This window comes from Tamandua tetradactyla, chromosome 4, assembly GCF_023851605.1.
Source record: "Tamandua tetradactyla isolate mTamTet1 chromosome 4, mTamTet1.pri, whole genome shotgun sequence".
NCBI classification, from domain to species: domain Eukaryota; kingdom Metazoa; phylum Chordata; class Mammalia; order Pilosa; family Myrmecophagidae; genus Tamandua; species Tamandua tetradactyla.
This window is the reverse complement of record NC_135330.1, coordinates 112,069,959-112,214,137: the sequence shown is the minus strand read 5'-3', so window position 1 is coordinate 112,214,137 and position 144,179 is coordinate 112,069,959. Positions and strand designations below refer to the sequence as shown.

The 144,179-nt window shown below is 40.2% G+C and overlaps 1 protein-coding gene and 1 pseudogene across 5 annotated transcripts; one reads left to right on the top strand and one right to left on the bottom strand.

The window, feature by feature from the left end:
* Positions 1-38,185: 38,185 nt before the first annotated feature.
* On the bottom strand, positions 38,186-111,312 carry RUBCNL (rubicon like autophagy enhancer). 5 transcript variants are annotated; one of them, XM_077158259.1, is made up of 14 exons: positions 111,039-111,312; positions 72,986-73,585; positions 64,782-64,864; positions 63,315-63,528; positions 61,977-62,078; positions 60,858-60,918; positions 60,268-60,400; positions 52,317-52,462; positions 50,875-50,939; positions 44,454-44,692; positions 43,930-43,991; positions 41,037-41,190; positions 40,353-40,443; positions 38,186-38,412 (listed from the first exon to the last, which is right to left on the bottom strand). In XM_077158259.1, exons 2-14 carry the CDS (start codon positions 73,500-73,502, stop codon positions 38,300-38,302), a joined length of 1,980 nt encoding a protein of 659 aa, XP_077014374.1. In that variant the 5' UTR covers positions 73,503-73,585; positions 111,039-111,312; the 3' UTR covers positions 38,186-38,299. The 5 variants fall into 5 exon arrangements, with proteins under 5 accessions (XP_077014374.1, XP_077014376.1, XP_077014372.1 ...); XM_077158261.1 differs by lacking the exon at positions 111,039-111,312 and adding an exon at positions 109,306-109,493; XM_077158257.1 differs by lacking the exon at positions 111,039-111,312 and adding an exon at positions 108,715-108,799.
* On the top strand, positions 67,902-69,241 carry LOC143679483 (protein TFG pseudogene; annotated as a pseudogene).
* Positions 111,313-144,179: the final 32,867 nt, after the last annotated feature.

The following is a 144,179-nucleotide window of genomic DNA, read 5'->3' as shown; positions in this document are numbered from 1 at the left end:
TGGCCTGAAAGCTCATTTCTCTTTATTACCAGATAATATTCCAGCATTTGGATGTACTTTTTTAAGTTTATTTATCCATTCACCTACAGAAGGACATCTTGGTTGCTTCCAGTTTGGGGCTTGTTTCAGTTTGCTAAAGCTGCTGGAATACAATATACCAGAAATGGGTTGGCTTTTACAGAGGGTATTTATTGGGTTACAGATTTAAAGTTCTGAGGCCTTGAAAATGTCCAAATAAAGGCATCAAGAGGAAGGTACTTTCTCTGGTGAAAGGCAGCTGTCATTTAGGATTTTTCTGTCACATGGGAAGGCACATGGTGATGTCTGCTGTCCTTCACTCCAAAATGTCTCTGGGCTTTTGTAGGTATTTGGTTGTTTCTCCCAGGGATTTCTGTCTCTCTGCATCCTTCACTTGGTTGCATCTCACAGCTGCTCTGTTTTTTTTTTTTTTTTTACTGCCTTTTATCCTTTCACAAAGGACTCCAGTAAAGGATTAAGACCCACCTTGAATTGGTTGGGTCATATCTCCCTGGAAATGTTCTAATCACAAGGTCCCATCCATAATAGGTCTGCACCCATAAGAATGGATCAAAAGGATATGGTCTTTTCTGGGATACATAACAGATTCAAATCAGCCCAGGGTTATAATTAATAAAGTTGTTATAAACATTCATGAGAATACTTTTGTGTGAATATCAATTTTTAAACAATTTGAGTAAATATCTAAGAGTGTGGCTGCTGAATCATACAATAAGTCCACTTTTAACTTTTTACATAGACTTTGTGAGAAACTGCCAGGCTATTTTCCAAAATAGTTGGACCATTTTGCCTTCCCACCAGAATAAATGAGAGTTCCTGTGGCTCTATGTTCTCAATAGGAAATGATGTTGGAATTTGGCATCCCAACAAGAATCAGCAGATTGGAAATTGCCCAAATTTAGGAATGGAACTTAGATACTAGGTGGGAAATAAAAATTGTCTACTTCATTACCTACCAATGTTGTAAAGTTGAAATATGAGAGAAAACCCCAGGGATATTTTTAAAGTCATACACAACCACTCTTTGCATAGGAGCAAAACCATTCATATCCTCACTGCACCATTTTGCCTCCTTTCTTGTTATAACACTGCAGTCTCATCTTTCATATGCAACTTACTAGGATTTAATCAAAGTTTGCAGGAAGAAAGAGAAAGGCAAAAAAAGAATGAAATGAAAAAGGCTGCATGTGGTGAGCAGGCAGATATGAGTGTGGTTCCCTCAGTGGATCTCAGTTCCTTTAGGCCTCCCAGTTGTGCACAGAGCCTGGCTGAGGATGAGTAGAATGTCTCAAAATGAGAATTTTTATTCCACAATGCAAGCCAACTATTTTTTTTCTAGCGTTTAAGGGCTAAAATAATGGTCTGTTCCAAAGTGAGAGGAAGCCTTGCATAGTTGGACTTGTTAAGACTCCATGTGTCAATTTCCAATTTGGCAGCTTTCTAAGAGGATTTTATATATTTTATTTTATTATTAGTGAAGTTGTGGATTTACAGAACACTCATGCATAAAATACAGGATTCCAAACACCAACCTTCCAACAACACCTTTCACTGGTGTGGAACATTTGTTACAATTGCTGATAGCACTTTTCAAAAATAATTTTACTATCTTTTTAAGACTAGTTACCTTTGTTACAATTGATGAAAGTTAATGAAATAGTACTATTAACTATCATCCATAGTTTACTCTGGGTGTATTTTTCCTCATATACCACCCTTTTATTAATACTTTGCATTAGTGTCTTACATTTGTTATAACTCATGAAAGCACATTCTTATACTCGTACTATTAACTATAGTCCATTGTCTACAATAAAGTTCACTATGCTATACAGTCCTATGCTTTATGTTTTAATTCTTATTTGAGTAACATATTGTTTTCATTTGCTAAAGATGCTGAAATGCAGTATACTAAAAATTAAACAGTTTTTTAAAAAAGGAATTTATTAAGTTGCAAATTTACAGTCCTAAGGCTATAAAAATGTCCAAACTAAGGCATCCAAGGAAAGATACCTTGACTCAAGAGAGGCTGATGTATCCAGAACACCTCTGTCAACTAGGAAGGCCCATGGCTGGCATCTATTGGGGTCTTTTGCTCCTTGTTTCCAACAGCTTCCTCAGAGGCATTTTCTTTCTTCATCTTCAAATGTCTCTGTCTATTCAGCTCTGAAGCTTTTTCCAAAATGTTTCCCTCTTAAAGCAATGTAGTAAACAATCTCTCCTTGAATGGATGAAGGCTCATCTCCATGGAAACCACTTAATCAAAAAGTCCCACCCACTATTGGGTGGGTCCCATCTCCATGGAAACAACTTTAAAAGATCCCATCCAGCAATATGGGATTAAATATAAATATAAATAATCATGATTAAAGAACATGACTTTTCCAGACACAAATGGATAGATACTGCCATGACACCACTTTTATGACTGTGGTAAAGGTAAAATCCAAGACCTATAATACAGAATATAAGGGGCCAAGAGATACACTGAAGTTAGAGGTGGGTGATTGGTTAGCTAATGAGGTTGAACTCAAATGTAAGGGAATAGATACAAATGAAGGTGGTTCACTGATGGGTCTATAAGTAATATTACCATATTGAAGATGAACATGATTGAAAGAAGTTGTTTAGACTCATGTGTCCCACCAACTAATACAACAAATATGAATAAGTTCTTGCATGACCTATTACAAAGGTATGAATCTTGTACAACAAGTTCAGGGTATGGGGGAAACTGCTATTGCATGCTATGTATGGGCTATGTTTTACAGGAAAACATTGACAGTACCACAGCCACACCAGGGGTAAATAATGGAGGGAGGGACAGAGTTAAGGGGAGGTTTAGATTTCCTGTTTTGTGAGCATGTGTTCATTGATTATCTTCTCTTGGGAATAATGAAAGTATCTAAAATTGAGAGCATTGATGGACTATTGACATTGGACATTATACATGATGCCCAATGAATGAAGGTGACTAGAGGATTTGCTGACTTAGAAGTAGACTGGTGAACATGGTGTAAACATATGATAGAATGTTGTTCTGCTACAAAAAGGAATGAAGTTGTGGGGCATGCAACATTGTGAATGAACCTGTGGGACATTTGGTGGGGCAAAATAAGCCAGAAATAAAAGAGCATCAACTATATGGTCTCATTTAGAAAATGCTTATAAGAAAACAGGGGCCTAGACTGTAAGCTCTTACAGCAATCACCTTTAGTCCAAGTGGTAATTATTATTTCTGGATTTTGAGAGACTGTTTTATATATGTATAACCAGGTATTTAGAGATAACAATGAAGCCAATCAAGATTAAGGTAATTCAGAATACAGGGGTAAGGAAGACATTGTCTATATTTTAGAACCTCATCTACTCTCTGAGACCAAGGAAGAAAGGTTTATTTTGTCCAGATCTAAATTTTTCTGTAGCACATTATCTAACTCAACCTGTCTGAACAGATCATTTAAATAATCTAAACACATGGAGCCCTGAATAAGAATGAGGGCCTTTAATCCTCATTAAAGCTACATCCCAGAGCTATATAGCAGATAATATAAACAGAGATTATTAAGCAGATAATCAAAAGGCACTGGCAAAGTCCCTTGAGGAACGGGAGAAAAAATATGGAACTATTAAATTTTAACATCAAGGAATCCCCTGATACTGTGTCAAACATTAGGGACACCCAATCAATAGGTCAAGCCCTTGATCTTGAGGCTTGCTCTCGTGAAGCTTACCTATGCAGCACAGAAGCCTAGCCTCCCTATAGGTATGCCTAAGAGTTACTTCTTGATATAGCTTTCACAATGTGAGTGTGTGATTGTGAAAACCTTGTGTCTGATGCTCCTTTTATCTACCTTGTCAACAGATGAGCAGAACATATGGAATAAAAATAAATAATAGGGGGAACAAATGTTAAAATAAATTTAGTTTGAAATGCTAGTGATCAATGAAAGGGAGGGGTAAGGGGTATGGTATATAAAATTTTTTTTCTGTTTTTGTTTTATTTTTCTGTTGTCTTTTTATTTCTTTTTCTGAATTGATGCAAATGTTCTGGGAAATGATCATGATGATGAACATGCAACTATGTGATGATATTGTGAATTGCTGAGTGTATGTTTTGGGACTGTTTGTGTTTCTTTCTTGTAATTTTTTTTAATTAATAAAAAATTTAAAAAAAAGTTACTTCTGGAGGTCCTCTTTTGCTGCCCAGATGTGTCCTCACTCTCTCTAAGCCCAAATGCCTGCAAGTGAAATCACTGCCCTCCCCCCTAAGTGGGACATTACATCTAGAGGTGAAAGTCTCCCTGGTAGCGTGGGAGATGACTCCCAGGGATGAGTTTGGCTCTGGCATTATGGAATCAACAATGCCATTCTGACCAAAAAAGGAAAAAAGAAGTGTAACAAATAAGGTATCAGTGGCTGAGAGAGTTCAAATAGAGTTGAGAGACTACTCTGGAGGTCACTCTTATACAAGCTTCAGTTAGACATTGCTACCGACCATAACTTACCAAATCCCAATCAAAACCATTCCTGCCAATCCTAAAGAACACCTAGAGCATTATATAAGGTTTTACAAAGTTTCCATATACTAGGATAACTTTCCAGAAACTTACAACCTCTGGAGGTTCCTAGACCAGATAAGTCCTGAAATGCAAGGGGCGAACCTCTCCAAACATCAACTAGTTCAATTCCCCTATTCCATATTATTGATAGCCCCTTCCAACATGAAAAGTTAGAATGGGCATAGCCAAAATACCCCTAAAGAGTGGGAAGAAAGTTCAAAAGTGATGGTGAAGTTATACAGAGAAGATAGAATTTAACAAATGAATATGATTGCTGAATTCACATACTGATATATATATTTTTTGGAGGGGTTGCATGGTCTGGGAATCGAACCCGGGTCTCCCACTTGAAAGGTGAGCATTCTACTGAACCACCTTTGCACCTGATATTTCTTTTAGCCTCCAGTATTTTAGAGCGGCTGGAAGTAAAAACCTAAAATTGTGGAATTGTAATCCATAACAAACTCTGAAATCTGTTCTGTAACTACTTGTTGAAGCTTATTATGAAAATCATTCCTTTTTCTTTCTTTTGCTTTTGTATTTGTTATATTTAACAATAAAAAACATTTAAAAAAAGAATGTGGATTTTTGGGGGTACACAAAGGTTTCAAACCAGCAATCCCACCCTCTGGACCCCCAATATATGTGTTCTTGACATATGCAAAATACATAATATAAGAAAGCCTAAACCATTTCAGTAACAATACAAATCCAATACAATGTCAGAAGCAGTACAAAATCTCATCAAAGTCAGCTACAGGTATGGTCTACCCTAAGGCAAAAATTCCTCTGGCTGTTGACCCGTGAAACTCAGATCAAGTTATCTGCTGCCAAAATAAAAGGAGGGATAGTCATTGTATAAATGTTCCTATTTCCATAGGGAGAAGTTCAAAGGAACACAGGGGTCACTGGACCTAGACAGTTTCAAAAGTCTGCAGGGCAAACTCCATTAGATTTCAAAGTCTGAGAGTCATTTATCCTTGGAGGTTTAGAAAGTGGCAGTTCCACCCTTTCCAAGGGCCTATGAAGCAGCTGCTTTCTACAAATGCAAGGATGAGAGTTGCAAAACTGGGACTCATGGGGGGACCATGTTTTTCTCAGCTCCACCCTCTCCAAACATTGAGGCAGCACCCAGGCTCTCTGCCATGTCTGCAGCACATGCTCAACTCACTCAGAACAATGTAGTGGCAGCAAAGCACCTTCCCATCCCCAAGAAATGTGCTCCACCCTCACCAAGGCCTGTGGCACAAAAACTTTTCCTAAACTAGAGACAGAAAGCCTGCCTTCTGCCTTTGGGGCACACTCACCCTCTCCAGTGCATGGGTGGGCCCACTCAGGATTAAAGAACATGCTTTTTCTGGGGTGTACAATAGTTTCAAACCTGCACACAAAAGGAAACCTAAGTTTCCCTTTTAACCACATCCACATACATAGTTCAGTGCTGTTAATTACCCTTACAATAATATGCTCCCATCACCACCACCCACTTCCAAACCTTTACAATCAACCTAAACGGAAATTCTGTGCAAATTAAGCATCAACTCTCCATTCTCTAATCTATCCCCTGGTAACCTAGATTCTAAATTCTAACTTTATGAGTTTCCTTATTATAATTAGTTCATATCTGTGAGATCATACAATATTTGTCTTTTTGTGTCTGGCTTATTTCACTGGGAATAATGTCCTCAGGTTTCATCCATGTCACAATCATTGAAACTTTACCTTTCTATAGCTGAGTGATATTTCATTGTACATATATACTACATTTTGTTTATCATACAGCAGCTAATGGACAATATGGTTCCTTCCAACTTTTAGCGATTGTGTATAAGGTTGTTATGAACATCCATGTGCAAATATCTGTTCAAGTTCAAATTCATTCTCATTTGCTCCAAATGCCTCCTCTCCAGTCCATATTGAGGTGTTTCAAGAAAGTACTGAGATGCATCAAAGAAGAATCCTTCCAAGCTGTTATGATGTATCATGTCAATCGTGGAGTGCTGCTCTTTCATCTTCATTATCACACCCAGATCATCTTTATTGCTAGTCATTAATAATCTAAACATTTATTCTTGATACTTGCTCATTATTAATTCCAAGGCAGACTGATGCTCTTTCAGGGATGTATGCAATTCTTTGTTCTCTTATTGCAATTCCCTGGGCTGCTACTTTTCTTGTTGGATTCCCATAACTAATGTAGACCATTGGTGATGTCTTGTGACTTCATTAAGTTCTTGAATTTCTTCCTGGTACAGCTTCATGGCTTCTACTCACTTGTTGAGAGCGTGATTTGCTTAATAAGAGAGTCTACAACATTGTCATGATCTCTCAATCTCATTTCTAAAGGAATACTTCAGTTTAACTGGACAACTTAAGTAATAGGAATCACTGAACAATCCTAGCTTCCAACTACATACAGCATTCTTCCTATTGGTAAAGGAGATATGCTAAAATTTTCATTCTAGTTGAATAATTATGAAATATTGCTTTTTTTTTCTTTTACTATTAACATCCACTGGTGTAAAACTCTGAATCCAGTAATCATTACTCTGGTCTCAATCTTTTGCAGCCATCAGCTGTAGCTATAGGGATTCAGAGCTTATGCCAACCAGGACCTAAGGACTCAAGGGAAGAGACTCCCTGACCTGTTCAGTTTCTTGGGCAAACAGATACAGGAACAGACAGAGACAGCAGAGGAGCAGTGGGGAAAGCCAGCCAGATTTAGTTTAAACCCCATCACTCTTGGGGGAAACCTATGGTGACTCTCTCCCACAAATGCTCTGTGGGTGGCCCAATGGGAGATTTCCTTCCTCAAGCTCCTAGGGGCTAGAGCCAGGAGATTTATTTGCTGCTTCTTGCCTACTTGCACAAGAGGTAGGGAGCACTACTGATTTTTGCATGTTGTTGTTGAATCTTGCCTGTTTTGGTTTGCTAAAGCTGAAAAAAAAAATGCAACATACCAGAAATAGTCAGGCTCTTAACAATGGAGATATGTTAACCTACAATTTACAGTTCTTAGGCCATGAAAATGTCCAAAGTAATGCATCAACAGGATAATACCTGAACTCTGAGGATAGGCTCCTGGGTATCTGTGATACCTCTGTCACATGGGAAGGCACAGGGCCAGTGTCTGCTGATCCTTTGCTCCTGGGTTTTATGCTTTCAGCCTCTGGTTCCACTGGTTCTGAGGTTTCTTGGCTCCAGACATCAGCTTCAAAGCTCCAGCCTTTGAAGTCATTTTTCCTTCTATCTGTCCCTTTAGTCCAGGCTGGCAGTGGATCCATTCACACAGGTCTTGTAAGAAAAAAAACTCATCAGTTTCACATGAATTACATAGGGGTACCAACTGTCAGACAGTAGGACTTTTCACAGATCTTTCAGGATAGCTACATTTCCAATTCTGACTTGGACTGAAATGGATGACTGGTTCCATGTTTGCTTAAATTCTTATATGGGGCACTATTCTCTGGAGACTCATTTTCTGAAGGCTCAGAATTTTCCAAATTATTAATTTCTGGTTTCTTTGTGCCAAAGAGTTCAGTTCTCAGCTTATCCCTTTCCTCTAACATTTTACTATAAACTGCAAGGAGAAGCCAGGCAGAACTTTCCCAATCTCCTCAGCTAAGGATCCAAGCTCCTCATTTTCAAATTCTGTCTTCCATCCAACATCAGGACCTAATTTTACCAAATTCTTTACCACTGTAAAACAAAGATTGCTTTTTTTCTAGTTGGCAATGCCACGTTCATCATTTCTGTTGAAGACCTCATTTAAAGCACCTTTAGTGTCCATATTTTTACCAACAGTCTCCTTAAAGCAACCTAGGCCTGTCCTATCAAGCTCATCATAATTCTTTCAGTTTCTTTCTCCTATCCATTTTTAAAGCCATTCCAGCATTTTAGGTATTTGCATCTTACCTGCACCCCACATTCCTGATACCAAAACCTGTTTCAGTTTACGAAAGCTGATGAAATGCCATATATCAGAAATGGACTGGCTTGTAACAATGGGGATTTATTAACTTACAATTACGGTTCTTAGTCCATGAAAATAGCCAAATTAAGGCATCAACAAATTGACACCTAGATTCTGAGGACAAGCTCTTGGCAACTGATACACCTCTGTCACATGAGAAGGCACATGGCCAGTGTCTGCTGGTCTTTTGCTCCTGGGTTTCATTTCTTTCAGCTTTTAGTTCCAGTGATTTCCTCTCTGAGGTTCTGTGATCCTTGCTTGGTTCTCTAGGGCTTTTCTCTCTAAACTCTCTGGTGTTTTTTGTTTTTTTTTATTCTGTCTTTTATCCTCTCATAGAGTACTCCAGTAAAAGAATTAAGACCGTGAAGCTATCTCAACGAAAATATTTTTTTTTAAGACGAAAAAATTAAAAAGAACATAGCTGTTTCTGGGGTACATAACAGCTTCAAACCAACACACTGCCACTTGGTGAATTTGTTCATTAACTCTAATAGCTTTGTTAGAGATTTTTCAGGACTTTCTAAATAAAGAATCATGTCATCTGCAAATAGTGAAAGTTTTGCTTCTTCTTTTCCAATTTTGATGCATTTTATTTCTCGTTCTGACCTAAGTGCTCTGGCTAGAACTTCCAGTACAATGTTGCATAACAGTGGTGACAGTGGGCATGCTTGTCTTGTTCCAGATCTTAGAAAGAAAGCTTTCATTCTTTCACTGCAGAGTACAATGTTAGCTTGGCTTTTCATATATGCTTTATCATGTTGAGGAAGTTTCCTTCTAGCCTATTTTTCTAAATGTTTTTATCAAATACCTTTTCTGTGTCAATGGAGATGATCACATTCCCCCCTTTGTTTTGTTAATGCAGTGTATTGTATTTATTGATTTTTTAATGTTGAACCACCCTTGCATACCTGGAATAATATCCACTTGGTCATGGGATATAATTCTTTTAATGCTGTTGGATTCTATTTGCAAATATTTTGTTGAGGATTTTTGCATGTGTAGTCATAAGAAAGTTTGATTTATGATTTTATTTTCTGGTAGTAACTTAATCTGGCTTTGATATTAGAATGATGTTGACCTCATTGAATGAGTTAGGGAGTGTTCCCTCATGTTCAACTTTTTGGAAGAGTTTAAACAGGATTGGTATTAATTCTTCTTGGAATGATTGGGAGAATTCCCCCGTGAAGCCATCTGCTTCTTGGCTTTTCTTTTTGGGGGGAAGTGTTTGATGAATGATTCAATCTCTTTACTTGTAATTGGTCCTTTGAGATCTTCAATTTCTTCTAGAGTCTGTGGACAGTGTTTACATGTTTTTAGGAATTTGTCCATTTCATCTAAGGTGTCCAATTCGTAGGCATACAATTGTTTAAAGTATCCTTTTATGATCCTTTTCATTTCTGTGGGGTCAGCATTAATGTCCCCTATCTCATTTCTGATTTAAATTGTTTGCATCTTCTCTCTTTTTCTTTGTCAGTCTAGCTAAGGGCTGCCAATTATTGATCTTCTCAAAGAAACAAGTTCTGGTTTTGTTAATCTCTCAATTTTTTTAAAATTCTCAATTTCATTTATTTCTGTTCTATCCTTTGTAATGTCTTCCCTTCTGCTTGCTTTGGAACTAGTTTGCTGGGGTTTTTTTTTCTGGTTCTTCCAGGTATGTAGTTAGAGCTTGGATTTTAGCTCTCTTTTTTTATGTAAATGCTTAGGGCTATAAATTTCCCTCTCAGCACTGCCTTCACTGCATCCCATAAATTTTTATATGTTGTGTTCTCATTTTCATCTGTCCCAAGATATCTACTGATTTCCCTTGCAGTTTCTTCCTTGACACACCAATTGTCTAAGTGTGTTAACCTCCATATATTTATGGATTTTCCAGTTCTCTGTCTATTATCCAGCTTTATTATATTTTGGTCAGAGAAGATGCTGCGTATAATTTCAATCTTTTAAAATGTATTGAGGTGCACAGTTCTATTTATGTCTGTTAGGTTTAGTTCATTTATCATAATATTCCAATTCTCTGTTTCCTTATTGATCTTTTGTCTATCTATTGATGAGAGTGGTATATTGAAGTCTCCAAATAGTATGGTACAGACATCTGTTTCTCCTTTTAGTTTTGTCAGTGTTTGCCTCATGTATTTTGGAGCACTGTGGTTAGGTATATAAATATTTATGATTATTTATTCTTGGTGGATTGCCTCCTTTATTAATATATAGCATCCTTCTTTGTCTCTTATAAGAGCTTTTGACTTAAAGTCTGTTTTATCCGTTACTAGTATAGATACCCCAGCTGTTTTTTAGTTATGGCTTGCATAGAATATTTTTTTCCAACTCTTCACTTTCAACCTGTTTCTGTCTTTGGATCTGAGATGAATCTCTTATAAACAGCATATAGCTGGATTGTGCTTTTTCGTCCATTTTCCAATCTGAGACTTTTGATTGTGGAGTTTAATCCCATAACATGCAGTGTTATTATTGTAAAGGTAGTACTTGCTTCAGTCATTTTGTCCTTTGGTTTTAATATGTCATTTTTCTATGTCTCTCTTTTCCTTGCAACCTCCCTTTCTGTATAATTGATGTTTTGTGATTTCCTGACTGATCCTTTTCTCATTTCTGTTTCTATATATTTTTAAATATTTTCTGTGATTACTACAGGGTATATATGGTACAACCTACATCTATAACCTAACATACCAACTTAGCTCCAGTAGCCTACATGTTTTCTGCTCCCATACCCCTCTGTTTCTCTTTTTAAAGTTGCTTTTGTCCCACTTTACCACTTTATATTTTGCAAGTCCATTATCAGGAAATATGCCTTTCTTTCTTGTTCAATTGCATTCTCCTGTAGAAATTAAAGAGTAAAGCTGTATATTGAGGGTGCAGCACTATGGGTTTTACATTGATTGATAATCTTCATTTCCTCACACCACTCCAAGCCACTTTCTCCCATCTTTTTCTTTCAACCTGCAGAATTCTTTTTAGTAATTTTTGTAGGATTAGGTCTTTTGTTGACAAACTCTCTGCTCTGTTTATCTGTGAATATTTTCAACTCTCCCTCATTTTGGAAGGACAGTTTTGCCAGATAAAGAATTTTTGGCTGGCAGTTTTTCTCTCTCAGTACTTTAAATATATCATATCACTGCCTTATCACCTCAATGGTTTCTGATGAGATATCCACATTTAGTCTTATTGAGGATCACTTGTATGTGATGGAACGCTTTTCTCTTTCTCTTTGACATTTGACATTCTGATTAGCATTGTCTCAGAGTAGGTCAGTTAGGATTTATTCTGTTTTGGAACATGTTGTGCTTCTTGGGTATGTATAGTGATGTTTTTCCTAAGAGTTGAGAAAATTTAGGTCATTATTTCCTCAAAAATTCTTTCTGTCACTTTTCCCTTATTTTCTCTTTCTGAGATACTCATGATGTAAATGTTTCTATACTTCATGATCCCACTCAAATCCCTGAGACACTGCTCCATTTTTTCTATTATTTTCTCTATCTTTTCTTCTGACGGTATGATTTTTATTATTTGTCTTCTAGTTCACTGATTCTTTCTTCTGCCTATTCAAATCTGCTGTTGTAAGCCTCTAGTGTATTTTTAGTCTCTACTATTGTGTCTCTCATTCCCATAGTTTCTATTATGTTTATTTTCATAATTTCAAATTATTCTTTATGCTCACAGACTGTCTTCCTTCTTTTTCTGTTCTACATATATAATCAGTAATTTACAATATCATCACATAATTGCATATTCATCATCATGATCATTCCTTAGAACATTTGCATCAATTCAGAAAAAGAAATCAAAAAACAACAGAAAAAGAAATAAAACAAAAACAGGAAAAAAAAGATTATACGTACCATACCCCTTACCCCTCGCTTTCATTGATCACTAGCATTTCAAACCAAATTTATTTTAGCATTTGTTCCCCCTATTATTTATTTTTATTCTATATGTTCTACTCATCTGTTGACAAGGTAGATAAAAGGAGCATCAGACACAAGGTTTTCACAATCACACAGTCACATTGTGAAATCTATATCATTATACAATCATCTTCAAGAAACATGGCTACTGGAACACAGCTCCACATTTTCAGGCAATTCCCTCCAACCTCTCCATTTACTCTTGGATAACAAGGTTTTATCTACTTAATGCATAAGAATGACCTCCAGGATAACCTCTCAACTTTGTTTGGAATCTCTCAGCCATTGACACTTTGTCTCATTTCACTCTTCCCCCTTTTGCAGACTGTCTTCTTAATATCTTTCATCACTTTATTCATATTTTCCTTCATCTCCTTAAATTGATTGAGGACATTTGTTTGAATCTCTTTGATTAGTTGTCCCAAATTCTATGTCTCCTCTGAAATGTCAGTTTTTTCCTTGGCCATGTCATACATTTCTCTTTCTTGGTATGACTTGTAATTTTTTTAGCTGATGTCTGGGCATCTCATTATCTTAATGAGGTAATTCTAAAGGTCAGTTTCAGTCTCTGGTCTAGGGTTTTATGGTTGAGTGACTTTGCTTTTAAGGCTTTAAACACTTGGTCCAACTTATTCTGGACCTTTAAAATAGCCTAAGTCTGATCAGATTTTATCAGCTTTTCTTGATATAATTTTGGCTGTGGATATGCAGTACAATTTTTATGATTGTACTTTTTGTGTAACTGTTTCACCTCCAGGAGAAAGCATCCTTACTTCTGTTCCTTCTCAGGAATCTTAATATGTTCTTTTTATTTTTTGTGCAGAATTTTCTCCCCAGCTCCTATGATTTATTTAAATTCGCTCCCTCGCTCAGTGCCTCATCAATAGTTTTCAGCTCAGAATATATAAAAATGTACTTTATTAAATTTAGTAGATTGAAATGCTAATGATCAATGAAAGAGAATGGTAAGGGGTACAGAGAAATAGGGGAGACAAAGGCTAACATAAATTGGGTAGATGGAAATACTAGCAGTCAATGAGAGGGAGGGGTAAGGGGTATGGTATATATGAATTTTTTCTTTTTTCTTTTTATTTCTTTTTCTGAATGGATGCAAATGTTCTAAGAAATGATCATGGTGATGAATATACACCTAGGTGATGATATTGTGAGTTATTGATTATATACCAAGAATGGGATGATCATATGATAAGAATGTTCATGTTTGTATGTTGTGTTCAAAAACTTACTTTTTTAATTTTGAAAATGTAATTTATGACAATAACTATATAAAAGTGAGGAGATGGAAGGGTATGGAACATAGTTTGAGTATTCTATTGAAATTACATTGCATCAAAGCAGACAAGATTTTTATAGATTTTGGTTGTTACATTTAAGCCTCACGGTAACTATGAAAAAAATATAAAAGAATATGCAAGCTCATAAAGACAGAAATTAGAGTGCAGGGTGTCAGGGATAGGGGCCAGGGGAAGTGGGGAGCTAATGCATAGTGGGTATAATGTTTCTATTTGAGGAGATGAGAAAGCTTTAGCAATGGAAGGTGGTCAGAGTACCATAACCTAGTGAATGTGAAGCTCAGGAATGGGTGAGATGGGAAAGTTTAAGTTGCATATATGTTCCCACAATTTTCTTAAAAAGAAATTAAGAGCAATAAAAAGATAACAATTGAATGTAAAACATGATCCTGGATAGGATCTAGTGAAAGAGCAGTAAGGGCTCAAAGGGACATCAGTGGGACAAACAAAAATTGGAATAAAGATTGAAAGCTTTATACCCATGTTAAATTGATTGAACTTGATAACTGCACTTAAACTGGTTACATAAGTAACTATCTATTTTCTTAGGAATATACACGGTGGTATTACGTGTTCAAGAAGGATGATGTTTACAACCTATACTGATGTACAGAAAATGGATTGATAGGTGATAGATAGATAGACAGATAGAAAGATACATGGAATGATGTGGCAAATATGGCAAAATGTTCATATTGATGAATCTGGGTACCCAGGGGCAAGTTTGAAAGTATTTTGAAATAGAAAGCTAAAAAAAAAAAAATGGGCCTTAGAATCTCTATTATTTATCTAGAAATGAACCAAGAAAAGAATAATCAATAAAAGAGAGTGAGAAAACGTGACCTTCAGAAAGAAGAAAGAAATCAGAAAGCCGTTTTACACAAGTTGAGAAGTTTTAAGAGGTCCCAAAAGTTTCAAGGAAAAAGTTGACTAGATGCATCTGGAGACTGTTTGGCCCATCTGATGGCCAACCTAGTCAGTTTCATTCACAGGGCCTTTAAGGAAATAAACAGGAGAAACAGGAACCCTGGGCACCTCCATCAGGGTTGAACAAAGTCCCCAAAAGCTAACCTGGAGCAAGCCACGGTAGCTCAGCAGGCAGAGTTCTCACCTGCCATGTTGGAGACCCAGGTTCAGTTCCCAGTGCCTGCCCATGTAAAAAAAAAAAAAATACAAACAGCAAAAAGCTAATCTGATCTCTCTATGTGGATATGGACAGCAGAAATGGAAGCATCATTTCTTTTATATAGTTGTATTGCTGATCTGGTTTTTTTAATGATAAATATTCTATATGGAAAAGCTTTAAAAGAAAAATTCCAAAATTATTCTAATATCACAATGCAGAAATAAGCACCAGTAAACTATGGTGAATCTTCCTAGCCTATTTTTTCTCTTTCTGGTTATATACTTTTAAAATAAGGTTATGATCCAGCATTTTGATAAGGAGAATGCAGTTAAAGGGGACTGATACTCCTAAGAAGTGGAATAAGAAGAAGACAATTAAATGACTGCTGAATTTGCTAACAAGCCATTGCAAGTAACCTTGGCAGTTTCAGATGGAATAGAAGAAACTCTGTTGGAGTCGGTATAGGAGAAAGTAGGTGGTATTGAAATGGAAACAAAAAGTAAGGACTGTTGAGGGTGCAATGGTAGTTCAGTGGTAGAATTCTTGCCTGCCATGCAGGAGACCTGGGTTTGATTCTTGGTTCATGCACTTCCCAAAATACAAACAAACAAGCAAAACAAACAAACAAAAAATTCAACAATGGGATATTCACATAAAAAAATAATGAAATGTGACCCCACCACATGGCATATAAAACAACAACAACTAACGACTGTTATTTCAAAACTGTTGCTATGAAAAAAGAGGATATATCAGATGTGGCTTTTTTCTTTAAGCCAACTCTGCAAATAAACTCACTATTCTCTCCCCACATAGGCCAATAACTCCCAGGGCTGTAAGTCTCCCTGGCAAATGGGACGTGACTCTCAGGGATGAGCCTGGCTCTGGCATCATGGGGGAAAGAAATGGATGAAACATAGTGTATTAGTTAGGGTTCTCTAGAGAAATAGAATCAACAGGAAATATTCATAAATACAAAATTTATAAAAATCTCTCACATAACCATGAGAACGTAGAGTCCAAAATCTGTAGGGCAGGCTGTGAAGCTGACAATTCCAATGGAGGGTCTCGACGAACTCCACAGGAGAGGCTCACTGGCAAAACAGGAAGAGAGCCTGTCTCTTCTGGATCCTCCTTAAAAGGCTTCCAGTGAATAGATTAAGCATCACTCATTGCAGAAGACACTCCCCTTGGCTGATTACAAATGGAATCAGCTGTGGATACAGCGTATGTGATCCTGATTTAATTCTTTGAAATGTCCTCATAGCAACAGACAGGTCAGAACTTGCCCAGTCAGAAACAGGTACCATCACTTGGCCAAGTTGACATATGAACCTGACCATGACAGTCCACCCCTTGTCAACTTGGCAGCTATACATATCACCTTAAACCATACCTAATTTCTAAATAAAAAACAATAAAACATACATTTTTTTTTCACCTACAATACTCAACTGTCCTGCATATAACCAGAAACACATTAAATCTCTCCAGAATACAGTACAAGTCCTTGGGCAACATTCATCCTTAAGCTTGATATCTTACAACTTAAGTAGAATAACATGAACAAAACATCATCACAGTCCTCATTTCTATAACTGATCTTGTGGTCATAGTTCATATCTATCACTACCTTCTTCCACTACCCATTCCACGTTCCCTTTACCCTCAGCAAGTACTTCAGCTGGCCGTAGTTCTTTGCCTGGTGGGGTGACCAGAACCATTGGTAGTCCTGCCTGGATTGGGTTGTTGCAGTTTTCCATTGATTTTAATCACAGGGCATGGTAGTACTAAAAGACAACCTAGGGGATCTCCTATATTCCAGGAAAACTCTTCTTTGCCTCCATTATGTAGTTGCAGTCCTACTTCCCCTGATAGTCAGGGTCAGTCACCCCAGACAATAATGTAATCCCCTTCTTGGCTTGTTGATCCAGGAGCATGAGCAACCCAAAGTGACCAGGTGGCAGTCTTATATTCCAGTTCAGTGGAATCATTGTTGTTTCTCCTGATAGAAGTACTCACCCTTTTGGAACCAAAATCTGTAGACCAGCAGAGCTCAGGGTAGCAGGGACAGGAAGAAAAAATTTTCCTAGTGGATCACTAGGGGTAATAGTGAGTGGTGCCACTCGCATTTCCACCCCCTTGGATCCTGGCTATGGGAGAAACAGCACCATATAGCGGACGCTGATTCAGAGCATACACATATTCGTGGAGAACATTACCCCAGCCCTTCAAGGTATTGCCACCTGGTTGGAACCGTAATAGAGTTTTCAAAAGGCCATTTCACCATTCTATCAATCCAGCTGCTTCTGGATGATGGGGAACATGGTAAGATCAGAGAATTCCATGAGCATGTGCCCATTCCTGCACTTCATTTGCTGTGAAGTGTGTTCCTTGATCAGAAACAATGCTGTGTGGAATACCATGACGATGGATAAGGCATTTGGTAAGCCCACAGATGGGAGTTTTGGCAGAAGCATTGCCTGCAAGGAAAGCAAACCCATATCCAGAGTATGTGCCTATTTCAGTTAGAACAAATCACTGCCCCTTCCAGGAAGGGAGTGGTCCAATGTAATTAACCTGCCACCATGTAGCCACAGTTCACTTCCGGGAATGGTGCCATATTAAGGAGTGAGTGTGGGTCTCTGCTGCTGGCAGATTAAGCACTAATCAGTGGCTGTAGCCAGGTCAGCCTTGGTGAGTGGAAGTCCATGTTGCTGAACCCATGCATAACCTCCATCCCTACCACCATGACCACTTTGTTCATGAGCCCATTGCACAATAACAGGAGTTGCTGGGGAAAGAGGCTGACTGATATCCACAGAATGGGTGATCTTATCCACTTGATTATTAAAGCCTTCCTCTGCTGAAGTCACCCTCTGGTACACATTCATCTGGGACACAAATATCTTCATGTTTTTAACCCACTTAGAAAGGTCTATCCACATACTTCTTCTCCAGACCTCTTCGTCACCAATTTTCCAATTATGGTCTTTTCAAGACCCTGACCATCCAGCAAAACCATCAGCAACAGTCCATGAGTCACTATACAAACACACCTCTCATCAGTTCTCCTTCCAAAAAAAAAAAGAACCAAGTGCACTGCTCAAAGTTCCACCCACTGGGAGGATTTCCCCTCACCACTGTCCTTCAAGGACACCCCAGAAAGGGGTTGTAGTGCTGCAGCTGTCCACTTTCGGGTGGTACCTACTTATCGTGCTGAACCATCTGTAAACCAGGCCTGAGTTTTCTCTTCCTCAGTCAATTCATTATAAGGAACTCCCCAAGAGGCCATAGCTCTGGTCTTGGAAAGAGAAGGTAACGTGGCAGGAGTGGAGGCCATGGGTATTTGGGCCACTTCCTCATATAACTTATTAGTGCCTTCAGGACCTGCTCTGGCCCTATCTCATCTGTACCATTTCCATTTTACAATAGAGTGCTGCTACACATGCTCAATTTTACGACTTGGTGGGTCAGACAACACTCAGCTCATGATAGGCAACTCAGGTCTCATGGTAACTTGGTGGCCTAAGGTTAAGCATTCAGTCTCTACTAAGGCCAAGTAGCAGGCCAAAAGTTGTTTCTTAAAAGGAGAGTAGTTATCTGCAGCAGATGGTAAGGCTTTGCTCCAAAATCCTAAGGGTTTACATTGTGAATCTCCTATAGGGGCCTGCCAGAGGCTCCAAACAGCATCTCTATTTGCCACTGAAACATCCAGCGTCATTGGATCTGCTGGATCATATGGTCCAAGTGACAGAGCAGCTTGTACAGCAGCCTGGACCTGTTGCAGAGCCTCCTCTTGTTCAGGTCCCCACTCAAAATTAGCAGCTTTTCTGGTCACTCGATAAATGGGCCAGAGTAGCACATCCAAATGAAGAATATATTCTTGCCAAAATACAAAGAGACCAAGTAGGCATTGTGTTTCTTTTTTGGTCATAGGAAGGGCCAGATGCAGCAACTTATCCTTCACCTTAGATGGAATATCTTGACATGCTCCACCCCACTGGACACCTAGAAATTTCACTGAGGTGGAGGTCCCTGTATTGTTGTTGGATTTATCTCCCATTCTCTGAATGCAAATACCTTATCAATAAGTCTAGAATAGTTACTAGTTCTTGCTCACTAGGTCCAATCAACATTATATCATCAATATAATGGGCCAGTGTGATGTCTTGTGGGAGGGAGAAATGAACAAGGTCCCTGCAGACAAGATTAAGACATAGGGCTGGAGAATTGATATACCCCCAAGGTAGGATAGTGAAAGTATATTGGTGACCTTGCTAGCTGAAAGCAAACTGTTTCTGGTGGTCCTTACTAACAGCTATTGAGAAAAAACATTTGCAGATCAATAGATTCATACCAGGTACCAGGGGATGTACCTATTTGCTCAAGCAATGATACCACATCTGGAACAGCAGCTACAATTGGAGTTGCCACCTGGTTGAGCTTGCAATAATCCACTATCCTCCTCCAAGACCCATCTGTTTTCTGCACAGGCCAAATAAAAGAGTTGAATGAGGATGTGGTGGGACTCACCACCCCTACATCCTTCAAGTCCTTAAGAGTGCCAGTAATATCTGCAATCCCTCCAGGAATCCCATATTGCTTCTGATTTACTATTTTGCTAGGTAGGGGAATTTCTAGTGGCGTCCACTTGGCTTTCCCACTGTAATAGTCCTCACTGCACAAGTTAGAGAGCCAGTGTGGGGATTCTTCCAGTTGCTCAGTATGTCTATTCCAATTATACATTCTGGAACTGGGGAAATAACTACAAAATGAGTCCATGGGCCCATGAGATGGGCCTGAGCTAAAACTCCATTGATAACCTGGCCTTCATAAGCCCCCACTCTGACTGGTGGACCAGAGTGATGTTTTGGGTCCCCTGGAATTAATGTCACTTCTGAACCAGTGTCTAATAATCCCCCAAATATCTGATCATTTCTTTTTCCTCAATGCACAGTTACCCTGGTAAAAGGCCATTGGTCTCCTTGGGGAAGACTTGGAGGAAGATTAACAGTATAAATTTGTGGCAGTGTAACAGGGATCTCCCCCAAAAGGACTTGGCTTCCCCTTCATTCAAGGGACTCTGCGTCTGTAAACTGTCTCAAGTCTGAAAATTGACTTAGGGGCTGTGACTCTGTGTTTTTGCAATTCAGGTTAGATTTCTTTTCACTTGACCTAGAACTCTTTTGTTTATACAGCTCAAGCAAGAATTTAGTAGACTGCCCATCTACTGTATTTCTAGGTATCCCATGATTTACTAGCCAATGCCACAAATCTCTGTGAGTCAGATCATTTTGACTCCTGCTTTGAGTTTGCTGTCTATTATAACAGCTACGTCCACCCTGTCTTTGGTAATTAAGTTCTGCCACCTGGCTTCTGCCAACTTGGGATCTGGTGTTTAAGGATTCTAGCTCAGTGACAGCCATTCCCACAGTAATATCTGACCTACAGAGAAGTGCAACTACAGAACTCTTCAGGGATGATGGTGCTAGTCTCACAAATTTATTTCTCACTGTTTTGGTAAAAGGTGCATCCTCCAGACATTTCTGGGGTGTAAGAGCAGGCTTTGCATGATAAATCCACTCTAACATTCCAATCTCTCTAAGCCTCTGTATCCCCTCATCTGCATTACACCAGGGCAGTTCTGGCATTTCAACCTCAGGTAATGTCAGCCACTTTTTGATCCATGTTTCAACCAACCATCCAAACAAACTGTTAATGCTTTTTTCCTAATCCCTCAAGCTATAATATTGAATGTAGAATCTCTGCTTAGTGGGCCCACATCAATAAATTCAGCCTGATCCAGCCTTATATTCCTCCCACCATTAACCCATACCCTTAAAATCCATTGCCACACAGATTCCTCTGATTTCTGTCTATATAAATTGGAAAACCCACACAGTTCTTTTGGAGTACAACATACCTCCTCATGTTTGATACTTTGTACCTCACCTTTAGGGGCCTGTTGGGACTTCAGTCTAGTTATAGGTCTGGAAGAAATAAGGAGTGGTGAGAGTGGGTCCTGAAAATAATTAGAAATAGCTTCTAAGCCATTTGCTTCAGGGCCTTCATTTGCAGTTTCATCTGGTGAAGCAGGATTAATCACTCTAGGGTTAATCCCTTCAGGTGAAGGTTGGGTGGCCAACTACCCAAGTCAGGCTGGAGTTGGGGCAGCTATGTCCTCAAGGCAGACTATTATAGGGTTATCTAGAGAAGACTCAGCATGACCTAGGGTTTCAACCTCTCCACTGTCATCATTATCAATCCATATGTCACCATCCATTTTTCAGGGTCCCACTCCTTTCCAGTCAATGCCCTCACCTTAATGGCAGACACCATGCAAGACTGAGATTTCAGTTTATGTTGTAAAGTTGCTACTCTAACAATAAGATTCTGAGTCTGGTTTTAGGAGATCTCAAGTCTACAGCTACAGGAAATAAGATTTTCCTTCAGGACACTCACAGAACTTCTACATCTGTCAGACAGTGCTCAAGCTTCTTGTTTGAAGCCTTAAGCCCATCCCTTTCACTCATTAATGTATCCAGTGTATCTAACAAAAACCAGTCAACATCTCATACCTCCTATTTCCACAAAACTCTGTAAAGGTGTCAAAAACGTTATCCCTCAGAGCCTGGCTTCATACAACCGAAACATTAGAAGAATCTAATGGTGATATTTTGACTATCACTTTTGCCAACTCACTCCATGGATTGGCAGGGTCATTCTGATTATGGGAATCAGAGTCCTTAGTGCCTTTGAGTCCAATCAGAGTAAAAAACCATTCATAAAAACCCATTTTTAAGATTCTGTTTCTTAAGAACCACCCCTGGTATCAATTTGTATTAGTTAGGGTTCTCTAGAGAAATAGAATCAATAGGGAATATTCGTAAATACAAAATTTATAAAAGTGTCTCATGTAACCATGGGAACATAGAGTGCAAAATCTGTAGGGCAGGCTGTGAAGCTGACAATTCTGATGGAGGGTCTTCACGAACTCCACAGGAGAGTTTCGCTGGCTGAAGCAAGAAGAGAGCCTGTCTCTTCTGAATCTTCCTTAAAAGGCTTCCAGTGATTAGACTGAGCATCACTCATTGCAGAAGACACTCCCCTTGGCTGATTACAAATGGAATCGGCCGTGGATGCAGCCTATGTGATCATGATTTAATTCTTTGAAATGTCTTCATAGCAATAGACAGGACAGCACTTGCACAGCCAGACAAACAGGTAGTACCATTTGGCCAGGTTGACACATGAACCTGATCATGACATACAGTTTCAATGGCTAAGAGATTTCGAATAGAGTAAAGTGGTCATTTGGAAGGCTATTTTTATGCAAGCTTTAGCCAGATATTTCAAATTACCACAGTATGCCATACCTAACCAACAGTATTCCTCAGAACCCTAGGAGTGCCCTAGGCTCCATATAAGTCTCTATAAAAGTTGTTCATATTAAATTTATTTTTTCAGATTCTTAAATCCTCCAGCTTGATCTGAGGCCAGATAACTCCTGAAACCCAGAGGTAACAGTCTCTCCAGGAACCTCAACTGGTTTCATTCCTCTACCCCAGAAGGTGAACACCTCTTTCCAGTATGAAGTTAAAATGGTCACTACCCAGATTTCCCTAAAGATTCAGAGAAAGATCAACTGAGAGGGAGGAGGTGTAAATGAGGAGATTAGGGTTAACAAATGACTATCACTACTGCCTCATTATATAGACATTTATTTTTAGTGCCTAGTGTTTTAGAATAACCAGAAGGAAATACCTGATGTTGTTGAACTGTAATCCAATAGCCCTGATCTTTGATAATGATTGTATAACTATATAGCAAAAAAAAAAAAAAAAAAAAAAATTAGCAAGCCCATAATTATATGGATGTACTTCTGGATGTTTTATTTTGTTCTACTGATATATATTTATATATCTGTCAATACTACACTGTCTTAGTTAACCTACCCCTATTGTAAGACTTAAATTTGGATAGACTTATTGGTGGTCAATAAGAGGGAGGGGTAAGAGATATGGGATGTTTGGGGTCATCTTTTTGTTTTTTGGAGTAATCTAAATTTTCTAAAACTGATCATGGCGATGAATGCACAACTATGTGTTAATACTGTAAGTCACGGATTGTATACTTTGGATGGATTGTATGGTGTGTGACTATGTCTCAATAAAATTACATTTAAAAAAAAAAGAGCATGGAATGAAACTTAACCCCACAAAGGATAGGTCAAGTTTACTTAAAATTTAGGCCTAAGAGTCACCCCCAAGAGAGCCTCTTTTGTTGCTCGGATGTGGCCTCTCTCTCCAGCCAACATGATGAGCAGTCTCACCACCCTCCCCCTCTCTGCATGGGACATGACTCCCAGGGGTGTGGAACTTCCTGGCAACGTGGGACAGAAATCCTGGAATGAGCTGAGACTCAGCATCAAGGGACTAAGAAAAACTCTAGAATGAGCTGAGAATTAACATCAAGGGATTGAGAGAACCTTCTCGATCAAAGGGGGAAGAGTGAAATGAGACAAAGTGTCAATGGCTGAGAGATTCCAAACAGAGTCGAGAGGTTATCCTGGAGGTTATTCTTATGCATTAAGTAGATATCACCTTGTTGTTCAAGATGTAGTGGAGAGGCTGGAGGGAACTGCCTGAAAATGTAGAGTTGTGTTCCAGTAGCCATGTTTCTTGATGATGATTGAACAATGATATAGCTTTCACAATGAGACTCTGTGAATGTGAAAACCTTGTGTCTGATGCTCCTTTTAGCTACTATATCAACAGAAGAGTAGAAAATATGGAATAAAAATAAATAATAGGGGGGAACAACTGTTAAAATAAATTTAGTTTGAAATGCTAGTGGTAAATGAAAGCGAGGGGTAAGGGGTATGGTATGTATAATCTTTTTTTTCTCTATTATCATTTTATTTCTTTTTCTGTTGTCTTTTTCTTTTTCTAAATTGATGCAAATGTTCTAAGAAATGATGAATATGCAACTATGTGATGATATTAAGAATTACTTACTGTATATGTAGAATGGAATGATATCTTAATGTTTTGTTTGTTAATTTTTTTTAATTAATAAAAAAAGTTTTTTTTAAAAAAAGAGCATGGAAATGAAACTGGAGATGAATACGGGGTCAAAAATTTTTCCCCAATGGTTATTCACTTATTTTTTAATATAAGGAACACTAGATAATAGTGGCTAATATAAAGGCAATGAAGTGGTTTTTGTCATCTGCTTGACAAATTTGGCCCATACCTACTCATGCAGTAGGAACCAGGCTTCAGGACCTCTTGTATTAGTCAACACAGGTTAGGTTATTTTGCAATAATAAGTACAAATGTCAGTAACTTAAAACAAAGGTTTATACTTGCTCATGCAAAATCCAGTGCATGTGTCTCTCTAATGAGTAACTCTTTTAAACAACCACTCAGGTAGCTGGGTTTTCTCCATCATGTGGCACTTCCATCATGTAGTGATCTGCTCCCATATAGGGAGAAACAAGTGTATGAAAGAACAAGCAGGATGTTTTAAGGCCATTCACAGTCTATCAGCCACCCTTCAGCCACATGGCCTCACCTTGTTGCAAGGGAAACAGGACATGTAGTTTAAGTGTGTGCCCTGGGAGAAAAGGAGAGGTAGACACTGGTACACACCGTTCTTCGTGGTTTGCTTACAGGCTAATGGTCAGTGGCAGTCATGGTCCATTGACTTGATGTAATAAAGATGGTCCAACAGCCACAAATAATAATAATTTTTATTTTGCATGTTGATGGAGAAGCTGATGACAGAGCCCTCCACCTTCAGTAGTGGGCAACACATTCTTGTTTTACACTCCTGGAGTCCATAGCCAGCGGAGTAAAGGGGAAAGAGTTCCAATCAAAGTTACTGGAGTAGATAATCATGCCTCTTCCCAGGGGTATCATTCTGTGCCTGGCAATGCAACTCACTCAATAAAAGGCTTAACTGAATGGCTTCATTAGCTTTTAAAATGTTTTTTTTATTGTGGATTATGATTTGTATATGTATACAAAAATTTGTATATATACAAAAAAAAAAAAGAAAAAAATTTCAAAGTGTACTTCAACAAGTAGTTACAGAACAGATTTCAGAGTTTGTTACGGACTACCATTCCACTAGCTCAGATTTTCCTTCTAGCTGCTCCAAAACACTCTAGGTCAAAGGAAATAGCAACAGTCATTCAGCAGTCATATTCATTTGTTATATCCTATTTTCTGTTAAAACTCCTCTGTCTCCTTTGATTCTTCTCCCAACCTATAGTGATCTTTAGGCAATGCCCATTCTGACTTTTTCATGTTGAAGACGGGTGGTGACACTAGGGGGTAGGGGGTAGTGATAATCCTGGGAAGGCTGGTTCCTCTGGTTTTCAGGATTTATGTGGCCTAGGAACCTTCTGGAAATTAAACCCTCATACAAACTTAGTGCGTGGAATATTTAAAGAGTCTCAGTTCAAACACTAGGTGTTCTTAAGAGTTAACAGGAGCAATATGGGTCGGAGTTTAGCAAACCATGGCAACTAGCACTATGTAACTGAGGATTGTATAAGAGTAGCTTTCAGAATAGCCTCAACTATTTGTTATCTCTTGGTCACTGATGACTTCTTTTGTTACATTTCTTTTCCCCCTTTTAATCAGGAAGGGATTGTCGATCCCATGACAACAGAGCCAAACTCATCCCTGGGAGTCATGTCCCACAATGTCAGGGAGACAGACAACCATGAATGTCATGTCCGATACAGTGGGAAGGATACTGATTTCCCTGCAGAGTTGGGCTTAGAGAGAGAGCAAGGCCACATCTGAGCATCCAAAGAGATTTCCTGGAAGCAATTTTTGAGTCTCATTATAGTCTTAGCTTCTTCACTACAGAAATAAGTTCCATAAAGGCAAGCCTCATCAAGGGCTTGGCCTATTTTCTTGGGAGTTCCCAGTGGTTGAGAGGGACCTAAGCTTTCCCAGATGGGAAGATTTAATATCTCCCTATTTACATTTTTTTTTACTTTGGACTCTCAAGGGACTCTACCATACTTTTAAATTATCAGCCTACCATATTCTGAGATGTATCCAGGCATTCCATTAATCTATACAGAATTACAAGACTTGTTCCCATTCTGGACTCTGGGAGTTTTAAATGAGCTTTCAAGACTCATTGATTTAGACTGTGTTACAGAAAATTTAGGTTCTAAACAGAATAAAATTCTCTGCCTTTGGTCTCATACAGTAGGTAGAGGTCTAGAGTACACACCCTATCATCTTTTACCCTGTATTCTGATTTACCATAGTCCCAGCCAAACTGGCTTCATTTTTATCTTTAATTGAGGACTGATCTTCTTTTAACTTCTTTTAACTTTTACTTTAACTGTTGTATGCAACTATGCTAACTTTCAGGGCTGCAGCACTCCATTTCTGGGTCTTGGGTGTCACAGAGTTCTCAAAGTTTCAGAGGAATACCAGCTGATACAGATCTATCTCAGTATCTCAGAATCTAAAAATAATTCACAACTTCAGACTAAGTGTGCCTGCTATAAGAGCCTACAATCTAGGCTCCAATTTCCTTGTAAGTATTTTCTGGAAAAGACATTAACACGTTTGTTCTTTTGTTTCTGGTTTATTTTACACAACACATTGTCCCCAAAGTTTATTTAGTTCATTGTGTGCCTCTTGACATCTGTCTTTTATGTAGCTGCACCACATTCCATCATATAAATATATCACAGTTCACAATTCTGCTTCTCTGTCATTGTATCATTCAGCTCCCTCCATCTATTGGCATCATGGATAATGTCCAAAATAAATAAACCATGTCTAACAGTATCCTCACTTGGTTGTATCAGCAGCAGCACTCTCAATTTTAGACAATTTTCTTTGGTCCATAGAGACAAAGCACTGACAAACACAGCTTTGTCAAATATCAAATCAAAACTATTCCTTATCACTGGCCCCACCCCACCCCCAATTAGTTGCCCCTGGTAGTACTATGGTACTTTAATGTCTTCCCTGTTAACTATTGGACATAGCATGCAATTTTAGTTTTCCCCTTATACCCTTCTACTATTGACTTTTTCTCCAACATCAAACCTTTGAAATAGCTCATGCAAGAATTTATTTAAAATTGTAAATTTAATCAGTGGGATACCTAGCACTATACATCCCCTTTCAAACATATTCACCTTCAATATGGCAATGTTACTTATAACTCTACTAATTATAAGTAATTCCATTACTTCTATCCATTCCCTTGCATATATGTTCATTCTTACTGGGTAGTCTTCCCCCTGTCTCTATCTTCTGTGTACCTCTAGGTCTGCTGTATTCTACAATGTAACCTCTGAGATTAATTTTACCAGAGTCATAATAGTGAAATCATACAGGATCTATCCTTTTGTATCTGACTTATTTCATTCAGCATTATGTCCTCAAGGTTCATTTATGTGGTCATATGTCTCATTTTGTCTTACTGCTGCATAATATTCCATCGTACATATACACCCATTTTGTTTATCCACTTGTCTGTCGATGAGCACTTGGATTGTTTCCATCTTTTGGCAGTTGTGAATAGTGCTCCTATGGACATCAGCATGCAAATATCTGTTTTTGTCACTGCTTTCAGCTCTTCTGGGTATATTGCTGGGTGTTCTAGTTTGCTAGCTGCTGTAATGCAATATTCCCAGAAGTGAAATGGATTTTTAAAAAAGGGAATTTAATAAGTTGCTAGTTTACAGTTCTAAGGCCAAGAAAATGTCCCAATTAAAGCAAGTCTATAAAATGTCCAAATTAAGGCCCAACGAGAGATTACCTTCACTCAAGAAGAGCCAATATAGTTCAGGGTTTCTCTCTCAACTGGAAAGGTACATGGCCAACATGGCAGTCTTGTAGCTTCCTCTTCGAGCTTCTCATGAAGCTCCCCCAGGGGGGTCTCCTTCATCTCCAAATGTTACTGGCTGGTGGATTCTAATTCTTGTGTCTCTGCTGTTCTCATCACTTCTACAAAATGCTTCCTCTTTTAAAGGATTCCAGTAAAGTACTCAAGACCATGTGGAATAGGCACAGTCATATCTCCCTCTATTCAAAAGTTAATACCCAAATTGGGCAAGTCACATCTCCGTGGAGATAGTATAATCAATTACCCAGTGTACAGTATTGAATAGGAATTAAAAGAAAGGATTGCTCCCACAAGATTGATTAAGATTAAAACATGACTTTTTTATGATACATAAATCCTTTCAAACTGGCACACTGGGTCATAGAGCAAATTGATATTTAGTTTTCTGAGAAATTGCCAAACTGTTTTCTCCAGTGGCTGCATTGTTTTATATTCCCACCAATAGTGAATAAGTGTTCCAATTTCTCCACATCCTCTTCAATATTTGCAGTTGTATGTTTAATAGCAGCCATTCTTATAGGTGAGAAGTGAGATCTCATTGTCTTGATTTGCATTTCCCTTATAGCTAATGAACGTGAGCACCTTTTCATGTGCTTTTTAGCCATTTGTATTTGCTCTTTGGAAAAGACTCTTTATATCCTCTACACATTTTGCAATTGTGTTGTTTGTTCTTTTGTTGTTTGGCTGTATAATTTTTGTGTACACAGGATATAAAGCCTTTATCTGAAATGTGTTTCCAAATATTTTCTCCCATTGGGTTTGCTGCCTCTTCACCTTTTTGACAAAGTCCTTTGAGGCACAGAAGCTTCTGATTTTAAGGCGTTCCCATTTATCTATTTTTTCTTTTGCTGCTTATGCTTTAGGTGTAAAGTTAGAAGGTACCTCCTATCACTAGATCTTGAAAATGTTTTCTTATCTTTTCTTCTAGAAGTTTTATGGTATTGGCTATTATACTTAGATCTTTAATCCATTTTGAATTAATTTTTGTTTAGGGTTAAGGTAGGGTCCGTTTTCATTCTTCTGGCTATTGACATCCAATTCTCCCAAGTCCATTTATTGAAAGACTGTTCTTGGGTGGGCCATAGTGGCTCAGCAGGCAAAGTTTTCACCTGCCATGCCAGAGACCTGGATATGATTCCCGGTGCCTGCCCATGTGAAAAAAGAAAAAGAAAAGACTATTCTGTCCCAGTTCACTGGGCTTGGGGGCCTTGCCAAAGATCACTTGTCCATAGATTTTGAGGTCCATCAACTCACTTTCAATTCAATTCCTTTGGTTAATACTTTTATCTTTGTCCCAGTATCATGATGTTTTGACCACTGTGGTTTTATAATCAATTTTAAATTCAGGAAATGTTAGTCCTCCCACTTCACTATAATAAGTAGTTTGTGTGTTTCTAGAAACTTGTCCACTTCATCTAAGTTGTTTAGCTTGTTGGCATATAGTTATTCATGGTATTCTCTTATGATATTTAAAATTTCTTCAGAGATATTTACTGATTTCTCTAGCAATTTCTTCTTTGACCCACTGATTATTTGAGTATTGTTTAACCTCCATATATTTGTGAAAGCTCTGGTTCTTTACTGATTATTAATTTCCAGCATCATTCTGTTATGGCCAAAGTGCTTTGGATATTTCAATCTTATTAAATTTATAAAGAATTATTTTGTGTCCCAGCATATTATCTGTCCTGGAGAATGTCCCACATGCACTAGAGAAGAATGTATATCCTGGTGTTTTAGGGTGTAATGATCCATATATGTCTATTAGGTTCCTGTAAACCGCATTGTTTAGGTTCTGTTTCCTTGTTGATCCTCTGTCTGCTTGTTCTATCTATAATGGAGAGTGGTATATTGAAGTCTCCCACTATTATTGTTGAAGCATCTGTAGCTCCCTTTAGTTTTACCAATATTTGCCTCATGTTCTTTGGAGCGCCTTGATTGGGAGCATAAACATATGTGACTGCTATTTCCTTTTGTTGAATTGTCCCTTTTATTAATATATAGTGTCCTTGTCTCTTATGATATCTTTACACTTAAAGTCTAGTGTATCTGATATTACTATAGCTACCTCTGCTTTCTTTTGGTTACAGCTTGCATAGAACATATTTTTCTATCCTTTCACCTTAAATCTATTTTTGTCCTTGGGTCTAAGATGCATCTCTTATATAACATATAGGTAGATTATATTTTTCAATCCATTCAGCCAATCTGTATCTTTTAATTGGTGAACTTAGTCCATTAACATTCAAAGTTATTACTCTAAAAGCAGTTCTTTAGTCTACCATCTTTGTCAGATCTATATATCCCTGTCTCTTTTTTTATCCCTTTAAATTACCCTTACTGGTACTCTTCAATCCTGTGCCCTCCTCCAGTTCTCTCTTTCCTGTCTTTTTTTTTTTTTTTCAGCTGACAGGGTTCCCTTTAGCATTTCTTGTAGGGCAGGTTTCTTTTTGACTAGTTCTCTCAATTTGTTCTTTGATTATTTTAAACTCTCCCTCAATTTCAAAGGACAACTTGGCTGGATAAAGAATTCCTGACTGCTTCTCTTCAACATTTGGCAGTTTGGTTACTATGTGTCTTGGAGTAGGCCTATTTGGTTTTATTCTATTTGAGGTTCATTGGGCCTCTTCGATTTGTGTGTTTATGTCTTTATAAGGTTGGGAAGTTTTCCCCTATTACATCTTCAGTTAAACTTCCCAGGTCTTTTCTCCTGCTGGGACACCAGTGATGCTTTTATTTTTGCATTTTTTGAGTCCATCATTTCCCTAATATCCAGTTCCACTTTTTCTATCTTTTTACCATTTGTTCTTTTGTACACTCTAGTTCAATTTTTCTGTCTTCTAGCTCACTTATTCTTACTTCTGCTTCTTCAAATCTGCTATCATGTGTCTGCAGTATATTTCTAATTTGGTATCCCATACCTTACATTTCTGTGAGATCTGTCATTTTTCTATTTGATCTTTTGAATTCTTCTTTATGTTCTTCTAGTGTCTTACTGACATACTTTATTTCTTTATATTCTTGAGTAGTTGTTCGGTATTCTGTGTCCCCTCCAGTGTTTTGATTTGGTCACTCGGCTGGGCCATTTCTGTCTGGATCTTCACATGCCTTATGATTTTCTGTTGTGTTTGGGGCATTTGATTACCTAAATAAGGTTATTTTGCAAGTTGGTTTCTTTCATTCATCTAATGTTTTGTATTTACTTGATTTTGCATTTAAAGTTCCATTTTGAATTTGGTTTGTCAGTAATTCCCTGCCAAACCAAAGTCTGGAGCATATGTAGGGGTACAATTCTACTTGAGGGTCTATTAAAAGCTAAGCAGGGGTGCATAGGTAGTTCACTGGTAGAATACCTACCCACTATATGGGAGACCCAGACTCGATTCCCAGCCTATGAACTAAATATTAATGATAATAATAATAACAATAAAATTTTTAAAACTCCACTTCAGCAATAGTAGACCCCGAAGTCAAAAGGAGACACCCCCAAAAATATTGGGAATGAATTCAGACTGGTGCTCACAGCAGAGAGAGAAAATTTTAAAGAAATAAAAAGTAAATAAAAATAAAAATATAAATATAAACTTAAAATTAAAAATAAATCAGTACTAATAAACATAGAAAAATACGTTTTTTAAAGCCCTAGACACATATGGAGTTTTCGAGATTGCACTTATCATTTCTTCCCAGAAGATGGCGCTCTAGAAGCCCACCCCTCACTAACTGCAGGGGTGGTTGGGAAAATGGCAGGTGTAGCAGGGGGACTACTCCCAGCAACAGGACATCAGTGGAGCTGATCACAGTACCCGGAGGAGCAGGTGATCATGCAGCACCCTGCACCCTGTAGACACACTGTTCACTGTGCCCTTTGGGATAGCTACTCTGGCACCTGGCTGGGCAGCTTATCCCAGCATCTCAGGGCATGGCTTTTGTGGTAGATGGTTAGACACACCTCTGGGCTCCCCACAGGTGCTGCTAGCTGCAAAGCTGCACAGGGAGTTTTCCCCAGCCAGCAGCTGGGACAGGCTGGAGCAGGGGGATGGTCAGTTCCCTTAGATCTGTACCTCCCTGCACACCACTGTCCACCCCCAGCCCACTCTCCATATCCTGATATCCCCACCTTTCTCCCTGCTATGAAACAATGAAGACTCTCTTTGATCACCGACCCCTAGGAAATGCATTCAAAGTAATTTGGACTGAAGCTCAGAGGACTGTAATAGGAGTGGGGAGGAAGCAGGAGGGAGTACTGCTCAAATGAACAATTGGAAGCTGCTGCACCTTTCACCTGGGGATGGTGGCAGGAGAGCTGTGGGAAGCTGGCTGGTTTGCCAGAATTTGTGATCTAATACATCCTCATAGCCTCCCTGCATGCCAGCTTCCTCTTCTTGGTGAAGGGCACACTGTAGCCACAACAAAGGGGGGATTTGGGGGCTTCAGACTCTGTCACCAGGTCTAAGCCTGTGTGCTGGTTTAAATTCAGCCAAATGCCCCACACAGGAAGCCGCATCATAAACCTCCTCGAGGCCATCTCCAATGGGGAATTAAGGAGAGAATCATGCTATTTCAAGTGTCATCATCCTTTATAAGTATGCTTCTTTAAAAAAACCTTTCAAGATTTCTATATTTAAATGCATAATTCTCCAATCAGTTTGAAAAAAGGAAATTGCAGGTTCCTTTTTTCACTTCCCTAGAAACTCACTGAGCATGCTTTTATAATTGATGTCACAGTAGATGGGCTGCAAGCACAATGGGAAAACTTCAGGGTAAAAATGAGAAGGCAAGCTCACCTGCTTCTTTACACAGCTCTCCAAGCCAACAGAACTAAGAATTGAAGAGCATAACCATTTTGTTTCTGTAAAACTGTATTTTTTCCCCCCTCTTTCAGCTCTCTGCCTGGGCCTCTGGTCTTGTCTCCACCCAGGGCTGCTCCTCATCCTCATCCCCATGTTTACCACCTCCCGACTCTCATTCCTCCTGCCTCCTCTGCCTGAGAGGCCCTGCAAGGAGACCCTACTGTGGCCTCCCTCTAGCTATGTCCATCCCCACAGATGGGAAACCACAGGTCTGGGTGCCTGGGACTCTGGGATTCAGGGTCTGCTCTGTGGAGTCCTGAGTCTCCCATTAGGACCAAAGGACAGCCAAGGGGTGGCTATTTGTGGAATAGAACAAGGTGGCAGGCCTCAGGGTGAAGCCAAACTGTCCCTGAGCCCTGCTGTTCCAGAGTAGAACATCCAGGAGTCCCAGATTCTGACATCCAAACCTGCCCTGCTGGGTCTTCGTGATGGTGCACGAAGACCCTTATCACTATAGGAGGAGAAACAGTTTAATTTTAGATACTCAGATATCTGGTGGGTGGTTCTGCATCTACATGCCATGCACAAGTTTGTGAGTGTGAGTGGCAGACCTCTCTCTCTGCAACCTCCTTCCAAACCAAACACGGGGCCATTTTCCAAAATATCAAAATGAAGAGATGGAAAGGGAGGAAGTCATGTGGCAGAAAAGGCCAGGTTTCTTTGGGCATGGTGAGTAGATTCAGTGTGGGTCTGCATCTACATACTATTTACAAGCTTGGTGAATGCTGAGTGGTGGGCCTTTCTCTCTGCTCTCTTCTCCTTAGAATCTACTGTCTTGCTTTATACCCATTATTCCACTGGGCACAGCTCTCAGAACTTACTGCAACCTTTGATACTTTTTATTATCTGTCCCTGAAACACAGATACATGCCTTTCCTCCCCACCACTTCTCCAGCCCCCTGGAGGTAAGCGTCCCCTGACCAGTACTCTTTGACTGAGTGTCTGTTTTTCTTCAGACCCTCACTGCCGACCATTTCTCCATGGAGGGCTCACTGGAAGTTCAAAGCCTCTTCTCCCAAGTACATTCCTCCATCTTAATCAATGATGCCTCATTCTTCCTAGGTAGCCCCACACCCTCAGTTACTTCCTGGGGCTTTCCCCCAATATTCAGGCTCCATGACCTCTGATTATCTTCTCAGTGTCCTCCCCACAGGGCTGGGATTAGGGTAAGACAAGTAAAGCCACATTGTTAAGTGCCTGGTAGAATCCTGTCTTTACTTAAAATACTGATATTTTGTCCATCATGGGTTTTGGGCATTGATTTTGGAAATACGGCACTAAAACATCATTTATCCTGATTACTCCATTTTTGGTGTTTCCTTACACTTTATGCCTGAGGTGAGGCCTCACCAACCTCACCCTCGAGTCCTGGCCCTGCTTCTCCAAACATCCCTCTCTCTCCATCTCTTCTCTGGCAGCCTTCATCCAGAGCTTGGTCATGTCAGCTGGCCAGCCTTCACTCCCTGCTCCAACCCGTCCGACACCTAAGCCCATGCTGTCTGTCTGAAGCACAGGTTGAGTTGTGCCCCTCTTTCCGTCCAGAGTCTTCAAGGACTCCTGACTGTCTGTTCCATTCAAGCCCCCTGGACTCCTCTTCACTGTGCTCCATGTTGTGGGCTCTGCTTGCTTTTCTGGCTTCATTCCCGGTGCACGCCCTGAGCCCCATACCGGTCTACTCACCACACCCAAAGACACCTGGCCTTTTCTGCCACAGGACCTCCTCCCTTTCCGGCTCTTCAGTAACAGTCAGGCTTAGCCTTCAAGGCTCAGCCTCCACAGAGCTTTCTTGAAGCATCTCCACTGGATCACTTCTACTATATTTGGACTCAGCCACAACTACTGAAGGTATTCTTTCATATGACTTCTGGCAGCTGAGGAAGAGCTGAATGGAAAAGCCAAGCAACAACAAACCCCACTAAAAAGCAACATATGGCACCAACAAGTACTTCCCTGCCAAGCGTGGCATGTGGGCTAAAGGTCACTTCTCCATCCCACCAGGCAGTTAATTGGGTAGGAGCCTCTATTATCACACCACAGAGAACCTGGGCCTCAGCCAAAGCTGGAGAGCAGTTAGACTCTCCCATTTCCTTTGCAGCTGCTGCACATACTCCCTTACTAGCAAAGATGTGTAACACACATCTACACACTTACCTTGGCTTCACAAAACAGCAACCCTGTGCACTGAACCCGAGTTATTCTTAAGCCACAATATTCCCCAAACCAACACAATGATGCCAGGAGATACTCAAGTCCACTCTGTTGGCTTGACCAGCACTCAGAACTTAAAGGTAGCTTTGTGCTCATACTATCTCAAAAAGATGCCACAGAAGAAGTAGGGGCTAGGTACACAGGCTTTGGAGGCAGGCAGACACCAGTGCCAACCTCAGCTCTATGGCATACCACCTGTGGGAACTAATACGTTGTTTCACTTCTCCAAGCATCGACTTCCCTACCAGTAAATGGAGATGCTGGCATTTAACTCAGAGAGTGGCTGTTAGCCGTACATACACACCATACCCTTCCCTGACTCCTGACAGAGAATACAGTGTAAAGGTAGGAAGGAAATTCTATTTTAAAATCTGACTTATTTTTCCTCTGCACCTATATTCCTATTTAAAGGGGGTGAGCCACTGTGGCTCAGCAGGCAGAGTTCTCACCTGCCATGCCAGAGACCTGGGTTCGATTCCCAGAACATGCATCCCCACCCCCGACACACACACACAAACAAAAGAAGAATGGGTGACAGCAGTTCCTCACTGGCTGTTGGCCAGAAACTCCACAGGGGGCCTGAGTGTGCTCAGAACGTGACAGCTGACTTCCAGAACAACAGACCTGAGAGAAAGAGATGGAGACAGAGAAAGCACAGTGTCGTTTATAACCCAACCTTGGAAATGACATCCCAGAGATTCTGTGCATCCTCTTGGTAACACAGATCAATCTGATAAAATGTAGAATGGGATTACACTGGGGTGGGTATCCTGGAGGCTGCCCACCACACTCCTCTATCAGAAATTCCCTTAGCAAAAGAAACCTAAGACCTTCTAAGGGAAATAAAGTTTGGGGACCAAGATTGCAAATGAACTAACAAAAGTTCTTATAGATAACTTCTACTTTTGTGAAACATAAAACCACATTGTATGCTAACCAATTAGATGACCTAGATGAAATGGACAAATTCCTAGAAATATACAAATTGCCTAAACTTCACTGAAAAAGAAAAAGGAGACCTCCAAAGACTTGTAAGAAGCAAAGAAGATACCTTGATATGAAATCCAATCTTGCCACTAATAGTCATTTTTCTGGTATATGTACATTATTATTCTTCGTTTCCTTAATCTTTTTTTTTAACTAATCCATATTGCTGAGTAGTTTTCAGAAGGCAATCATAAGTTTCTGAGTATGTACGCTGAAAACACCAATATGTAATTGCACAATTAGTCAATATAGGATAATTTCATGATGCCACTTTCAAAGAGTTGAGAAATCTTTATTTGATGGAAAGAGTTGATTTTATCCATAATAAAAAATGTGGGGAGATGATATAGTAATTGAGTCCAGCTAAGTTATGTAGCTTTGGAAAAACTTAATTTTTCTGAGGCTTGGTTTCTGTGGTAGTTAGTTTCAGGTGTCAATTGGCCAGGTGGTAACACCCCCTCATTCTGTTTCTTTTGCCTTAAATCATCAGTATGTGAAGTTCATCTATGGTTCTACATTTGTGGTCAGCTAAGGGAGTGAGTGAGTGAGGTTTAATTTAATTAGCTGGAGACCTAAAAGAGAAAGGTCAGAAGAGAGCTCAGCAGCTCAGCAGACCTCATCTGAGCACTCACAGCTCAGTCCAGAAGTTTGGGGATGAAGAAAGGAATCGCCCCAGGGAAAGCTGTTGGAAACCAGAAGCCAGGAGAGAAGGCCAGCAGATGTCGCTGCATGCCTTCTTGTGTGACAGAGAACCTCAGATGAGAGCTAGCTGCCTTTCCTCTGAAAAACTATAAATCAACTACATAAATCCCCTTATTAAAAGCTGAAAAACAGGGTGCATGGGTAGTTCAGTGGTTAGAATGCCCACCTTTCAGGCGGGAGACCCAGGTTGGATTCCTGGACCATGCACCAAAAAAAAAAGAAAAAGAAAAGAAAAAGAGAGATCGAATCTTCTAACAAAGCAAAGTCCAGGACCAAAGAGGTCACTAGTGAATTTTACCCACTTTTCAAAGAATTGAGACCAATTCTTCTCAAGCTGTTTCAAAAAAACTGAAGGAAAAAGACTTCTTAACTCATTCTATGAGGCCTGCATTACCCTAATAGCAAAACCAGATAAAGATATTACTAGAAAATAAATTTGCAGAACAAAATCCCTTAAAAAAAAAAAAATAGAATGGGTGACAGGATGAGAGGCCCCGGATTGAGAGGAAACGCTCTTTTCTTCCTAGGGCTCCAAATCATCCCACTGAAGAAAACACACACACACACACACAGGGGACGGGAGGCAGGGAGAGGAGCACCGTTTCACTTTATTGCCTGCCTGCGCTGTTCGAGAAGTTTCATTCAAAGTAGGCGTCGTTAGGTGCGTGAATCCTGCCCGGTGTTACAAGCCCTTGTGTGAAAACCAACCACTTGGCCTGAAGATGTGCTGACGGACCCAGCCCAGAGCTCCTTTCTCAAGTGGGAGAAAGTATATAGGAGGTAGAAGGAAAACCAGATTCACATGTTTTAGGAATGCACACAAATATAAGACATACTGGGGGGGGGGGGGGTTCCCAAAGGTTTCGTGATTCATCTGTCTATAATTTTAAAGTCATTACTAGAATGAAGTTGCTCACTAAAGGTATTCCCAGCAGCTCATCCTAAGTCCCCAAATGCCTTATTTTCAGTTTTCCATTTACGAAGCAAGATCCGAAAAGGCAGGACTTCGCCGTGTGTGGACTAGAGCTGACAAATACAAGTGTGGTTTGCGCCACCTGAAAGAGTGCCCTCTAGGGGCAGAGGCTTCACATAGCACCTCAAGTGGACGTCTCCCCAGCTCAGCTTGAGATAGGTGACAGTGTAACACCTAATCCCGATACAAACTCTGGAATAAATAAAATGTGTAAAGCTGATACACACTGCGTCAGTTTTACACATTTTTATTTAAAAATCACACTACATGCACTACACCCAGTGGAAATCTGTTTCTGCAAAAAACAACAACAAAAAAATTAGCCTGAGCAACAGATTTTTGGTTCCAGTTTTGTTCACCAGAAGTATCCATCAGAGTCACAAAACCAGCTTTAAAGGAAGACAGACAGTAATTCATCTTGTCTGTTATGAGTCATCAAAAATAGGTTCCCTCATTAGCTAAAGGTAACTGTTCAAATACAATTTAACAATCGAAACTCAAAAAAAAAAAAAAAATAGTAGCAGCCAAAACACTGATTATTTGTAAACAAAACCATCCTTCCACTTAATAACAAAAAATCTGCATTCTCTTACATCATTAAATATTAGTACAATAAAAAGAATATTTTTATCTCTTTTTCATAATATACAATATCCGATACCCAAGCAATGTCATCAATGACAGACACGCATTGTGATATAGGGTGAGTTGAAGAGTCTTTTTCACAGTTCTTGGGGGTGTCACGTGGCAGCAGGGGACAAACTTTCCAACAATCTTTTCCTGGCTGTGATCCTCGCACACCGGGGGCACTTGGCGGAGTGGAAGCACTGCTTGTGAAAGCACGCTCTGCACGCTGCAAGGAAGGGGGAGAGGCATCAGCAATGGGACTATCTTTTCTCACAGTTGCACACATGCTCTGCCCCATTCTTACAGATTCAAGAGGGTCTGAATCCAGAAACCAGGGTCTCCCCCCACCATGAGGAAAGTAAAATCAGCCAGACTGAACTCACAGGGATAATAAATCCCCTAAGAGGTCATGAGCATGAGGCATGGCGGATGCTGCAGTGGGCCCCAGGTGCACCCAAGGACTGAAGCACACATTTTCCAGGCTGCTGAGAGTGCTGGGGGCCGATGGCCAACGGAAATGACCCTAATGGTCATGTCACCCCCTCCTGGGGCCAGCCAGCACCCAGGGACTGGTCATCGTGGGACTTAAAGGCCCTGTTGACCCCCTTGCCCTATTCTGGGAAAACACTGAAAAGCCATCCCTGCTCCAGAGGGCTTTGCTGCAACTTCCCTGCAGCTCCACTGCTCCCTCAGAGCAGTCTGGCTGCCTTCACTTCCCAACAACTGGAAACATACCCCAGTGCAGACTCCTGTCCCAGAGTCTGTGCTCTGGGGAGCCCGTGCTGCAACAATGACTGTTTAAGGACAGACAGCTCTGGGGTGACCTGCAAAGACAGCTTCTCCTTTTAAAAAGTGTAGGCAGGTTGTGTTACCCAGATCTCTCCTGAGAGATGGGGCTTAGAGAGCATGGGATTCCCTTGGCACTAACATCACGGAACAGGGGTTGGCAAAATCTTTTTCTATAAAGAGCCACATAGTATAGCCAAGGTGCTGTGGCCACCTGGTCACTATTACGATGTGCCAGGTTGAAACTGTCATGTACCCCAGAAAAGCTATGTTCTTCAATCCTGTTTCAACATTGTTGGGTGTGACCTTTTGATTAAGTTTTTTCCATGGATATGTGACCCACCCAATTGTGGGGGAGACCACCTGATTAGGTGGTTTCCATGGAGATGCATCTCCACCCATTCAAGGTAGGTCACTTACTGGAGTCCTTTAAGAGGGAACCATTTTGGAAAAAGCTTCAGAGCCGAAAGAGACAAGAGACATTTGGAGATACAGAAAGAAAATGTCCCCGGGAAAGCTGTTTGAAACAAGAAGGCAAAACCAGCAGATGTCGGCCATATGCCTTCCCAGCTGACAGGCATTTTGGACCCATTGGCCTTTCTTGGGTCAAGGTATCTTTCTCTGGAAGCCTTAGTTTGGACACAACTTGGCACAGGATGGTCTCTGCTGGCCTTCTCTCCAGGCCTCTGGGGTCCAACAACTTTCCCTGGGGTGAGTTCTTTCTGCGTCTCCAAAGGCCTGGGCTGAGCTGCAAGTGCTGAGATGAGGTATGCTGAGCTGCTTGGGCTGTGATACATTGAGCGCTCTCATTTAAGCACCAGCCAATTAAATCAAACATCATTCATTACAGCAGGCATGCCTCTTAGCCGACTGCAGATGTAATGAACAACAGATGAGGTTCACGTACCATTGGCTCATAGCCACAGCAACAGAACTAGGTACCTTCACCTGGCCAAGTTGACAACTGAATCTAACTACCACAACTTAGAACTGTAAACTTGTAACTTAATCAATTCCCTTTATAAAAGCCAATGCATTTCTGGCATATTGTATTTTCAGCAGCATTAATAGACTAAAACACCCAACTACCCAATTCTGCCCCTGTAGCGTGAAAGCAGCCAGAGATGATCCTTATTCAGTGGGTGTGACTGTATTGCAATTACAAAAACAGGGGGCAGGCCCTGGGCCACCCACCCCTGGCATAGAAGAAACGGGGCATCTCTTCTTGCCAAACCCTGCAGCATAAGGCATCATTCTTTACCCTGGCTCAACCCAAATACTCCCCCTGCATTCCGAAACACTTTATAGTCTCCAATCTAACATACAACCACACACCAGCATCAGTCTACTTTAAAGAAACAACTCTGTGCCTAAAGATACCTGGACATCTTGTACAGATTGTGGTCTGAAATGGGAAGATGACAGATGTACTCCGGCAAAACTCACAAATGAAGCCCCTTCCTTGGCACAGCTGTAAGAAAGGAGGTCAGAGACATAAAACCCTCACTGGTGATGCTTCCTTAGAGGAAGATGCTGAGCTACTGCTTTTAATTTCTGAGCATTCATTAACTTAAAAAGCATCCGTTTATGAGGGCCCATATGCTACCCTCCAGAAGGAAATGGGAGTTGAATTGTGCAGCAATCAAATCTTAAATGCACATTCATTCTGCATGGAAGAGTTCCACATTAAGGAAATGGGAGGCACCAGATCATGATTTTAAGCATGTGTTCTTAAAAGATCTAGTGTTTCTTCTTATTTCTACACTACACTTCTTATTTCTGGACATGGAGTCTCCTGTTCCATTTGATCCCAAGACCACACAGCTGTACTTGGCAGCTAAGGACAGAAAAGGACACCAGGGAGGTCCCATGCTCAGCTGGGAACACAGGCTAAGTGGTCAGTTGGCCTAGACTTGCAATCCCAGCTCGGCCACTTACCAGCAGGGAGGTCTTGGCTGGTTCCTTAACCACTCTGAGCCTCAGTTTTCTCATCAGTAAAATGGCATCACAAGTCCTTCCCTCAGGATTTGGGAAGGCTAAATAAGGGAGCATGCAAATTCTCACCTCACAGCTGGCCACGTGCGTGAGGGAAGTCTTCAGAATATCCTTCAGCACGGGAGCCAGCAGCCCTTTTTTGATCCTGACCAGGTCATCCAGAGAGAAGAGGTGGAGCTCATCAGTTAAGTGTTTTGGGACCTGGTCAAACTGGCTTAATGCACTGCCAGAGAGGAAACAAAAAGAAATTCAAAACCCACCCACACAGAGGCAGGAAGGAAGTGGGGCCAGTGCTTGTTTTCTCCTGGCACTCACACTTAATTGTTGGAACTCAATCTAAAAAATAAAAAATATATATATATCCACAAGACAAACAGTTAATCTGGCTCAGTGCTATTCTACATTTTGCACATTTGCTTGGAAGTCATGAAATTAAAATTCCATAGAAGCTAATTTCAAAAATGAATGAGCAGAGAAATGTATCTCTTGGAGCCTGTCTGTACACACAGATAGCAAAGAAAATGTCTAGAAATTTGTTTTACAAGTCTTAAAAATGGCAATCTGGGTCAAAATGACTACTTTAGTCATTCCAGCTAACATTCAAGTCCATCCATGTCACTGGATATTGTTTCATCCGTAGGAGTACTACAGCTCCAAGCACACGAGGGACTCCCAAATTCCTAGGTTTAAGTCTTAAGGTTCATGCAGCCAAGTGCCTGCTGCTCAGACTCTCCTACAGGTCCTAAGGGCATTCAAGGTCGAACCTCATCTCCTCCAAACCCCTTGGTCTTCTCCTGCATTCCCAAATCACTCTACACTCAATAATGTCAAACTGCATTTAATTCTGCACGCGGCCCCTGGGGACACTTGCTCATGCTGCATCCTCTGCCTTTTGGAGGATTTTCTACCCCTCTTCCTCACTCCAAGCTCCATTCATGCCAAGCTCAGGCTTTTTCTCCTGGAAGCCTCGGCTGCTCTCTTCCCCATCCCACGCCCTCACGAGTTAAATGTTCACAGCACCCTGTGAACGTATCTAACATGTCTGCAATCACCTATTTGTTTTTACTTTCCTTTCCCTATCTCCAACCCTGAGCGCTTGTGATTTTTTTTTTTAATTTGAAGCACAGAATGGATGTTCAATACATTCCTGTTGTAGGTAGAGGACTTCATGGGCTCCCTTACATATAAGATGAGAAAACTGAGGTCCAAGGAGTAACTCACTTGTCATATAAGTACTATGAGGTAAGGCTCAAATGATCCTACGACCACAGAACCCCTGCTCTTTCCCCCAAAATGGATTATTACAGAAGCCATCCATCATCAACAAATAAAGACCAGAAGCTGAAAAACCTTCAAACAAACAAAAGCCTTGATCCCTGTTATTTATCATAGATAATCTTACCCCCTTTGGTAACTAACTCTTTTCCCATATAATATAGGGAAACCTTTTTTATGTCAAGAATTCATGCCTACACTTTTATGGGCTGTATATTATAATACACTATGGATGTAGAATAAATTTAAGTATAGCTCTATTACTGGATACCCTATAAATGTTTAATATCTTTTACTATTATAAATCTACTCTTTAGCTTAATGCCTGCCCACATTCTTGGTTGTGTCCTTAGGATGAACTTTCTAGAAGTAGAATTTCTAGAGGCTACAGCCTCATCGTGGTTCCACATGCCACCCTATAAGGGGTTAAGAAAAAGCTACTGACTGGAGATGTTTCATTCTTGTTTCAGCCCCTTCTCCTTAACAAGTTAAATTCACCACTACTGAGTTAGAAGGTTTCACAATTTTAAACTGATGGTGTGCACTCCCAACGAAGGCAAGAGGCAATTACTCTGAGAAGCTATTGGGAGTGGAATTGTGTCCTCCCACCCCCCATCCAAAGACAGGTTCAAGTCCTAACCCTCAGTCCCATGAAATGTGACCTTATTTGGAAAAAGGTTTTTTGAAGGTGAGATTAGTTGAGGCCAAATGGGATTAGGGTAGACCCTGATCCAAGGTGACTGGTATCCAAAAAGGAAGAAATTCGAGCACTGTGATAGTATGAAGCTGTTATGCACCCCAGAAAGGCCCATGTTATTTTAATCCATTCCTACAGATGTAGACCTATTGTGGGTGGGACCTTTGGGTTAGGTTATTGCAATTGAGATGTGACCCACCTCATTCACGGTGGCTCTTGATTCTCTTATTGGAGTCCTTTATAAGAGGATAAAAGACAGAAAAAAGTCCCAGAGAAGCTGAGAAAAGACCTGGAGAAGCTACAAGCGAGCCCACAGAAAACAGAGAGGAAGCCACTGGAGCCAGAAGCTGAAAGCAATGAAACCTGGGAGTGAAAGACCAGTCGACCCTGGCCGAGTGCCTTCCCATGTGACAGAGGGGTCCTGGATGCCTGTGGCCTGTCTTCAGAGTCCAGATGATGCCTTGCGTTGGACATCTTCACAGCCTCAGAATTGTAAACTTGTAATAAATCCCCATTGTAAAAGCCAACCCATTTTCTGCTACACTGCATTTTATCAGCTTTACCAAACCAAAAACAGGCACAGAGAGGTAGACAGAGGGGAGAAGGCCCTGCAATGACGAAGGCATAAATTGAAGGCCTGCACCTACAGGCCAAGGAATCCAAGGATTGGTGGTAAACGCCAGAAGCTAGAAGAGACGAGGCAGGATTCTCCCCTAAAGGTCTCAGAGGGAGCACGGTGCTGCCGACACCTCAGCTCTGGACTTCCCACCTCTAGAACTGTGAGAGAACAGATCTCACCTGTTTCCAGCCACCCCACCCTACCTGTGGTACCTTGTTACAGCACCCCAGAGAACTCAGACAGAAGCCTTGTGTGAGTGACATGCCGAGGGCCAGCCATCGCTCAGGTGCTTAGGAGGTGCCTGGAAGGCAGGCCCAGAAACAGATGCACCCAACTCACGGGCCTGGGACTATCCCAGCCAAGAAAATTACCTTTCTGCAAGCCTGCAGGTCTTCAACAACTTCTTGATGTGAAAAAGTTGCTCCTGGATTTCCTAACATGAGAAACCAAAATAGAAGGGGAAAAGTTGAATGTTATGGATGACTTTAAACTCCTTATTCTAAATTTAAATATTACTTCTAACCTTGAAATGATTTGACTTTGGAAAGAATCTTTGAAGTACTCTATACAGCCAGAGGGCATCACTTGAGTCCATATTATAGACAGGGTCCACTGCAGATGGAGGTTTTGTGGAGTCTGAAGTTTACTCAACTTTGGGGACTTCTTTAAGAAATATGCAAAACTATGCATAAATGCAAAACTGTGTATAAATACAAAATTAGGTATGGGGCTTTGGAAAGAGCCCATGCAAGTGACTTTCAAGCTTCATTAGCTTCTCCATAATCTGTACCTCAAGGGGATGGTCTGTGAGTCCTCTGAAATAGCAGGATGTGCATTTTCTGCAGCAAGACCCTCTGAGGTGGGGATGGGGGGTTGGATTCGCTTCGCTACTCACCCTCACTCGGTCCAGCTCCTTGGCTCTGGCGTAGAAGTTCTGGCTGACAACCAGCACATTAAAAATGGGCTGGTGCCATATGCTGTCCAGCAACCGTTTGGAGAAATTGCTGACGTAGTACTTCCTGAAATCCCAGGCCAAGAGGATGCGGGCGGGAATGTGGGACTCTGCGTATGAGTGGCAGCAGTCGCAGAAATACTTGCCCAGGTATTCGCAGTACCGGAGCCGCTTCACGAACTCTGCGAAGAACGCGGGAGAGTGTGCACAGCGCCCAGCGCTGAATATCCACCCTCCCCCAGCAGAAGCTAGAAACCTCAAATCACTGAGCTGCTAGAGCAATGGGGGGTGAAGGAGGGGCGGGACTGGGGATGCACTGGCAGGGTCTCAGTTAAAGGGGCCACAGTGTGGAATTCAAAAGCTCCGCTTCCCAGATGTTGGGAAAATAGGACCCTCCCCCAGTACTCCGAAAGTTAGAAGACAGACATTGCAAACTGCGACATAGCAAAAAGAAACGGAAGGCAGGATTTTGAACTCCAGGTGGGACCCCCGATTATACCTTCCTGTCTAGAAGACTCAGGGCAAGTCAGAAACTTTTCAGCCCTCACTTTCCTGAAGCCACAAAAAGCTTCTGGAAATCCTAACAAGCACCTCACAATGGAATCAAATGATATCACACATATGAAGAGTGTTTTGTAAACAATGAAGCAGTGTACATGCAATGTTAGGAACTTGTTAGTATGCAAAAAGAGTTCCCAGAGAAATCGGTGAGAAGAAAAAAATACAATAATAGACAAAGGGTGGAAATACACAATACATGAACAAAGAAATGCAGCCAATCAGTGAACCATGAGAGGTTAAGCAACATGACCAGGGGCACCCAAGCAGTTATCAGGGAAGCCAGGATTTCAACCCAACCTGGACTGCCAAAGCTTCAGCTTTCCGCCATCATACCCTACTCATTTGCTGCATTCAGTATTTGGGGTAGAGGGTAAGTGAGAGGAGACCAAGTGTTTCCACTTGCCCAAAGGCTCTCTCACACTCAGGTTGCACTTAGAGTTGATGATTAAAGCAAAACAGAAACAACCCAAGTGCCCATCAACAGAAGAATGGGTGAACAAACTGTGTTAAAGCCATGCAATGGCATATCATTCAACCATAAAATGGAATGAAGCTCTGGTACATGCTACGACATGGATGAGGCTTGAAGACATTCTGTTGTGTGAAATAAGGCAGACACAAAAGGACAAATACTGTATGAGTCCACTGATGAAACATGTAGAATAAGCAAATTCCCAGAGATGAAAGGTAGATTGGAGGTTATCAGGGTCAGGGGAGAGGGGAAGGGATGGAGAGTTATTGCTTCTTAATGGATATAAAGTTTCTGGTTTGGGTAATGAAAAAGTTTGGAAATGGATAGTGGTGACAGTAGCACAACATTGTGAGTATAATTATTCCCCCTGAATTGTACACTTAAAAATGTTCAAAATGCCAAAAAGGGGAAAGGAAGTGTAACAAATAAGGTATCAGTGGCCGAGAGATTTCAAACAGAGTCGAGAGGCTACTCTGCAGGTCACGCTTACACAAGCTTCATTAGGCATTGCTACCCATCATAACTTGCCAAACCCCAACCAAAACCATTCCTGTCAATCCTAAAGAACACTTAAGGCAATATATAAGATTCTACAAAGATTCCATGCACTAGGGTAACTTTCCAGAAACCTACAACCTCCAGATGGGTCCCTGGACCAGGTAAGTCCTGAAACCTAGAGGGCCCAGCCTCTTCAGAACATCAGCTAGTTCCATGCCCCTATCCAATATTATCAATAGCCCCTTCCAGCATGAAAAAGTTAGAATGTTCATAGCCCAAATACCCCTAAAGAGTGGGAGAAAGATCAAAGATGATGACAGAATTATATAGAGAAGGTCGGGCTTAACAAATGAGCATGAGTGCTGAATCATCATACTGATATTGCTTTTATCCTCCAGTATCTCAGAGCAGCTAGAAATAAAAACCTAAAATTGTGGAATTGCAACCCATACAAAACTCTAGAATTCATCCTACAACTAATTGTTGCAGTGTTACTTTGAAGTTTATTGTTTTGTACATGTTATTTTTCATGCAAATAAAAAGAGAAGGAAGAATATAAAAGACAAGATAGGATTTAACAAATGAGTATGACTGCTGAATCATTAAGTTGATATTTCTTTTGGTCTCCAGTGCCTAAGAGCAGCTAGAAGAAAAAAACAAAAAATCGTGCAACTGTAGTCCATACCAAACTTAAATTTGTTCTATAACTTCTTGTTAAAATGTACTGGAGGGTGGGCCAGGGTGGCTCAGCAGGCAGAATTCTCATCTGCCAGGCTGGAGACCGGGGTTCGATTCCCAATGCCTGCCTATGCAAAAAAAAAAAAAAAAACACATGTACTTGGAAATTTATTACAAATTTATTGCTTTTTTGTATATTTTATATTTCACAATTAAAAAAACATTAAGAAAAAAGATCAAAATGGCAAATTTCATGTTAGCAGAACAAAAAAAATTTAAGATGATTTAAAGAAAAAAAATAAAGTGCAATATTTTATCATCAAACTCTGGATGACCTACAGGACATCCCTCTCAAGGTGATAAATTATTTGTTAAGAATTTATTCAGTGCCTCATGATTACATCTGAGTTTCAGATGTGAAACTTGGAAAAGTCTCTTGTATCATGTTTATGTTCCACCATGGATCAAAAACTCTGACATAGCCGAAAGGTTACTGTGCTTACAAAACAGCCTCAATATAGTTTATATTTCTTGTATGCTGAAATGATATTGGTGCTCTTCAATCTCAAAAATGTTGTAAGCCTGCTGACAACATTTAGAATATGAACAAATTGAGAAAACCATGTTTTTCTAACAAGTGGTAACCAGGCATTCATGCAAGGATGTGATATGGACTGGCCTGATGCCCGCCTAGAGAGGCACACCGATGATAAAAATGTTGACGAACAGGTCTTTGAGATACAAAAATCCAGTGGAGATGTCATTCAGTGAGCATCGGGTCAAGCACACTGGCATCCGGTTGCTCTGTCTCCTGCCTCCAAGGCCCACGCTAGGCTGCAAGGCACACTACATCCTTCACCACTGTACTGCCACCAATGCCTTCTGCAGCTGGCTTGTGGACCCTTCACTGATGTTGAACCTGGCTCCCAAGATGTCTTATTAAACAAAGCTGTCACTTCCAGGCTGATGGACTTTAGAGACTCTGGTATCCTCCACTTTTAAGTGTGTTGTATGCCCTTGACCTGTGCATTGTGTTGGCAATCTTCTATTAAGCAAGCAAATAGACTGCGTAGAACATCCAAACTATTGCTGTGTCGAATCAGCTTTCACGTGCTGAAGTCACTTTTGATTTGATCTCCTTTGGGTTTGTTGCCACAATTACAGTTTCATAACAATATAAAACCTCTGCCTTTCCAATATGAGAAATTTAGAATGGCCATTGCCCAAACCCCCCTAAAGAGAGGGATGGAGAGATCAAAGGTGATGGTGGAGTTATACAGAGAAGATAGGATTTAATAAATGAATATGAATGCTGCATCATATATCTCTTTTAGTCTCCAGTATTTTAGAGCAGCTAGAAGTAAAAACCTAAAATTGTGAAATTGTAACCCATATCAAACTCTGAAATATGTTCTCTAACTAATTGTGGTGTTATGCTTGGAAATTTATAGCTTTTTGTATATATGTTATTTTTCACAAAAAAAAAGGAAAAAAAGTTGATGGTGATGATAAAAAAAATATTTAAGCCCTCTAGCCTCCTATATTCTGGAGCAGCTAGAAGGAAAAATCTGAGAGGATCATATGGTAGCCCATGACAAACTCTGGGATCTGTCTTGTAACCACTTGTTGAAGAGTGCTTTGAAAATTACTGCTTTTTTATTTCTTTGCTTTGTATATATGTTATACTATATGATAAAAAAAAAAGTTAAAAAAAACCTGTGGCCCCTGCACTCTACATTCTTGATCAGACTTAGCAAGGTGTAAAGACAAAGGAGCATAGAAGGGGTGGAGACTTTTCTGATATAATTCATCCTTCCTCTAAAATCTAAAATCCTCAAGTAACATTTCAATAACCATGAACTCATGTTTTTTCCACCCACTTACTCTCTAGTCAGGCAGGACTTCTTTTCAATTGCCTCTGGACCTCTGCACCCTCCCCAGTCTTCTGTGGAAAAGCACTGCCTTAGGAAACGTCTTCATTCCCAGCCCCCCAAGCCCAGATTAAGTTCCCTCATTGTAAATTCCATAGCACACAACTTTCTCTTTCATTATGTGTGTCATGCTTGCCATTTACTTGGCTGATGACCGTCTCCCCTACAAGACTGTGTGTGCAGGGTGTAGGAGGGCAGGGACCCTGTGGAAAACAGTGAAAACCTTGGCTGCTCTCTGGCACCAGTTAGCTGGGAGAGGCAACCTCTGACTCTTGAGAATTTCCTGATATAGGAATGTCTTTTGTCATTCGTGGTAGGCATCCACCCCACCCAAGGCCACCATGCCAGATGGCACTCTCATATGCTAACGAGATAACAGGGTGGGACCAGCCATACCTGGGGTCTTAGGGGAGAGTGGTCACGCCAGAAAGCCCAGTCATGTCATTAGGTGGTTGGGAATCATATCCCATCAATCCAACCTCCCAGACCTCTGGGAGGGGAGGGGGCTGCAGAGTGAGTTCAGTTTCATGGGCACTGATTCCACCAATCATGCCGACACAGAGAAACCTGCTTCCATGACCCGAAATGCCGTCAACTGTGCCAGGAGGCACATGTTCTGACTCCATGTGGTGAGGACACGGAAGCTTGTGTTTGTGACCCTCCCAGACCAACCCTGATGCATCAATTTGCCTTTGGTGTCTTCCAGTTGGCATCCTTTCATTAGGATAAACCTGTAATTGTAAGTATGCGCTTTCTATGAGTTCTGTGAGTCGATCTAGTGAATTCTTGAACCCAAGGAGGAAAGGGATGGGAACCCCGGAACTTTGCAGCTAGTTGGTCACAGATGTCTGGGTGGCCTGGGCCCCCAGTTGGCGAGTGGCACCTGAAGGACAATACTGTAGAGGACAGCCTGAACCTGGGGAGTCTGGCCTGACTCCGGGTAGTTAAGAGTCAGAATTGGATGGACCGAGTCACTGCAGCCTTTGCAGTTGGTATCAGAAGTTGTTAGAAGATGAACTTTGGAACTTTGACACGACATTCGTAAGATTCACCACTACACTGACAAGGCAGGCACACATCTTCACAGATATCTGAACTCAGCAAGAATTTAAAAAGTTGTTGGACGTGGTGGTCACATGTCTACAGCTTCTGACTCATGCATTCAACATTTACGGAGGTAACAAGACACAGTGGTGAACCCAACTAGACCAAGTGGAGGGAGAGTCATTAAAAAAAAGTTAGTTTCAACTATAACGCACGTCAGGGATGATCATTCCCGACATTACCAAGCAGAGTTCTACTTCCTATTTTTACTTTTTGATGTGGGGTTCCTCAAGGTCCTTTTCCAATTCAGAGGCTGCCCACTGAAGGTCAAGGGAGACCTTTCAGGCCAAGCTCCTCATCCCAAACTTCCTCCAACTACAGACACCCTCACAGCAGAACAAGCGATTTCCAGCCTCAAGTTGGAAACGCATTTCTGACTAGGCAAAGTCTAATTTTCTAGGCCTTGGAGGACTACTTCCTCAAACCCTCTCAGGAGAGTTCGGCCAGCTCCTTGGTAAGTCATTCATTCACTGAACAAATACACTTTTTAAAGACCAACTATATGCCAGGTACCAATCTAGAAGCCGAGACAAAGCAATGAGCAAACCAGACAAAATACATGCCCTCGTAGAATGTATCGTCTAGAGAGGACGATGGGCAGTAACCAAATAAGTCACTAAAATAAGTAGTCTTTCAAAAAGATAAGTGCTAAGAAAAAAATAAGAAGGGAGGGGTAATGTGAAGTGTGCATGAGTGTGTGCATGCATTTGTTTGTGACCAAAGGTGTGGGAGGGTAGGCATTATAGATAGGGCAGCCAGTGTGGACTTCATTTTATGGGTAAAGATGGGAAGGAAAGGGATTTATCGTGGGGAAGTTTGGGAACAGAATTCTAGGGAGAGAGAAAAGCAGATGCATATCCCTGAGTCGGGAGTGAGCCAGCAAGGAGGCCCCATGGCAAATACTGAGAGCACAGTGGGAAGAGAACTAGTTGTTTAGACTAACAGGCCAGTCACAGGGCCTTCTAGGTCACAGTGGGCTGTTCAAAAGGAGAATGCCTACGAAACTCTTATAAAAACTTCTCATTGAAAGCCTTTCTCACAAAAGCAGTACACCACCCCATTCTGTTATTCTTTGGCCTCCCATCGCATAATAAGCAGGTAATCCACTGTTGATACTTACTAGGTTCTACTGGAGTTCCACAGCCAGCACAAAAGAAATTCTGGGATGCTACCACAAGATCCCTCCTGAGTACAGAAAATGATGATAACAGTTACATTTTAGAAAAGGTCAAAGAACATCTGCAATTGAGTGAAAAAGAAATTGATGTCATGATATTTTTCTTGGTTTGGGACCTTATTTTTGTCTTTTTTTCATTTTGGAAAATACATTTATTCAACAGAAATCTTGTGATCTTTTTAAGCTAGAACTATTTAAAAGCCCCTCCTCCTCTAAAGCAGAAGAGCCTTTAAGGACCTGTCACCACCCATGCACAGGATTCTGACTCCAGAGAGAACGAGAGACACATTGCACATGGAAGGCAATCAGGGGCACATTAAAAGATGACACACTCAAGGAGTTCACAGACGGGTCCAAAGAAATTTAGAGACAGCTATCTAACATTTCTGGTGCAAGATTTTCAGTGGAAGCTTTTTCTACTGAGCCGTCATGTGATTTGGAAATAGAGAGCAAGTTATAAAATTTGAGTAAAGTCCAGCATCACCAAAAATGGCCAAGGTAAAAATATGCACCACACTGGCCCACATGCCGTGCAGAGTGCCCACTGATGCCATAGCAAAAGGCCGCTCCATGGTAAGGAAAGCATTTCTTCACATTGCCTACAGAGGGAGCCCTTGTGCCCAGGAGACCCAGAGTGTTCCCAACATTCTCTGAAAGAAAAAGACGAGACATAACCTACAAGCCACCTCTACGGTCACAGTCAGCAATCCTTACCAGTGCTTTCTTACTCTCTGCAGTTTCCAGAATTCTGAATTAAATACAAACCAAGAGCCATGGTCCCTTTGTCTATAATCTGTTATGTATTTTCAGAACACACTACAATTAAACTACTACTTTAAGATCACATAAATACAGTATTATTTCCTTTTTTTTTTTTTTTTGCCTCTTAGGACCTTTCTTGTTACTTCTTAAGACAACAAAGTTATTTTTATTTATTTCCATTCTGTCACATTTCTTAATGATAGTCTTTAGGATAGCCCCTATCATTAAGAAATGTGACTGAGTTCCTTTTTCTCATTAATTCATTCATTTTTTTAAATTTCACACTGCACTGGAAAAGAGAATCACTTAGGCTTTTTAAATTACTGCATATGGTTTTTAAGATTCAGAATTAGCCATTTAAAATTTCCTTTTAAGCCCATTTAATTTTTAGTTGCTATTTAATGTTCACAAGTAGAGATGCAACGTTAAATTCTCTTAACGTGTCACAACTTGCCAAGCTCTCAAAAGACCAGGATCAACAAAGTGTCAAGAAAGCAAAGACAGGAAAATATATGCAATCTTCCTTTTACTAAAACAAATTCCCTTCCTTCCATAGAATCAAGTGTGATGAGTCACAGACTTGTTTTACACTGATTGGCGCCCAAGCAATTACCTGTACTTACTTGAGAGGTGGATGAAGATTAAATATGATTTGAAATCTAGGTGGGTCCCAGTCGTCAGCCCCTCTGATCCTAGACTTCAGTTTAATTTTCTGTACTATGTCCACACTGGATTCAAAATCTTTTCGGACATAATCTTCCTCTAAAACCTGCATAGTAAAGAAAAGGATTTAGGACAACTTAGATAAGCCTAACTCAAAAATTTAAATATAAAGAACATTCAAATATGCTTGCAAAATTAAAATGTGCCATAAAAAGTTAAAACTGCTTTAAACTTGTTGAGACCCTCCATGTCTCTAAAGTCATCTTGCACAAGAATTGTTTTAAATACCCCGTAGCTGAGATCTCTTCAAATCGTAGGTTTAGTTGGTTCATTTGTTTCCAGGTTTCAGCCTTACATGAGCACAGTCATTTTGACTTGGAATGCTTTCATAATAGCTGACGTCTTCTTTGTCCCTTATTCATCAGGCTGACAACTTAGGCCAATCCAACTTCTCCAGGGTTCACGCCATGCCACTGATTCCTGACTCGTCTCCCAAGTGCCCATCGGAACCCCCTGCTGTCCTTTAGCCTCCCCAGAAATAGCTCTATTAAGAATTTTCCACTGCTCAAAAACACTCCGTGGCTCCCAAGGCACCATTCCATTACACTTTTACATAAGCATTGGAAGTTCAAACTCCTTAGATTAGCATTCTACATCACCCATAATTTGGCTGCTACCATTCAAGTCTTATTTCCCATGAGATCAACCTCCCTTCACACACAGACACAAAAACACATTTCCCAACCATATCGACTTAATAACGACACCATGTACCTATCTCCAGGTCTCTGGACTTTTTTTTTTTTTTTTTATTAATTAACGGAAAAAAAGAAAAACGAAATTAACTCAACATTTAGAAATCATACCATTCTACATATGCAATCAGTAATTCTTAACATCATCACATAGATGCATGATCATCGTTTCTTAGTACATTTGCATCGGTTTAGAAGAACTAGCAACACAACAGAAAAAGATATAGAATGTTAATATAGAGAAAAAAAATAAAAGTAATAATAATAGTAAAAAAAAAACAAAAAAAAACAACCAGACAGACAAAAACAACAAAAAACAAAAAAACAAAAACAACAACAAAAAAAACCTATGGCTCAGATGCAGCTTCATTCAGTGTTTTAACATGATTACTTTACAATTAGGTATTATTGTGTTGTCCATTTTTGAGTTTTTGTATCTAGTCCTGTTGCACAGTCTGTATCCCTTCAGCTCCAATTACCCATTATCTTACCCTGTTTCTAACTCCTGCTGGACTCTGTTACCAATGACATATTCCAAGTTTATTGTCTAATGTCGGTTCACATCAGTGGGACCATACAGTATTTGTCTTTTAGTTTTTGGCTAGACTCACTCAGCATAATGTTCTCTAGGTCCATCCATGTTATTACATGCTTCATAAGTTTATTCTGTCTTAAAGCTGTATAATATTCCATCGTATGTATATACCACAGTTTGTTTAGCCACTCGTCTGTTGATGGACATTTTGGCTGTTTCCATCTCTTTGCAATTGTAAATAATGCTGCTATAAACATTGGTGTGCAAATGTCCATTTGTGTCTTTGTCCTTAAGTCCTTTGAGTAGATTCCCAGCAATGGTATTGCTGGGTCGTATGGCAATTCTATATTCAGCTTTTTGAGGAACCACCAAAATGCCTTCCACACTGGTTGCACCATTTGACATTCCCACCAACAGTGGATAAGTGTGCCTCTTTCTCCGCATCCTCTCCAGCACTTGTCATTTTCTGTTTTGTTGATAATGGCCATTCTGGTGAGTGTGAGATGATATCTCATTGTGGTTTTGATTTGCATTTCTCTAATGGCCAGGGACATTGAGCATCTCTTCATGTGCCTTTTGGCCATTTGTATTTCCTCTTCTGATAGGTATCTGTTCAAGTCTTTTTCCCATTTTGTAATTGGGTTGGCTGTCTTTTTGTTGTTGAGTTGAACAATCTCTTTATAAATTCTGGATACTAGACCTTTATCTGATATATCATTTCCAAATATTGTCTCCCATTGTGTAGGCTGTCTTTCTACTTTCTTGATGAAGTTCTTTGATGCACAAAAGTGTTTAATTTTGAGGAGCTCCCATTTATTTATTTCCTTCTTCAGTGCTCTTGCTTTAGGTTTAAGGTCCATAAAACCGCCTCCAATTGTAAGTTTCATAAGATATCTGCCTACATTTTCCTCTAACTGTTTTATGGTCTTAGATCTAATGTTTAGATCTTTGATCCACTTTGAGTTAACTTTTGTATAGGGTGTGAGATACGGGTCCTCTTTCATTCTTTTGCATATGGATATCCAGTTCTCTAGGCACCATTTATTGAAGAGACTGTTCTGTCCCAGGTGAGTTGGCTTGACTGCCTTATCAAAGATCAAATGTCCATAGATGAGAGGGTCTATATCTGAGCACTCTATTCGATTCCATTGGTCGATATATCTATCCTTATGCCAATACCATGCTGTTTTGACCACTGTGGCTTCAAAATATGCCTTAAAGTCAGGCAGCACGAGACCTCCAACTTCGTTTTTTTTCCTCAAGATGTTTTTAGCAATTCGGAGCACCCTGCCCTTCCAGATAAATTTGCTTATTGGTTTTTCTATTTCTGAAATAAGTTGTTGGGATTTTGATTGGTATTGCATTGAATCTGTAGATCAATTTAGGTAGGATTGACATCTTAACTATATTTAGTCTTCCAATCCATGAACACGGTATGCCCTTCCATCTAATTAGGTCTTCTGTGATTTCTTTTAACAGTTTCTTGTAGTTTTCTTTGTATAGGTCTTTTGTCTCTTTAGTTAAATTGATTCCTAAGTATTTTATTCTTTTAGTTGCAATTGTAAATGGGATTCGTTTCTTGATTTCCCCCTTAGCTTATTCATTACTAGTGTATAGAAATGCTACAGATTTTTGGATGTTGATCTTGTAACCTGCTACTTTGCTGTACTCATTTATTAGCTCTAGTAGTTTTGTTGTGGATTTCTCTGGGTTTTTGACGTATAGTATCATATCGTCTGCAAACAGTGATAGTTTTACTTCTTCCTTTCCAATTTTGATGCCTTGTATTTCTTTTTCTTGTCTAATTGCTCTGGCAAGAACCTCCAGCACAATGTTGAATAATAGTGGTGATAGTGGACATCCTTGTCTTGTTCCTGATCTTAGGGGGAAAGTTTTCAATTTTTCCCCATTGAGGATGATATTAGCTGTGGGTTTTTCATATATTCCCTCTATCATTTTAAGGAAGTTCCCTTGTATTCCTATCTTTTGAAGTGTTTTCAACAGGAAAGGATGTTGAATCTTCTCAAATGCCTTCTCTGCATCAATTGAGATGATCATGTGATTTTTCTGCTTTGATTTGTTGATATGGTGTAGTACATTAATTGATTTTCTTATGTTCCTTGCATACCTGGGATGAATCCTACTTGGTCATGATGTATAATTCTTTTAATGTGTTGTTGGATACGATTTGCTAGAATTTTATTGAGGATTTTTGCATCTATATTCATTAGAGAGATTGGTCTATAGTTTTCTTTTTTTGTAATATTTTTGCCTGGTTTTGGTATGAGGGTGATGTTGGCTTCATAGAATGAATTAGGTAGTTTTCCCTCCACTTTGATTTTTTTGAAGAGTTTGAGGAGAGTTGGTACTAATTCTTTCTGGAATGTTTGATAGAATTCACATGTGAAGCCGTTTGGTCCTGGACTTTTCTTTTTAGGAAGTTTTTGAATGACTAATTCAATTTCTTTACTTGTGATTGGTTTGTTGAGGTCATCTATTTCTTCTTGAGTCAAAGTTGGTTGTTCATGTCTTTCCAGGAACCCGTCCATTTCATCTAAATTGTTGTATTTATTAGCGTAAAGTTGTTCATAGTATCCTGTTATTACCTCCTTTATTTCTGTGAGGTCAGTAGTTATGTCTCCTCTTCCATTTCTGATCTTATTTATTTGCATCCTCTCTCTTCTTCTTTTTGTCAATCTTGCTAAGGGCCCATCAATCTTATTGATTTTCTCATAGAACCAACTTCTGGTCTTATTGATTTTCTCTATTGTTTTCATGTTTTCAATTTCATTTATTTCTGCTCTGATCTTTGTTATTTCTTTCCTTTTGCTTGCTTTGGGATTAGTTTGCTGTTCTTTCTCCAGTTCTTCCAAGTGGACAGTTAATTCCTGAATTTTTGCCTTTTCTTCTTTTCTGATATAGGCATTTAGGGCAATAAATTTCCCTCTTAGCACTGCCTTTGCTGCATCCCATAAGTTTTGATATGTTGTGTTTTTATTTTCATTCGCCTCGAGGTATTTACTAATTTCTCTTGCAATTTCTTCTTTGACCCACTCGTTGTTTAAGAGTGTGTTGTTGAGCCTCCACGTGTTTGTGGATTTTCTGGCACTCTGCCTATTATTGATTTCCAACTTCATTCCTTTATGATCCGAGAAAGTGTTGTGTATGATTTCAATCTTTTAAAATTTGTTAAGACTTGCTTTGTGACCCAGCATATGGTCTATCTTTGAGAATGATCCATAAGCACTTGAGAAAAAGGTGTATCCTGCTTTTGTGGGATGTAATGTCCTATAAATGTCTGTTAAGTCTAGTTCATTTATAGTAATATTCAGATTCTCTATTTCTTTATTGATCCTCTGTCTAGATGTTCTGTCCATTGATGAGAGTGGGGAATTTAAGTCTACAACTATTATGATATATGTGTCTATTTCCTTTTTCAGTGTTTGCAGTGTATTTCTTACGTATTTTGGGGCATTCTGGTTCGGTGCGTAAATATTTATGATTGTTATGTCTTCTTGTTGAATTGTTCCTTTTATTAGTAGATAGTGTCCTTCTTTGTCTCTTTTAACTGTTTTACATTTGAAGTCTAATTTGTTGGATATAAGTATTGCCACTCCTGCTCTTTTCTGGTTGTTATTTGCATGAAATATCTTTTCCCAACCTTTCACTTTCAACCTATGTTTATCTTTGGGTCTAAGATGTGTTTCCTGTAGACAGCATATAGAAGATCCTGTTTTTTAATCCATCCTGCCAGTCTATGTCTTTTGATTGGGGAATTCAGTCCATTAACATTTAGTGTTATTACTGTTTGGATAATATTTTCCTCTACCATTTTGCCTTTTGTATTATATATATCATATCTGATTTTCCTTCTTTCTACACTCTTCTCCATACCTCTCTCTTCTGTCTTTTCGGTTCTGACTCTAGTGCTCCCTTTAGTATTTCTTGCAGAGCTGGTCTCTTGGTCACAAATTCTCTCAGTGACTTTTTGTCTGAAAATGTTTTATTTTCTCCCTCATTTTTGAACGACAATTTTGCTGGATATGGAAGTCTTGGTTGGCAGTTTTTCTCTTTTAGTAAATTAAATATATCATCCCACTGTCTTCTAGCCTCCATGGTTTCTGCTGAGAAATCTACACGTAGTCTTATTGGGTTTCCCTTGTATGTGATGGATTGTTTTTCTCTTGCTGCTTTCAAGATCCTCTCTTTCTCTTTGACCTCTGACATTCTAACTAGTAAGTGTCTTGGAGAACGCCTATTTGGGTCTATTCTCTTTGGGGTGTGTTGCACTTCTTGGATCTGTAATTTTAGGTCTTTCATAAGAGTTGGGAAGTTTTCAGTGATAATTTCTTCCATCAGCTTTTCTCCTCCTTTTCCCTTCTCTTCTCCTTCTGGGACACCCACAACACGTATATTTGTGCGGTTCATATTGTCCTTGAGTTCCGTGATACCCTGTTCAAATTTTTACATTCTTTTCCCGATAGTTTCTGTTTCTTTTTGGAATTCAGATGTTCCATCCTCCAAATCACTAATTCTATCTTCTGTCTCTTTAAATCTATCGTTGTAGGTATCCATTGTTTTTTCCATCTTTTCTACTTTATCCTTCACTTCCATAAGTTCTGTGATTTGTTTTTTCTGTTTTTCTATTTCTTCTTTTTGTTGATCCCATGTCTTCTTCATGTCCTCCCTCAATTTATCGATTTCATTTTTGAAGAGGTTTTCCATTTCTGTTCATATATTCAGCATTAGTTGTCTCAGCTCCTGTATCTCATTTGAACTATTGGTTTGTTCCTTTGACTGGGCCATATTTTCAATTTTCTGAGCATGATCCATTATCTTCTGCTGGCGTCTGGGCATTTAGTCAGATTTCCCTGGGTGCTGGACCCAACAATTTGGAAGATTTTTCTGTGAAATCTCTGGGTTTTGTTTTTCTTATTCTGCCCAGCAGGTGGCGCTCGTGGCACACGTTTGTCTGCAGGTCCCACCAGTAAAAGGTGCTGTGGGTCCTTTAACTTTGGAAAACTCTCGCCATCAGGGAGGTTCGCCAGCTGAAGCGGCTTGGAAGATTGCCAGCCGGCCCGGGGGTCCGAACGCGGGGAGGGTCGCCGGCCACCGCAGCCCGGGAGATTGCCCGTCTGAATTTCCTAGTTGTCCTGGGGCGCCAAGCGTGGCGGGAGGGTGCCAGCCACCGTGGCCCGCCCGGGAGAGTGCACCGTTCCCGGGGAGTCACGTGTTTGGAAGGGCCCCCCCACCGTCACCGTTCTCCGCAGCCTGGGGATTTCCGATCCAATTCTCTCAGTTGGTCCAGGGTGCCGCGCGTGGTGTTGGCACCAGCAGCCACGGCTTGAGGGGACCGCCTGCCCAATTCTCCCAGCCGGCCCGGGAAGGGGGAAGGGAGGAACTCCGGCCGCTTGCCGCCCCGCCCGGTGAAGCCCGCGCCCCTTGGCGATCTCACCGGAGTGGGTTCTCTCAGCCAGTTAGCTGTTCCAGGATGGGGTACGCTGTCTTTTTGATCTCTGTTGTGGCTCTGGGAGCTGTTCTGTATCGTTTTAATCCCCTGGTAGCTGTTCTGGAGGAGAAACTAAGATCCGCGCGTCTTACTAAGCCGCCATCTTCTCCGGAAGTCCGGTCTCTGGACTTTTACCCACATCTTACCAGCTTCTACTCTGCTCTCAAGTTCCCCCTACTCCAATCAGCCTTCCAAGGTCCCCTAATAAAATTAAATTGCTCCTTGAATGGTTTTTTGTCCCCCATCTCATTTTCCTCTTTGTCACCACCTGCCCTGAGTAGATTGGTTGCTCTCAGAAGGCAGTCTGCTACAAATGTATGACATCTGCACAAATAATTAATAATAAAGTGGTAAGTGGGGAAAAAATGCCAATTGCAAGCTACAGACTACATTTAACGGTAACATCTTAACATTCTTTTATTATTATTATTATTATTTACATGGGCAGGCACCAGGAATTGAACCCAGGTCCTCTGGCATTGCAGGCAAGCATTCCTGCTTGCTGAGCCACCACGGCCCACCCACATTCTTTCATCAAAAGTAACAGGTATACTGCACCAATACTAGAGGTCAATAACAAGAGGTGATATAAGTGATATGGGGTGTTTTGGGTTTTCCTTTTTTTGAATCTGTTATTTTCCTCTTTGGAGCAGTGAGAGTTGTCTAAAATCGAGTGATGATTGTACAACCAAGTGGTGATACTGTGAGACACTGATTGTATACTTCAGATGGGATATATGGTATGTGATTATATCTCAAGAAAACCTGAGATTTAAAAAAAAGAAGAAGGCAGTGTGTTCTGCAAGGGAACCAGCCTGGGCTTCCAAATTGGGCAGCCTGGGGTATGACTGCTGCTCCACCACTTACCAGTACTGTCGCCTGCGGGACTGGACCTAATGGAAACAACAGAGCCTACCTAATCGGTTTAAAATGTGAAGTGCTGAGCACAGTCCCTGGCGCATAATAAACATGCACTAAATGTCAGCTCCCTCATTCATTTTGGGTCTCCCCAACACCCGGCACTCATATAGGGAACCTCCTATGAAGTAAGCAGCAGACAAAATGAGAATTCAAGAACTTTCAATTCGAGGTCAATTTATTTTGATACTTACTACTGAGCTGGCTGCATTCAGGGGACTCGTCAGCTGATAATTAACTTCTGACCGCAACCAGCACTTCCGGAAAACTTGGTACAACTTTTTGGCGATGAGTTCTGCAGAATTGAAATCTGGTTCATACATGATGCTGAAACATAAGAGAGGTCAAAATTAGAAAAGCATGTTCATAATGCATTCTCCATTTTCAACAGAACATCATTTATTTATTTGGGTACCAAGACCTGGAGGTGCGGTGACAAGAGCACAGGATTAGAGTCAGAAGATCTGCATTCAAATCCAAATTCTGCTATCACAGCACTGTGTCCTGAGCCACATCACATGATCCTTCTAGGCCTCAGTTTCTCCAGTTATAAAATGGGGCAATGACACCTACCCCATCTTCTCACGAAGATAATGAATGAGAATGAATGTGGAAGCTTTTAATCTAGCCTAAAACACCACAGACTCTTTGGTGGTGACTACTTCATTTCTAGGGGGTAATCTCTGCCATTAGAACTGGCTGAATTTGGTCAAGATGTCAGAGACTTTGTGTTCACCTTGCCTTAAAGGCGACAGCCCAGGAGGTTATGGATTAAGACAGTTACCTTTGAGAGGAGCTGGTGGAACAGCCACAGGTTTCAGTGGTATCATTAAACTCTCCAACTTCTTTGGGAAAATAAAAGAAAGAGTAATGAGGTCTTTTCATTCTGTTTCACTTAATCACAGCCAACATAAGGAGAACAGAAAATAGCTCCCTGCATCACAGAAAGAACCACTGATCACCATCTCCATACTTCAGGTTCTTTTGGGTTTTTTCTAGGTGACAGATAATACCCAATGATGGCATTAAAGAAAAATACAAAGGGGGAAAAGAAGTGTAACAAATAAGGTTTCAGTGGCTGAGAATGTTCAAACAGAATCGAGAGGCTACTCTGGAGGTCACTCTGATGCAAGCTTCAGTTGGACATTGCTACCTATCATAACTTGCCGAACCCCAACCAAAACCATTCTTGCCAATCCCAAAGAATACCTAGGGAGATATATAAGATTCTACAAAGGTTCCATGCACCAGGGTAACTTCCCAGAAACCTACAACCTCCAGACGGTTCCCTGGACCAGATAAGTCCTGAAATGCAGAGGGACCAGCCTTTCCTGCACATCAACTAGTTCCATCCTCCATCCCATATTACCCACAGCCCCTTCCAACATGAACAAGTTAGAATGGCCATAGCCCAAATACCCCCAGAGTGGGAGAAAGATCAAAGGTGATGGTGGAGTTACACAGAGATCAGGTTCAACAAATGAGTAAGAGTGCTGAATCATTATATTGATATTTCTGTCGGTCTCCAGGGCCTTGGAGCAGCTAGAAGAAAAAATGAAAAGTCATGGAACTGTAACCCATACCAAATGTCTATAACTACTTGTTAAATTGTACTTGGAAATTTATTGCTTTTTTTGTATATTTCACAATTTAAAAAAATACTCTTCTACATAACGAGTACCTGCTTTTTCATTCACTTCATGTGAGATGAAAGATTAGTTATCAAGACATTTGAAATGACCAAAACATCTCATTTTGTAAGAGACGTAATCTGATCTGGGGAGGTATTTCTTTCAGTGCCACAATGATGTGGTATTGCATGTCATGTGTATTTGTGTGGCAGGAGGCAGGGAGTGAAGAGGGGAAGGGTTCAACCAGTCAGATCAGAGTTTCCAAATCTTACCTAAAATAACAAATTCATCAAAGGTACATTTACAGGCCTCTTTTCCCGCATCATAGGAAGTAGACTTTTCAAGCACTGGGCTGACCTGTAATACAGCACAACCTAGAAAAAGGAGATAAGTAAAAAATATGGATAAAAAATAAACAAATAATAGGGGGGACAAAGGTTAAAATAAATTGGGTAGATAGAAATACTAGTGGTCAATGAAAGGGAGGGGTATGTGGTATGGTATGCATGATTTTTTTCTTTTTATTTCTTCTTCTAGAGTGATACAAATGTTCCAAAAAATGATAACGGTGATGTGTACACATTTATGAGATGATATCGCGAGCCACTGAGTGTACACCATGTACGGAATGTTTGTGTGTTAGGATTTATCAATAAAAATATTTTTAAAAAAGCAAAATGAATAAATAACAGGGGGGACAAAGGGTAAAATAAATTGGGTAGATGGAAATTTTTAAAAAGATGCTAGGTAAAAGATATCAAGAGGAATAGCAAACCTTAAGTTTTAATCATTTTTGTTGGCGGGGGTGGGGCGCTGTGAGGAAGTGAGAGAGAGATTGCTTGGGAGCAAACGTGTTAAATTAGAGGTTCTGGGAGGCCAGCCAGGTCTCAACAACGTGGCTTAGAAGAAAGGCATAGATTTGGGAAACATCAACGGAGAGGGAACAATGAAAGGTGTTGTGGATAAAATCTCCCAGAAGGCAGATAAAGAAAGAGGTAAGTAGAACCGATGGCAGGCCTCACATTTAAGAAATGGTAAGAAGATGGCACACCCTAACCTCCGTTCTCTGCATGGATGTCTCTTCCTCCAGGACGGACTCCCTGAATCCCCAGGAGGAGACCAGCTGCTCCTGCCTCTACTGCACCTGCACTGAGTACCACCTCTGCGAGAGGAATGACCCCACAGCTTCCTTGGCCATCTGCCTCAGCATGCAAGCTCCCTGAGGGAGGAGCATACGCTTACTGTTGTGCTTTCAGAACCTTGTACATCACATGCTCATGGTTTGCTGAATGAATGAAAGAGGAAAACTGTAAAAAGGAAACATACAAGGGAGAGGCACTAAGAAGAATGCTGTGGCATAGGAAAAGGAAAAACAATTGCAATAAAAGAAAAGCAGGATGAAGCCCGAGGAAAGAAAAGCAAAACATAGGATTCGACCACTGGATGGAGTATAAGAACCAATCTCAATCCTAAATGGCTGTAAAGCTGGTGGGGGTTCTACAGATAACTCAAGAAGCTTTAGACATAAGAGTTAAATACATATCCTGGGATTTGACAGGGTGGCGGGTGGAGACTAAAGCATAAACCTCTCCTACATTTATTCAACTTGCCTTCATAGCCACTGTCAGAAGAAGTAGATGACCCAGATCCTTGCTTTATGTTGTTATTCAAGGTCTCTTCACAGTCAGCTTGCTCATTCTCAAGCAACGTGTTGGCAGATCCTTCAGCCCTCCAGCTCTCTGTCTTCTGTTGACTCAGGATGTTATACTTTATTTTTTCCATTGTTGATATAATCCTATCTGCAACATAAAAGTGGGCATTTTCCTATAGAAAAAAAATTATCAATTAAAATAATATCAGTAAAATATTCATAGAAGAATCAACTTTACCCAAAAAGATGTCTTGTTTTTGTTTTGGCTCCTGAAAAATAACCTCTAAGCCCGTGGAGGGGGTTGGAGAGTGTGTTCAACCATATGGCCAATCAATCAATCCCGCCCACATAATGAAGCCTCAGTAAATACTCTGGATAGGGCTTTGCATTGGTGGCTCAGTGGTAGAATTATTCCCTTCCATGCCAAACAGCTGGGTTCGATTCTGGTGCCTGCCCAGGCCAAAAAGAAAAAAACACCTCTGGGCAATGAAGCTCAGGAAAGCCTACCTGGTTGGCAATACTCTTTGAGTACTGTCACCCACTGATATGCCAGGAGGGTAGGATGTCCCTAAGGACAGCAGAACAGGAGCTTTATGTTTGGGACCCTCCCAGAGCTCGCCCCAAGTATCTCTTCCTTTGGATATTTCTGGTTTGTACCCTTTTACTATAATAAAACTGTAATCTTAAGTGTAGTTTCTTGAGCTCTGTGAGTCATTCTAGTAAATTATTGAACCTGAGGATGTTCAGGGATACCCCTGCTGAAAGCCACTTGGTCAGAAAGAAGTAAGAGTGATCCCAGGGACCCCTAAATTTGTGGTTAGTGTCAAAAATAAGAGCATTCTTGTTGGGACAGTTCCGTCAAACTCTGTAGTTAGACTCTCACTCGTGGCAGTTGACGTCACAAGCCTTGGATAGATTTGGCAGTCTGGAGGATCAAGCCCTTAATCTCAAGTTTTGCTAATTCCTTACAAATCATAAATCAACATTTGTCACTGACTGTGCAGAAGCTATAGTTAAGTGGGGTTAATATCTGCAAGTATATGTGCTCATTTAACTAATTTATAGTCATTCTATGACCTAAATCCACATCCTTCAGAGATGTAAGATTTAGTCCACTGTACCCAGCAAACTACCCAATTTAAACTTCCTGTGATATAAAACCCCAGGTGAGTGGTAGCCCATAGCAGACATCATTCATCAATTATGGAAAACTTTCCAGACCAGCACTGACCCTGCCTCAGAACCCTTCTCAGCTTAATGTTTCCGGCAGATGCTACTAATGAAATGCTGAAATGAAACCCGTTTGCCATGTCTGTTAAGGTGAAGTTTCCAGGTTTAAATCAAAGTGGCACTACCTAAGACATCAAGAATCTCTGTGGTTAAAGATAAATATATATATATATATATATATGAAGACCGCGTTCACCTTTTCTACATCGACAGAGAGCACAAATGCCTCAGGTGTGAAGGAATTCAAAGAAACTGCTCTTCCACTAACTGGAGCAGCACCTGCCAATAGAGGACATTATTAAAAACTGAGAAAAAGGAATTCAAAGATTATCTCAGAAAACAAAAAAATATCTAAGGAGCAGTTTTTCAATATTGTAATCAAAAAATGTGCACACTTTTATAATGAATTAGGATGACAGAACAGCAAAAACCCTTCTAGTAGGGAGGTGTTTTGAAGCTGTCTGAACCCCACAAACATATGTTCACAAAGTTAGTCCATTTCTTTGGGTGTGAAGTCATTGCAAGTAGAACCTTTTGATGAGATTTCTTCAGTTAAAGTGAGTCCCACCTCATTCAAGAGGGGTTTTATTATTACTTTTATGATTTATCATAGTCCTTTATAAATGGAATGGAGAGAGAGAGAGAGAACACATGTGCATGTGTGCCATGGAAGTAAGAAGCTGAAATCAATGAAACCCAGAAAAGAAGGGAGAGACCAGCTAATGCCGCCATGTGCCTTGCCATGTGGCAGAGGAGCCAAGGAGCAATGACAGCTGGTCCTCAGGAAGAAAGCATTGCCTTGATGACGCCTTGATGTGGACATTTTCCTGGTCTCAGAACCATGAATGAATCAATTCCCATCATTTAACCCACCCCATTTTATAGTATTTGCTTTGAGCAGCCTAGGAATCTAAATCAGGCAGGCAGGCACTCATATAACCACAGAAGGTGAGACAGGCACATCTACAAGAGGCTGTTGGAGTTAACTGAGAGGTTTGCTGGAAGAAGGGGTAGAAGCACAATTCAACTGGAGGCCAATGAGGCCAAGAGGGGAGACAGAGAAAAGGAGTATGGGGAATACCTAGAGGAGATGGAGCACGGTGACAGGCAACACTTTAGAAGCAGTGCCATAAGGATCACTGGCTCACGTCAACTCATGACAACTCTTGACCCAAACTTCCTATTTGACAGAAAACCAGACTGATCTGAAAAGGGGCAGCCTTGCTTCTCTGAAGCAGTGTTCCTCTGGTCCAAATTAAGAAGAAGCTGCAGAACGTGTAGGCTGCTGATCATTGGTTCCTACACTCTTAAGCCACTTCATCACTGGCAATGAGCCCCATCAAAACCAAAATGATTTCTACCATGGGATTTCTCACTGCAGCATTTAAAGGAAAACATTTCTGAGAGAGCCAAAAGAGCAGAGTTGTCGCAATCTGCTAAATTCAAGCAAAAGGCTACAAGATGTCTCGGTGATTGAGCAGCTCTGAGGATGGCAAGCAGAGAGGCATGCAGGGTCCCCCAATTCCTGCTTCTTGTCCAAAAAAAGGCAGCTGTTCCCCAAAAAGCTCTGAACCTCTTAGCTTCAGAGGATATTGGGGGTTGGCAAACCTTTCTCTGTAAAGTACCAGATAGTAAACATTGTAAGCTTTATGGGTCCTCCATCTCTGTTGCAACTACTCAACTCTACCATAGGTACAAGAAAGCAGTTGCAGATAACACAAATTGGTGGCTGGCCTGATATGGCCTGCAAGTCAGTTTGTGGACCCTGAGGTATAAAGGAAAGAACACAGAAGAATCAGAGAGAATCCATTTGCTAACTATTCCCAAATCCTCTAAATTGGGACAGCTACCTCACAAAGCTATGAGAGCACAGAAGGAGACAAGGAATGAGAACGTGCTTTGTAAATGTGGAGAACTTATGCAAACAAAAGGACCCTTGATTTTGTTTCTGACCACACCAGGAAATGTGTTCAGGCTTCAGATGTCTCTCCCCTACTGTATTTACCTAGAAAAAGAAACCCTGATGCTGCAGTCATGGCAAAATCCCATCCAAGACAAATAGACCAGTGGAATAAAAGCAAGAGTTCAGAAATAAATCCACACATCTCTGGCCAATTAATTTTTAATAAGGGTGCCAAGCACACTGGTTGGGGGAGGAATGACCTCTTTAAAAAATGGTGCTGGTAGGGGTGCACGGGTGGTTCTACCAGTGGTAGAATGCTCACCTTTTATGCAGGAGACCCAGGTTTTATTCCCAGACCATGCACCTCCCCCCCCCAAAAAAAAATGGTGCTGGCACTTATCCACTGTTCGTGGAAATGTAAAATGGTACAACCACTGTGGAAGGCAGTTTGGTGGTTCCTTAGGAAACGAAGTATAGAAATGCCACATGATCTAGCAATCACATTACTAGGTATACATTAGGAGGACCTGAGGGCAAGGACACAAATAGACATTTGCTCACCAATGTTTATAACAGCCTTATTTATAATTGCCAAGAGATGGAAACAGCCCAAATGTCCATCAACAGATGAGTGGCTAAACAAGCTGTGGTATATACATATGATGGAATATTATGCAGCTGAAAGACAGACTAAAGTCATGAAACATGTAGCTTCATGGATGGACCTTGAGGACCTTATGCTGAGTGAAGTTAGCCAGAAACGAAAGGACAAATACTGTATGGTCTCACTATTATGAACTAACAAAATGAGTGAACATGTAAAATTGAAGTTAAGGACACAGATTATTAGGAGGCAGAAATAGGGTAGAAATTGGGCAACTGGAATACAGAAGGTGCAGAAGGAATACAGATTGTGCAACAAGACTGACTACGAAAATTCAGAAATGGAGAGCATGGGTACTACCTGATTGTAGCACAATAATATAAATACTGAATGAAGCTGGATGTGAGTATGATAGAGGGAGAAGGGCTGGGGGCACATATGAAACCAGAAGGAAAGACAGAGGATAAAGACCTCTAGGAATGCCTAGAGTGGATAATTATGGTGATTACATGTCAAATAAAACAACCGTTTTTGCATGAGGGAGAACAGATGAACGTCAATGTTGCAGGGTGGTGAAAATAGATGACATATGGGGAAAAGTACAGTCCATGCAAGCTAGGGTCCATTGTCAGCAGTAACACTGTAATATGTTTCCACTGAATGTAACAAAGGCATTATGCCAAAACTAAATGTCAACAGGTGGGGGCATTGGGAAGGGTATGGATTTTTTGTGGAAGAAAAGGAAATGTCTTCAGATAGATCATGGTGGCTAAGGCACGTCTATACACTTAGGGTGGATTGCATGATGCATGAATGAAACTTTAAAGGTGAACAGAGAGCAGGGCAGCAGGGGCCTCGTACCGGCATGGCCAGTGAAGAACCGCGGGAAGCCGTCTTTATCTAGAGTTGTGTACTTAGAGCATCCTGGAGTTCACCATAAATGGACAGTTGGAGCTAAGTGGAAGCTAATTATCAAAGCGCAACTTAGGGAAGATGTGCAGCGAATCCCCATTCATAATAAAGATATTACTTATGATGAATTAGTGCTAATGATGCAATGAGTTTTCAGAGGAAAACTTCTGAGTACTGATGAAGTTACAATAAAGCATAAAGATGAGGATGGAGATCTTATCACAATTTTTGATTGTTCTGACCTTTCTTTTGCAATTCAGTGTAGTAGGATACTGAAACTGACATTGTTTGTTAATGGCCAGCCAAGGCCCCTTGAATCAGGCCAGGTGAAATATCTCCATGGAACACTGATAGAACTTCGAAATAAAATTAATCGCTTATTGGACAGCTTGGAACCACCTGGAGAACCAGGACCTTGAACCAATATTCCTGCAAATGATACTGTTGATGGTAGGGAAGAAAAGCCTGCTGCTTCTGATTCTTCTGGGAAAAATCTACTCAACTTATGGCTGCAAGTATGTCAGCCTTTGATCCTTTAAAAAAACCAAGACGAAATCAATAAAATTTCATGTCTGCATATGGCTTAACAGATGATCAGGTTTCAGGGCCACCCAGTTCTCCTGCAGAAGACCGTTCAGGAAGACCTGACAGCATTGCTTCCTCTTCCTCAGCAGCTCACCTAGCAGGAGTTCAGCCACAGCTGCCACCATACACAGGAGCTCAGGTACAAGCAGGTCAGACTGAAGGTCAGGTGTACCAATAGTACATCTATGGTACAATAGTACAACACAGGCCGGCAATGGTGCTCAGCACTTCCCCGTCAACCGCCACAACAGGACGGTATTCATTATTCAGTAGGCTGCAGTCAGCAGACTGGACCCCAGCAACCGCAGCAGTTCCAGGGATATGACCAGCAACAAACTTCCCAGGCACCAACTTCTGCCTTTTCTGGTCAGTCTCAGCAACTGCCTGCTCAACCACCACAGCAGGACCAGGCGAGCAATTATCCTCCACCAACTGACATCACCCAAACTTCTCAGCCTACTAATTACACTGTGGTCCCTACTTTACAACCTGGAATGGCTCCAAGCCAACCTGGGGCCTATCAACCAAGACCAGGTTTTACTCCACTTCTTGGAAGTACCATGACCCCTCCTCCAAGTGGGCCTACCCCTTATACAGGTAACCGTCCTCCTTTTGGTCAGGGCTATGCCCAGCCTGACCTGGATATCGATAAGGAGACTCAGCTACACGGATGAATCCAACTGCTAACTATTTGCTCCCCAAGACTCCAATACTACTATTTCATTTTAATTTGTATTGAAGTTCAGAAATTTAAAATGCAGAACATTTTTTATATCAATATCATTGTTTCTGTTAAATGAAAGCATAATTTGCTAGAACATGAAAAAAGACCAAGAAAATTTTTTTTCTCCTCTGCTTTAAATTGTAGCAGCTTCCTTAGTTATTTTATTTTGGGACACTATTCTTAAATGTGTGTAAAGTGATTGACTTTCTAACTTGCCTTATTCAGAGGATATTAAAATGTTAGGTTGAGGTTTAGCCATCTTACTTGGCTTTTTATTATTAACATGATGTCCTAAGGTAGATCCCTTTGAGAAGACAACTAGATAGTGTGTACAAAATGAAATACTGATAGCCTAATAAACATGATTGAACCCCCCCCCAGCCCTCCCCAAAAAAATGAACAGAGAGAAATAAGTGCTAGAGAAAATGTAGAGGAAGAGATGTACCTATTCACTGTCGGGAGGGAAGCTGAGAGGTGCAGACCCTTGGAGGGCAGTGTGGGGGTTCCACAGGAGGCTAGGGGTGGGGCTGCCATATGATCCTGGAACCCCATTACTCAGTATGTACCTGTAGGAACTAAGTGTGGGGACACGAATGGATATTTGCACATTGGTGTTTATGGTGCCAGTGTGTGCAACCCACAATGGATGGAGGTGGCCTAAGGGTACAGCGATTGAGGAATGGAAGGGGGAACTGTGGTGTACATATACAGAGCACCGCTGAGCGGCTGCAAGAAGGAATGAAGTTGTGAAGCATGCAACTAGGTGAATGAACCTTAAGGACAGTATGTGGAATGAACTGTCAGGAACAAAAAGACAAATATTATCATGGCTCACTCATACGGACTAACTATAATATAAAAACTCAGTGAACTGAAGGTGAAAGAATGGGTCATAAGGTTGGGGCCTATTGTAAAGGGTCCTAGATTGTAAGCTCTTACAGCAGTCACATCTATTCACAAGTTGTAAGTGTTACTTCTAAATTGTGAGATACTCAGGTTTTTGTTTATAACCTGGTTGTTCCAGAAACACTGGATATTTATGTGACACCTGTGACTCAGTGTTAGAACTCTGAAGCTACGAAAGTGAGCAGGACTTCATACAGGAACTGTGTAAGAAGTTGAAAAAGAGATTTGACTTCAAGTCGAGATATGAAGGAAGCTGATCTGTTTGGGCTATAGTAAATCAGAATTCAGGGTTAATGATGATATCGTCCATATTTTAAAACTTCAACTTCTGTTTGGGACCAAAGGGAGAGATGTTTATTGCAAATTTTATATTTTGGGTAGCACAGTTCTTAATTTCACTTGTATGGTCAATTTAGTTGAATACCATAAGTACATGAAATCTTGAATAGGGCATAAGATCTTGTTGGTTGGTATAAGCGAGTGTGATGTCCCGATATATGCCAGAGTAATTTCGGCAGTGAATAAAGAAGTATTTGCAAGGTCCCCTTGGGGCACCGGGAAGAAATAGGAAATTTTCAACTTCCCCATTTGGGGAATTTCTTATACTCTCACAAGAAGTAGAGACAACCGAAATCAATAGGCCAAGCCCTCGATCTTGGGGTTTGCCCCCATGAAACTTATTCCTGCAAAGGATAGGCTAAACCTACTTTAAATTGAGCCTAAGTGTCGCCCCCAGAGAACCTCTTTTGTTGCTCAGATGTGGCCTCTCTCACTAAGCTGATGCAGCAAGTGAACTCCCTGCCCTCCCTCCTACGTGGGACATGTCTCCCAGGGGTATAAATCTCCCTGGCAACATGGGACAGAAATCCCAGGATGAGATGGGACCTGGCTTCAAGGTACTGAGAAAACTTTTTTGACCAAAAGGGCAAACAGAGAAATGTGACAAAATAACGTGTCAGTGGCTGAGAGATTTCAGAGTCAAGAGGTTATCCTGGAGGCTATTCTTACATATTATACAGATACCCCTTTTTCATTTATGGTGTATTAAAGTGGCTGGAGGCAAGTACCTGAAACTGTCAAGCAGTGTTCCAATAGCCTTGTTTCTTGAAGATGATTGTATAATGATATAACTTTTACAATGTGACTGTGTGATTGTGAAAACCTTGTATCTGATGCTCCTTTTATCTAGGGTACGAATGGATGAATAAAACATACGGATAAAAAATAAACAAATAATGGGGGGACAAAGGTTAAAATAAATTGGGTAGATGGAAATAGTAGTGGTCAATAAGAGGGAAGGGTAAAGGGTTTTTTTTTTTTCTTTTTCTGGAGTGATACAAATGTTCTAAAAAATTATCATGGTGATGAATATGCAACTATGAGATAATATAGTGAGCCACTGACTGTACACCATGTATGGAAAGTTTGTATGCTAAGAATGCTTATATGTTTATATGCTAAGATTTATCAACAAAAATATCTTTTAGAAGCTAGAAATATATACATAAGAAACAAATGGTGCTGGGAAAACTGGATATATACTTGCAAAAGAATGAAGGTGTATCCCAATCTTATAGCATGTACAAAAATTAACTTTAAATGAAATAAACACCTAAACAAAACAGCAGAAGCCAAAAAACTCTTAGAAGAAAACAATCTTATAGCATGTACAAAAATTAACTTTAAATGAAATAAACACCTAAACATAACAGCAGAAGCCAAAAAACTCTTAGAAGAAAACAAAGGGGTTGAAAACCTCCATAACTTAGTAATTTCTTAGATATGACATCAAAAGCACGAGCAATGGAAGAAAAAATAGAACAAATGAACTTCATCAAAGAACACCATTAAAAAAGTGAAAAGACAGCCTCCAGAATAGGAGAAAATAACTGCTGCCCTGATAAGAGAGCCAAATTTGAACAAAACGACAGGTTCTGGTTGCAGGTCTTTTATTTTTTTCCCTGATATAGTGACTTGTAAATTTAGTGGTTTCTGAGTTAGCGATTACTTGGACTGTCTCACAGTGAAGGGTTCTAATAGAAAGGTAAATGAATAAAGTGTAAATACATGATAATGAATATTTAAAAATAAAGGATGCCACAAATGAGAACAGAGCTGACTGACTAACTCCTGAGTGGCACTTCATTCACATGGATTATCTCCTCTAAGGAATTTGAGGATTTTAGAAACATGTGCATGGCTTCATAGCAATGGTAATTTGCAGGGATCCCTTACATTAATGAAAAATGGTTTGTATACTCTTTAGGGGAATTGTGGTCATTGTTTTGGTTCTTACGAGTTCCAGTCATTCCATACAGATAAATATAACAGATGAGACAAGTTCATCAACAGTAAAAGTATGAGACAGCTCCCCTATAAATGACTGTCTGCAAACACCTCCCATCACCCTGAACTGAGACTACTTCTGGTGCTCTCTCTTGCAGACAATTCAATAAATTGTAAATTCCCTGAAAGCAGACACCAGCTCAGAGATGACACACAGCATCGAAGATCAAATCTCTCTATTGAGCTAAAAAGATGACAATCCCCACAGGCTAAGGAGAGACGAAAATCTTGGTTTCACCTCTGACCAACCCAGGTGGCTGGTCCAAGTTGGTGGTACAGAAGCTAATGCGCGGGCTTCCAGTCAAGGCAAAACCCAGGGACTGTTTTATTTTCTCACGGAAGACAGTAAGGCAGGCTTGAGATCAAGGCAAAGCAAGCACGTGCACGGACTTGATGAGGGAAGTCGCCGACTAAACTTACCTTTATTGGTGGACACTGGCGGGTGGGTAGGCTTGAAGAAAGCACTGTCAACCTCAGGACACGGGGAGGTGGCCCAAATCTTTGAGCTCTTCACCAGAGGAGAGCTTCGGGGAAGCGCCGCCCAGTCTTCTGTGGAAGCCAAAGAGAAGTCTTGACCCTTTCTATGGGAGCCACAGGCAGAGGAAGTGCTCACAGAGTCCGGGGTATCCTCCAAAAATGGTGCCTCCATCAGGGAGTTTCTGAGGGGTGTCCGGGAAGGACCCACAGAAGAGGCGATGCCGTCGGGGAACTGGCTCCCAAGGGTGCCTGCTGTTGGCCCCTCGGTTGGCAAGCTCTGCAGCTGGAGCTGCACACACGGGGCGTTAATCCAGGCAGCCCTGTGACTTGTGAACCGGATGCCTGATTGGCAAGGAGCACGGTCAGTGTCTGGGAGGCTGTGCAAACCATTCAGATCTCCAGAGTTATCGCTGACCTCTTCCACAGGAGAGTCCTGCTGGCCTGTAGATTGCGACCCCATCTTTCCAGGCTCAGGGCTGGTGTGAACCTGATCAAAACCAATCCCAGGAGCTTTCGGCTGTCCTACTTGGAGGTCAGGAAAGCCTATGTGCAATGAGCAAAAGTCATCTGATCAATTAGGGTTCAATTCTATTTTGAATTCCAAATTAAATTTGACCTTCATACAACACAGTACTAGTCAAAAAAAAAGGCCATAAAGCTAGCAGCAAACATAAAGCGGCTCGACACTGGGATAGGAAAGGTATTTCATGCCACAAAGGATAGGCCTGATAAATCACATAGAAATGCAAAGCATTCCTGCATCAAAAATTATGCCAGTACATTTAAATGTCAAATCCCAAATAGGAATGCCATCCGGGAGTTAAAGATACACTTTCATACTAGTGCTTGATAAGAGGGAGGGGTAAGGGGTATGGTATGTATGAGTTTCTGTCTTTTTTATTTCTTTTTCTGGAGTGATGCTAATGTTTAAAAAAATGATCATAATGATGAATACACAACTATGTGATGATATTGTGAGCCACTGACTGTATACCATGTATGAAATGTTGATATGTTAAGAATGTCTGTATGCTTGTATGTTAAGTTTTATCAATAAAATTTTTTTTTAAAAGATACACTTTCACATATATATATTTTAAATTTTTGTTTAATTTCTGATTGTGTTTCATCAAAGCAGGCAAGGGACAGATAACACAGAAAGTGATGACCAAATGCGCTGAAAATTTTGCTTTGTTTCAAAAACAATAGCTTAGAATATTTAAAAGAACACACTATGAATCTAGAAACCATCTTTGAAATGGCCGACTCAGTTTTCAGCTTTAAATCCATGAGGTGATACACCAGTAAAAAAGCACTCTTGTAAAGAGAATTACAGTGCAGGCCATGGTGGCTCAGCAGGTAAGAGTGCTTGCCTGTCACACCCGAGGACCCGGGTTCGATTCCCGGTGCCTGCCCATGTAAAAAAAAAAAAAAGAGAGAATTACAGATTGTTCTACCACATTGTCAAGCTAAAATCCATCTCCAACAGCAAAAGCAAGTCTAGCAAGAGACAGGAGTAGACTGTGTAGGCAAGTTTAGCCTGAACCACAGCGGTTTACACACATGCCAGCATTGAGCACCATGGAATCAGTTCCATTGCTCTATATGTAGGTGACTCCCTATTCCTGACCGTTCCACCTAACTTTCCACCTTACTGCCTGTTAGGGATGGAATTACTTTCCCCCAAAAGCTACATTAAGGTCTTACTCCCCAAGACCTCAGAAAACAAGCTTATTTGAAAGGATGGTGGTTACAGACAGCATTGGTTGAGTTAAAATGGAGTAGGACAGGCCCTTAATCTAATGTGAATGGTGTCTTTGTAAGAAGAGGAAATCTGGACACAAAGGGAGGCGGAGGAAACACCACGGATGGCCAGAACACCATCACTAGATGCCAGGAGAAGGGCATGGAGCAGAATCTTCCCTATAGATTTCGGAGGAAGCATGGCCCTGCTAACATCTTGATTTTGGACTTCCTGCCTCCTGAACGGTGAGACAATAGATTTCTGTTCTTTTAAGCCATGCAGTTTGATACTTGTTACAGCAGCCCTGGGAAACCGAGACACTGCTTATTTGATATTTGTCTATCGGCATGGCAAACCTGAAGTGTCCCAATAGATGCCAACTTGCCCCCATCCCTGTTTTCCTGACTCAGGAAACACACCCCCTTGTTTCTCAAGCCAAACACCTGGGAGTCATCTCCAATCGGATCTTTCCCGAACTCTCTGCCTTCGATCCATCAGCGAGTTTATGTTTAGGCTACAGCACTTGTCTAAGTTTCTCTTCTCCATCTGAACTTCCTGCCATAGCCTCCCCATGGCTCTCCCTGCTTCTGCACTTTCCTAATTGTAATCAAGAGGTATCAAGGGGGAAAGTCTTTTAAAAACCTAAATCAGATCATATCTTTCCCTTAATTAAAAACCTCCAATGGCTTCCCATCATACCTAGAATAAAATCCAAAATCCTTACCTTGTCCTTAAGATCTGACATGACCCTGCCCCAGCAGAACTCTCTCACTCATCTTCCTTCAACTTTCAAAAGCCCTAACCACACAGCACCTCTTGAACCCTATAAGGTTTTCCTTACCATAGGAGCACTCTTCTAACTCCTTTTGCCTGCACTGTTCTTCCCCCAAATTAGCACACAACTAGCTCCTTCCTGACATGCCTTAGTTTATGAATTACTTCCTCAATGAAACATTTCCTAGTTCCTCAGGGACTCCCTATCACATCACCCTGTTTAACTTTCATCATAGCAGTTATTACTTCCTGACATTTTTTTGTAGCTCTTTATTGTCAGTTTTCCCCCATTACAAGTTCCATGAGAACAGGAGCCTTAACTGTTTTCTTGTAGGTTACCCTCCCCCATACCTAGAACAGTGTTGCATATGGCAGCTCAATGAATGTTGAATGAATGAATGAGTGTACAAGGCAGAAATATAAAGTCAAGAGCCAGAGTAGAGGCTTCTCTGACAGATACAACTGTTATATTACTGGAGCAGAATTATTGTTACATGAGCAGAAGTGAATCCGTGTTTCCTAAAGAAATGAATTTTTTTTCTCACCCAGTGTTTACAGTGATGAGATATGAAGACCAAAAGAAGGTTCTTATGTTCTAGTTTGCAAGCTGCTGGAATGTGATATACCAGAAACAGAACAGTTTTTAAAAGGGGGAATTTATTTAGTTACAAGTTTACAGTTGCAAGGCCATGAAAATGTCCAAACTAAGGGAAGCCTATAAAAATGTCCAAACTAAGGCATCCAAGAGAAGATACCTTAGCTCAAGAAGGTCAGTGAAGTTCAGGGTATTTCTCTCAGCTGGAAAGGCACATGGCGATGTCTGCTAGCTTTCTCCCCATGCTTCTTCAGTGGCTTCCCCAGGAGTGTTTTCTTTATCCATCTCCAAAGGCCTCTGGCTGTGTGGGCTGTGTTGGTTCTGAAGCTTTTTCAAAATGGTTCCCTCTTAAAGGGCTCCAGCAAGCAACTGCATCTTGATGGGTGGTGACACATCTCCATGGAAACCATCTAATCAAAAGTTATCAGCCACAATTGGGTGGGTCACATCTCTATAGAAACAATAAAAGAGCCCCACCCAGCAATACTGAATGAGGATTAAAGAATGTGGCTTTCCTGGAGTACACAACAGATTCAAACTGGCACAGCGCATATGAAAATAGTACTAAAAATTCTTGGATTTTCTTGATTTGGAGACCCTCTATTCTAGATCATGATTTCTGGGGTGATGCTTTCCTCTAAAATGTTGGTTTTTGCCACTAAACAGTGAGAAAATTATTTTAAAACAATAATATAACTATTACACAATGAATTAAGTAGTGCCATGCAATTTTTACTTGGCTTTCAATGGTAGTTCAGTATTCACTTCAATTTAAATGTAGCTCAAATACAAAAGTTCTAAGAGCAAGATGACATCTGATTATCTGTTGATGTGTTCAAACTATGAAAAGACCACTCCAAGACTCTAGATAAACTTGGTGTTTGTTATTTAACCTCTAGCCACTAAAAAGTTACTAACTAGCGGGTTAGTTTTTGAAATATAAGTTGGAATATGTCTTCCTGGACTACATTCTGCTTTCATCAATCTGGTTTACTCAAATCACTGGATTAACACACAGAAAAAAATTCTAAGCTGCTGGTTTGCCCAAGCCTAAATCCTATATATGCAGACGGACTTGGGAAGGACAGTAGGGTTTTTCTGATGTCTTAAGAAGGAAACAACCCTGAAAAAAACCCTTAAGCTGTTAATTTGGCTTCTCAAAAGTTTGTTTGTACTTTCTATTCTCAAGAAACTCTTTCCAAACTTTTCTCCATGAAGTATAAAAAATAGTTTTTATCCATAAATCTATTATCACCCAATGACTTAAGTAATTCTACTTAATTTCTACTTGACTTTCAGTGCTAGTTCTCAATGTTCACTTCATCGTGAATCACGTTTAAATATAAAAGTTCTAAAAGTGAAGAAAGGGCAAGGTGAAAAATTCTTATTTTTTTATATACACATACATCCTGAAAACACTACACAAGTCCCAAACCACCATTTGCAAAATATCACAGGGGACAGCTACCTTTGCTAACAGCCAGATCTTGCTACCTCAAAGTGCTTAATCTTCCTTTTGTTGCCTTTAAATCCTACCTTGTGCCCTAATTTCACTGTCACACATCTTTTGCTCTCCAATAATCAGAAAAGGAAAACATGAATATGTTCTTCTTTTTAAAAATATTTTTATTGACAAATATCCATACACGTATTGTCCAATCATATTATACAATAGCGACCCACAATATCATCACACAGTTGTGTATTCTTCACCATGATCATTTTTAGAACACTTACATCGCGCCAGAAAAAGAAATAAAAGAACTCATACATTGGCTGACAGTATTTTACTGACTCTTTCATTGACCCAGTATTTCAATCTACCCAATTTTTACCCTTTCTCTACCCCTATTATTTATTCGTTTTTATCCTTATTTTATTTATTTTTTTTACTCATCTATCCATACCCTGGATGAAAGAAGCATCAGACAGAAGGTTTTCACAATCACATAGTCACACCATAAATGCTATACAGTTACACAGTTGTCTTCAAGAATCAAGGCTACTGGACACGGTTCAACAGTTTCAGATACTTCCCTGTAATAACTCCAATACACCATAAACTAGAAAGGGATATCTATATAATGTGTAAGAATAACCTCCAGGATAACCTCCCGACTTTGATTGAAATCTCTCAACCACAGAGACTTTATTTTAAAAGGGGGACAGTCTTCCCCCTTTTAGTTAAGGAGGCTTCCTCATTCCCATGATGCCAGGTCTTGGCTCATCTCCAGTAATCAGATTCCACATTGCCAGGGAGATTTACACTCCTGGGGTCATGTCCCATACAGTGGGGAGAGCAGTGACCTCACCTGCCAAGTTGGCTTAGAGAGAGAGGCCACATGCGAGCAACTAAAGAGGCTCTCCAGGGGTGACTCTTAGGCATAATTATCCCTAGGCTTAATTTCTCTTTGCAGGAATAAGTTTCATAGAGATGAGCCCAAGATCAAGTGCTCAGCTTTTTGAATTGGTTGTCCCCACTGCTTGTGAGAATATCAGGAATTCCCCAGATGCGGAAGTTGAATATTCCTCCTTTCTCCTCAGTCCCAGAAGGAGACTTTGCAATACTTTCTTTTATTCTCTGCCCAAATTACTCTGGGATATATCAGGGCATCACACTAACCTGCACAAACCAACAAGATCTCACACCCTATTCAAGATTCCAGGTAATTATGGTGTTCAAGTAAACCAACTATACAAGTTAAATTAGAAAGTGTGCTACCCAAAATAAAAATTTTACATCAGATAAACACCTCTCCCTTTGATCTCGCACAGAGGTTGTAGTTTGAAAATATGAGCCATGTCATCCTTTACCTTGTATTCTGATTTACCTTAGTTCTATCCAGATCAGTTTCATTCCCATCTCTAGATGAAGTCTGATCACTTTTTCAGCTTTTTAAACAGTTGCTGAATGGGGCAGTGCTGACTTCCATAGCTTCAGAGCTCTAACTCTGAGTCTCAGTTGTCACATAAATACCTGCAGTTTCAAGGAATGACCAGGTTATATACAAATAGCTCAGTATCTCAGAATTAGGGAATATCAGTTACACTTCTGGAATAGATGTGACTTCTCCAAGAGCTTACAATATAGGACCCTTTACAATAGGCCCCAACATGATAACTCATGCTCTTGACTTCCATTCTCTGCACTTATGTATTTTATCTAATCCATATGAGTGAGGCATGATACTTCTTTTTTGTTTCTGACATTTTATTCATATACTGCCCTTAAGGTTCATTCATCTAGTTGCATGCCTCACAGAATATGTTCTTTTCAAATGGCCAAAACACAAAAGTCTGGAATAAAAAAAGAAAAGTTCTTATTATGCTAAGCCTCACCAATCCTACTTCATTCCCAGAAATACCCCTCCTAACCATTTTATTTCTTCAGACTTTTTATATGAATTAATATTCATATTTCAGATCAAAATATATTTTTGGTTTTCTTTTCTTAAACTAATACATGGGCTCACCCCGGATGTATCCTATAACTTACCTTCTTTTTCTCTCAAAAAGTATGTCTGAAGCATGTTATCTCTTCATCTTAACTGCTATAAAAATTATACCATAATTCTATAGTATAAATATAGTATAAATTATACTGTAATTCTATAGTATTAATTATCCCATAATCTATTTAGCCAGATCCCAAAGTGATGGATATTTATTTTTGTTATTTTATTTTAAAAAAAAATACATCTTTGCTCATGTTGTTTTATGTTGACTTTTCTCTAGCTAGTTCTGAGGCCATAGCTCATGATAACCTCATTATTTCCAAGAGAATAAAGCTACATAAGCCATGTTTTTCTCTCAATTCTCTACATGTCAGATTATCTCTTTTGTGTGTAGAAGATGATCAAATATGTGAAACAATATGAATAATATATGACTTCAGACAAATACTTACTAGTGATCCCTGTGTTTTTAATAAAGATTAAAGTCAGTATCTCAAAGAGAATAGTGTGATTTATGAGCCTCCCATATACAGAATTAACCCAAGTGCATTGAGCAAAAAAGAGATTTCCTCATAAGAAGCTATTTTCAGAAGCAAGTGCTTGCTCCACTTCCTTCTAGAAAGGTATTGTTGATTCACACAAATAATTAGGAGGTGCTGGCTTTGCCAGATTATAGACTTAGAACATTTGAGAGCTGGAAAAGGCCCACAGAGATTCAAAGTCACGCCTAAGGTCACAGCTGAGTAGTGGCAGAGAGAGGATAAAAACCAAGGCCTGACTCTAATCAGGGAACATGAGTTTCTGTGAGAGGCAGCTTGGCACAGGGAGAGAACAAAGACCTGAAACAAAGACCAGACTCCCTGACAGGAGCTCAACCTCTTAATTTCTCTATCTTTAGGGCAATACATAATTCACAAGATACAATAAGAGTTCCTGGGACTGTTGCTTGTGGCTACATTGTTTATGGTTTATTCATTATTCAAGTTAAAAATTATTTATTGGCCTAAGTATGAGAGCTAAAACTCAGAAGGAAACAGTGAAATATCTCCAGGACATACTATCAGATAATGGATTCTTAGACTTTACACTAAAAGCATGAGCAACAAAATAAAAATTAAATGGGACTTCATCAAAATGACAAACTTTTCAGCATCAGAGGACATTATCAAGATAATGATAATGATCTGAAATATGATCATTAATCCATATGAAAATTATCAAGACATTATCACATAGTGAAAAGACAATCTGCAGAATGGAAGAAAATATCTAGAAACCATAATTTTGATAAGGGTTTAAGATCCTTAATATATAAAGAACTCCTAAAACTCAACAACAAAAAGACAAACAACCCAATAAAGGAATGGGGCAAAAGATTTGAATAGATCTTTCTCCCCAAAAATATAAAAATGGTCAATAAGCACATGAAAGATCACAGTATCATCTGCACTGGGGAAATGCAAATCAAAAGCCACAATGATTTGCCACCCTGCACCCACCAGAAAGGCTATTTTAAGAAAATGGAAAATAACAAGTGCTGGTGAGGCTGTAGAGAAATACAAGCCCTAATACGTTGTTGGTGGGGACGTAAAATGGTGCAGCAGTTGTGTAAGACTGTTTGGAGGTTAAACATAGAATTACCATATGATCCAGCAATTCCCACTTCTACGTATATACACAAAAGAATCAAGCAAGGACTGAAATATATATTTATGTGCCAATGTTCAGAACAGCATTATTCAATACAGCCAAAAGGTGACAGCAACCCGAGTGTCCATCAACAGGTGAATGCGTAAACAAAATATGGCATATACATATGATGGAATATTATTCAGCTGTAAGGAGGAATGAAGTTCTGATACATGTGACAACCTGGGCAAACCTTGAAGACATTATGTTAAGTGACATAAGCCAACACCAAAGGAAACATATTGTATGATTCCATCTTTATGAAATAACTAGGATATGCATTTTCACAGAAATAGAAAAGTATAGCACAAGTTACCAGGGGTGGGGGGGGCAGGAAAATAGGGAGTTAGCACATAATCAATCCCTGAAGCATTTCTGTTTGGAGTGATGGAAAAGTTTGGGGTAATGGATAGTGGTGAGAGAACTGCAACACTGTGGATGTTAAAGGGACAATGACAGTTAAAAACAATACCTAATTCTGGACTGGATCAAATAACGGAGGAGCAAATGCCCCGAAGGACATTATTGGAACAAACGAAGAAACTGGAATATAGACTAAGCTTCACATTGGTTTCAAACTTCTTAAATTTGATAACTATATTTAAAGTGATTATGTAAGTGAATATCCTTGTTCATAAGAAATATACATGAAAGTAGTAAGTGTTCAGGGGGATGGTGTAAGCAACTACTCTCAAATGTTTAGAAAGACACAAAGAATGACACAACAAATGTGGCAAAATGTTCAAAGTTGGTAAATCTGGGCACGTGGGTAAAGAGTTCTCTCTTGGCTGCATTATTTTTGCAACTGTTCTGTAAATTTGAAGTTATTTCAAAATAAGTGAAAATATAAACAAATCTATCTACATATATATATATACATACATCTAGATATACATCTATGTATATCTACATACATATACATATATATATATATGTTCTAGTTTACTAGCTGCCAGAATGCAACACACCAGAGATGGATTGGCTTTCAAAAAAAGGGATTTATTTAGCTGTTGTATAGTTCTTCAGAGGAAAAGGCAGCTAACTTTCAACTGAGGTTCTTTCTTACATGGGAAGGCACAGGGCAATCTCTACTGGCCTTCTCTCCATGCCTCTGGGTTCCAACAACTTTCCCTGGGGTGATTTCTTTCTGTATCTCCAAGGGCTGAGCTGCAAGTGCTGAGATGAGGTATGCTGAGCCGCTTAGGCTATAGGCTATGCTACACTGAGTCTCTCATTTAAGCACCAGGCAATTAAATCAAACATCATTCATTACAGCAAGCACACCTTCTAGCCGATCGCAGTTGCAGTCAATAACAGATGAGGTTCACATACCATTGGCTCATGTCTGCACCAATACAACTAAGCACCTTCAACTAGCTAAGTTGACAACTGAATCTAACTACCACTACACACACACACACACACACACACACACACACACACACATATATATATATTTTTTTTTTCATGGGCAGGCACCAGGAATCGAACCTGGGTCTCTGGTACGGCAGGCAAGAAGTCTGCCTGCTGAGCCCCCATCTATTACTATCTATTACTTACCAAGTATTGTTTTTATTTTGGTACACAACTGGGGTAGCACTGGGGTAACAGTGATGGCTAAAATCAGTTTCCTGCTTCAGTGGCTTACATTCTGGTGGAGGGAAGACAGTGAATAAACAATTACATTCACACATTTCAGGTACCGAGAGGCAGAGGATAATATGGGTAAAACATTTTTTGGCATCTTCTCAAAATACTCCCCACCATTGCAAGTGGGGTTCTTGGATTCACAGACTCTTGGGTACAAAGATGAAATGCATTTAAAAAAAAAAAATTTAAGGCAGAGAAACCAAGTTCCAAAGCTTACCATAATTCTTACTGAGATTTCCCTATGGCCTCAAAGGGTACACACAGGTCAGATGATTAGTTCACATCTACACAACAGCAGTGGCCCAACCAGAGGAGATGCTGATGTCTGGCCAAGTCATTCTGGTCAAAGGGCAGGGTCAAAGGGCACACTGAGAATGACGTGATCTGCATCAGCAGGGCCACAGTGGGGTCATGGCACAGACAAACCTCTGCAAAGAGGCAGATGCCCAAGTGGGACCATCATGACTTCTATGGTGACCTCACAGACCTTAGGTCAAAGTGCCTTAGGGCACTTTGATAGTGAATGAACAGTGCACTGTGCTAACAGTCTTAAAGTTATTTCATGAGCTGACAGTAAAATAAGATTTTCCTGCCCCAGCACTGGCTCCTCACTATGTAGCTGGGGGATGTCTGACTTAAGACCGATCATAAATGCTACCTTCTCAGGGAGGCCTTCACAGATGTTGGAGATGGATCCTATCCACGAAACACATGTCCAGGTCTTAACTCACACCCCTGTGGGGTGACCCACTGGTAAATAGGACCACTATAAGATGTTATTATTAGTGAAGATATGGCCAAATAAATGAGGGCGGGTCATAATCCACATGACGGGAGGTCTTCTAAAGAGGAAATTCAGATGCAGAAGTCAGAAGTAGAAGACGGAAAGGGCAGGAGAGGTAAAAGGTAGAGGTGGGGGAGAGAGAGAAAGGGGAGAGGAAGAGAAAAAGAGGTCACAGATAGATGTCATCCTTAAGAAGAAGATGGCAACACAAAATGTCAGTCAACCACTTCCTTGGAATAAAGACTGCTAGAGAACAGAAGTCACAAACAATAAGAGTGAAGATGAAGAGGGAAAATCATTTCCATCAAATTTATAGGCTATTACTAAGCATGTCCAATAATAAGCAAGTGAACAGAAAATGAATTATATCTTTAACCATGGCACTGCTAACACAATTTCCAAGGTCATTTTACCAGCTCTCTCTCAATCTACTTCCCTTTATGCTTTGATTTAAAGCAAAGATTCACATCCCCATGGATATCAACAGACTCTAAGATTATCACCTATCAGACAACAACTGATGACCGACAATGTGACACCCCAGTTTCCCCATCGGTGGCCAGGAATCAACATAAGTCACACTGTTCTTAGGTCACACCTTCACCATAGCCCATGCTAAAACACTATGTCCCAAGAGTAGAAGTGTCAGGAAGGAAACCTGCCCTATTGCAATAATGACGGGGTGGCCTCACATGGACTCCTCTCCCACAAATTTAGCTTTTGGCAATGACACTTAATTTTGAAAGTTTGCTGTCAGAAGAACAGAGGGAGGGCAGACAGTAATTAAGAGAAACAAGTGTGGACACTAGATGTTTCACCGAAAAACCTGGGGGAGTTGTCCGAGACCCACATACAACTAACCTCCCACAGTCACTGCATATGTCATCCTTACCACTCTCATTCTATATAATGATAATCACAGTATTTCAAGTGTTACTATGCTAGTTTGACTTGTAGACTGTTAAGGGACTTGCCCAAAGTTTCACCATTAGTAATTAGCAGAACTAGGACAAAACAAAAGTCTGACACCTGATCAGCAGCTTTTTCCACTCTTCACATGTTCCACATGGGTTGAAATTAGGAGGAAATTTTCCATTTCACTAGTAAAGTAATTTTTTAAAATTTCCCTCACGTTTGTCACAAAATATAGAATTAAGAAACACATAGCCATATTTGCTCCTGTGTCTCTGGAACAGCTGTCCCTATGATCACTCCTTCCTATCTGTAAAAATAAATCTTTGCACAAACATCTCCAATATATGAATACTTATTTATAAACCATGTGCATGTACAGCTATTCTAATTCATTCTATAATCATAAAACCTATATAAAATAGCTTTTTTTTTCTTGCTTCCCAACAAATTATCTTGTATGCCAAGGATATACATTCTCCACTTTGGAGACAACTGGAAGAAAAATGAACTACTTAAAATCTTACATATACAAAGAAAGCTAAGCAAATTATGCCTGAATATAATTAGATAACTAAGAATTAGAAAAAAATATTAATACAAAAACATAATGCTTGCTCTTTTCCCACATGTTCTAGTCTGCTAGCTGCTAGAATGTGATATAACAGAAATGGAACAGCTTTTTAAAAGAGGAATTTATTGCGTTGCAACTTTACAATTCTAAGGCTGTGGAAATGTCCAAATTAAGGCATTCAGGGAAAGATACCTTGGTTCAAGAAGGCCAACAATGTTCAGGGTTTTTCTCTCAACTGGAAAGGCACATGGCAAACATGGCAGCATCTGTTAGCTTTCTCTGCAGGCTTCTTGTTTCATGAAGCCCATGGGAGCATTTTCCTTCTTCATCTCCAAAGGTCTCTGGCTGCATGGGCTCAGTGGCTCTTTCCCAAAATGTTTTCCTTTTAAAGAGCTCCAGTAAGCAACCACACCTTGAATGGATAGACACATCTCCATGGAACCCATCTAATGAAAAGTTACCACTGGGTGGGTCACGGTGGCTCAGCAGGCAGAATTCTCGCCTGCCATGCCAGAGACCCGGGTTCGATTCCCAGTGCCTGCCCATGCAAAAAAAAAAAAAGTTACCACCCACAATTGGATGGGTCATCTCTTCATGGGTAATCAAAAACCTCCCACACAGCAATAATGAATGAGAATTAAAGGACATGGCTTTTCTGGGGTCCTGAAGAGATTCAAACCAGCACACCAAGTAACGGTACCTGTACTTGAAGGATAGGCAGATTTTCATGTTTAAACAAAATGAATGGGAAGCTACTTTGGAAAACTCTCAAATGGTGAAACAGAGTTATTACATGATCCAGCAATTTCACTCCTAGGTATAAGCTTAGGTATAGGTACTCAGGTAGAAATGAAAGTTTATGCCTACTCAAAAACTTGTACATACGTTCATAACAGCACTACTCATAATTGCGAAAAGGTAGAAAAAAACCAAACATCCATAAAATTGACGAATGGATATTGGAATAATATTTGGCCATAAAAAGAATGAAGTACTGATAGGTGCTACAAAACAGTTAAATCTTAAAAACATTATGCTAAGTTGGAGACACCAGTCACAAAAGACGACATAGTACGATTTCCCTTATATAAAGGTCCAGAATAGGGAAATGTATAGAGACAGAAAGCGGACTAGTAATTGCTTAGGGCTGGGAGGTGGAAGCAGTATGGGTAAATAGGGATGTGATAACTAAACAGTACAGGGTTTCTTTTTGAGGCACCTGGAAATGTTCTCATATTGATAGTGATGTCTGCCTATAACTGTCAAAACATTAAAAACTATTGAATTGTACACTTTGAATGGGTAAATTGTATGGTGTGTGCATTATGTATCAATAAAGCTGTTTTTAAAAAATGAAATGGGGAGAAGTCTAGGAAGACCAAGGGGAGCAGCTATTTTAAAGGCTTCAGGGATGAAAACAGCACAGGCTATCAAGCAGGCTGCACGGCACCACGGGATCAACAAAGCCATCCTGACCAAAAAGGAGGAAAGAAATGTAACAAATAAGTTATCAGTGGCTAAGAGAGTTCAAATAGAGTTGAGAGGCTACACTGGAGGTTATTCTTATGCAAGCTTCTGTTAGACACTGCTACCTATCATAGCTTGCTAACCCCCAACCAAAACCATTCCTGGCAATCCTAAAGAATACCTAGGGCAGTATATAAGATTCTACAAAGGTTCCATGCACTAGAACCTCTCCAAAACCTACAACCTCCAGATGGGTCCCTGGACCAGGTAAGTCCTGAAATGCAGAGGGGCCAGCCTCTCCAAAACATCAGCTAGTTCCATCCCCTTACCCCATATTATTGACAGTCCCTTCCAACATGAAAAAGTTAGAATGGGCATAGGCCAAATACCCCTAAAGAGTGGGAGAAAGATCAAAGGTGATGGTAGAATTATGCAGAGAAAGCTGGGTTTAACAAATGAGCATGAGTGCTGAATCATTACACTGACACGTCTTTTAGCCTCCAGTACTTTAGGGCAGCTGAAAATAAACTCTTAAAATTGCGGACCTGTAACCCATATCAAACTCAGAAATCTGTTCTACAACTAACGGTTGCAATGTACTTTGAAATTTATTGCTCTTATGTATATATGTTATTTAAAGAGAAGGAGGAGCATAACAGAAAGGATAGGATTCAACAAATTAGTATGACTGCCGAATCATTATATTGATGTTTCTGTGGGTCTTCAGTGTCTTAGAGTAGCTGGAAGAAAAAAACAAATCATGGAACTGTAACCCATATTTAACTTTAAAATCCATTCTATAACTACTTTTAAAATATACTTGGAAATTTATTGCTTTTTTGTATATATGTTATATTTCACAATTTTAAAAAAAAGCTAAAAAAAATCAAGCTGCAAAGTGACTGAAAGTATAGGAGAAAGCAAAAAGGACAAGTAGAGAGTAGATAAAGGGAAACTGAATAAATGTACCAGGGTGGAACTGTCAAAATAGATGTAGAAGAGGAAGAAGAAGAGAAAGTGCCATGACGGAACTGTCTAGAGAAAGAAAAAAAAAAAATCAAGGCTGGTGTTTTAGTTTGCTTGCTGCTGGAATGCAATATACCAGAAACAGAATGTTTTTAAAAAGGGGGATTTAATAAGTTGCTAGTTTACATTCTAAGGCTGAGAATATGTCCCAATTAAAACAAGTCTATAGAAATGTCCAATCTAAGGCATCCAGGGAAAGATGCCTTGGTTCAAGAAGGTAGATGACATTCAGCATTTCTCTCTCAGCTGGAAGGTCACATGACAAACATGGTGGCATCTGCTGGCTTTCTCTCCAAGCCCCTTGTTTCAAAAAGCTCCCCAGGAGGAGTCTTCCTTCTTCATCTTCAAAAGTCGCTGGCTGGTGGTTCTTCAGAGTTCTGAAGCTTTCTCCAAAATACTTCTATAGAATTCCAGTAAACTAAATAAAGACCCACCTGGAATGGATGGAGACAGTCTCCACCTAATCAATTTAGTACCCACACTTGATTGCGTCACATCTCCATGGAGATAATCTGATTAAAGTTTCCAACATACGTTACTGAATAGAAGAAAGGACTGCCTATACAAAATGGGATTAGGATTAAAACATGACTCTTCTAGGGTACATACATCCTTTCAAACAGGCACACCTGGTAAAGACAGAACTAGCCAACGTGATGAGCACTGTGGCTGCCTTGGGGCACCTACTGCCTGACCTTACTGAGAGTTTTGGAGGCATTTGCCCTTAGCCTCAAACCTTTCCCATGTATAGATGGAAACAAAGTCAAAGTTCAAGTGACAAGTCCAAATCTACAGAGCTGGCTAGTAGCAGACAGAGGATTCAAAACAAACTTTGAGCTCCAAAGTATGTGCAACACTGGAGGAGAACACAGGAAATGCGAAATTTTAAAACAGTCAGAATACACTATTGCATTTTAATGAGAAATCTAAGGACACCATAAAAAAATCTCAAACTTTGCACAGAACCAAATTCTAAAGATTTTCTTCAATTTATTTTTACAGCAGGGATGCCTCATCCAAACAGCTTTGAAATCTAATAACACTTTTTAAAACTGCAAAATTTTAATCAAAATATAATAAAGGAGGGGTGGTAAATGGAATTCCGTATTTTATGCACAGTTTTTCTGTAAACCTACCATTTCTCTATTTTAAACACATGTATATTTAAAAACCAAAAGACAAAGTGAAAACATAATGAAGCTAGGATAAGTAACTGATGCTAAAGCCTCATTTCCTCATCTTTAAAATGTAGAGAAGAACACCAACATAAAAGGCTTCTTGAGAGGACTAAATAAATAAAATGAAGTATGTAACACATTTAGCCCAGGGCAGCACATGGTAGACACTCAGCAATTGATAACTAGTATTATTAACACCAATAGTATAGGAGTCTTGTGAAGGCATCACTTGGACAGAGTTTCAAATCTCAAAACAAACAAACCATTGAGGGGTGGAGAAAAGATAGGAAACTATTAAACTTCACCACTGGGGAAACCCGAGATGCTCTGTCAAACATTAGGGACACCCAAATCAACAGGCCACACCCTTCATCTTGAGGCTTGCCCTTGTGAAGCTTATGTATGTAGTGGAGAAGCTTAGCTTACCTCTGGGTATGCCTAAGAGTCACCTCCAGAGGACCTCTTTTAAATTGCTCAGGTGTGGCCTCTTTCTCTCTAAGCCCAACTCTGCAAGTGAAAACACTGCTCTCCCCACTACATGGGACTTGACAAAGGGATGAAAGTCCCCCTGATGGCATGGGAGATGACTCCCAGGGATGAGTCTGGCCCTCGCACCTTGGGATCAACAATGCCATCCTGACCAAAAGGAGGAAAAGAAGTGTAACAAATTAGCTACCAGTGACTGAAAGACCTTAAATAGAGTCAAGAGACTACTCTGGAATGCTTCAGTTAGACATTGCTACTACCATAACTTGCCAAACCCCAGCCAAAACCATTCCTGCCAATCCTAAATACCTAGGGCATTATATAAGATTCTACAAACGTTCCACATACTCGGGCAACTTTCCAGAAACCTGCAACATGCAGATGGGTTTCTGAACCAGGTAAGTCCTGAAATGCAGAGGGGCCAACTTCTCCAGAACATCAACTAGTTCTATCCCCCCATCCCATATTATCGACGGCCTCCTCCAAAATGAAAAAGTTAGAATGGGCATAGCCCAAATACCCCTAAAGAGTGAGAGAAGGATCAAAGGTGATGGTGGAGTTATGCAGGGAAGGGTGGGTTTAATGAATGAGTATGAGCACTGTATTGTATTGATATTGTGTCTGTATTGATATTTCTTTTAGCCTCTAGAACCTTAGAGAAGTTAGAAATAAAAACCGAAATTGTGGAATTGTAACCCATACCAAACTGTGAAATTGTTCTACAACTAATTGTTGCAATGTACTTTGAAATGTATTGCTTTTTTTATATATATTTTTCACAAAAAAGAAAAAAAGAAGGAGGCATGTAATAGAAAATATAAGATTTAACAAATGAATATGATTGCTGAATTAATATGTTGATATTTCTGTTGGTCTGCAGTGTCTTGGAGCAGCTAGAAGAAAAAGTGAAAAATCATATCAAACTTTAAAATCTGCAGTTATATAACTACTTGTTAAAATTTACTTGGGGAGAGTTCCATCCAAGATGGCACCTTAGCAATGTGCACGATTTAGTTCGTCGTCCAGAACAGCTACTAAATAACCAGAAATAGTACAGATCAGCTCCTGGGGTCACGTCAGTGACCAGACACACAGAGTACCCCAGTCTGGACCAGCTGAACTGGCTGTGAGCCCCCCCCCCCCCAGAACTGTGAGTTCCCCAAGCCGCGGCACCTGCGCCCCTCTCCTACAGGCTGCTTCCCAGAGGGGAAAGGAAAGGGAATTTACCAGCAGCAGGGGCTGAGCCAAAACAAACACCAATTGTGGCATTAATTAACAAATTCTGACTACTAAAAATAAGCCCCTAGCTCAGGTGAACCTGGTGAAAGCAGAGGGCACTCATTTTTGCTTCGGTGCCAACAGGGCAGGGCTGACAAAAAAAGAAAAAAAAAAAAGAAAAGAAACAGAGGTTTTGTGGCTGTGTTTCTACAAAGGCTTGCTTGCCTTTGGATATAGCAGCAGGACTTCTCAGGCTGCAACTGCCCCAGGCATAGGCAGAAACAAGCTCGTTTGAGGGCCTGTCTGGAGCCTGTGTCTTCACCAGTGAAGGGGTGAAGCCCAACTCAAGTGTAATCCCTCCCTCAAGGAATTCAGACAGCAGGGCTTAGAAATTTGAAGTCATTAAAACCAGCCTACAGGGTGGGCCACAGTGGCTCAACAGGCAAGAATGCTTGCCTGTCATGCCAGAAGACCCAGGTTCGATTCCCAGTGCCTGCCCATGTTAAAAATAAAATAAAATAAAAATTAAAAAAACCCAGCCTACAACCTATCCTCTGTCTTCACCACGACCTCAGCAGGGAGAGTCTGCCAAAGTCAAATGTACCACATCATCTTATGCTGGTGGGACCCGCAGGCAGACAAGCACCACATACTGGGCAGGATAAGAAAAGCAGAGTCCAGAGACTTCACAGGAAAGTCTTTCAACCTGTTTCCCCCCAGGGCAAACCAATGCAGGTGACTCTTACCTCCTGATAGGAGGCCAGTTTGGTCTGGGAAAACCTGGCAGGGGTCTATAATACCTAAATAGACCCTCCTAAAGGTGGTGGAGGGGGGAGGCACCATACAAACAAGGCAAGAAACAAGAAAACAAGAACTGAAAATTCTCCTCTGTTAAACAAAACCTAAGCTAGAGGTCCAGATAAAGCAGAACTGAATGTCAAAGAACAGATAGACAACAAATTCATCCAGCAAGAAAACCCTAGGTAAAAGAAGTGAAAGCAATCTCCAGAATAAACTAGTTAAGGTAATTAAATGTCTAGACGCCAACAAAAAATAACAAATCACACCAGGAAAACTGAAGATATGGTCCAGTCAAAGGAACAAACCAACAATTCAAATGAGATACAAGGGCTGAAACAATTAATTCAGAATATACGAACAGACATGAAAAACCTCATCAAAAACCAAATCAATGAATTGAGGGAGGATATGAAGAAGGCAAGGAATGAACAAAAAGAAGAAATCAAAAGTCTGAAAAAACAAATCACAGAATTTATGGGAATGAAAGACAGAGTAGAAGAAATTAAAAAAACAATGGAAACCTACAATGGTAGATTTCGAAAGGCAGAAGATAGGAGATTAGTGAACTGGAGGATGGAACATCTGAAATCTAATAAGAAGTGGAAACTACAGGGAATAAAATGGAAAAATATGAGCAGGGACTCAGGAAACTGAATGACAATATGAAGCACAGGAATATATGTGTTATGGGTATCCCAGAAGGAGAAGAGAAGGGAAAAGGAGGAGAAAAACTAATGGAGGAAATTATCACTGAAAATTTCCCAACTCTTATGAAAGACTTAAAATTACAGATCCAAGAAGTGTGGTGTACACCAAAGAGAATAGATCCAAATAGATGTACTCCAGGACACTTACTAATCAGAATGTCAGAGGTCAAAGAGAAAGAGAGAATCTTGAAAGCAGCAAGAGAAAAGCAATCCATCATGTATAAGGGAAGCCCAATAAGACTATGTGTAGATTTCTCAGCAGAAACCATGGAGGCGAGAAGACAGTGGGATGATATATTCAAACTACTAAAAGAGAAAAACTGCCAACCAAAAATTCTATATCCAGCAAAACTGTCCTTCAATATTCAAAAATGAGGGAGAAATTAAAACATTTTCATACATAAAATCACTGAGAGAATTTGTGACCAAGAGACCAGCTCTACAAGAAATACTAAAGGGAACACTAGAGAGAGATACAAAAACACAAAAGAGAGAGGTGTGGAGAACAGTGTAGAAAGAAAGACTATCAGTAAAGGTAGAAAGAAGAAAAATTAGATATGACATTTAAAATCCAAAAGGCAAAATTGTAGGTGAAAGTACTACCCATACAGTAATAACACTAAATGTTAATGGATTAAACTCCTCAATCAAAAGGAATAGACTGGCAGAATGGATTAAAAACAGGACCCATCTATATGCTGTCTACAGTAAACACATCTTAGATCCAAGGATAAACATAGGTTGAAAGTGAAATGTTGGGAAAAGATATTTCATGTTAATAACAATAAAAAAAGAGCAGGAGTAGCTATACTAATATCCAACAAATTAGACTTCAAATGTAAAACAGTTAAAAGAGACAAAGAAGGATATTATGTACTAATAAAAGGAACAATTCAGCATGAAGACATAACAATCATAAATATTTATGCACTGAACCAGAATGCTCCAAAATACATGTGGCAAACACTGAAAAGAGAAATAGACACATCTACCATAATATTTGGAGATTTCAATTCCCCACTCTCATCAATGGACAGACCAGCTAGACAGAGGATCAATAAAGAAACAGAGAATTTGAATAATACAATAAATGAACTAGACTTAACAGACACTTATAGAACATTACACCCCACAACAGCAGGATACACCTTTTTTCTCAAGTGCTCATGGATCATTCTCAAAGATAGACCATATGCTGGGTCACAAAGCAAGTCTCAATAAATTTAAAAAGATTGAAATCATTCAAAACACTCTGTCAGATCATAAAGGAATGAAGTTGAAAATCAATAATGGGCAGAGGGCCAGAAAATTCACAAATATCTGGAGGTTCAACAACACACTCTTAAACAACCAGTGGGTCAAGGAAGAAATTACAAGAGAAATCAGTAAATACCTCGAGGTAAATGAAAATGAAAACACAACATATCAAAACTTATGTGATGCAGCAAAGGCAGTGTTAAGAGGGAAATTTATTGCCCTAAATGCCTATATTAAAAAAGAAGAAAGGGCAAAAATTGAGGAATTAACTGTCCACATGGAAAAACTAGAGAAATAACAGTAAACTAACCCCAAAGCAAGCAAAAGGAAAGAAATAATGAAGATTAGAGCAGAAATAAATGAAATTGAGAACATGACAACAATTGAGAAAATCGATAAAACCAGAAGCTGGTTTTATGAGAAAATCAATAAGATTGATGGACCCTTAGCAAGACTGACAAAAAGAAGAAAGAGGATGCAAATAAATAAGATCATATATGCAAGAGGAGACATAACCACTGACCCCACAGAAATAAAGGAAGTAATAACATGATACTACGAACAACTTTATGCTAATAAATACAACAAAGTAGGTGAAATGGACAACTTTCTAGAAAGGCAGGAACAACCAACTTTGACACGAGAAGAAATAGTCGACCTCAACAAACCAATCACAAGTAAAGAAACTGAACCAGTCATAAAGAAGGACCCCAAAAAGAAAAGTCCAGGACCAGATGGCTTCACATGTGAATTCTACCAAACATTCCAGAAAGAAATAGTACTAATCCTGCTCAAACTCTTCAAAAAAATTAAAGAGGAAGGGAAAGCTACCTAACTCATTCTATGAAGCCAACATCACCCTCATACCAAAGTCAGACAAAGATATTACAAAAAAAGAAAACTACAGACCAATCTCTCTAATGAATATAGATGCAAAAATCCTCAACAAAATTCTAGCAAATCGAATCCAGCAACACATTAAAAGAATTATACATCATGACCAAGAAGGATTTATTCCAGGTATGCAAGGATGGCTTAACATAAGAAAATAAATTAATGTAATACACCATATCAACAAATCAAAGCAGAAAACCACATGATCATCTAGATTGATGCAGAAAAGGCATTTGACAAAATTCAACACCCTTTCCTGTTGAAAACACTTCAAAGGATAGGAATAGAAGGGGACTTCCTTAAAATGATAAAGGGAATATATGAAAAACCCACAGCGAATATCATCCTCAATGGGGAAAAACTGAAAACTTTCCTTCTAAGATCAGGAACAAGACAAGGATATCCACCATCACCACTTTTATTCAACATTGTTTTGGAAGTTCTAGCCAGAGCAATTAGAGAAGAAAAAAGAAATACAAGGCATCAAAATTGGAAAAGAAGAAGTAAAACTCTCACTGTTTGCAGATGATATGATACTATATGTCAAAAACCCTGAAAAATCCGTAGCAAAACTACTAGAGCTAATAAATGAGTACAGCAAAGTGGCAGGTTACAAGATCAACATTCAAAAATCTGTAGTGTTTCTATACACTAGCAATGAACAACCTGAGGGGGAATCAAGAAAAGAATTCTATTTACAATTGCAACCAAAAGAATAAAATATTTAGGAATAAATTTAACTAAAGAGACAAAAGACCTATACAAAGAAAACTACAAGAAACTGTTAAAAGAAATCACAGAAGACCTAAATAGATGGAAGGGCATACCATGTTCATGCGTTGGAAGACTAAATATAGTTAAGATGTTAATTCTTCCTAAATTGATTGACAGATTCAATGCAATACCAATTTAAATTTCAACAACTTACTTTTCAGAAATAGAAAAACCGATAACCAAATTTATCTGGAAGGGCAACCACTGTGGAAGGCAGTTTGGCGGTTCCTCAAAAAGCTGAATATACAATTGCCATATGACCCACAATACCATTGCTAGGTATCTACTCAGAGGACATGAGGGCAAGGACACAAACAGACATTTGCACACCAATGTTTATAGCAGCATTATTTACAATTACAAAGAGATGGAAACAGCCAAAATGTCCATCAACAGACAAATGGCTAAAAAACTGTGGTATATACAAACGATGGAATATTATGCAGCTGTAAGACAGAATAAATTTATGAAGTATGCAACAACATGGATGTACCTTGAAGGCATTATGCTGAGGTAGATTAGCCAAAAACAAAAGGACAAATACTGTATGGTCTCACTGATATGAACTGACATTAGTGAATAAACTTGGAATATTTCGTTGGTAACAGAGACCATTAGGTGATAGAAATAGGGTAAGATATTGGGTAATTGGAGCTGAACGGATACAGACTGTGCAACAGGACTGAATATAAAAACTCAGAAATGGACAGCACAATACTACCTAACTGTAATTAATTATGTTAAAACACTGTATGAAGCTGAATGTGAGAATGAAAGAGGAAGGAGGGCTGGGGGCATAAATGAAATCAGAAAGAAAGGTAGATGATAAAGATTGAGATGGTATAATCTAGGAATGTCTAGAGTGTATAATGGCAGTGGCTAAATGCACAAATTTTAAAAATGTTTTTGCATGAGGAAGAACAAAGGAATGTCACTATTGCAGGGTGCTGAAAATAGATGGTAATTAATATTTTAAAATTTCACCTTATGTGTGAGACTAAAGCAAAAAATGTTTATTTGTTACAAAATTTATATTTTGACTAGTGCATTTCCTAATATAACTTATGTAGAAAGCTTGGTTGAATACCATAAGTACATGGAACCTTGGGTAGGACATGAGATTTTGTTGGTTTGTCTAGAGTGATGTCCCGATGAATCCCAGAGTGATTCAATCAGTGAGTGGAAAAGTATTTGCACACTCAGGGCACACTCAGTTCTCAGGGCACAGTGAGAACGGGGAGAAATTCAACTTCCTCAAGTTGAATTCTTGATATTCTCACAAGCAGTGTGGACAACCAAAGCTATAGGCTGAGCCCCCAGTCTTGGGGTTTGTTCATATGAAACTTAACCCCACAAAGGATAGGTCAAGCCTGCTTAAAATTTAGGCCCAAGACTGAGCCCCCAGTCTTGGGGTTTGTTCACATGAAACTTAACCCCACAAAAGATAGGTCAAGTCTACTTAAAATTTAGGCCTCAGAGTCACCCCCAAGAGAGCCTCTTTTGTTGCTCAGATGTGGCCTCTCTCTCCAGCCAATGTGATGAGCAGTCTCACCACCCTCCCCCTCTCTGCGTGGGACATGACTCCCAGGGGTATGGACCTTCCTGGCAACGTGGGAAAAAGATCCTGGAATGAGCTGAGACTCAGCATCAAAGGACTGAGAAAAACCCTAGAATGAGCTGAGAATTAACATCAAGAGACTGAGAGAACCTTCTCGACCAAAAAGGGGAAGAGTAAAATGAGACAAAGTGTCAGTGGCTGAGAGATTCCAGAGTCGAGAGGTTATCCTGGAGGTTATTCTTACGCATTAAGTAGATATCACCTTGTGGTTCAAGATGTAGTGGAGAGGCTGGAGGGAATTGCCTGAAAATGTAGTGCTGTGTTCCAGTAGCCATGTTTCCTGATGATGATTGAACAATGATATAGCTTTCACAATGAGACTCTGTGAATGTGAAAACCTTATGTCTGATGCTCCTTTTGGCTACTATATCAACAGAAGAATAGAACACATGGAATAAAAATAAATAATGGTGGGAACAAATGTTAAAATAAATTCAGTTTGAAAGAGTGGTAAATGAAAGCGAGGGGTAAGGGGTATGGTACGTATAGTTTTTTTTCTCTATTATCATTTTATTTCTTTTTCCGTTGTCTTCTTATTTCTTTTTCTAAATCGATGCAAATGTACTGAGAAATGATGAATATGCAACTATGTGATGATATTAAGAATTACTGATTATATATGTAGAATGGAATGATTTCTAAATGTTTTGTTTGTTAATTTTTTTTAATTAATAAAAAAAAAAATTTAGGCCCAAGAGTCATCCCCAAGAGAGCCTCTTTTGTTGCTCAGATGTGGCCTCTCTCTCCAGCCCCACAACAAGCAAACTCACCACCCTCCCCCTGTCTATGTGGGACATGACTCCCAGGGGTGTGGACCATTCTGGCAATGTGGGACAGAAATCCTAGAATGAGCTGAGACTCAGCATCAAGAATTGAGAAAAACCCTAGAATGAGCTGAGACTCAGCATAAAGGGATTGAGAAAACCTTCTCAACCAAAAGGGGGAAATGAGACAAAGTGTCAATGGCTGAGAGATTCCAAATAGAGTTGGGAGGTTATCCTGGAGGTTATTCTTACGCATTAAGTAGATATCACCTTGTTATTCAAGATATAATGGAGAGGCTGAAGGGAACTGCCTAAAAATGCAGAGCTTTGTTCCAGTAGCCATGTTTCTTAAGGATGATTGAATAATGATATACCTTTCACAATGTGACTGTGTGATTGTGAAAATCTTGTGTCCGATGCTCCTTTTATCTACCTTGTCAACAGACGAGTAGAACATATGGAATAAAAATAAATAACAGGGGGAACAAATGTTAAAATAAATTCAGTTTGAAATGCTAGTGATCAATTAAAGGGAAGGGTAAGGGGTATGGTATGTATGAATGTTTTTCTTTTTCTGAATTGATGCAAATGTTCTAAGAAATGATCATGATGATGAATATGCAACTATGTGGTGATATTGTGAATTACTGACTATATATGTAAAACGGAATGATTATAAGCTGAGTGTTTTCGTTTGTTGTTAAATTTTTTTTAATTTAATAAATAAAAAATGTACTTGGAAATTTATTACTTTTTTATATATGTTATTTTTCACAACAAAAAAAAGTTTAACAAGCAAACATGTCAATAGAGAGGAGAGGAAAATGTTTGCCAGCACCTAGCAAAAAAGAAGGCTCAAATCCAAAGAAATGAACTTAGAACTTCTAAATAAGTATTATAAGTGCAAACTAAAACCAAGAGCAAACACATCTGAGCTGAACAGGCTGTATCGCACTGCCTGTATTTTTGCAGATTTTTCCTCTTTACTTCTGCTTGTCAAATGGAGAAAAAAATAAACAACACTCAACTCAAATGTCATCATAGGATGAATGGGAAGTCAGTAGGGAAGAAAATACAAACCACAAACTAAAAATAAGGATCAGAGAAAGTAAGTGACCTTCCCGTGATGACAAACACACTCACATGAATGTTGGTAGTTTGAAGGAGGGTCAAGCTTTGATCCTAATAAATAGAAGTTTTCTGGGCAGTGCAATGGTAGTTCAGTGGCAGAATTCTCACCCAACATATTGGAGACCCGGATTCAATTCCAGGAGGCTGCCCATGCAAAAAAAAAAAAAGAAGAAGAAGTTTTCTGAATGGGAACTTTGTGGTTAGACAGGTCTGACTGTGGCCCTGTTACATTTGATTATATTCAGTACAGGGTTCCCTTTGTACAAAACATGGTCTCTCCACCTTCTACAAACATACCACATGATACCATCTTACACCCACTAGAATGGCTACTACCAAAAAAATGAACATTATAAATGTTGGCGAGGAAGTAAAGAAAAAGAAAGACTCATTGATTGTGGGTGGGAATGTAAACAGCGTAGCCACTGTGGAAAACAGTTTGGCAATTCTTTAGAAAGTGAAGTATTGAATCACCACATGACTCAGCAATCCACTCTAGTTCTATACCCCAAAGAATGGAAGGCAGGGACTTGAACAGATATTTTCACACTGATGTTCATAGTAGCAATATTTACAATAGCCAAAAGATGGAAGCACCCCAAGTGTCCAGCAACAGATGAATGGATAAACACACTCAATGGCGTATTATTCAGCTGTGAAAAGGAATGAAGTTCTGATACACATGACAATAAGGGTGAACCTACCATTTCTCACCACATCTACTGCTGATACGTGGTCCAAGTCACCCTCACATCTCATCTGGCTTAATGCTAGAACCTCCTAATGCTCTCCCTGTTTCCCTCTTGCATGCTTTATTATCATCAACTGAATAGCAAATCATGCCACTCCTCTGCTAAAACATCTAATGTTGGATCTAGGCAATGATCATGAAAGGTTGTTAAAACCACAAGGTAATGGTGGCTCAGTGGCAGAATTCTTATCTGCTGTGCCAGAGACCCGGGTTCAATTTCGGTGCCTGCCCATGCAAAAACAAACAAACAAAAACACAAGGTAAAAGTTGATGGGGAACTTTATAATTTGATGGTCCAGGCTGACAACTAAGATAGTGAACCCACTATCTTAGCATCACAAAAACAAGCACCTGGGCATAATCCATCTCTCAAAGTATACCACCTATAAAATTGTGCAACCCAAAATGTTCAACCTAAATCTGATGAAGCCTCTAGATCTAATGCTGAGCTTACAGGAAAGATGGTGGACCAAGGAATATGACATTATAAGAATGCGATAAAGAAGTTGTGCTGGTTTGAAACTTGTGTACCCCAGAAAAGCCATGCTCTTTAATCCTAATTCAATACTGCTGAGTGGGAACTTTTTTATTGTTTCCACTGAGTTGTGACCCACCCAGTTATGGGGGGTACCTTCTGATTAGGTGGTTTCCATTGAGATATATCTCAACCTATTAAAGATGGGGTTGCTTACTGGAGCCCTTTAAGAGGGAACCATTTTGGAAAAAGCCTTATGAAATGAGGAGAGAAAGCTTTTGTCATGTTCCTTCCCAGCTGAGAGAGGTTTACAGAAGACAAAGACCCCAGCAGATGCCAGCCATGTGCCTTCCCAGTTGACAGAGGTGTTCTGGATGGCATCAGCTTTTTTTTGAGTGAAGGTAACCTATTGTTGGTGCCTTAATTGGGACATTTTCATGGCCTTAGAACTGTAAACTTGCAACTTCATAAATTCCCTTTTAAAAGCCATTCCATTTCTGGTATATTGTATTCCGGCAGCTTTAACAAACTAAAACAGAAACCCAGACACAAGAAACCCTATAGGCCATAGCACCCTAGTTCTTCAACAAAACAAATGAATGGCAAGAAAAAAAGAATGGAAAATTGTTAAAAATTAGAAGAAAAGACTTAAGAGTCCTTTTACCTAGAGACAGAAAGTAAGATTAAAGGTTACCAGGGGGTGGAGCTGGGGGAAGACCGGCAGGAAAGCGGAGATACTGCTTAATAGGTACAGAGTTTTTCATCTGTCTGGTGATAAAAAGATTGGTAATGGATGCTGGTGATAAAAGAACAATATTGTGAATGTAACTGATGTTACTACATTTACATTTTAAAATGGTTAAAATGGAAATACTACATTACACATCTTACCACAATAAACATTTTTTAAAAAACCGTAATAAGAGTCCTTTCAACCAAACGCAATGTGTGAATGCCTTTTTGAATCCTGATTCAAATAAATCAACCACATATCAGGGTATTTTATGATGTAAAAGAATCATTGATACTGATTTAAAATATCTCGGCTGAAAACAGTATTATGGTTCTATTTCAAGTCCCTGTCTTTTATAAATATACAGAGAGGTATTTAAGATGAACTGATAGGATTTAATGAGTTTGCTTTAGAAGCACAGTGGAAAGTGTCAGTGAAGTGCGGCTGGCCGTGTTGATAACTGCTAATACCGACTGGAAGGAGGGTATATGGGTTCATTACACCATTCTCTCTACTGAAAAGTGTGAAATTTTCCGGAAGAAATTTCCTTCTCATCCCCTTTCCTTCCCCACTTCTCTTCTCCCTCTCCTTCAGCTCCACCAGCCTGGTTCTCCAGCCACCACAACTGGCTTTCACTGCCTAGGAACCTTCCTTTACCTGGAACCCCCTTCCCCCAGGTATCCAGACGACTCACTCACATCCTTTACGTAGTTATTTGAATGTCACCTTCTGATGGACATCTGCCATACCCTTTTAAAAGCCATATCCCTATTTGGATACATCAACCCTTTTCAATACTCTGTTTTTCCCATAATACTCATGTCCTGACATCCGTCTTATCCTTGGCCTTACCCAACATGAAGCATTCCTCTAAGTACCAGCCGTGTCTAAATTTTGTAGCCCCACACACTTAAATCCTGATAACAGCCCTATGAGGTCAACCTAACATAATCCCCATTTCATAGATGTGAAACCGAGGCATAGACAGTGAGCTGAGCCAGGTGTTGAACCCAGACAGTCTTGCTCAAACACACACTTAGGCATATCCTAAGCCTTTTTTTCTTTAACTTTGTTACTGTGCAATATAACATACATACAAAGTAAAGAAGTTAAAAAGCAGTAGTTTTCAAACCACTCTTCAACAAGTAGTTACAGGACAGATCCCAGAGTTTGTCATAGGCTATCATACGTTCCTCTCAGATTTTTCCTTCTCGCTGCTCCAGAATATAGGAGGCTAGAGGGCTTAAATAATTTTTATCATCACAATTGACTTTTTGCCCTTTTTTTGTGAAAAATAAAATATATACAAGAAAAACTATAAATTTCAAAGCACAGCACCGCAATTAGTTATAGAACATATTTCAGAGTTTGACATGGGTTACAGCTCCACAATTAGGTTTTTACTTCTAGCTGCTCTAAAATACTGGAGACTAAAAGACATATCAATTTAATGACTCAGCATTCATATTCATTTGTTAAATCTTATCTTCTCTATATAATCCACCATCACCTTTGATCTTTCCATCCCTTTCTTTGGGGGTGTTTGGGCTATGGCAATTCTAAATTTTTCACATTGGAAGGGTCTGTCACTAATATGGAGTAGGGAGATGGAACTATCTGATGTTCTAGAGAGGCTGGGCTAGGTTTCAGGACTTACCTGGACCAGGGACCCATCTGGAGGTTGTAGGTTGCTGGAAGGTTACTCTAGTTCATGGAATCTTTGTGGAATCTTATATACTACGCTAGGTGTTGTTTAGGATTTGCTGGAATTGTGCTGGTTGGGGGTTGGCAGGTATGATAAGTAGCAAGGTCTAATTGAAGCTTGTGTAAGAGCAACCTCCAGGATAGCCTCTCAACTCTATTTGAACTCTCTCTGCCACTAACACTTTATTAATTACACTTCTTTCCCCCCTTTTTGCCAGGATGGAATTGTTGATCCCATGGTGCCAGGTCTGGATTTATCCCTGGGAGTCATCTCCCCTGTTGCCAGGGTGACTTTCACCCCTGGATGTTATGTCCTATGAGGTGGGGAAGGCAATGATTTCACTTGCAGACTTGGGCTTAGAGAGACTGAGGTCACATCTGAGCAACAACACAGGTCCTCCAGAAGTAACTTTTAGACATGTCTATAGGTAGTTTAAGATTCTCTGCTACCTACATAAGCTTCACAAGAGTAAGTTTCATGATCAAGGGCATGGCCTGTTTATTTGGGTGTCCCTAAAGTTTGACATGGTGTCGGGGATTCACTGATGGTAAGGTTTAATACATAGTCTTTCTCCCATCCCTCAGGGGACTTTTCAACACTTCTTGATTATCTACTTAATATACTCTAGGATGTATCCAGGTATTACAATAGTCTATACAAGATTAAAGGACCTCTTTCTTATTCTGTGCTCCCTGTGTTTCAATTGTTCAAACAAGCTATACAGATAGGTTGAATTAGATTATGCACTACAGAAAATTTCAGTTCCAGACCAAACAAATCTTTCTTCCATTGGTCTCAAAGAGTATGTGTGGTTCTAAAATATAGACACTGTCTTCCTTACCCCTATGTTCTGAATTACTTTAACCCCAGCCTGTTCGGCTTAGTTCTTATCTCTAAGTATCATAAGCCTTTTGGTACATGATATTAGTTTACTGTCTATCTCAATCTACTGATATGTAAATTCCACGAAGACAGGGATTTTTTTAATGCAATTTTATGGCGATATATTCACACATCACACAAACTATCCAATGTATATAATCACTGGCTCACACTACCATCACATAGTTGTGCATACATCCCCATGACCAATTTTAGAACATTTTCATTATTCCAGAAAAGACATGAAAATAAAATAGAAAATAGAAATCATCCCATTACTTTAATCCCCCCCATCCTACCCTATTATTGACCCATAGTGTTGGTGTAGATCGTTCGTTACTGGTGATGAAAGAATATTAAAGTAATAATGTTAATTATAGTCCATAGGTACATTTTTTTCCATATGCCCCTCTATTATTAACTCCTTGTGACAGTGTTGTACATTTTTTCTGGCTCATGGAAGAACTTTTTTTTACATTTGCACAGTTAATCACAGTCATTGTCCAGCAGAAACTTCACTGTGTTATACATTCCCATGTTTTAACCTCCAACTTTCCTTCTGGTGACATACATGAGTCTAAACTCCCCCTTTCCACCACACTCACACACCATCCAGCACTATTAATTATTCTCACGATAACATGCTACCTTCACCTCTGTCCATTTCCAGACATTTAAGTTCAACCTAGTTAGACATCCCAAAGGCAGTAATTTTCATCTGATCTCTTCACTGCCATTTCCCTGCCTCTGGAGTGAATGCTGTGCACGTACTCCTGAATAAACGACCAAACCCACTGCTCGCCAGGTACTGTGCCATGCTGGGATCCAAAGATGACTCAAACATTGTGAAAATGGTAGGAGCTCTTCACCCCAGCGCACCAACCCAAAGCGAACCTACAACAGACTCAGAAGGGCTTGCCAGCAGAAGCCAAGGAAGGAAAGGCTGGGCATCAACCGTGACCTGAAAGGGATTACTGGGAGAATTAGCAGAGAAAAGAACTCACTCCAAATCACCTCCCCAACCTCATCTCACATTTCCCTATCCCACAATAGAGTTAGCTGCTGTGGCGGTTTGAAACTGTATGGACCCCAGAAAAACATGTTCTTAAATTCAATCCATTCCTAGCAGTGTGAACTCAATATAAGTAGAATCTTTTGATGAGGTTAATTTAAAGAGGAAGTTGTGGCCCATCGCAATCAGGAAGGGTCTTAATCCTAGTACTGGAGTCCTTTATAAGCAGAGTGAACTTCAGAGAGAGGGAGAGAAAGCCACAGAAGGAGCAGCCAGCAGGCGAGACCAACAGAACCCAGAGGAGAAGGGAGAATTTCCATCCGTACTTCAGCCAGCCAATTCTCCTGGAAATCTGATGGAAAACCTTCATTGGAGTTTCCACCTTGTGGCCTGCCCTACAGAATTTGGACTTGCCCATCTCCACAGTCCTGGAAGTCAAGTCCTATTAAAAAAAATCTCATAACATCTCTATATATAAATCTCCTGCAGGTTCTGTTTCCCTAGAGAACCCTACTACTGTTACCTTCAAGGTGTTTATGATTATTAGCACATCTGCCCAGACTCTAACAAAGACGGACTCTCTTGTTTTCTAAAGAGCAGCATCCAAGGGTGAGCCAGAGGATGGGATGGGGTATGAGGGGAAATAGATGACAAGTATCTTGGTGAGGAAACAGACAGGTATTACGTGAGCAAGCCTGAACTCCAAATGGTATTGTTTGGAAAAAGGGAAGCAAGAGAACTATAGTCTTTATTTTCGCCATATCATAAAAGAAGGGCACTTAACACTGACTCATTCTTTTGGTACTAAGGCAAATAGCCAACCTATTTCAGGAGCTATGTGCAAATGACCAAGACCCAAGAGACTTAGTCTAAAGTAATACAGTCCTCATTTCTGGATCACAGGGGAGAAGGGATTTTTAGCTTTCAAGGACCTAAATAAGTATCTCTCCAGAATAGCAAAATCCACCAGGCTTGGAGCAACTGCCATGAAATGCACCGCAAGCCATATGACCGTGTTTGCCCTCCTCAGCCCAAATCAGCACAGAAATCAGACTTCTAAGGGTGAACAATCAAAAAAACATATTTTTATATAGGTCATAAGACAGTTCAAAGATTTGACAATTAAGCCATATTTTGAAAATGTCCCTAAAATATATATGTGTGTAAATAAAAGTTCAAGTTTCACCAGCCAGATTTCAAGGGTCTATCCCAAAAGCTGTCCTTGTACGAATAATTTCCAAATAAAGAATAGGGAATCGCTTACCTACAATGGTAGGACTCTACTGTTTTCTGATTCACTATAACTCACTGGGGTAAAAAAATGTAGTACAGTAGAAGGAGGAAAACAAAACAAAAAACTCTTGCCTCCAATTTTCATCACCTGAAATCAACTAGAGAAAACAATCTGTCAGGGGTGAGCGTCAATCTCCCTAACTGGGGACCCTGAGCAAGGCATTCACCCTTCTGTGCTTCAGTGTCCTTACAGGATTATTGTTAGAACTAAATGAATTTTGTAATGTGTATCTGAACCTGGTACAGAATAGTCTATAAAACTTAATTTTATTATTTAAATGTTAACATCACCATCACTCTTACTGAGCATCAGCTCCAGTTCAACATAAGGCAGCGCACAATTAAGGAGAACTAATTTTACCTCCCAACCTCTCAATTGAATCATCATTCGACTCCATTTAATTAAAATGGAAAAAAAAATGATGCAAAGATCTTATCGCAAATCATGAAATGCTCCAACACGACCCCAGGCACCAGGATTACTGAAGTGTATCATCCCTGGAAGGCTGAACAGCTTACCCAAAAACTACTCGAATTTTAACAGTAACACAACCACGCATGTGAGTCTGTCCTTCCCATAGAAGGATGAATCTAAATTTGGTAACTACTCAAGTTTGTCAGCGCTGGGGGGGTGGGGGTGGGGCGGGAATGCGTTACCAAGCAATGCAGTCTTTCTTTAGCTCTTCAATTACCTTCCCCTAAAGACTATTCTAATGTTAATACTTATAAGTCTTGGATGTTTATCCTTGACTGATAGAATTTCCCATGCGAGAAAACCAGAACTTCAATCATAGAAGGCCAACCTTGCTTCTGGAGTTCAATGATTGCTTAAAATATCTAATTAAATCTAACCCCCCAGAGTCCCTGAAAGGCAAGTTTCAAGAACGTTCCTAGCACCTCCCAACTCTGTACAAGGCCTTAAAGAAGCTGATGAGAAAATCAAAGTTTCTGTCTTCCAATGGACATTTTCGCGTGACATACACAGTGCAGTAAAGAGGAATTGCAATAAGGAACTGAGAAACAAACAGTCCTGATACTGTAGATAGGTATTAACGAAAACTCCAATGCTACAAGCCTTACCCTTTGGGAATTTACAGCCTTAACTTTCCTCTGTTCCAAACAAGCTCTGCTGGCCAGCCTGGGAGGAGGATAGCTATGTAGGTGAGAATTTTATGTATAGAGAGAGCACTTGAGGCTTTTCAAAATTCCTCTCTTTCTGATGGAAACAGATATGTGCACACCAACGTTCACAGCATCATTATTCACAGTGGCATAATGATGGAAGCCACCCAAATGCCCACCAATGGATGAATGGATAAACAAAATGTGGTATATACACATGATGGAATATTATGCAGCCATAAAAAAGGAATGCAATTCTGCCCCACACAACAACATGAAAGAACCTGGAAGACATCATGAGTGAAATAAGCCAGGCACAAAAGGAAAAATATTATTATGACCTCACTTATGAAATAACTATAGTATGCAAATTCATAGGGACAGAAAGTAGATTACAGGTTACTAGGCCTAGGGCTGGGGGAGGTAATGGGGAGTAGATGCTTAATGGATGAAGAGTTTGTTAGGGGTGATGGATTCATTGTGGTAATGCCTGACTGTGAGGGAAGCACAGCATTGTCAATATAATTAACACCACTGAATTGTTTGCTTGAAAGTGGTTAAAATGTGAAACTGAGTTTTGGATATATGTTACCACTATAAAAACCGAACAAAAACCTCCCTACCTCTGGATCATTTTATCTTCCAAACCCCTTACTGAGGTAGGGCAGTTTTCTTCCCTTTCTCAGACAAGAAAACTGAAGTTCTTTTATTATTACTTTAAAACAATTTCAAACTTACAGGAAAGTTGCAAAAATAATACAAAACCCATACAGTGAACTCCAACATATCTCCACCCAGATATCCAGATATTTTAACATTTTGCCCTATTATTTTATCTACCCATCCATCTATTCATCAACTATGTAACTATTTTCTAACCATTTAAGACCAGGTTGTATACCCCTGCTCCTTAAACACAATACTTCTACATATATTTCCTTAGAACAAGGATATTCACTTATGTAACCACCTTAAGTACAGTTATTAAGTTCAAGCAATTTAATACCCATTAAAGCTTAAAGTCTAAATTCCAGTTTTCTTTTTTTCATATGTCCCAATAACGTCCTTTGGGGTCTTTTCTTCTCCATTCTTAGTTCCAGTCCAGGATCATGCATTGCATTTAATTGTCACTGTCTCTCTATTTTCATTTTAGTAACATATATACAACCTAAAACTTCCCCCCTCTAACCACATTCAGATATGTAATTAGGAGGTGTTAATTACACTCGCAATGTTATCCTACCATCACTTTCTCTACGAGGTCTCTAGGCTTGCCTCAATTTCACAGGTATGCAGCCTGTAGACAGATTCTAGAAAACCCAAGTTTGCCAACTCTCACTCCAGTGTGTTTTCGCACCACAACTTCAATTCAAAAATCACTCCAGATTCCATTGTAATTACACAAAGAGGGCAGCTCTTGAACATAGTCTTTCATTTGAGTCTTAATCGCCATCTAAGGCTAAATAATTCCTCTTTTAAACCTTCTCCGCCTTCTTCTGGCTGATAGCATCCGTTTTACAGGAGGTCTGCACGGCGTGGGTACAGTTAGGCCGGCAGGGGTGCGGGTGGAATGTAGCAATTCCAAGCTCTGGGCTGCAGTCTCACAGCAGGTGCATTTAGGACCAAACACACCGCACCTCCATGCCCCAATCTACTTCGGTAAAGGTGCATTAAGTTTCTATTTGTTTGTAGCGTGTGTGGTGGGGGGGATACTTTTCCCCTTCTACTAGCTATTCACGTGTTTGGGTGTGCTGAGGCAGGGGTTCTCCGCGGGCTTCAGCAGTCTATGCGCAAGCATTGGGGGAACCGAGAACCGCCACCGAGCCGGTTACCCAGCGCGAGGGCCCACGCAGGGCAGACTTTGCGCTCACTGGGTGTCGCCCTGAGCCCAAGTGTCCCCAGGTTCCGTGCCTGCGCAATTCGCCGCCCCAGCCGACACAAGGTCGCCCAGGACTCGCAAATTCGACTCCGTAAAACTCGCCTCCCGGGCCGAGGACGCGTCTCCAAGGGCCCCTGAGCCACTGTCGCGACCTACCTTGGGCTCCAGCCGGCCGGGCCCACGCAGCCCCGGCTCCGCGTGGGCCAATCTAGTGCCCCTCCCACACCACCCGCTTCTCCTCCAGCCTCTCCTCCAGCCTCCCCTCCGCCTTCTCCCCACTTTCCCTCCCTTCCGCCCCCCTACCCAGTCCTCCCCGCCTCACCTCCGCGGTGGAAGGCTGCGCCAGGTGAGTGCAGCGCGCCGGCTCCTCGCCCGCGCGATCAGAGGTAACTCCCAGCGGTCTCCCAGCTACGAAGAGGGAGGGAGAAGGAGCCAGGACCCGGGCGCGGCGCCCCGACGCCACCACGCCCCCCTCCTGCCCCCACCCCCGCGGCGGGAGCCACGGTGGCGCGGCGAAGAGCGCCGGGGAAGCGAAGCAACGCCGCCGCCGGGGTCGGGGAGACGCGGGGGATCGGGTCTGGAAGGCACTTGGGACTCTGCGCTCCCAACGCCTCGCTGCCGCGTCCTCTACTCCCCCCATGGCCACGCGGACTGGGGGACGGCTGGGGGAGCAGCTGGGAACCCTTCTTCCTGTCCTCCCTCCCGAAATCCCAGACCCAACCCCCGGCGCTTCCAGGGGTCGAAATAAGGATTTAAAAACAGACCAAGCAGGAAAAGAATCCTCACCCACCGCCAAAGCAGCGGGATTTAGCATTTCGTACAATTGCCTGAAATGAAGAAGGATCCTGGAAGTCATTTGATTTCCTTCAGTCTGCGCTGAAATCAGCCGGCCCCAGCAAGGGCCCAGACTTACCCCGAGTGTGAGCTGCGTCTTTCCGAGCTTGGCTGCCCCGGAGGGAAGCCGGACCCCCTCCGACGACTGTCAGCACTTTTCGAGGCGTCCAACCTAATCGTCACCTCATTTTCTGGCAACGAGAGTTTGTAATCTCACCTCAGGTGTGCTCGGGTGGTCCCGAGCTCTGGGTGGATGCTAGGAAGAAGCTCCCAACCAGACCAGGAAGTTTACACAAAAGAAAAACCTAAGCCCGGGGGTGGGAGGGGGGGAAGAAGGCTGGGGGGCGGGGGGGACTAGCGCACGTAGAGCTTCAGCTCGCTCTGTAGCGTACTAATTTCTCTTGGGAAAAGAATCTGAGTTCCCAGCACTGGGAACGACACGCGGGAGAACCGGTCCAGGCTTCCTTAGAAGAATCCCTTCCGCTCCTTGAAATCAAACTCCTTCCGTGGCTTTGCCCTTTTTTGTTTCCAGGTGGTGGAGCAATGCTACTGGTGTTTTGCGCTTTACTTTGCCGGGTTTCCCTCTTAAACCTCCTGCTCCCTTCCACATCCCTGCAGGGAGCGATTAAGGTGTGGACCCGCTTACCTAGTTGCACCTTCAGATGAAGAAATTGGGAACGAACAGCACAACGTCAGGTGAACACTGGCTACCAATCACACGCTTCGGTTGAGAGAGCCCGATTGTACCCGACGCTAATCCTAACCTGTTTAGACCTGAAAGAACGCTGCTCTTTTGGGGTTCTGCCCCAAGGATTCAGGTTAACTGAAGATCACACTGAGAGGGCCTTACCTTCAACCAAGCTAGAAAGGAAGGGGTGTTTGGGGGGGGGGGGGGGGGGAATGCTAGCAGTAGTTCAGTATCACACTGTGCCAGTGATTTTCCTAATCTACCTTACAGTAATCCTACTAATATCCCGCAGACAACAAATTGTACCCATTTCACTGAAGAGGAAACTTAAGGTTAAGTAACTGGCCCAAGGTCACACAGCTAGAGAGTAACACAGCCGACTTTGAAAGCAACAAAACTTCTTTCCACTTCCCACCTTACCATTCTGCCAGACACAGCAGAATGATTAAATAGAGTAAGCAAGAGCTCTCTTTGGGAAATGTTTTAAATAGCAGAGCTGTCAGGAGGAAGCAAAGAGAAAGACCCTTAAACCAAGGGCAGAAGACATGCAAAAGGAGCTCAGGGGGTGACTCTTCTAGCCACAAAGAACTGTACTCAGAGCGAGGGAAGAAAGATCAGTAAAGCAGTCTTGTAGGGAGGCAAGGAGATTTCGGACCAAGGTGGTGGCATGTGCTCATTTTCCTCTGAAGCCACATTTAAAGCACTTTTACTAAAAGTGCCAGAAGGCGGTAGCCTGATGCTGGGAAGACACTACTAAATTTGAATGTGCATATTGAACATGTAGTCACTGATAAAGGATGTTGGGATTCTAGGAGGCTATCTCTAGAATTAAGAAAGTTCAAGGACAGATCTTCCAGTCAACAATACTCACTGAAAATCTGCTCTATCTGCTCTGGAATCTGGAAGGAGAATTTCCCAAGTGCTAAATGCTGGGGTAGGGATGAGGGCGCTTTTTCCAAGACTGCCCAAGTCACCAGTCAATTCTGAGAAAGTCGCTGAGGATTACAAACTGAGCAGCAGTCAGGAAAAAGCAGAAGCTGGTTTGGGTTCTTTTTTCTCATGGGGTCACAGTGAACCCCAAGACCCACAGCTCACGGGCACAAAGAGTGTCAGGAAGAACTCACCGCTTTAGCATGTAGAATCCTGCCGAGCCCTAGTCTGGTTGCAGCCAGGAAAGCCTCCGGCTGCCTGCCAAAGCAGCCAGGCTTCACCAGAAGTGGTGTATGCCTTGAGCAGAGCTGCGATCCTGTTTTAGAACTTTGCTGATAGAGTCAGCAAAGGGGAAATCAGTGTCTACACAAAACAGGAAGGAAAAGAGATGAACTGCATAAAAGGCTATCACAAGGAGCCCAAAGGCATGGTCACCATGCAGAAGTCCAAGGAAAAAGCTAGGAAAATCCTGCTGGGGAGGGAAGACAAAACATGCTTCAGGCAGGATGAGAAAAAAACAGGGGGGCTGCCTTTGACTTGCCTTCTTTTCTTTGCCTCCTGGCTCCCTGTCTTAAAAATCCATTATCACGATGCAGCACCTCTTTGGAGTAAAAGCCCAAGTGAAAACATCTTAAGAAATGATGCCCTATTTTGCTTTCCTTTAGGAACACCAGAGATTGGCTTTTGGGCCATTGCACTCCCCCACCCCCACACCATCTGGAACGAAGAGTAGTCCTGCTGTTTTTTGTTTCCGCTGGTGGTAAGTGGTGTGGGGTATGTTAGGCTTGGGGTATATTCAAAGGTGCTGTGGCCTGGAAAAGTCTCTTTACCTTTAAGGGATGGAGGAAAACAAAACAAAAGGATTGTGGTTCCAGGCGAAAGTGCTGTTTGCCTGCTAAGAATTCCAGACGCTGCAATCCAGCAGCCTCAGGCAAACCCTCCCCCCAGGATCTGACTTTCCGGGGAACTCAAATAATAAGGGATCAGTGCCCTTTGTCTGACAGATAACAAGAAGTAAATAACCCTTTTTACTTCTTCCTCTCTTTTAATTACAGGGTTTCCATTTTCCTCCTTGAAAATGTCCTTAGCTGGACCTGTTCTGTGGATTATTTTTATGATGAAAAATATGGGGTCTTGCATGAGTCCAGTGGTAAGCAGTAATCTGCCCTCACGACCCAAAATATTAAATTGTTTATATTCTCTCTTACCTACTAGACCGTGGCCCCAGGAGGACTGTTCATTTCTCACTTCCTTTTCCCACATCCCTCCTTCACCCTTGGTCCTAGCCCTATACATTGCATGTTTTAGGTGTTTCACAAATGTTTTTAACTGCTCACGTGGCCTGTGGACTGCAAAAAAGAGGAAGAAATGAAGCTAAAATTACCCCATGCTCGGAAAGTTAATACATCCAAAGTTCAGTCCTCTTGCTCTAGAATTTAAAGCATTTTTAATGTGGTCTCAGCCTAAATTTCAGACTCTTTTCTCACTCCTACTTGCCTTAACCAATTACTCTGGAGCATTCTCCGCAGCCATGCTCAGTAAAATGTGTCAGGAAGAAGAGGAGGCCAGTTCTTCCTGATAGAAACTTAGATTGCCCAAACAAAATCTTGCAAGTTTCTGTCCAGAATCTCCAACACATAGTCCCTGCCTAAGTAAATCTTCAAGGAATATTTCTTAGAAGAATCTTCCCTTAAACCCCCATCCTATCACAGTTGTACTCTCTTAACCTTAGTCCATTTGAGTCTCTCTTACAGTGCAGTATCCACTTGCCACAACGTGAATGAACCTTGAAGACAATATGTTGAAAGAATTAAGCCAGATAGCAAAGGACAAATAGCATACGGTGTCACTTTCAAGAAATAACTAGAATATGCAAATTCATAGATATAGAAAGTAACATATAGGTTACCAGGGGCAGGGGTGGGGGTGAGGAATGAGAAGTAAACACATAATACGTACAGAGTTTCTGTTTGGGGTGATAGAAGAGTTTTAGTAATGGATGGTGGTGATGGTAGCACAATATCATTGAATTGTATGCTTGTAAATGTTTAAAATGGGAAATGTTACGTTATACATATGTTACCACAATAAAAAATTTTTTAAACCATTCAGTGTCCAGCTTGGTAGCCAAATTTAGACAATTCCCCAAGTCATTTCTCCATGAACTGTTTGATAAGAAAATGCTGAGACACTTATGTGTCTGGTATTAATTTTACTCTGGTAAAGAAAAAAAATCCCATCAGCCTATTATTAAAAAATGTTCCTAAATCATATTAAGCTAATATGGTGTCCCACCTGCAAAGAGGTAAGAAATGGAATCTGTCCTGTTGGAGAGCTCCAATCCTCCCTAGGGTTTCTCAAGAACCCTGATACTTATAAATCATCCAGGGAGAGGCTTCTGGACTTTGAGCTAACATGGCCACTGCTGAGGCCCTCATTTTTTTGTTGTTTTGATTTTTATCATGATCATTCTGTTCTACATATTCAGTAATTCATAATATCATCACATAGTTGCATATTCATCATCATGATCATTTCTTAGAACATTTGCATCGATTCAGAAAAAGAAATCAAAAGGCAACAGAAAAAAATTCATACATACCATATCCCTTAACCCTCCCTTTCCTTGATCACTAGCATTTCAATCTAAATTTATTTTAACATTTGTTCCCCCTCTTATTTATTTGTAATCCATATGTTCCACTCGTCTATTGATAAGGTAGATAAAAGGAGCATCAGGCACAAGGTTTTCACAATCACACAGTCACATTGTGAAAGCTTTATCATTATACAATCATCTTCAAGAAACGTGGCTACTGGAACACAGCTCCACATTTTCAGGCAGTTTCCTCCAGCCTCTCCATTACATCTTGAATAACAAGGTGATATCTACTTAATGCGTAAGAATAACCTCCAGGATAAACCTCTCGACTCTGTTTGGAATCTCTCAGCCATTGACACTTTGTCTCATTTCACTCTTCCCCCTTTTGGTCGAGAAGGTTTTCTCAATCCTTTGATGCTGAGTCCCAGCTCATTCTAGGATCTCTGTCCCATGTTGCCAGAAAGGTCCACGCCCCTGGGAGTCATGTCCCACGTAGAGAGGAGGAGGGCGGTGAGTTTGCTTGTTGTGTTGGCTGGAGAGAGAGATGAGGCCCTCATTTTTAAGTTTGTGTTAAGATGGGTCTTGGGAGTTGAATTGTATCACCTTAAACGATATGTTGAAGTCTTAACCCACAGTCCCAGAATGTGACCTTATTTAGAAATAGGATCATTGCTGGTGTAGTTAGTTAAGCTAAGATGAGGTGATACTGGAGTAGAGTGGTCCTTCATCCAGTATGACGGGGGGTTTTATAAGAAGAGGAAAAATGACAAGTATAGACAGAGAGGGAAGATGGTTAAGTGACGATGGAGGCAGAAATTGGTGTGATTTCATAAGCCAAGGAACTCCCAGGCCACCAGAACCTGGAAGAGGCAGCGAAAGGCTCTTTCCAGGACCTTTCAAAAGGATCATGGCTCTGCTTTCAGTCACTCACCATCAACTATGATGGGAGCTGTGGGTTTTCCACATATGTCCTTTATCATGTTGAGGAAATTTCCTTTTATGCCTATTTTTCTAAATGTTTTATCAATAAAGAATGCTGGGTTTTGTTAGAGGCCTTTTCTGTGCAACAAAATGGTCACGTGTTTTCTTCCCCTTCACTTTGTTAATGTGGTGTAATTACATTTATTGATTTTCTTATGTCAAATCACCCTTGTTTACCTGGAATAAAGCCCAGTGACATGGTTTATAATTCTTTGAATTATGCTGGATTCAAGTTGCAGGTATTTTGCTGAGGATTTTTGCATGTATATTCATAAGAGAAACTGCTCTGTAATTTTATTTTCTTATAGTGTCTTTATCTGGCTTTGGTACTTGGGTGACACAGGATTCCCAGAAACAGTTTCGTAGTATTCCCTCCTCTTCAATTTTTTTGGAAGAGTTTGAGCAAGATTGGTATTAATTCTTCTTGAAATGATTGGGAAAATTCACCTGTGAAGCCATTTGGTTCTGGGACCTTATTTGGGGGAAAGTTTTTAATGACCAATTCAATCTCTTTACTTGTTGAGGTCTTCTTTTTCTTCTAGAGTCAGTGTAGGTTGTTTGTGTGTTTCTGAGAATGTACAGATTCTGCCAGTTGCTGAGTATGTCCATTTCAATTAAGCATTCCAAAACTGGGGAAATGACGACAGAATGGGTCCCAGGACCCGCTGTGAAATGGACCTGAGCTAAAACTCCATTGATCACCTGACTTCATAAGCCCCTACTCTGTACCAGAGTGATGTTTTGGGTCTCCTGGAGTTTCAACTTCTAAGCCAGTGCCTAGTATTCCACAAAATATTTGATCATTTCCTTTTCCTCAGTGCACAGTTAGCTTGGTAAAAGGCCATTGGTCTCCTTGGGAAAGGCTGGGAGGAAGATTAACAGTGTAAATTTTGGGTAGTACAACAGGGTCCTTCCCCAAGGGTACCTAGCCTTTCCCTCATTCAAGGGGCTCTGGGTCTGTAGACTTTCCCAACTCTGGGAATTGATTAAGGGGATATGACTCTCTGCTTTGTAATTCAAATTAGACTTCTGTTCACTTGACCTAGAACTGTTCTGCTTCTATAACTCAAACAAAAATTTAGTAGACCGCCCATCTATTTCACTTCTAGATAATGCTCAATCTACTAGCCAGTGCCATAAGTCTCTGCAAGTCAGGTTATTTTGACTGCTGCTTTGAGTCTCCTGTCCATATTATGGTGGCCGTGCCCACTTTGTCTATGGTGATTGATTGTCACCACATGGCTTCTGCCAACTCAGGGTCTGATCATCCCCATTATATTTAAGGATTCCAGCTCAGTGAAAGCAGTTCACACAGTAATATCTGCCTACAAAGAAGGGTGAGTACACAGCTCTTCAGGGAAGATAGTGTTAGTCTCACAAGTTTATTCCTCAAGGTTCTGATAAAAGGTGTGTCATGTGGACGTTCCTGGGGTGTGTGAGCAGTTTTTCCATGGTAAATTCACTCTAACATTCTAGTCTCACTAATCCTCTGGATCTCCTCATCTATAGTATACCAGGGCAGTTCTGGCATTTCCACCTAAGGTAATGTAGGCCACCTTTTGATCATGTTTCAGCCAACTACACAAACCAACTGTTAATGCCCTTTCTAACCTCTCAATCTATAACCCTGAATGCAGAATCTCTGCTTAGTGGGCCCATATGTTAGTTAGCATTCTCTAAAGAAACAGAACCAACAGGAGAGATCTGTAAATATGAGATTTATGAAAGTGTCTCATGCAACTCTGGGAATGAAAGAGTCCAAAATCCATAGGGCAGGCTCTGAAGCTGGCAGCTCTGATGAACGGTCTGGAAGAACTACACAGAGAGGCTCGCTGGCTGAAGAAGCAGTGAAAGAGCCTTCTTACTTAAAAGCCTTCAACTGATTGAATTATCTCAGTATGGGAAACATGCCTTAGTTGATCACAGATTTAATTAGCTATAGATGCAATCAACTGATTGAAGACTTAATACACCAGCCTTCCAGTTTATCAACCAGCCAGGAAATATCCTTGCAGCAATGGTCAGGCCAGTGCTTGCCTGACCAGACAACTGGGCAGCATCACTTGGCCAAATTGACACCAGAACCCAATCATCACAGTCTACCCCTTTCAGTTTGGCAGCTATACACATCACCTTGAAACACATTTAATTTTTAAATAGGACACAATAACAGACATATGTTTCACCTAGCAAAACTCAACTGTCCTACATACAACCAGAAATGCACTACATCTCTCCAGAATAGGGTGCAAGTCCCTAGATAACATTCACTCTTAAATTTCATATCCTACAAGTAAAATGCTATAACATGAACAGTACAATTTATGTCATATGATAAGAGGAAAACAAGACATCTGCTTATGTACAAAGACAAATATGCTCACAACAAAACAGAGTGGAAATATTTGTAGAACCACAGTCCTCATTTCTGTAATGTCACATGGTTGTAGTTCATATGTATCACTACCTTCTTCTACTACCCATTCTATGTTCCATTTACCCTCAGCAAGCACTTCAGCTGGCCATTGTTCTTTGCCAGGTGGAGTAACCTAGACCTTCATTCCTGAAGTTTCTGGGTCATTAATAGTCTTGCCTTGATTGGATTGTTTTCCATTGACTTTAATCACAGGGCATGTAGTACTACAAGACACCCTAAGGAATCTCCTGTATTCCAGCAAAAATCTTCTTTACCTCCATTGCATAATGCAGTCCTATTTCCCTCTGATAGTCAGGATCAATCACCCCAGACAGAACAGTAATTTCTTTCTGTTCTTGTTGATGCAGTAGCATGAGAAGCCCAAAGTGGCCAGGTGGCAGTCTTAATTTCCAGTTCAATTGAATCATTGTCGTGTCTCCTGGAAGGAGCATAGCTCCTTTTGGTTCTAACACTTGTACACCAGCAGAGCTTAAGGTTTCAGGGAGAGGAAGCAAAAAGTTTCCTAGTGGATCACTGAGGTGATAGTGATGCCCCATCACTATCCCATGCTCACCCCTTGATCCCTGGACCGATGCATCCTGGCTATCAGAGAAAGAGCACCTTAGAGTAAAACACAGATTCAGAGAATACACAACCTCTGGAGAATGTTGTCCCAGCTCTGCAAGGTATTGCCACCTAGTTGGCACTGTAATTGAGTCTTCAAAAGGCCATTCCACCATTCTATCAACCCTGCTGCCTCTGGATGATGGGGAACATGGTAAGACCAAAGAATTCCATGAGCATGTGCCCATTCCTGCACTTCACTTGCTGTGAAGCAGTTTCCTTAATCAGGAGCAATGCAGTATGGGATAGCATGGTGGTGGATAAGGCATTCTGTAAGTCCACATATAATAGTATCTGCAGAAGCATTGTGTGCAGGGAATACAAACCCATATGTGGGGTATGTGTCTATTCCAGTTACAATAAATTGCTGCCCTTTCCATGATGGAAGAGGTCTAATTTAATTAACTTGCAACCAGGTAGCAGGCTGATCACCCTGGGGAATGGTGCCATGTCAGGGACTGAGTGTGGGTCTCTACTGCTGGCATATTGGGCACCCAGCAGTGGTCATAGCTAAGTTGGTGTTGGTGAGTGGAAGTCCATGTTGCTGAGCACATGCATAACTTCCTTCCTTACCACCATGCCCACATTGTTCATGAAACCATTGGCTAATGGCAGGAGTAGCTGAGAAATGAGGATGACCTGTATTCAAAGCATGGGTCATCTTATCTTCTTGATTATTAAAACATTCCTCTGTTGAAGTCACCCTTCTGATGAGCATTCATTGAGATGCAAATATTTTCAAGTTCCTTGCCCACTCAGAAAAGTCTAGTCACATAACACTTCCCCAGACCTCTTTGTCACCAGTTTGTCACCAGCACAATCATGCTCCTTCCAAGCCAAAACCATCCATGGTTTACCAATCATGACCATCCAGCCAAAAACAGAGGCAACAGCCCATGGGTCAGTATATAACTGCGCCTCTGGCCAGTTTTCCTTCCAAGCAAAATGAACAACCAGGTGTGCTGCTCAAAGTTCTACCCACTGGAAGGATTCTCCTCATTATTGTCCTTTAAGGACATACCAGAATGGGGTTGTAGTGCTACAGCTGCCCACTTCCGGGTGATCCCTATATATGTGCAAACCAGGCCCAAGTTTTCTCATCCTCAGTCAACTGACTATATGGAACGCCTCAAGAGGCCATAGCTCTGATCCAGGAAAGAGAAGGGAATGTGGTAGGGTGGGGGCCATGGGCATTTGGGCCACTTCCTCATGTAACTTATTTGTGCCTTCAGGATCTGCTTGAGCCCTATATACCATTTCCAGTTTATGATGGAGTGCATGCCCAACTTTATGGTTTGGTGGGTCAAACACCCAGCTCATGATAGGCAACTCAGTAACTTGGTGGCCCATGGTTAAGCGTTCGGTCTCTACTAAGGCCCAGTAGCAGGCTAAAAGGTCTTTCTCAAAAGGAGAGTAATTATCTGCAGCAGATGATAAGGCTTTGCTCCAAAATCCTAAAGGTCTGCATGGTGATTCGCATATAGGAGCCTACTAAAGGCTGCAGATAGCATCCCTATTTGCAACTCACACCTCCAGGACCACTGGATCTGCTGGGTCAAATAGTCTAAGTCGTAGAGAAGCTTGCACAGCAGCCTGGACCTGTCGCAGACCCTCGTCTTGTTCCAGACCCCACTCAAAACCAGCAGGTTTTCTGGTAACTTGGCAAATGGGCCAGAGTAGCACACTCAAAAGAGGAATATGTTGTCTCCAAAATCCAAAGAGGCCAACTAAGCATTATGTCTCCTTTTTGGTCATAGGAGGGCAGATGCCTTCACCTTAAAAGGGATATGTTGACATGCTCCACACAACTGGGCACCTAGAAATGTCACTGAGGTGGAAGCCCCTGTATTTTTTTTTTTGATATAGGTACTATTAAGATATTTATTTTACAGAATAGTAAACAGGTTATCACAGATAGAAATTAGCAGAAACGAGACTTGAACTCAAGTAAATCTGGTACTAGATCACATGCTGTTAATTTTTGTAATCCTGCCTCATGCTAGTAACTCAAATTATTTTTGTTAATTTTTTTATTTTTTTAAATGCCAAAAACCACCAAACAAACACAAACATTTGTAATTTTTGATCATTCCGTTCTACATATATAATCAGTAATTCACAATATCATCACATAGTTGCATATTCATCATCATGATCATTTCTTGGAATATTTGCATCTATTCAAAAAAGAAATAAAAAGAAACCAGAAAAAAATTCATACATACCATACCCCCCACCCCTCCCCCTCCCCGATCACCAGCATTTCACTCTAAATTTATTTTAACATTTGTTCCCCCTATTATTCATCTTTATTCTATATGTTTTACTCGTCTGTCGATATGGTAGATAAAAGGAGCATCAAACACAAGGTTTTCACAATCACACGGTCACATTGTGAAAACTTTATCATTATATAATCATCTTCAAGAAACGTGGCTACTGGAACACAGCTCCACATTTTAAAGCAATTCCCTCCAGCCTCTCTACTACATCTTGACTAACAAGGTGCTATCTATTTAATGCTTAAGAATAACCTCCAGGATAACCTCTCGACTCTGTTTGGAATTTCTCAGCCATTGACACTTATCTTGTCTCATTTCACTCTTCCCCCTTTAGGTCAAGAAGGTTTTCTCAATCCCCTGATGCTGAGTCTCAGCTCATTCTAGGGGTTTTCTCAATCCTTTGATGCTGAGTCTCAGCTCATCCCAGGATTTCTGTCCCACATTGCCAGGAAGGTCCGTGCGAGTCATGTCCACATAGAGAGAGGGAGGGCAATGAGCTTGCTTGTCGTGTTGGCTGGAGAGAGAGGCCACATCTGAGCAACAGAAGAGGTTCTCTTGGGGGTGACTTTTAGGCCTAATTTTAAGTAGGTTTAGCCTATTCTTTGTGGGGTTACTTTTCATATGCACAAACCACAAGGTTGGAGGCTTGGCCTATTCCTATGGTTGTCCCCAATGCTTGTGAGAATATCAAGAATTCTCCACTTGGGGAAGTTGAATTTTCCCCCTTTCTCACCATTCCCCAAAGGGGACTTTGCAAATACTTTTTTATTCACAGTTCAAATCATGCTGGGATTTATAGAGGCATTACTCTGGACAAACCTACAAAATCTCATGCCCTACTCAAGGTTCCATGTACTTATGGTGTTCAATTAAGCTGTCTACATAAGTTATATTAGGAAATGCACTAGTCAAAATATAAATTTTTAAAAATTTTTTATTAATTAAAAAAATATTATAAGAAAGAAACACAAACATTCTTAACATATGCTCATTCTGTTCTACATATCAAAATATAAATTTTGTACCAAATAAACACTTTTTTGCTTTAGTCTCACACATAGGTAAAATTTTAAAATATTAATTACCATCTATTTCCAACACCTTACAGTATTGACTTTCCTTTGTTCTTTCCCATGCAAAAAAAATTTTTTAATTTATACATTTAGTCACTATAATTATACACTCTAGTCATTCCTAGATTATACCGTCTCAGTCTTTATTTTTCCTTCTGATTTCATTTGTGCCTCCAGGACTCCTCCCTTTATCTGTTTTCTGTTTTATTAATAATGGCCATTCTGGTGGGTGTGAGATGATATCTCATTGTGGTTTTGATTTACATTTCCCTAATAGCCAGGGAGGTTGAGCATCTTTTCATGTGCCTTTTGGCCATTTGTATTTCCTCTTCTGAGAAGTGTCTGTTCATGTCTTTTGCCCATTCTGTAATTGGGTTGTTTGACTTTTTGTTGTTGAGTTGAATAATCTCTTTGTATATTCTGGATACTACATCTTTATCTGATATATCATTTCCAAATATTGTCTCCCATTGTGTAGGCTGTCTCACATTCAGCTTCATTCAGTGTTCTAATATTATTGTTTTACAATTAGGTAATATTGTGCTATCCATTTCTGAATTTTTACTCTCAGTCCTGTTGCACAATCCTCATCCCTTCAACTCCAGTTACCCAATATCTACCCTATTTCTATCTCCTGATGGTCTCTGTTACTAATGAAACTCTCCAAGTTCATTTACTAAGTCAGTTCATACCAGTGAGACCATACAGTATTTGTCATTTTGTTTCTGGCTAATCTCACTCAGAATAATGTACAGAAGGTCCATCCATGTTGTTACATACTTCATAGCTTTATTTTGTCTTACAATTGTATAATATTCCATCGTGTATCAGAGCTTTATTAGCCTCTTCCCTATTGATGTACATTTCTATCTCTTGGCAATTGCAAATAATGCTGCTATAAACACTGGTGTGCAAATGTCCATTTGTGTTCTTGCCCTCATGTCCTCTGAGTAGATACTTAGCAATGGTATTGCCAGGTCATATAGCAATTCTATATTTAGCTTCCTGAGGAACCGCGACACTGCCTTTCACAGCAGTTGTACCATTTGACATTTCCACCAACAGTGGATAAGCGTACCTCTTTCTCCATATCCTCTCCAGCACTTGTAGTTTTCTGTTTTATTGATAACGGCCATTCTGGTGGGTGTGAGATGATATCTCATTGTGGTTTTGATTTGCATTTCCCTAATAACCAGGGAAGTTTAGCATCTTTTCATGTGCCTTTTGGCCATTTGTATTTCCTCTTCTGAGACATATCTGTTCATGTCTCTTGCCCATTCTGTAATTGGGTTGTTTGTCTTTTTGTTGTTGAGTTGAACCATCTCTTTATATATTCTGGATACTAGACCTTTATCTGATATGTCATTTCCAAATATTGTCTCCCATTGTGTAGGCTGTCTTTTTACTTTCTTGATGAAGATCTTTGATGTGCAAAAGTGTTTAATTTTGAGGAGTTCCATTTCTTTCTTTCTTTCTTCAATGCTCATTCGTTGGGTGTAAGATCTAGGAAACTGCCTCCTATTATAAGGTTAATAAGATAGTTCCCTACATTTTCTTCTAAAAGTTTTATGGTCTTAGATCTAATGTTTAGGTCTTTGATCCATTTTGAGTTCATTTTTTGTATATGGTGTGAGATATGGATCCTCTTTCATTCTTTTGCATATGGATATCCAGTTCTCTAGGCACCATTTATTGAAGAGACTGTTCTGTTCCAGGTGAGTTGGCTTGACTGCCTTATCAAAGATCAATTGTCCATAGATGAGATGGTCTATATCTGAACACTCTATTCAATTCCATTGGTCAGTGTATCTATCTTTATGTCAGGACCATGCAGTTTTGATCACTGTGCTTCATAATATGCCTTAAAGTCAGGTAGTATGAGACCTTCAACTTCATTTTTCTTTCTCAGGATATTTTTAGTTATTCGGGGCAGCCTGCCTTTCAAGATAAATTTGGTTATTGGTTTTTCTATTTCTGAAAAGTAAGTTTTTGGGATTTAAATTGGTATTACTTTGAATCTGTAGATCAATTTAGGTACAATTGCCATCTTAACTAAATTTAGTCTTCCAACCCATGAACATGGGATAACTTTCAATTTATTTAGGTCTTCTGTGATTTCTTTTAACAATTCCTTGTAGTTTTCTTTGTATAGGTCTTTTGTATCTTTAGTTAAATTTATTCCTAAATATTTTATTCTTTTGGTTGCAATTGTAAATGGAATTCATTTATTGATTTCCCTCTCAGATTGTTCATTACTAGTGTATAGAAATACTACAGAACTTTTGAGAGCTGATCTTGTAACCTGCCACTTTGCTGTTCTCATTTACTAGCTCTAGTAGTTTTGCTGGGGATTTTTCAGGGTTTTCGACCTATAGTATCATATCATCTGCAAACAGTGAAAGTTTTATTTCTTCCTTTCCAATTTTCATTCTTTGTATTTCTTTTTCTTGTCTAATCGCTCTGGCTAGAACTTACAACACAATGTTGAATAACAGTGGTGATGGTGGATATCCTTGTCTTGTTCCTGATCTTAGGGGGAAAGTTTTAAGTTTTCCCCATTGAGGATGATGTTAGCTGTGGGTTTTTCATATATTCCCTTTATCATTTTAAGGAAGTTCCCTTCTATTTCTATCCTTTGAAGTGTTTTCAACAGGAAAAGATGTTGAATTTTGTCAAATGCCTTTTCTGCATCAATTGAGATGATCATGTGGTTTTCTGCTTTGATTTGTTGATATGGTGTATTACATTAATTGATTTTCTTATGTTGAACCATCCTTGCATACCTGGGATGCATCCTATTTGGTCATGGTGTATAATTATAATTCTTTTAATGTGTTGCTGGATTCGATATGCTAGAATTTTGTTGAGGATTTTTGACAGGTTTATTAGAGCGATTCATTATATTCATTAGAGAAATTGGTCTGTGGCTTTCTTTCCTTGTAATATCTTTGTCTAGCTTTGATATGAGGGTGATGTTGGCTTTCTGGAATGAGTTAGGTAGCTTTCTCTCCTTTTCAACTTTTTTGAAGAGTTTGAGCAGATTTGGTACTAATTCTTTCTGGAAAGTTTGGTAGAATTCACATGTGAACCCATCTGGTCCTGGACTTTCTTTTTTGGGAGGCTCTTAATGATTCTATTTCTTCACTTGTGATTGGTTTTTTGTGGTCGTCTATTTCTTCTCGCATCAAAGTTTGTTGTTCATGCCTTTCTAGAAAGTTGTCCATTTCCCCTACATTGTCCTATTTATTAGAGTAAAGTTGTTCATAGTATCCTGTCATTACTTCCTTTATTTCTGTGGGGTCAGTGGTTATGTGTCCTCATCCATTTCTGATCTTATTTATTTGCATCCTCTCTCTTCCTTTTTTGCCATCTTGCTAAGGGTCCATCAATCTTATTGATTTTCTCATAGAACCAACTTCTGCTTTTGTTGATTTTCTCAATTGTTTTCATGTTCTCAATTTCATTTATTTCTGCTCTAATCTTCATTATTTCTTTCCTTTTGCTTGCTTTGGGGTTAGTTTGCTGTTCTTTCTCTAGTTCTTCCAAGTGGACAGTTAATTCCTCAATTTTTGCTCTTTCTTCTTTTTTGATATAGGCATTTAGGGCAATAAATTTCCCTATTAGCACTGCCTTTTCGACATCCCATAAGTTTTATATGTTGTGTTTTTATTTTCATTTGCTTCGAGATATTTACTGATTCCTCTTGTAATTTCTTCCTTGACCCACTGGTTGTTTAAGAGTGTGTTGTGAGCCTCCACATATTTGTGAATTTTCTAGCACTCTGCTATTTGATTTCCAACTTCATTCCTTTATGATCTGAGAAAGTGTTTTGTATGATTCAGTCTTTCTAAATTTATTGAGACATGCTTTGTGACCCAGCATATGGTCTATCCTTGAGAATGATCCATGAGCACTTGAGAAAAAGGTGTATCCTGCTGTTGTTGGGTGTAATGTTCTATAAATGTCTGTTAAGTCTAGCTCTTTATTGTAATATTCAAATTCTCTGTTTCTTTATTGATCCTCTGTCTAGATGTTCTGTCCGTTGATGAGAGTGGTGAATTGAAGTCTCCAATTATTATGGTAGATGTGTCTATCTCTCTTTTCATTGTTTGCCACATGTATTTTGGAGCATTCTGGCTCGATGCACAAATATTTATGATTGTTATGTCTTCGTGCTGAATTGCTCCTTTTATTAATACATAGTGTCCTTCTTTGTCTCTTTTAACTGTTTTACATTTGAAATCTAATTTGTTGGATATTAGTATAGCTACTCCTGTTCTTTTCTGATTGTTATTTGCATGAAATATCTTTTCCCAATCTTGCACTTTCAACCTATGTTTATCCTTGGCTCTAAGATGTGTTCCCTGTAGACAGCATATAGATTGATCCTGTTTTGTAATCCATTCTGCCAGTCCATGTCTTTTGATTGGGAAGTTTAATTCATCAACATTTAGTGTTATTATTGTATGGGTAGGACTTTCTTCTACCATTTTGCCTTTTGGATTTTATATGTCATATCTAATTTTTCTTCTTTTTACCTTTACTGATAGTCTTCTTTTCTACACACTTCTCCACACCTCCCTCTTCTGTCTTTTCGTATCTGTCTGTAGTGCTCCCTTTAGTATTTCTTGCAGAACCAGTCTCTTGGTCACAAATTCTACCAGTGATTTTTTTGCCTAAAAATGTTTTAATTTCTCACTCATTTTTAAAGGACAATTTTGTGGGATATAGAATTCTTGGTTGGCAATTTTTCCCTTTTAGTAATTTGAATATATCAACCCACTGTCTTCTCACCTCCATGGTTTATGCTGAGAAATCTACACATAGTCTTATTGGCCTTTCTTTGTACATGATGGATTGCTTTTCTCTTGCTGTTTTCAAGATTCTCTCTTTCTCTTTGACCTCTGACATTCTGATTAGTAAATGTCTTAGAGTATGTCTATTTGGATCTATTCTCTTTGGTGTACGCTGCACTTCTTGGATCTGTAATTTTAAGTCTTGCATAAGAGTTGGGAAATTTTCAGTGATACTTTCCTCCATTAGTTTTTCTCCTCCTTTTCCCTTCTCTTCTCCTTTTGGGACACCCAAAACATGTATATTTGTTCATTTCATATTGTCATTCAATTTGCCCTGCTCATATTTTTCCTTTTTTTCCCTATTTGTTCTTTTGCTTGCTGGATTTCCATTGTTCCATCCTCCAGTTCACTAATCCTGTCTTTTGCCTCTCAAAATCTAACATTGTAGGCTTCCATTGTTTTTTCATCTCTTCTACTGTGCTGTTCATTCCCATAGTTCTTTGATTTGTTTTTTCAGACTTTCCATTTCTTCTTTTTGTTCATTCCTTGCCTTCCTTATATACTCCATGAATTCATTGATTTGTTTTTTGATGAGGTTTTTCATGTCTGTTTGTATATTCTGAATTAATTGTTTCAACTCCTGTATCTCATTTGAATTGTTGGCTTGTTCCTTTGTCTGGACCATATCTTCAATTTTCTTAGTGTGATTTGTTATTTTTTGCTGGCATCTAGGCATTTAATTAACTTAACTAGTTTATTCTGGAGGTTGCTTCACTTCTTTTACCTAGGGTTTTCTTGCTAGAAGATTTGTTGTCTATTTGTTCTTTGACATTCAGTTCAGCTTTTTCTGGACCTCTAGCTTAGGTTTTGTTGAACAGAGGAGAATTTTTCAGTCCTTTTTTCTTGTTTCTTACCCTGCCAGTATGGTGCCTTTTTCTCCCCACACTTGAGAAGGTCTACTTAGGTATTAGACTCCAGCCAGATTTTCCTGGACCAAACTGGCCTCCTGTCAGGAGGAAAGATTCACCTGCATCAGTTTACCCTAAGGGTAAGACCCAGCATGTTGAAAGATTTTCCTGTGAAGTCTCTGGGCTCTGTTTTTCTTATCCTGCCCAGTATGTGGTACATGTCTGCCTGCAGGTTCCACCAGCATAAGATGATGCAATACCTTTATATTTGGCAGACTCTCCCTGCTGGGGGAGTGGTGGAGACAGAGGATAGGTTGTAGGCTGGTTTCAATGGCTTCAAATTACCAAGCCCTGGTGTCTGAATTCCTTGAGGGAGGGATTCCACCTGAGTTGGGCCTCACCCCTCCCCTGGGGAAGGTACAGGCTCCAGGCAAGCCCTCAAAAGAGCTTGTTTCTGCCTATGCCTGGGGCAGTTGCAGTCTGAGAAGCCCTGCTGCTGTATCCAAGGGTAGCCAAGCCTCCATAGAAACACAGCCACAAAAACCTCTGTTTCTTTTTTTTTCTTTTTCTGTCAGCCCTGAGTCCTTGGCACTGGGGCAAATATCAGCAACCTCTGCTTTGACCAGGTCACCTGAGCTGGGGGCCTACTTTTAATAGTCAGAATTTGTGAATTAATTCCACACTTGAAGCTTAGTTGCACTCAGCCCCTGCTGCTGGTAAGATCTCTTTCCTTTCCCCTCTGGGAAGCAGCCTGTGGGGGATGGGCACTGGCTGCCATGACCTGGGGGGTTCGCAGCCGGTCCAGCTGGTCCAGACTGGGGTATTTTGTGCGTCTGGTCACTGATGTGGGTCCAGGAGTTGTTCTGTACTGTTTCTGGTTATTTAGTAGCTGTTCTGGAGGATGAACTAAATCCCACACCTCAGGAAGCCACTATCTTGGCTGTCACTCCTAGTAACTCCAGCCCCTGTATTTTTGTTGGATTTACCTCCCATCGCCTAACCCCCAAGTGCCTTACCAATAAATCTAGAGTTGTTGCTACTTCTTGCTAACTAGGTCTAATCAGCATGATATCATCAATATAATGGCCCAGTATGATGTCTTGTTGAAGGGAGAAATAATCAAGTCCCTGCAGACAACATTGTGATATAGGGCTGGAGATCTGATATAACTCTGAGGTGGGACAGTGAAGGTACACTGCTTGCTTGCCAGCCAAAAGCAAAGTGTTTCTGATGGTCATTACTGACAGCTATTGAGACAAAAACCTTTGCCAGAGCAATAGCTGCATACCAGGTACCAGGCAAAGTGTTGATTTGCTCCAGCAATGATACTACATCTGGAACAGCAGCTGCAATTTGAGTCACCACCTGGTTAAATTAGCAATAATCCACAGTCATCCATGAAGATCTATTTTCTGCACCAGATAGGAGAATTGGGTGGCCAAGATGGCGGCTCAGCAATTTGCGTGTTTTAGTTCGTCCCCCAGAACAACTACTAAAAGACCAGAAACAGTACAGAACAGCTCCTGGAGCCACATCAGTGGCCGGACACACAGTGTACCCCAGTCTGGACCAGCTGGACTGCCTGTGAGCCTCCCTAGAACCATGAGTTCCCCAAGCTGCCATGGCCAGCACCACTCCCCCACAGGCTGCTCCCCAGAGGGAAGAGGAAAGAGACTTTAACAGCAGCAGGGGCTGGGTCCAACTAAACGCCAATTGTGGCATTAATTAACAAATTCTGACTACTAAAAATAGGCCTTTTTTTTTAGCTCAGGTGAACCTGGTCAAAGCGGAGGTCACTCATTGGGCTAAAGGAAAAATAAAAAAAGAAAAGAAAGAGAGATTTTTTGTGGCTGTGTTTCTACAAAGGCTTGACTGCCTCTGGGTTCAGCGGCAGGAATTCTCAGGCTGCAACTGCCCCAGGCATAGGCAGAAACAAGCTCCTTTCAGGGCTTATCTTTAGCCTCTGCCTTCCCTAAGGGAGCAGTAAGCCCAACTCAGGTGGAATCCCTCCCTCAACGAATTCAGACCCCAGGGCTTGGTAATTTGAAGCCATTAAAACCAGCCTACAACCTCTCCTCTGTCTCCACCACACCCCCAGCACGGAGAGTCTGCCAAAGTTAAAGGTGCCACATCATCTTATGCTGGTAGGACCCACAGGCAGACAAGCACCAAATACTGGGCAGGATAAAAAAAAAAGCAGAGTTCAGAGACTTCACAGGAAAATCTTTTAACCTGCTGGGTCTCACCCTCAGGGAAAACTGATGCAGGTGACTCCTTCACCCCGCTAGGAGGCCAGTTTAGTCTGGGAAAACCCAGCTGGGGTATATAATATCTATGTAGACACTCCTAAGGGGCGGGGGAGAAAGGCACCATACAAGCAGGGTAAGAAACAAGAAAACAAGAATTGAAAAATTCTCCTCTGTTCAACAAAACCTAAGCTAGAGGTCCAGAAAAAGCTGAACTTAATGTCAAAGAACAGATAGACAACAAATTCATCCAGCAAGAAAACCCTAGGTAAGAGAAGTGAAAGCAATCTCCAGAATAAACTAATTAAGGTAATTAAATGTCTAGATGCCAGGAAAAAATAACACATCACACCAGGATAATTGAAGATATGGCCCAGTCAAAGGAACAATCCAACAGTTCAAATGAGATACAACAGCTGAAACAATTAATTCAGAATATCCGAAAAGACATGGAAAACCACATCAAAAACCAAATCAATGAACAGAGGGAGGATATGAAAAAGGCAAGGAATGAACAAAAAGAAGAAATGGAAAGTCTGAAAAAACAAATCAAAGAACGTATGGGAATGAGAGGCACAGTAGAAGAGATGAAAAAAAAAAACAATGGAAACCTACAATGGTAGATTTCGAGGAACAGAAGATAGGATTAGTGAACTGGAAGGTGGAACACCTGAAATATGACAAGAAACAGAAACCATAGGGGAAAAAATGGAAAAATATGATCAAGGACTCAGGGAATTGAATGATAATATGAAGCGCACAAACATATGTGTTGTGGGTGTCCCAGAAGGAGAAGAGAAGGGAAAAGGAGGAGAAAAACTAATGGAGGAGATCATCACTGAAAATTTCCAAACTCCTATGAAAGACTTAAAATTACAGATCCAAGAAGTGCAGCATACCCCAAAGAGAATGGATCCAAATAGACGTACTCCAAGACACTTACTAATCAGAATGTCAGAAGTCAAAGAGAAAGAGAGAATCTTGAAAGCAGCAACAGAAAAGCAATCCATCACATACAAGGGAAACCCAATAAGACTATGCGTAGATTTTTCAGCAGAAACCATGGAGGCAAGAAGACAGTGGGATCATATATTTAAATTACTAAAAGAGAAAAAATGCCAACCAAGAATTCTATACCCAGCAAAATTGTCCTTCAAAAATGAGTGAGAAATTAAAACATTTTCAGACAAAAAATCACTGAGAGAATTTGTGACCAAAACACTGGCTCTGCAAGAAATACTAAAGGGAGCACTAGAGACAGATATGAAAACACAAAAGAAAGAGGTGTGGAGAAGAGTTTAGAAAGAAGGAAAATTAGATATGACATATAAAATCCAAAAGGCAAAATGGTAGAAGAAAGTACTACTCGTACAGTAATAACACTAAATGTTAATGGATTAACTTCCTAATCAAAAGACATGGACTGGCAGAATGCATTAAAAAACAGGACCCATCTATATGCTGTCTACCCGAAATACATCTTAGACCCAAAGATAAACATAAGTTGAAAGTGAAAGTTTGGGAAAAGATATTTCATGCAAATAACAATCAGAAAAGGGCAGGAGTAGTTATACTAATATCCAACAAATTAGACTTCAAATGTAAAACAGTTAAAAGAAACAAATAAGGATACTGTGTATTATTAAAAGGAACAATTCAGGACGAAGACATAACAATCATAAATATTTGTGCACTGAGCCAGAATGCTCCAAAATACATGTGGCAAACACTGAAAAGAGAGATAGACACATCTACCATAATAGTTGGAGACTTCAATTCACCACTCTCATCAACGGACAGACCATCTAGATAGAAGAACAATAAAGAAACAGAGAATTTGAATATTACAATAAAGAACTAGACTTAACAGACATTTATAGAACATTACACCCCACAACAGTAGGATACACATTTTTCACAAGTTCTCATGGATCATTCTCAAAGATAGACCATATGTTGGGTCACAAAACATATCTCAATAAATTTAGAAAGATTGAAATCATACAACACTTTCTCAGATCATAAAAGAATGAAGTTGGAAATCAATAATAGCAGAGTGCTAGAAAATTCACAAATATGTGGAGGCTCAACAACACACTCTAAACAACCAGTGGGTCAAGGAAGAGATTACAAGAGAAATTAGTAAATATCTTGAGTCAAATGAAAATGAAAACACAACATATAAAAACTTATGGGATGCAGCAAAGGCAGTGCTAAAAGGGAAATTTATTGCCCTCATTGCCTATATCAAAAAAGATGAAGGGCAAAAATTGAGGAATTAACTGTCCACTTGGAAGAACTAGAGAAAGAACAGCAAACTAACCCCAAATCAAGCAAAAGGAAAGAAATAATGAAGATTAGAGCAGAAATAAATGAAATTGAGAACATGAAAACAATTGAGAAAATCAACAAAAGCAGAAGCTTGTCCTATGAGAAAATCAATAAGATTGATGGACCCTTAGCAAGATGACAAAAAAGGAAGAGAGAGGATGCAAATAAATAAGATCAGAAATGGATGAGGACACATAACCACTGACCCCACAGAAATAAAGGAAGTAATGACAGGATACTATGAACAACTTTATGCTAATAAATACAACAATGTAGATGAAATGGACAACTTTCTAGAAAGGCATGAACAACCAACTATGACCCGAGAAGAAATAGATGACTTCAACAAAGCAATCACAAGTAAAGAAATTAAATCAGGCATTAAGAAGCTTCCCAAAAAGAAAAGTTCAGGACCAGATTGGTTCACATGTGAATTCTACCAAACATTCCAGAAAGAATTAGTACCAATCCTTCTCAAACTCTTCAAAAAAATTGAAAGGAAGGGAAAGCTACCTAACTCATTCTATGAAGTCAGCATCACCCTCATACCAAAGCCAGACAAAGATATTACAAAAAAAGAAAACTACAGACCAATCTCTCTAATGAATATAGATGCAAAAATCCTCAACAAAATTCTAGCATATCAAATCCAGCAACACATTAAAAGAATTATACATCATGACCAAGAAGGATTCATCCCAGGTATGCAAGGATGGTTCAACATAAGAAAATCAATTAATGTAATACACCATATCAACAAATCAAAGCAGAAAAACCACATGATCATCTAGATTGATGCAGAAAAGGCATTTGACAAAATTCAACATCCTTTCCTGTTGAAAACACTTCAAAGGATAGGAATAGAAGGGAACTTCCTTAAAATGATAAAGGGAATATATGAAAAACCCACAGCGAATATCATCCTCAATGGGGAAAAACTGAAAACTTTCCCCCTAAGATCAGGAACAAGACAAGGATATCCACCATCACCACTGTTATTCAATATAGTGTTGTAAGTTCTAGCCAGAGCGATTAGACAAGAAAAAGAAATACAAGGAATGAAAATTGGAAAGGAAGAAATAAAACTCTCACTGTTTGCAGATGATATGATACTATAGGTCGAAAACCCTGAAAAATCCCCAGCAAAACTACTAGAGCTAGTAAATGAGAACAGCAAAGTGGCAGGTTACAAGATCAACACTCAAAAATCTGTAGTGTTTCTATACACTAGTATGAACAATCTGAGGGGGAAATCAAGAAATGAATTCCATTTACAATTGCAACCAAAAGAATAAAATGTTTAGCAATAAATTTAACTAAAGATACAAAAGACCTATACAAAGAAAACTACAAGGAATTGTTAAAAGAAATCACAGAAGAACTAAATAGATGGAAGGGCATACTGTGTTCATGGATTGGAAGACTAAATATAGTTAAGATGTCAATTCCACCTAAATTGATTTACAGATTCAATGCAATACCAATCAAATCCCAACAATTTACTTTTCAGAAATAGAAAAACCAATAAGCAAATTTATCTGGAATGGCAGGGTCCTCCGAATTGCTAAAAGTATCCTGAGGTAAAAAAATGAAGCTGGAGGTCTCACGCTGCCTGACTTTAAGGCATATTATGAAGCTACAGTGGTCAAAACAGCATGGTACTGGCATAAAGATAGATATATTGACCAAAGGAATCGAATAGAGACTTCAGATATCGACCCTCTCATCTATGGACATTTGATCTTAATAAGGCAGTCAAGCCAACTCACCTGGGACAGAACAGTTTCTTCAATAAATGGTGCCTAGAGAACTGGATATCCATATGCAAAAAAATGAAAGAGGACCCATATCTCACACCCTATACAAAAGTTAATTCAAAATGGATCAAAGATCTAAACATTAGGCCTAGGACCATAAAACAGTTAGAGGGAAATATCTTATAAATCTTATAATTGGAGGTGGTTTTATAGACCTTAAACCCAAAGCAAGAGCACTGAATAAATAAATAAATAAATGGGAGCTCCTCAAAATTAAACACTTTTGTGCATCAAAGAACTTCATCAAGAAAGTAAAAAGACAGCCTACACAATGGGAGACAGTATTTGGAAACAACATATCAGATAAAGCTCTAGTATCCAGAATTTATAAAGAGATTGTTCAACTCAACAACAAAAAGACAGCCAATCCAATTACAAAATGGGAAAAAGACTTGAACAGACACTTCTCAGAACAGGAAATACAAATGACCAAAAGGCACATGAAGAGATGCTCAATGTCCCTGGCCATTAGAGAAATGCAAATCAAAACCACAATGAGATATCATCTCACACCCACCAGAATGGCCATTATCAACAAAACAGAAAATGACGAATGCTGAAGAGGATGTAGAGAAAGAGGCACACTTATCCACTGTTGGTGGGAATGTCAAATGGTGCAGCCACTGTGGAAGACAGTTTGGCGGTTCCTCAAAAAACTGAATATAGAATTGCCATATGACCCGGCAATACCATTTCTAGGTATCTACTCAGAGGACATAAGGGCAAAGACACAAACGGACATTTGCACACCAATGTTTTATAGCAACATTATTTACAATTGCAAAGAGATGGAAACAGCCAAAATGTCCATCAACAGATGAGTGGCTAAACAAACTGTGGTATATACATACGATAGAATATTATGCAGCTTTAAGACAGAATAAAGTTATGAAGTATGTAACAACATGGATGAACCTTGAGAACATTATGCTGAGTGAGACTAGCCAAAAACAAAAGGACAAATACTGTATGGTCTCACTGATATGAACTGACATTAGTGAATAAACTTGGAATATTTTGTTGGTAACAGAGACCATCAGGAGATAGAAATAGGGTAAGATATTGAGTAATTGAAGCTGAAGGGATACAGACTGTGCAACAGGACTGAATAAAAAAACTCAGAAATGGACAGCACAATACTACCTAACTGTAATATAATCATGTTAAAACACTGAATGAAGCTGCATGTGAAAATGATAGAGGGAGGAGGACTGAGGACATAAATGAAATCAGAAAGAAAGATAGATGTTAAAGATTGAGATGGTATAATCTAGGAATGCCTAGAGTGTATAATAATGGTGACTAAATGTACAAAATTTAAAAATGTTTTTGCAGGAGGAAGAACAAAGGAATGTCATTATTGCAGGGTGCTGAAAATAGATGGTAATTAATATTTTAAAATGTCACCTTCTGTGTGAGTCTAAAGCAAAGAATGTTTATTTGGTACAAAATTTATATTTTGACTTGTGCATTTCCTAATATGACTTATGTAGGTGGTTTGATTGAACACCATAAGTACTTGGAATCTCAGGAAGGACATGAGATTTTGTTGGTTTGTCCAGAATGATGCCCCAATGAATCCCAGAGTAATTTGATCAGTGAGTGGAAAAGTATTTGCAAAGTCCCCTTCAGGGCACAGTGAGAACGGGGAGAAATTCAACTTCCCCATGTTGAATTCTTGATATTCTCACAAGCAGTGTGGACAACCAAAGCTATAGGCTGAGCCCCCAGTCTTCGGGTTTGTTCATATGAAACTTAACCCCACAAAGGATAGGTCAAGTCTACCTAAAATTTAGACCTAAGAGTCACCCACAAGAGATCCTCTTTTGTTGCTCAGATGTGGCCTCTCTCTCCAGCCACCACAACAAGCAATCTCACCACTCTCCCCCTGTCTATGTGGGACATGACTCCCAGGGGTGTGGACCTTCCTTGCAACGTGGGACAGAAATCTTAGAATGAGCTGAGACTCGGCATCAAGGGATTGAGAAAACCTTCTCGACCAAAAGGGGGAAGAGTGAAATGAGACAAAGTGTCAATGGCTGAGAGATTCCAAACAGAGTCGAGAGGTTATCCTGGAGGTTATTCTTATGCATTAAGTAGATATCACCTTGTTATTCAAAATGTAATGGAGAGGCTGGAGGGAACTGCCTGAAAATGTAGAGCTGTGTTCCAGTAGCCATGTTTCTTGAGGATGATTGAATAATGATATACCTTTCACAATGTGACAGTGTGATTGTGAAAACCTTGTGTCTGGTGCTATTTTTATCTACCTTGTCAACAGATGAGTAGAACATATGGAATAAAAATAAATAATAGGGGGAACAAATGTTAAAATAAATTTAGTTTGAAATGCTAGTGATCAATGAAAGCGAGGGGTAAGGGTTATGGTAGGCATAATGTTTTTTTTTTCTGTTTTCGTTTTATTTCTTTTTCTATTGTCTTTTTATTTCTTTTTCCGAATTGATGCAAATGTTCTAAGAAATGATGAATATGCAACTAAGTGATGATATTGTAAATTATTGATTATATCTTAATATTTTATTTCGCTTGTTTAATTTTTTAATTAATAAATAAATTTTTTGAAAAATAGGAGAATTGAATGGGGATGTGGTGGGAATCAATACCCATGCATCTTTCACATCTTTAAGAGTGGTACTAACCTCTGCATTCCCCCCAGGAATAGGGTATTGCTTCTGATTATATTTTGTTAAGTAGGGGCAGTCTTGGTGACTTCTGCTTGGACTTTCCTAACGTATTACCCCTCACTCCATGAGTCAGATAACTAATGTGGGGATTCTGCCAGTTGCTGAGTATGTCGATTCCAATTATACATTCTGGAACTGGGGAAATGATCACAGAACGGGTCCAGGGTCCCACACGACCCACTGTGAGAAAGACCTGAGCTAGAACTGCATCACCTGACCTCCATAAGCCCCTAATCTGACTGGTGGACCCGAGTGATGTTTTGGGTCTCCTGGAATTGGTGTCATTTCTGAGTCAGTGTCTAATAACCCCAAAATATCTGATGATTTCCTTTTCCCCAGAGCACAGTCACCCCAGTAAAAGGCCATAGAATTTCCTTGGAGGAGGCTGGGGGAAATTTAACAGTGTAAATTTTTGGCAGTGTAAAAGGGTCCATTCATAAAGATACCCAGCTCTTCCCTCATTCAAGAGGCTCTGGGTCTGTAAACTTTCTCAAGTCTGGGAATTGTTTAAGGGGCCATGATTCTCTATTTTTGTAATTCAAGTTAGACTTCTGTTCCCTTGACCTAGAATTTTTCTTCTTGTACAGCTCAAGTAAGAATTTAATAGACTGTCCATCTCTTTTACTTCTACTTACCCCATGATCTACAAGCCAATGCCACAAGTCTCTGTGAGTCAGATTATTTTGGCTGCTGCTTTGAGTTTGCTGTTCATTATTGGTGGCCACACCCACCTTGTTTATGGTGATTGACTGTTGCCACCTGGCTTCTACCAACTCAGGATCTGGTCATCCCCACTGTGTTTAAGGATCCCAGCTCAATGACAGCGGGGATGATGGAGCTTATTTCATGAATTTATTTCTCACGGTGCTGGTGAAAGATGTGCTCTCTGGATATTCCTGGGATGTGTGAGTAGGTTTTCCATAATAAATCCACCCTAACATTCCCATCTCTCTAAGCCTCTGGATCCCCATATCTACATTATACCAGGGCAGTTCTGAGATTTTGACCTCAGGTAATATCAGCCACCTTTTGACCCATGTTTTAGCCAACCGTACAAACAAACTGTTAATGCCATTTCTAACTCCTTGAGCTACAACATTGAATGTAGAATCTCTAGTTAGTGGGCACATATCAATAAATTAATCTTGATCCAACTTTACATTCCTTCCACCATTATCCCACACTCATAATACCAATTCCTACACATATTCCCTGGATTTCTGCTTATATAGATTGGAAAACTCACGCAGTTCTTTTGAAGTATACCAAACCTCCTCGTGGATTTTTTTTTTTTTTTGTACCTCACCTTTTGGGGCCTCATGGGACTTTTGTCCAGATATTGGTCTTGAAGAAAAGAGTGTGGTGGGGGTGTGTCATAAAAAGAAATAGATATGTCTTTCAAGCCAGTTACCTTAGGGCATTCTGTCTCAGTTTCTTCTTGTGAAACAGGATTAGTCACTCCAGAAAGAGGAGTGAAGGCTGTTTCCCCAAGGGATGTGGTTACAGGGTTATCAAGCAGTAAAAGGTTTATCGTGTGAGGTGGAGGTTGGGTGGCAGATGCCTCTGAGGAGAGTAAAAGCCTGGAAGCTTTTTCTTCAAGGCAGGCTGGGGTTGGGAAGCTCTTTCCTCAGGGCAGTCCATTACAGCCCTAGCCTCCTGCAGAAACACCACGCTGCCCTCTGGAGGGGCTGCACCTCTCAACTTCCCTATCAACGGTAACTAGGTTCATCTCTTTCTCCACACTTTCTCTAGCACTTATTTCTTTTTTCGTTTATAAACAATTTTATTCACACATCATACAATCCAATCTAAGAATATAGACATGCCTTCACCACCATAATCTATAGGAACACATTTCCTTTTCTTCCACAAAGAACCCAAACTCCTCCCCCATATCTCCCACTTGTTGATATTTAGTTTTGGCATAATGCCTTTGTTACATTCAGTGGAATTGTATTACAATGTTACTATTGACAGTAGAATCTAGTTTGCATTGATTGTATTTTTTCCTGTGTACTTTCCCATTTTCAACACCTTGCAATGTTGACATTCACTTGTTCTCCCTCAAGCAAAAACGTTTTTATATTTGTACATTTAATCACCACTATTATCTACTCTAGGCATTCCTAAGTCATACCATCTCAAGCTTTAACTTCTTTCTTTCCTTCTGGGGTCATACATGCCCCCAGGCCTTCTCTTTCAACCATACTCACACTCAGCTTCATTCAATGTGCATACGTTATAGTGCTGCCCTCAGATAATATTGTGCTATCCATTTCTGACTTTTTACAATCAGTCCTGTTTCATATTCTGTATTCCTTCAGCTCCAAATGCCCAATCTCTACTCTATTTCTATCTTCTAATAGCCTGTGCTCTTAACTCTAACTCTCAAAGTTCACCCTTAATGTTAGTTCATTTTAGGGAGACCATACAGTATTTGTCCTTTTGTTTTGGCTAATTTCACTCAGCATAATGTCCTCAAGGTTCATCCACATTGCTACATACTTCATGACTTTATTCTGTCTTACAGCTGCATAATATTCCATCCTATGTATGTACCACAGTTTGTTTAGCCATTTGTCTGTTGATGGACATTTTGGCTGTTTCCATCTCTTTGCAATTGTAAATAATGCTGCTATAAACATTGGTATGTAAATGTCTGTTTGTGTCCTTGCCCTCATGTCCTCTGAGTAGATACCTAGCAATGGTATTGCCCGGTCATATGGCAATTCTATATTTAGCTTTTTGAGGAACCGCCAAACTGCCTTCCGCAGTGGTTGTACCATCTGACATTCCCACCAACAGTGGATAAGTGTGCCTCTTTCTCCACATCCTCTCCAGCACTTGTCATTTTCTATTTTATTGATAATGGCCATTCTGGTGGGTGTGAGATATGGACTAAATTTTAATGATAGCAAACGGAGATTAAATGCAACACTTTCAGGGAGTGGAACATTTGGGGACAAAAGAGTGGCAATTCCTTCCATCTAATCACCTACTTTGTGCTAGGATTTTTCTTTTTCAATATGATGGCATCCAGCCTGACCTAGGGAATGTTCCCAGGTTATACATATGAAATCTGATGTTGAACTCCCCTGCCATCATGGCTTGAGCTCTATGTATCCAAGAAAAACATTCCTGTGGGCATGAACCAATTGTAAGTAGGACCTTTTGATGAAGTTACTTCAGATAATGTGTGGCCCACCTCAATCTGGGTGGATCTTAATCCTATTACTGGAGTCCTTTATAAGCAGAATTAAATTCAGACAAACAGAGAAGGCCACAGGAAGTAAGAGCTGAAGGTCAGTAGGTCCCAGAAGAGAAAGGAGAGGCCAGAAGAGGCATCTATGTGCATTGCCATGTGACAGAGAAGCCAAGGACCAAGGATCACTGGCAGCCAGTACCAGAATGCCAGTCTTTGGGAAGAAAGAATTTTTCCTGATGATGCTATGACTTGGATTTTTTCCCAGCCTCAAAATTATGAGCTAATAAGTTGCCATTGTTTAAGCCATCCCATTGCATGTCATTTGCTTAAACAGACAACGAACCTAAAATACACTGACTCTTTGATGTGATTTTTTAAAAATATTTTTATTGATTAAACTTAACTTACAAGCATACAAACATTCTTAGCCTACAAATATTCCATACAAAAAAAAGAAAAAGTAAAAGAGGAAACAAAAAAGGGCGGGCCATGGTGGCTCAGAGGCAGAGTTCTTGCCTGCCATGCCGTAGACCCGGGTTCGATTCCCGGTTCCTGCCCATGCAAAAAAAAAAGTAGAATAGGAAACATTCCATACATGGTGCACAATTAATGGCTCACAATATCATCACATAGTTGTGTATTCATTTGGTGTGATTTTAATACTAAATCCTATTTTTTAAATGATCTGGGACCCTGTCTCCCTGTTGCTGCAAGAGAAAACTTTCAGCTGCCTTTTTGCAGCTACCCAATTTCTCTAAGCATGGAGTGACCTCAAGGACTCTCTATCTAGGAATTGGAGATCTTGACACAGAAATTGGTCTAAACACTAAGAGGTTGACAAAATCCTCGTGTTTTATTTCCTCCTTTTCCTATATTTGATTATCCCCCAAATGATTATGTGAAAGTTAACCTCATACATTCCCTCTTTCTCAGTCTTACTGGTAAGAGAATGTTTGGCTGTACAGTGGATAGAAATACAGAGTGTGGGTGTGTGCGCGTGTGCACGCACGTGTGTGTGTTTGTGACAATCTTGGGTTTCAAGCACTTACTCCTCAAAATAAGAGTATTTAAAGACAGAAATGGAAAAATGGTTTCCAGTGGCCAGGAGAAGAGAGGAATAGGAAAATGACTGCTTAAATATATATATTTAAACACATGCACACACACCAGCCAGGAGCATGGATAAGAAACAGACCCAGCAGTGAGTGAAGTGAGCTGACACGGCCCTTTGTAACTACTACACACAGCATCAAATCTACCCCAGTGCTGACAATGAAAAAGCTCAAAGCAGTGGGTGGATTATGCAATTTCTCAGAACCACAATGGGGGCTTCTGACTTGATTACTAAAATGAGAGGACATTTTTTTCCCCATTCTTTGCCTCAAAACGATCACTGTCAGCATCCAAATCAGTCTGGGCCACACCACTGACTCAGACAGTCAACTTTAGAACAACTACAAAAATATATCCAACTTTCCTGACTCATTCAGGCCCTATTTACAAAATCCAATGACATAAATAGAACTATACAGATACAGTCACCAAGAAATTTAGTTCAAATTAAAAGACACATGCATATTACTTGGTGTTCTAGTTTGCTAGCTGCCAGAATGCACTATAACAGAAACAGAATGACTTTTAAAAAGGGAAGTTCAATGAGTTGCTAGTTTACAGCTCTAAGGCCAAGATAATGTCCCAATTACAACAAGTCTATAGAAATGTCCAATCAAAGGTATCCAAGGAAAGATACCTTGGTTCAAGAAGGTTGATGAAGTTTCTCTCGCATCTGAAAACATGGTGAACACAGTCACGGTTTCTCTCTCAGCTGGAAGGGCACATAGCGAGCAAGGCATCATCTGCTAGCTTTCTCTCTTGCCTTCCTATTTCATGTAGCTCCCCGGGAGGCATTTTCCTTCTTCATCTCCAAAGGTCGCTGGCTGGTGGACTCTGTTTCTCGTGGTTATGTCGTTCTGCTCTGCTCTCTCTGAAACTCTCTTTCTCCAAAATGTTTCCTCTTTTATAGGACTCCAATAAACCAATCATGACCCACCCAAATGGGTGGAGACATGTCGTCACCTAATCCAGTTTAACAACCATGCTTGAGTAAATCACATCTCCAGGGAGATGAGCTGATTACGGTTCCAAACATACAATATTGAATAGGGATTATTCTGCCTTTATGAAATGGGATTTAGATTAAAACACGGCTTTTCTAGGATGTCCACACATCCTTTCAAACCAGCACACTTGGTTAAAAAAATTTATATGTTCCACAGTTAGACTATCTCAATATTTTTAAGTGATATGAATGTATTCTAGAATATGGCATCTTTTCAGTGTAGTTAACACCATAAGTACATGGAATGTTCAATAAGGCATGAGATTTTGATGGTTTGTCCAAGTTAGTGTGATGCCCCAATAAATTCAGAGAGATTTGGACAGTGAATAAAGAAGTATTTGCAAAGTCCCCTTGGGGAAATGGGGAGAAAGGAGGCAATATTTGACTTCCTCATTCAGAGAATTCCTTATATTCTAGTAAGCAGTGGGGACAACCAAATCGATAGGCTGAGCCCTTTATTTTGGGGTTTGCCCCATGAAATTTATTCTTGCAAAGGATAGGCTAACTCTGCTTAAAATTAGACCTAAGAGTCTGCCCCATAGGACCTCTTTTGTTGCTCACAAGTGGCCTCTCTCTCTCTAAGCCCATGTGGCAAGTGAACTCACTGCTCTCTCCCTCTACATGGGACGTGATTCCCAGGGGTGTAAACTTCCCTGGCAATATGGGACAGAAATCCCAGGATGAGACAGGACCTGGCATCAAGAAAACCTTCTTGATGAAAAGTGGGAAGAGAGAAATGAGACAAAATAAAGTGACAGTGGCTGAGAGATCTCAAACAAAGTTGAGAGGTTATCCTGGAGGTTATTCTTAAGCATTATATAGATATCCCCATTCTACTTTATGGTGTATTGGAGTGGCTGGAGGGAAGTACTTGAACTGTAGAGCTGTGTTCCAATAGTCTTGTTTCTTGAAGATGGTTGTATAATGATTTAACTTTTACAATGTGACTGTGTTATTGTGAAAACCTTGTGTCTGATGCTCTTTTTAACTAGGGTATGCACAGATGAGTGAAAAGTATGGATAAAAAATAAACAAATAATAGGGGGAGCAAAGGTTAAAATAAATTGGGTAGATGGAAATACTAGTGGTCAATGAGAGGGAGGGATGAGGGGTATGGTATGCATGAGTTTTTTCTTTTTTCTTTTTCTGGAATAATACAAATGTTCTGAAAAATGATCATGGTGATGAATACACAACTATATGATGATGTTATGAGCCATTGATTGTATACCATGTATGGAATGCTTGTGTGTTAAGAATGTTTGTGAGTTTGTATGTTGTTTTATTAATAAAAATACTTTTTGAAAAAAGAATATTGCATCTTTCAAAACGTATTAATTTGAAAGGCTCACATAAAAGCTTTTCTTTACAAGGGATTAGTGGTTACCTGATCTATATCAATAATTTTTCTCCAAGTTTGGCCAACTCTTCAACATTCTTTGCCTACTTCAGGGCTAAGACCTCATTCACTCTCCTTCTGTTATTTCCCTAGAATAAGAACTTGTATGTTTACATATTAGGGTCCAAGGCAAGTCTTTGATCTTTTTTTATCTCTATTATTGATGTGCAAATATAATAAGAGATAAGAAAGCAGGGGAGCCAGGAGGGGACTTAGGATATAACCTGGAAGATAGAGTAGTGAATTCTGCCTGGAAACTGCAAGCCACATTTCAAAGAAGCTTAGAATGAGAAAAGGGTAAATTTAGTAATAAAGACTCTTTCTAGGGGGTGGTAGTATAAGCAGAAAGACAAGAAGAGACAATATGTTTTGAGAACAACTTTCTCATATAAAATGTTAATCGTTAATGACTATACTAGCCACCTGGTGTGCTTGAACTTCCAGGGAACTATGAAGAAGAGAAGGAGGCAAGATGAGTTGACATACCAATGATCCTCTGTGATGGCAACTGTGACCTCTGCTCCTGTGAGAAAAAGAAGTTAAAGCTGGTGACAGAGTCTGCTGACATTTACCAGATGGCCCAGCTTTTGCATAGATATCCTGCTCTTGGGGCTTGCTGATTAACCAACAATACACCAAAAGACATTCCTCCCTGCATAGCTACCACTTTCCCTTCCTTTCCCTTGGGTGGCCATATAAGCCATCCCCAAACTGAAACTCTCTGAGCAGGCCTCCCTTCTGAGGCCGTTCCACATGTATGCTGCTTTTGCTCAATAAAATCTCATTCTTGCCTTGACCTCAAGTCCTCTGGCTATTTTTTTCATCAACACCATCAAAGAAGTAGACATAAAAAGATACATACACCCTCAGGTGTTGCTTCTAACCGAGTGGTCCTGGTCACTCCTTCAGACTACTGGGAACCACACAGATCTTGTCCCTTTTGTGTGTGTGTTCTGGAATCCTGGAGACATGATCTTGTCCCTAAGACAGTTTAGTTCCAGTGTAGTTGCCTCCAGACAGACCCCAGTACCTTTTGAGAAGGGCCAGTTTTCCCTACTTTCTGCCAGTCTTTCCCAAAGGAAACTCATTCCAAATACCTTTCCCTGGGGGGTTTTAGAATGGAAATAGAATTCTAGTTCATATGGGGGTCCTTTGTAACCTCAGGTTTTGAATGTGCTCACTTTCAAATGTAAGAAGATCCAGGTGGAAACAGTTTTACTATGCTGGTAATAACCTTAACAGGATACTTGAATTCTTCACATTGTTATATTTCAGTATAAGTAGTGACTATTTTTGTTCATTATCTATTGTCTGGTTTCATTCCTGTAATATAGCCACCCAATTTTGTGAGGGGAGAGCGTGGGGAATAATATATGGGTTTTGTACAAAAAAGAGATACATATAGTGTGATTTCATTCATATAAAGTTCAAAACTAGACAAAAGTCAACTCCATTTTTCAAAGATATATATGTATGTGGTAGAGCTACAAAGGAAAATGAAGAAATAATAAACACAAAAGTTAGCATGGTTGTTCCTGCCAAGGTGGAGATGAGTTATGGTTGAATGGAATCACTAGGGGATTCCAGATTTTTGGGAATGTACTATTGTGGAACTTGCCACAGGCCATCAGAAGGAGCCATAGTCAGCTGGCAGCCATTAACTCTAAGCAAGACAGCATGCACACCAGCCAGCCGACATTAACTCAAAGCGAGACAGTCAAGTACAAAAGCCAGAAGGTCCCTCATACATGCGCAAAAGGTCAATGAGTCAGTAAAAACATGTCTCTGTCTATCCCAAATATGGTTATAACTCCTAACTTGCCTGATGACT

Bases quoted from the DNA above. Each gene is read 5' to 3' on its own strand.
- RUBCNL (XM_077158259.1), bottom strand. From the start codon at position 73,502: ATGGGGTCGCAATCTACAGGCCAGCAGGACTCTCCTGTGGAAGAGGTC. The intron at 60,919-61,976 runs GTAAGATTTGGA...ATTTTCCCAAAG, and splicing joins TGATGAATTTGTTATTTTAG to AAGTTGGAGAGTTTAATGAT. The intron at 52,463-60,267 runs GTAAGTATCAAA...TTTACTATGCAG, and splicing joins TGAATGCAGCCAGCTCAGTA to GTTTTAGAGGAAGATTATGT.